Below are 144179 nucleotides of genomic sequence, written 5' to 3'. Positions count from 1 at the left end.
TTTATTCATTAAAAAAAATGTATTGAGCAGAATACCTGAACTTGAGGTAATGAGGGAACTAGGGGAAAAAAATCTCTGCTTAGGTACACTTAAATTACATGCAAAAAATATTGTAAAATTGTAACTGTTATTTGTAATCATACTGTATTTGGTGATATAAAAGTATAATCTGAGAAATGTTAACCTAATGATGGAGATGAGGAAGTTATAATAGAGCAAAAACCAGAAGAAAGAGGAGAAATTCATTAGATAAAGGAAGAGAAAACATTCTAGAAAGAGGAAACAGCATATGTAAAGGCACTTACAGTGAGATTGGATGTATGAGGAACAGGTAGAAAAGGCAGGAAGTGGCCAGATCATGCAAAGCCATCCACCATATTAATGATCTGTCTTTTTGTCCTGGGAGCATACCAAACTTACTGAGGTAGTTCAATCAGGTATAGAGGTCATGGGCACTGGTGTCAGCAATATAACCATACTTATATTTCTATAACATAACTCTGCCTGCTTTTAGGTGACTGTATTAAGGGTAGGCATGAATTAGCATTCCATTGCATTGCCAGCTGAGGGTCCTGGAGATGGGGATCCATGGCCATCTGAAACCATCCTTCCTTGACATATTCACTAGCTGTGTATGAAGGAGGAATCAAAGCCTTAGATCACTAAAATTATTAGTCATATTATAACTTAGTATGTACTACAAATATGTTCACTTATATCCATCAGAAAATGATAAAATAATGTACCAATGAGGACAATATCAAAAACTCTTACACTTTTATCATTGATGAATAACTGTTTTACTTGAGAATGATTCTGAAGAATGTTCAATTAGATCTGTCTGTGTGATGAAATATTATCCTTCCTTTTCCAGAAAAAAATCCCTGTCAGGTCACTGTTTTCCATAGCTTTGATAAAAGCTCAGTTCCTGATCTGATGCTCAGATTCATTAAATTCACTGATCTGATGCTCAGATTCATTAAATTCAAACTCTAACTATATAGCTTCTTCCTTTCAATTAGGAAACTGACATATTTTCAAGTATTAGCCTTCAGAGTGGGGATAATTTGGCTGGTAAAAACTTTTAGGCTCTTGGAAAATCCTGAATGCAAACATAATGTTGGCAATTCCTATACAAAACTGGAAAAAGCAAAGATCAAAAACCAAAAACATATCTGGGGAAAATTACTCCCAGAACTAATTTTATAGCAGAGATAATATTTTATTAAATAATCTCAAAGAATTTGAGATTTTAGAACTCATAAAATATATTAATGATTCGTAACCAGATAAAAGAGCTTGATTGATCTCTTTAATCTCCATTATCCACTTTACTGGATGTATTTAGATTTTAGGCATGAGAGTAGAAGATTGAGTTGCTCCCAAAACTTCAAAGGCTGAGAATGTTATAAAGCAATTCTGATATAATTTTCTCCACTTGTCCCTTATTCACTCTTTTTAGATAATAGATAGGCAAGCTATAGAGCAAGCTTATGACAGAAATTTGAGTAATATCCCTGAGGACACATGTGCTCATTGTATATCAGTATATTCCATGTCATGCACTTAATACCATCTATAAGAAAGTAATGGCAGTGACAATTTCCCCAGAGATGATACAGCTAGGTGCCTGCTGAGATGGATCCTGAAGGGGCTGGTGTTTGGCCTTCGCTATGATCCCACAGGGGGGCTGACGAACGACAACACACTGCTCCTAATGCCACAAGTAGCGTCCCCCCACACTAACAGTGATCCCTCCCACTGCTGTGTACAAGCACAGCTGAAGAAGCTTTTGCTGTTCCTATGGCAGCCAGCAGTTTGAGTTTCAACTTTTTTCAAAATTTTATTTTGTTTTTCACTCATAGTGAGGAAGCTATTTTGAAATCCTAGGCAAGATTAAAGGGAAGGTCACCCTGTGGCTTTTGTGGCAGCCAAAGCACTAAACTAAATCCAAAAGGCCTTTTGAGCCTGAGGGATGCATTGCAGCATATGGGCTTCTTCCTGTCATTGTTTCTTTTTTTTTTTTTTTTTTAACATCTTTATTGGAGTATAATTGCTTTACAATGGTGTGTTAGTTTCTGCTTTATAACAAAGTAAATCAGCTATACATATATATATGTCCCCATATATCTTCCCTCTTGCATCTCCCTCCCTCCCACCCTCCCTATCCCACCCCTCTGGGTGGTCACAAAGCACCGAGCTGATCTCCCTGTGCTATGCGACTGCTTCCCACTAGCTATCTACCATCAGGCAGCTTTTCTAGGTTCAGGCTCACGCAGCTTTCTAGAGGATGCTGATTAAGAGCATGTTTCATTCTGGTATCTGGATTTTACTGGCAGCCTGTGTTCCATAGATACATACTTTTCTTTGTACCTTTATTTGATGTCAAATGTATTCATATTTAAGCCACTTTTTTGTACCCTCCTTAAACATTCCATTTCAAATCACATTTTGGTAACTAAAATTTTAATGGTAATGAAAAGCTTCTGCTGTGTCAAAGTTATTGTGCTATTGGGTAAAAATCTATAATAGCAAAATTATACTTTTATTACAAATACCTCATGAGTAATATTAAACCCTTTCAGTGGTTTAATTTGCCTCATTAAATTTTGTAAAGAAATAAAAGATATGGCAATATATTTACTTTTAGCCACAAAAACAATTTACATATTTCTCTTTTAATATGTAACTACCTTTCATCGAGAGTAGCAGCTGAAAAATATCTTTAATCTTAGAATACCTTCTGATGGAACCTGGATTTTTTTTAATAGAATAAATTCATCAACACTAGCTAAATATTGACATATGTCGTGAATTTTTAAATGTATTTATTTATGGTTGTGTTGGGTCTTCGTTTCTGTGCGACAGCTTTCTCTAGTTGTGGCAAGTGGGAGCCACTCTTCATTGTGGTGCGTGGGTCTCTAACTACCGCGACCTCTCTTGTTGCAGAGCACAGGCTCTAGAGCGCAAGCTCAGTAATTGTGGCTCACGGGCCCAGTTGCTCCGCGGCATGTGGGATCTTCCCAGACCAGGGCTCGAACCCGTGTCTCCTGCATTGCCAGGCAGATTCTCAACCACTGCGCCACCAAGGAAGCCCTGGATTTCTTATTATTTAAAGAACTGTCTCATAATCAGTTAAGAAGTAAAGTATACTACACATTTTATGCAGAAGAAATCTAAAGCTCAGAATGATTAAACCACTTTCCTGCTGGTTACAAAGTGAAGTCAAATGCAGTGCTGAGAAAGTAATATATGAATCTTTGTCTCTTCCTCTACCTATTTTAGGCTGTTACCTCATTTTTTTTTTTTTTTTGGTAAGAGACACTTGCGTATGAAGTGGTATTAGAGTAATCATCTAATCTATATAATATTTTCTAGCCTCATCACATAATCTAGAAGTGTTATGTGAACACTTCTAGATTAAGCAGTTCTATGTCCATTTTGGTGTGCTGTTAGCATATTTCAAAACTAGATTTCAAGTAGCCTCATGGAACATATGTCCACTTAAAGGCATTCTCATGTTTTCTTTCCCTAGATTGTTCCACGGGAAAGAATTAACACACATAATGTCTTGCTGGTTCATTAAAATGTGCTTATTTTTGGTACCAATAAGTAATATTTGCTGGTTTGCTTGTGTTATTTGTAAGTTAATAATAGTGACAGAACAAGGGGCTGCAGCAATACAGCATCATCTAGAAAACTAAGATTCAAGTCTGAGGAAACTACCAACCAAGGAGAAATTAGTAACTATATACTCACCTAAAACATTTATATAATTTACTTGTACTTGTACAAAAAGACTGGATGATAATAATTTTATAAAGATATTTGACTTTATTTCTATAATAACTCCTTCAGGATTCAGTATTTGTCAGTGATGAACTGTCAATAATATCCATTCACATTCAAAGTGGCTTCAAGGGGTAACTGGTTAATAACTAGATGGCTCTAGCAAAAATAAAACCAAAATAAGCAAACAGAACACAGATTCTCCTCTAAAAGAGAAGATAAAATATAATACTGCCTAATAATAACAGTGTTGTAGTAAATAAGGATATTTTTGTAAAAATAAATGAATATCACCATCTCCACAAAATAGGCAATAACCATTTACATGCTTTTTTCCATTCTCTAAAAAAAAAAAAAATTAACTCAAACACAAGTAGAAATCTGTAAAGCTTAATTTTCCCTAATTGATATGCATTAGGAATATTCTGAGAAATCTCTGCATCTCAGCTATAGCCCTCAACAGGATTTAAATGTGTACATGTTTACATAAATCTAAATAGCACTAGGATGGTCAGTTAAGAATAGTTTGAAAACATAGGATGATAAACTTGCATATAAAACATAGGAGAAAACCCATATTTATGTATGTTCTCTTCCTTTCTCATTTCTTTTTTGAAGATAAAACCACTTCTTCAGGATATCAGAAATAATCTATTAAACACCCACATGGCAATAACAGAATGGAAAAAAGCAATGTGCCGTTCTGAAGCTCATACACATTCTCCAAATACTACATCAGCCCAAAGGTGGTTTAAAATAAAAATGTAATCTCCTATTCTATACTACTCAATCACAATTTCTTTCAAGTTCATGATCATCTTTTACTGAAACTGATCTCTACTCAGAAAAGCAAAGTTAGGCTGTAAATTATAAAGAAGTGGGCTGAGATTTTTCATAGATGAGACTTGAACACAAGGCTGTACTCAATAGTAGTGATGATGTACTCAATAGGAATGATGAAAATTAGCTAACCAATCTATTCACTCCAGAATTTGGACTAGAAAGTAACGAGGGAAATGTCCAATTAGGAGCAAGGGGGGAAAAGAAAAAGAGCTGAGTGAATTGGTGATGCTGTGGCAGACAATGGTAGTGCTCATTAGATGGAGAGAATAGGAGAGTAATGTATCCTGAGAATTGCCTCTGGTCCAGACCAAGTTCAAGTCCAACTTAAAAAGCAAGTACTTTTATTTTTTGTATTGTTCTACATTTACAAGATATATATGAACAATTATATAAAAAATTGAAAGAGCACATAAAGCTTTCCTCTGATTATCCTTCTCCTCTTCCCTCTTCCTCCTCCTTTTTGTCAACCCAGTAAAAATTTAATTTGCTGAGCATTGTATCTAGGAGTGCTCATTGAAAGCAAAGGGAGAGGCAGCTGGTTCATCTGACTTGTATCACTCTCAGTTGCCTTTCCCCTTCTATAGAACACATGGGATTGCTGAACCTCCATATTATCATGAAGCAACTTTGAGGGGAAAGCTATATACTGAGAATGACAGAGTAGAAAGATAGGAGGAGGCCTACCTCTCATTGATAATATTATAGATGAACTATACTACTAGATTTGAAACCGAACTCCATTTGTTTTTAACTTGGAAGAAAAATAAATCTTTAAAATATTTAAGTATCTGTATTTCTGGTGACTAGGATTATCACTGAAATTTAATTCCTAATTGGTTCACCAAGTACAGTTAGTCAAACTAGACAGTGGAGAAACATGTTGCATTTTTATTTCCCACTCTCATTTATAACTCTCCTCTGTATTGAGAATTTGTCAAATATCTTAGCTAAGGTCAACTTTGTCACCAGATCCATTGGAAGACTATGGGAGAGAATAGAGAACATGACTGCAAGGCACAATCACACACTTATCTTCAACTGGGATAGTTCTTGGAGCAGTCTACAGAGCTATCCAGGAGTGATTATCCATGCCTCTCAAATGATGGTTTCAGAAGCAATGAAATAAAACTGATAAGGCAGGTGTAGGAATAATATGAAACCACATGGCCCTCAGGAGCCAATATCACTCATGACAATTCCGTAGACAGCTTATAGGTCCCTGCATGGGACATACCAATTTTAAGAATTACTAGGCTCAGAGAAGTCCAAAGATATGATCTATCCAATATTTTTATTTCTCATAGTCCAGATACAGACTACCAAATTTGGATCATTTTTGCAATAACTATATGTCCTAATAACAGTTGTCATCTCCTTTTTACCAAGTTTCTAGGGAAGAGCTAAAATACTCAGGAAGAATGGGAAATGGTTGTTTTTCAGTGATTTACCCACAGACATTATGGTAGAAAACAACACATTGATTTAATTGATAGAGGAGATTCTTAAATGTGAGAATAAGGGGACTGCAATTTATTCTGTATACTTTGTGGACCCATGGAAAGTAAAGGCATCCTTAAAAGAGAATGGAAAACTGAATCACCTAACATATGCTAGTCTGACCTAGAAAATTCCAGAACTTTCTTGGATTTAGAACTCAAGAAAATGGAAATCAGGTCATTTTCACATATAACTTTAGAAGTGTTTCATCTTAAGCCTCTGTCTATTGGCACTGAACTAGGTTTTCAGCCAAATGGGAGCTCACATTTCTACAATATTTATTTCATAATTATTTTCCAAAGATTATTGGAAAGACACTATCTTCCAGATAGCTACCATTTGCCCCTCTGGATCCATTCTGTGATGGTTAATTCTATGTGCCAACTTGACTAGACTAAGGGATGCCCAGATATCTGGTACAATATTATACTAGGTGTGTCTGTGGGAACGTTTCTGGAAGAAATTAGATCAGCAGACTGAGTAAAGGAGATCTGCTCTCATCAATGTGGCTGGTATCATCCAATCCGTTAAGGCACTGAATAGAATGAAAAGATGGAGGAAGGGTAAATTTGTTATCCTTTGCCTGAGCTGGAACATCCATCTTCTCCTGTCCTCCAGCATCAGCACCACCAAGTCTTATGTCTTTGGATGAGGACTTACACCATCGACCCTCAATTATCAGGCCTTTCTACTTGGAATGGTGCTAACACCATTGGCTCCCCTCGTTCCTGGGCCTTTGGACTCAAACTGGATTATACCACTGGCTTTCCTGGTTCTTTAGTTTACAGACTACAGATATTGGGACTATCTCAGCCTTCAGAATTATGTGAGCCAATTCCTATAAATATCTCTCTCTCTCTCTCCCTCCCTCCCTCCCTCCCTCTCTCTCTATATATAGAGGGAGAGAGCGAGATAGATCCTATTGGTTCTATTTCTCTGGAGAAATACACATTCTCTCTTCTCCACCCTACTCTATATCCCAGGAGACTGACCCACGTGAACTTCATCAAAAGGCTCCCTTGCACTCTGGCTTCTGACAGAGCTCAGCTAACTAGGGGACTTGGCAAGACACTGAAGGAAAGGAGGAGAGTGAGGTTAGGTATGCCTCTCTTTGGCTCTCTTCCTGCTGAGTAGCCACTGTATAACAGTGTCCCTTTACTGAAGGTCACTTCTCTCTGAATGCCCCTCTGTATATGACTCTCTCTTGGTTTCCAGGAACCACTCCCACCTCTCATTCTTTCTAGCCCCAGGTTGGTTACAATTCCACTAAAGCACAATGGTACTGATCTATTCTCTGTAGCACCCCTATAATGGGTCTACACTTTGGTATAATAGTCCTTTTATTAAAATCTCCCTTTAGTTTGCCTTTGTTGAGTGTGCCCCTGGCTTTTGGTGGGACCCCACTGATACACATGGTAACAGAAACCTTCTTAAGTTGTTCTCTTTGTTTTGTCTATATTACTTTATTAATGATGATGGGGCCATTTAGAAATCATCCCTTCTTAAGTGATATAGGAAATAGTCTTCTCCATATTTTACATGAGTAATCTCCTTAATAAAAGGAGGTTAAGAAAATAACTTTTGCCCTAGATAGTAGAAGATCATTTTCTACACATTTCCTAGTTAAAATTATAATGATATCAAATTTCAAAGGACTTATATGTGATTTCATTTGGTTTTCAGGGGAAAAAAAGCTATCAAGAGATCCTTAGAATGTACTAGACTTTCATTTACTTATTATAAATAACACAAATTTAATGAATAATTAAATTATGTTTCCCAAGGAATAATGAATGAGATAGTGATACTAAAGGGATTAAATGTGTCTCAATATTCAATAGTTTCAGCCTCCAGCTACTCTTTAATATGTCAAAAATACAAATACATGTATATGCCACACGAATTTATAAAGTAATATAAAAGGCATTTCTAGTGCAACTTTGGAGTTTATTTCATAATTAAACACATCCATTTTTCTATTCTTGCTATGGAATTTTACTTTCTGATCTATATTCATATAAATTCTCTAACTTATGAAATTACTGAAGTTTTTCTGATACTGCCTTACTATTTATGGCTTTCATTTAACTGCTTAGATTTAAATAATTTAAAAATTTAAATAATTTTTTTTCACCCCTGGTAGAAGCTGTACATTTTAAGTTTTAGTCAATTTTGTTTCCTGATAATATATTCTTCTTACTTGTATTTCACTAATTCCTTTAAGGAAAATGTAGAGCCCTTATTATAAAACATGACACCTTAAAAATAATTAAAAATAATTGCTATGGGGACTTTGCTGGTGGCGCAGTGATTAGGAATCTGCCTGCCAATGCAGGGGACACGGCTTTGATTCTTGATCCGGGAAGATCCCACATGCCACGGAGCAACTAAGTCAGTACACCACAACTACTGAGCCTGTGCTCTAGAGCCCACAAGCCACAACTACTGAGCCTGTGTGCTACAACTACTGGAGCCCGTGCTCCGCAACAAGAGAAGCCACCCAATGAGAAGCCCGCTCACGGCAACAAAGAGTAGCCCCTGCTTGCCACAGTTAGAGAAAGCCTGCACAGCAATGAAGACCCAACACAGACAAAAATTAATTAATTAATTAATTTAATTAAATTAAAAATAAATAAATAAATAAAAATATTTGCTATGCCTTAGTTTGTATACTTTCCTTTTTTGTAGTTCTTGAAACAGTTTGAAAATAGTGATTATGCTCCTTGAAATAATGGGTATAATTATGTAATTTAGTATTATAATATTTATAAAGTATTTGATTGGATTTAAAATCAACATTTTCTGAATTCACACACTGCATTTAGGATCAAGTTAATATGTTGATTTTCTTTTACTTCAATCTTCTAATTTTATCTGGTTTTAAAAGTGAATTCCCATTTACCAGCTTTGTTTTTTGAAACACTTTCCCCCAACTAATATTCCCTATTCCTCTGATCTTTTTTCCATTCAATTGTTATAACCATTCTCTTTTTGTTTGGAAAAAAAAAATCTTCAAAGAAACTATCCATTATATCTATATCCAATGATATTTTGTCTTCTTTATTTTTTCATTAGTTTTTTTTTTTTTTGGTAAGTTCTGCATATTGTTTTTTCCCTAGTACATTATACACTGCTTTTTCTATTTCATTTTTCACTTTAGATTTCAATTATACTGAGAAGCATAATTTCTCCATTTTGTAACGGAAATCAGCAGAGAATTTAACAGACAATTCACCAAATAAGTAATAGCAGATTTTTTACTAAGTTTTCACTTATGTGAATATGGCCAGAAAGGAAATGGCTCTATTATAATATTGAAGACATTTCATTTTGATTTTAATAGATTCTATGGACTGAATTGTGTCCCTCAAAATTCATATGTTGAAGCCATAAGTCCCAATGTAACTGTATTTTGAGATAAGACCTTTAGATTATTAAGGTTAAATGAGGTTCTAAGGGTATACACCTAATCCAATGGGATTGGTGGCCTTAAAAGAATAAGAAGAGAGATCTCTGCCATGTGAGGACAAAGAGAAAAGGCAGTGTATGCAAACCAGGAAAAGAGATTTCACCAGGAACAAAATCGGCTTGTACTTTGATCTTGAACTTCCCAGCAGCTAGTACTGTGATAAAAATTTCATTTCTGTTGTTTAAGCTACCCAATTTACGGTATTTGTTATGCCAGTCCAAGCTGACTAATACAACAGATAAAGAACGTAGAAAAAATTTGTATATTTATATGTATTTTTTTTCCTAAGCCAAAGAAGTTTATTAAGTTGTCAGATGGAATGGCTCAAGTCCTATACAAAGTATTATGCAAAAAAATTTTAATATATTTATTGGAGTATAATTGCTTTAAAATGTTGTGTTAGTTTCTGCTGTCCAACAAAGTGAATCACCTATATGTATACATGTATCGCCATATGCCCTCCCTCTTGAGACTCCCTCCCACCCTCCCTATCCCACCCCTCTAGAATGTCACAAAGCATCTAACTGATCTCCTGTGCTATGCAGCAACTTCCCACTAGCCATCCATGTTATATTTGATAGTGTATATATGTCAATGTTACTCTCTCACTTCTTCCCAGCTTCCCCTTTCCCCACTGTGTCCTCAAGTCCGTTCTCTACTTCTGCATCTTTATTCCTGCCCTGCCACTAGGTTCATCAGTACCATTTTTTTTAGATTCCATATATGTGTGTTTGTATATGTTATTTGTTTTTCTCTTTCTGACTTACTTCACTCTGTATTACAGACTCTAGTTCCATCCACCTCATTACAAATAACTCAGTTTCGTTCCTTTTTATGGCTGAGTAATATTCCATTATATATATGTGCCACATCTTCTTTATCCATTCATCTGTCAATGGATACTTAGGTTGCTTCCATGTCCTGCCTATTGTAAATAGTGTGGCAAAGAACACTGTGATACAAGTATCTTTTTGAACTATGGTCTTCTCAGGGTATATGCCCAGTAGTAGGATTGCTAAGTCATATGGTAGTTCTATTTTTAGTTTTTTAAGAAACCTTCATACTGTTCCCCGTAGTGGCTCTATCAATTTACATTCCCACCAACAGTGCAGGAAGGTTCCCTTTTCTCCACACCCTCTCCAGCATTTCTTGTTTGTAGATTTTTTGATGATGGCCATTCTGACCAGTGTGAGGTGATACCTCATTGTGGTTCTGATTTGCATTTCTCTAATAATTAGGATGCTGAGCATCTTTTCATGTGTTTGTTGACAAGCTGTATGTCTACTTTGGAGAAATGTCTTTTTAGATCTTCCACCCATTTTTGGATTGCGTTTTTTGTTTGTTTGTTTGTTTTTATATTGAGCTGCATATACATTTTGGAGATTAATCCTTTTATATGTATTTTTAAAGTGAAGAATAGACAATATGAAGTGTTTGTGACAACGTGTAATTTAAATTTCTGAAATGTTATATTAGGATAAGATTTCTCTCTTATACATTGTTAACAATGAACTAAAGGTTAGTTTTTATTGAAATTTTATGTGAAAAGAACAATTTTATCATTACAAGTAGTTGATCTTATCTGAATATGCATCTAGTGGAAATATTGCCATTTTGAGTATGAAAAGAAGAGCTATTCCTTAAACTTTGACTGGGTGTCATATAGATTGAAATGTAATATTATCAGAAAATATTGTTTTCTAAAATGCATCCTTATCTTTTTAAAAAATATAAAACTGATTAAAAATGAAACTAAATGGTACAGGATTATTTCTTGTGTATTTTATGAAAGCCACCAACAGCAATTTGAATAAGCTGAGTTTTCACTGACTAAGTTTCCAAAAGGAGAATGGTAAATATTGTGCTCCCTTTGCTAGAAAATAAGAACATAAGAGACACCTAGTGTCTCTAGCTGGAGTTTCTGGCTCAGGTAGTGCTAGACTGCCATCTGGAGACTATTTAACCCAGATGCATCTTGAATGACCTTATTAATTTTTACATGCTTAGGGCTTTGTTGTTATTGTTTGTGTCTTTATTTTTAAATGGGGTTTGTTATGTGTCTTCCATATTTTGCTGATCACACTTGGTGATTTGTATTTGGCTTTATTAAAAACAAACATGGAAATAAAGGGATTTAAGCATTATAAAATATTTGAAATATTATTTTCAAACGGATACATAAACATAAACAACACTATTGCCTGTGATAACATTTAATTCTACAATGTAATGGCCACACACAATGTATTATGGTATAATTTGTTTCAACTGTTGATTAATTCAAATATAAATTTTTGAGATAAATAGAGAAAATCTTTCACATATATGTTATTTTCTGAAGTACACACTTTTAAAGTAATTCTTTCTCTGGTAATAATAATCAAGTTCAGTCTTTTTTTTAAAGATTAATTATATTTATTTAGCACCATCAAATTTAAGATAATTCCTAATGTCAAGATGCTCATGGTTTATTGAAGACATAACGTGAATCAGTGTATGCTCTCTAAAAGGGAAGTAGCTGCCTTTTCGTTGTTTATGAACATTTTTATCTGAAATTCTTAATTATAATCTAGTTAAATTGCTTTGTGCTTTATGCTTTGTGCTTTGTGCTTTTATGCTTTGTGCTGCTTTTCCTTTATGCTTTTCCTTTATGCTTTGTGCTGCTTTAATAAATCTTCACTACACTGATGTATTGGAGATCTAATCAATTCCAAAATTAAGAGTAAAAAATTAATTCATTTAAAAAAATTTTTAAAAAGGGATTCCAGGATCACCAGAAAGGTTGGAGAATCAGAGACGTTCTAAAATGTTCCTAGCAACTTCCGTGGGTTCCAAAATAAAAGGTATATATTTTTATTTTACCTAATTTTTATGGTGGCCATTCTCTTTGACAAAATTCATCACTCAATCCAACATTATTTCTCCCTATTTTTGGCTGTGCTACAAGGAAGCAGAGCTGAGTGGTGGCCACAACTGCCAATCCATCTGGATTATCTCCTGATAGAAGTATTCCATTTTTGGATTTTCAATGCTCCAAAAAGCAGAGCCCAGAGTAACAAAGAAGATTGCCAGAAATGTTGAGTATGAGCAAAGTTTATTTTCCCTTTTTTATTGGAACTTGGAGTATATGTTTTCCATGGTATTAAAAGCAGTGTATACTGGTGAATGTTTCAGAGAATATTTTGCAATCATTAGAATAGCACCTCAAACTTTCAAGATCTTCTCTCTGGACCATTGCTGTAATGAGCTTTAATAGGCCATTATAGCCTTCTATATAGCCATTGCTGGGAGACTGAGGGAACATAAAAGCTATGGGTCTTAATCAATTATCTTCACATTTAATTGGAAAATAATTTCTTTGTACAGAAGTAAGATTATATGAGAAGCAATAATGATCAAAATATTCAGAAAATCCAAGAATGGCACTGCTGATGATGTAGGCATGTTTGCAGATAAAGAAAATGAAAATCTAAATGACTATTCCAGTGGGGACAGACATATGATCTTTCCATAATGAAAAGTGTCCAGTGTAACCAACATTTAACTAATTGGTTAGCTAGTTCTCCTGGAAGATAGTACCATATTAGAGTGCAGGAGTGGATTTGCTGCTTATTAAAGAGAACGTCCGCAGTACAGTGGTTTTGTTCATGTTGGGTAGTCATTTGTTGTCCTTGTATGCCATTTACTCTCTCTCTCAGAGCCATATATCATGTCAAAACTATTTCTCAAAAATAATACATTTACTTGCCTAAAAGGACTGGAATCTCTACTATACTTGTCTTATTAGGACTTGCCTCAGGTTCTATGTACTTTCTCACTAGCTACAGACATGCCAAGCACCACTGATTCTCTAAATAAGCTTGCTCTGCAGCCTACATTAGATTAAGAAACATTTCTTCTAAGCACCATTAAGAGTTGACAGGTTTTGAGTCAATTGTGCCATAGGTTTGAATGGTTTTCATAAATATCACATATGAACATGAATACTGGAGGGCATGGATGGCTGGGGACCAGCTACCAGACTAGTTACCAGACTAGCTATCAATGCTTAAATGACTTTTTCCTTTTGATTTTGACTTTATCCTTATCCCCCAGTGATATGTTGAAATTCTGACTTTAGTTAGAAATCTACAGGTGACAGATAGTTTTATGGTACATGAAAACAATTGAATATGTGAACTCAAAGGGAATTTTTAAGGCAATGAAACTATTCTGCTGATATATAATGGTGGATGCATGACACTATGGCTTTTTCAAAATCAGCTGAACTTTACAACACAGAACGTGAAGCTTAATGTATGCAAATTAAATAAAAATCATTTAAGAGATATGAGGTTCCCAGGAGGCAATAAAGTCTGCGACAAAGAATGTAAGTATTTTTCCAGAGAATGAAATAACCTCACTGAAGGAGGTAAAAGAAAAGGTGCTGACCAAAATAAATTTGGAACTGAGTGAAGGATGTAACACTAAAGGCAAAGGGAACTGGACATAAGCATTGTGTTCTAGTTGATAAAGTTGTTTTCCACAGTATAATGATTAATAATTCTGAAACCATTATACATGCATATTGAAACTGAACCATTAATAAGTGGATAGAAGATGGAGGAAGCCAAGTTTCATATTTTTGGAGTGAAAAGCAATGCAAAAAATAAAAGCCTAAAATGATCTGTGTTGTAATAAATTAGAGTTGAAAACAGTAATAAGATTGTACTTTCTACCTGATTGAACTCCATTTATGAAGCTATCCCAGAAGTCCAACAGAATATTTTTAATCATATCTCACATATAAATTTATTTACATGACTGTACTTAGCTGCAAGGAAGTCTTGCATATGTGTTTAGCTCAAAGCTTTGCCATCCTCATATAAATTCAGGGTTCTCTTACTGAGGAAGAAAGCTACAATTTAATTGAGTGATACCAAATACTCTCTACCATAGATGCCTTCCTCAGTCATAAAAAACAAACAAAAACAAAAAAACAAACAAAAAAACCCTCTAAATTGCTTGAAGGTATAATTATTTAAAAAAACAAGAAGAAAACAATATACATAACTGTTTTTCTAATTTAGGATTGGTCACATACTTTTATGTGTAAGATAAGGAATTTTTATAAAACAAAGGCTGATAAATGTAGTTACATAAAATTTCAAGCTTATTTATGCCCCCCAAATATTTAAAATTAGTAGTAAACACAAATTAGAAAATACTTGCAACATATATTAAATATGTTCAATTTAATTCAGTATTCAATATGTCAAAAGCCCTTAAGAGTTACTAAAGAAAAATATCTATAGAGTCTATTCCACAAGCATTGGACCTTTCCTAAAGTTTTAGAGATGCTATAGCATGGCATCTGGCATCATAGCACTCATCAAATTCATTATGAAATATTTTAAAATACAAAGAATTTCCAAATGAATGCCAAATTCCTCATTTACTATTAGTAGTTCCTCTTTTGTTACAATAACATGTTGTCATTCATTTATTTATGACCAGTGAGAATTTACTGGATGTCTACTGTATGGTTTGAAAATTTGGGTAGATTGGGAAAGGGAAAGTTGAGGAATTAATCATACTAAAAATGGATTAAGAAATTCTAGTAATATGAAGTCACAGTTTCTCCCAATGTTAGAAGAAAAAAAAAAACAGATCATTTGAGAACTGAGATTTAGGATTAAAAAAATTTCCCACCTTTCATGTTATATTAATATATGGTCATATTATATTTGATGCTTTTGAATTATTTCATATATCTAAGTTATTTGTCTTATCTGGATTTCTTAACTTTCACTCTTCAAAATAAGACTCTAATTTCTTTTGTTCAATTGCTTTCACATGCCCTGATTCCTAACTTGTCTTATTTTCTCCACTTTTGCTTTCCACTGTCCTTTAAAATTGGTAAAGGCATAGTTTGTACTGAACTTTTTCATTAAGTGACTTTATTGATTACCCTTCCTTCTTAAAGCAAAGAACTACAAGCTAAAACCTGTAATTTCTTAAAGCACTATCACAAGTTATCACAATAAGGATATCTTTGGAGTAAGATCAATGGCCAAGATTACATCTTGCAAGAAAAAGTTTTACTTATCAACTTGGTTTCCTTTCATTAAAAAAAAAAAAAAATTCTCTTCAGGAACTTTTGGGTCTTCAGTGAGAAACCCAGCATCACAGAACATTATGTCTTTTATACATTTGTGTAATAGTTGGATAAAATGTCATTTTTTGATGTAGGAATATTATATTAATATATTTTGTTTATATTTAAATGATTACATTTGTTAGTACTGTGATAGAAAAATAAAGAATCCAAATTATGTAGTAAAAATAGGCTTTGGGGATGGTACCTCTCACAATAAAAACATACAAGAATTTCTATCACAGCTAAAGTAAATGACAATCTTCAGCTGAAGGTAATACTATCAGGGTACTTTAGATCAACTATGTGCTAGAATCAAGGAAGCAAGGGCATTACTATAAAGCAAGCAGCAAAAAGCTGTTGACTTTTTCCGGAACTATGCAAACATAGCAGTTTTTTGTGTTTTTTTAATAAATTTATTTATTTATTCATTTATTTAATTTTTGGCTGCACTGGGCCTTCGCTGCTGCACGTGGGTTTTCTCTAGTTGCTGAGAGTGGGAGTTACTCTTTGCTGCAGCACATGGGCTTCTCATTGCTGTGGCTTCTCTTGCTGCAGAGCACGGGCTCTAGGCGCGCGGGCTTCATTAGTTGTAGCTTGCGGGCTCTAGAGCTCAGGCTCAGTAGTTGTGACGCAAAGGCTTAGTTGCTCCGCGGCATATGGGATCTTCCTGGACAGGGGCTCGAACCCGTGCCCCTGCATTAGCAGGCGGATTCTTAACCACTGCACCACTCCGGAAGTGTAAGAAGTTAATTTTCCTTTGTGAATTAGAAAAAATAAAACCACTAGATCAAGAAACTGCATAAATCAAAAGCAGCCCAAAATAAAAAAGCCATCAGAGGAAATGAAATAAGGCATTCTTACAGGTGTACCATGTATAAAAAGAATAATTATGTAACATATATGTTAATGACCAAACTAATAAATAAAGGTAAATGTTTCAGACATTGAAACAATTTACTGTATTTAACCACTTAAGAACTGTGTTGCCACCAAGTTTCTGTTTCAAAATACACAGTAATACAATAAACCTAACACCTAAGACTGCATACTTTAAGTGTTTGTTCCTCTAGGATATTAAAAAGGAACTGTGTAACAAACATTATCTGAATATAAATGATCAACACCAAACATAATATAGTTCTTATTTAACACCCATTTGGTGTAGGCACAGTGGAAATGTTGTAAAAACTGGGGTGGGGGGGATAAAAAGACTGGTCAGAATTTAAATTTCAGGCTAATCCATAAGAATGTAGAACAGAAAAAAATTTACAAAATAGATGTAATTTGATATACTTTCCATTGGATTTAGTAGGCTACTATGAAGCAAACTCTAAACAAAACCATTACCTCAAAAGTAAAAAGGGGGCCTCCCTGGTGGCGCAGTGGTTGAGAGTCCGCCTGCCGATGCAGGGGATACGGGTTCGTGCCCCGGTCTGGGAGGATCCCATGTGCCGCGGAGCGGCTGGGCCCGTGAGCCATGGCCGCTGGGCCTGCGCATCCGGAGCCTGTGCTCCGCAACGGGAGAGGCCACAACAGTGAGAGGCCCGCATACCGCAAAAAAAAAAAAAAAAAAAAGTAAAAAGGAGAAAATGTAAATATCTTTGAGTCTTAGTTGAAATTTATGTTCTGAAAGAAGGCTGGTATTAGCTAGAACTGCAACACCATTTTAAAAAATTCTTGGTTTTTGCTTCATATGTGTATTTTAGTTATTAATAAGAGATAAGAGAGAAAATAATAGCAAATTATGAAGCCATGGGTAAATATGTATGGCTGTTCATGAAATAAGTTAAACTAAATGAATCAGTTGGATCAAGAATTTCCTACCACAGTGTTTTTACCTGTAGCTAGCCATTGTCCAGTAATTCAGAAGATGTCTACCATTATCATGGACAGCATTTTATAGTATATTAACTTTTTTCTACTTTCCTCCTTGCCACATAAATAAATTAATCATCTGACAAAAGATTTTATTTTGCAAATCCTTTGTTTTAATTGCTGAAGACGTGCTTTAAAATGTAAGTACATGCATCTGCTAAACCTGAGTTAATAGTGGTGGTGATGATGATGAGGATGGTAGTAAAAGCAGGAATGGTGATACTGATGAGAAAACTAAACCCAGATGGTTACATTTTTTCTGTTTTGTTCTTTTTTTTTTTTTTTTTTTTTTTTTTTTGCGGTACGCGGGCCTCTCACTGTTGTGGCCTCTCCCGTTGTGGAGCACAGGCTCCGGACGCGCAGGCTCAGTGGCCATGGCTCACAGGCCTAGCCGCTCCGCGGCATGTGGGATCTTCCCGGACCAGGGCACGAACCCGTGTCCCCTGCATTGGCAGGCGGACTCTCAACCACTGCGCCACCAAGGAAGCCCTGTTTTTGTATTATTGAAGATGGTTGGTAGAATGAAAAGAATAGCCAAAATCATCGGAACAAAGCCTGAGTTCCAAGAAACTGCTTCCTGTACTGTTGTAAGCTGCTATAGATTTGTTCCTGCTCTGATTGCTACAAAAGAGAGGTGTGCACCTAAAATGAAAAACATAAAACATATAGTAAAAGCCACCTTGTTTTTAAAAATTAAAATTTTCTGTGTGGATAAAATTTCAAATAAGACTACAGTGATTTCCACCTTGGAAAAAAAATCACTAAATGTTCAAATCCCTACAACTTTATTTCCATGTATAGAACTCAGTATTTCACAATCACCTCTTAAGGATAATGAATTTTAAAACCCAAGAAAAGTTTCTAGAGAACAATTTTACAGCATTTATCACAGATCTTAAACAAATGAATGTGCCCTGATCCAGCAATTTCAACTTCAGAAAATACTGATGTATATAAGCAGAGATCTAGTTTCAAGAATGCTTAACAAAGCATTATTATAGTAAGAAATCTGGAAACAATCTAACTATCCCAAAACAATTTGAATAAATTGTCTTTCATCCTTGATAGAATATACGTAAAATAAGAAAGAGTAGAAGATATATTGACATGGAAAAATATTCAAAATATGAGTAAAATAAATAGCTCATACAGCTTATACAAGACTAAGCAAGGAATAATCACATTTCATTAAAACTCAAAACTAATTGGAAAAAAATACTTTAAAGCTGAAGTTAACTGTCTCCAGCTAAATTCACCTGTAAAATGAGGAACTAGAAACAAACAAACAAAAAAACTTCCTTCTGATTCCATGAGCATATTATTTTATAAAATTCAAAATTACCCATGCAGATGTAATTTTCAAGATTGTCAATTAATTTTTAACTACCAATAGACAAGTTACTTCAATTATTTTTTTCAAGAAGATCAATTTCCATAAGTATTAACTGAAATTTTAAACTAATTCAGCAGACACTCAACATATGAGAAAAACCTGCTCTTTTTACTGGTCTCTAAATAATTGAACTTAAACTGGAAGGAAAAGCAGAAAACTGTTACTAGAGAACCACTGAAATTCATGATACTGTATATAAATGAATCTTTGTGTCCACTGATTAACTGCAAAGTTAAGTGCAATCTCCTTAAAAGTAAGAATCTTTGTTGATCCTTGCTTCTTCCACAATAAATGTTGCTTTCAATGAAATGTAAAATGGGACCAATTCTCTACTGAAAATTAAAGTTCAATATTTCAGTATTTGAAGAGATAACAAAGGAGAAAATTAGTTATAAAAAGTCACCTTGGGGCTTCCCTGGTGGCGCAGTGGTTGAGAGTTCGCCTGCCGATGCAGGGGACACGGGTTCGTGCCCCGATCCGGGAAGATCCCACATGCCGCAGAGCGGCTGGGCCTGTGAGCCATGGCCGCTGAGCCTGCGCGTCTGGAGCCTGTGCTCCACGACGGGAGAGGCCACAACAGTGAGAGGCCCGCGTACCGCAAAAAAAAAAAAAAAAAAAAAAAAAAAGTCACCTTGATTTTTTTTTCCCTTCACCAGGAAAGACTGGAGTTTAAAAATCTTACTTAGTCCTGTATAATTAAAATAATACCCAGCAGAAAGTGCTCTTCTTTAAAGAGGTAAAACAAAAATATCTAAATCAACACAATCCAAAAGAAACTTCTGAGCATCTGTTTATGCAGTCCATGAACCATGACCCCAAATTATATATGATGGGGTACGTCTGCAAGGAGTACCCAACCAAGCCCAGCCGTACAGTTACATATGTAGGAGCTCTAACACAGCCTGAGTTGGGGGCCTTACCTAGAAAAATGTCAATTAAATGAAACAAAACAAAAAACCCTTTCAATGGCACAAGAGATATAATCACAGGCAATATAATAAACTAGTTTGGCAGATACAGTGTTATTCTCAAAATATAATGTAATCAAGGAGACGTTCTCTTTTATGGTCAACTGGCTGTGACCACTTCACTGCTTTCTCTACTAAGTATTTGTACACAACTTGTCCCTGAACTAAATAGGAAAGAATGAGGCACCAAGTCCAAAATACCACTAAGCTGAGAAAATCTTTCATACACCCAAAAGATGAAGAAGCTGCATAGAAAGAAATGGACACCAATATAAGGCACGACATTCTTGCTGACCCAGATTCTGTCCAGGACACCTTCAGGTGTTCCACTGCCCAGCACCACAGGATGCCATGTCCTGCTGCCTGATCTCCACCCCCCTCACACACACACACTATTTCTTTATTCCAGTGAAGTAAATGGTCCTAGAGCTTCCTCCTACTTTGGACAAAATGTATTCGTAGCTCTGTACACTCTATCATACCAAGCCGAAAACAGCATGAGACTCACGCTAGATAGGCCACAGAAGCCTATCTAGTCAAGTATAGACAAGTTAAAACCTTGCTTCAGAGTTCTGGGCCTAATATGCAACCAATATTTAAGTTTTTTTCTTTTCCTGGGCGTTTTTCCTAAGTGCACACAACTTTGAGATAAAGAAAGCTGATCACCGGCAGGATCTAGGGGTCGTGGTTGCCATAATTACAGGTTCCATCTCTTATATCTGACACAGTTTAATCGGGCAACCAATATTAATATACCCAAGGGGTTAAGAACTTAAAGAGCCTCCTAGGGCAATAATTCTCAATCCAGATGACAGAATATCTTTCGGAGAAACTTTTCAAACTATTCTCAAATCTAAATTCATATGCATTCTCTCACAACATTATTTCCCTCTCTATTAATGTTTCTATTAACTGTGTTTACCAGACTTTTCTGAAGGAAATATGGTGCTTGGATTTAGAAAAATGGTTAGAACTCACTCTTTTAATGTTTCAGGTTCTGCCTCAAGTAGACCTGGTGGGTATTTATTAATTTAATAAACACATATTTAGCACTACTATTTCCCTAACACTGCTCTAATAGGTTTATAAAGGTTATTAATTCATTTAACCTTATAATAATCATAACTAACTACCACTTTCTCATTTTGCAGGTGAAAAAATAAGGGATACTACACCATGATCTTTACAAGTACACAGCCCCAGTGGTGCAAAGATGGAGCATCCATCTCTGTTTGTGGTCGGGGCATATTGTCCTGGTCCTAGATAAGACTAGCATTGTTTCTGGATTAATAGCCACCAGAGGTGATGCTGGAGATACTTTTTACTTTTCCCAAAGTAGCTCTGACCTCTAGAAGCAATGATATTTCTGCAATCTGAGATAACCAAGGAAAATGATCCTTAGACCAACAAAAAAAAAAAAAAAAAGAAGTAATCCGTTATGGCTCACGATAAGATTCTGACTATTATCTCACAACTCATAGTGTTATCCATGGATCAGTAGCATTGGCAACACCTTTTCTTTTTCTAAGAGTACAGATTCTCAGGCCCCACCTCAGACCTAGTAAACCAAAATTTAAACAATATTTTCAAGTGATTTAAATACACACTGAAGCTTGAAAAGCACTGGTATACCAGATTTTCTTCCAGTGTAGAAACAGTGCCCATGATGTGGGACTTTTCTACAACAAATGCTGATAAACTAAGTTCTGAGGTACTCAACACTGTTCAGTAGAACTTTCTGTGATGATACAGAAGTTTGTTATTTGTGCTTTCCATTATGTTAACCATTGAAAACATGTAGCTTATCAAACACTTGATATATGGATAGTATGATGTCCATAGAATTTTTTATATTATTTTGATTAATATGCACATAAATTTAGATAGCCACACATTGCTGATGACTATCTTGTCACTATTGGAGGGTCTAGACGATGCTGCTCTTTCCAACTATTAATGATAGACCTTTCTTTCTGCATTCAGGACACTGCAAACAAAGTTTGGGGTTAAGAGCATGGACACAGGGATTCAGACTGAGTTCAAATACATCTCAATCATTTACCAGCTGTGTGACATTGGGTAATTTCTTTACCAATGGGAGAGGCCATAACAGTGAGAGGCCCGCGTACCGAAAAAAAAAAAAAAAAAAAAAGGACTTTGGAGAGAGGTAACATGTTGCACACTTTGATTTGGGGTCAAAGACCAAATTGTTGCTCTGCTCACCATTTTCTTGCAGGATACCATCCCCTCATAGGCCTCAAGAAGCAGGATTGCTCATCAGGTCAGATTCAGATATTCCTGTGTCCCCTGGCCCAAACTATGCTAATATTAGTCATTATCTCCAGTAATTACTTTTCTTATTGAATATGATTGATTTATAATATTAAATTAGTTTCAGGTGTATAACACACTGATTCAATATTTTTATGGATTACACTCCATTTAAAGTTATTATAAAATACTGCCTACATTCCCTGTGCTGTACAATATTTCCTTATAGCTTATTTATTTTATACACAGTAATCTGTATCTCCTAATCCCATACCCCCATTTTGCCCCTCCCCGCTTTCTTCTTCCCACTGGTAACCACTAGCTTGTTCTCTATATCAGTAAGTCTGTTTCTATTTTGTAACATTCATAATACCCTCTAGGTCCATCATGTTGTTTCAACTGGAAAAAAATTCATTCTTTTCTATGGCTGAATAATATTATATATATCTATATCTATATCTATTTATCTATCTATATACGTATACCCGTGTGTGCGTATATATATATCTATCTATATATATATATACCAGTGTGTGTATGTGTGTATGTGTGTGTGTGTGTGTGTGTGTGTGTGTATATATATATATATCCCACATCTTCATTCCTTTCTATGGCTGAGTAATATTCCATTGTACGGCATCTTCTTTATCCATTCATCTGCTGATGAACACTTAGGTTGCTTCCATATCTTGGCCATTGTAATTAATGCTGCTATGAGCATTAGGGTGCATGTATCTCTTCAAATTAGTGTTTTCATTTTCTTCTAATACTGTATATACTCAAGAGTGGAATCACTGGATATACTGTAGTTCTACTTTTAGTTTTTTGAGGCAACTCCATACTATTTTCCATAGTGGCTGCACCAATTTACATTCTAACAACAGTGTACTAGGGTTCCCTTTTCTCCACATCCTCACCAACACTGTTGTTTTTGTCTTTTTGATGATAACCATTATGATAGGTGTGAGGTGATATCTCATTGTGTTTTTGATTTACATTTCCCTGATGATTAGTGATGTTGAACATATTTTCATGTCCCTGTTGGCCATCTGTATGTCTTCTTTGAAAAAATATCTCTTCAGGTCTTCTGCCTATTTTTTTAATGTTTGTTTGTTTGCTTGATATTGAGTTGAATGAGCAGTTTATATATTTTGAATATTAACTCCTTATCTGTCATATCATTTGCAAATCCTATACTATGAAAACTATAAACACTGATGAAGGCAATTGAAGATGATATAAAGAAATGGAAAAATATTCCATACTCTTGGATTGGAAGAATTAAAAATGACCATACTACCCAAAGCAATCTACGGATTTAATGCAATCCCTGTCAAAATACCAAGGGCATTTTTCACAGAACTAGAACAAATAATCCTAAAATTTATATGAAACAACAAAAGACCCCAAAATTGCCAAAGTAATCTTGAGAAAAAAGAACAAAGCTGGTGGAATCATATTGCCTGACTTCAGACTATACTATAAAGCTACAGTAATCAAAACAGTATGGTACTGCACAAACACAGACACACAGATCAATGGAACAGAATAGAGAGCTCAGAAATAAAACCATGCACTTATATGAGCAATTAATCTATGACAAAGGAAGCAAGATACATGGGGAAAATACAGTCTCTTTAATAAATTGTGTGGGAAAAACTGGACAGGTACATATAAAAGAATGAAGTTAGAACATTTTCTCACACCATATACAAAAATAAACTCAAAATGGACTAAAGACCTAAATGTAAGACCGGAAACCATAAAACTCCTAGAAGAAAACGTAGGCAAAATGCTATTTGCCATAAATAGTAGCAATATTTTTACAGATCTGTCTCCTAAGACAAAGGAAACAATAGCAAAAATAAACAAATGAGAACTAATTAAACTTAAAAGCTTTTGCAAAGCAAAGGAAACCATCAACAAAATGAAAGGACATTCTCCAACAATTATTAGTTAGGAATATACAATTTTATTGTGTGTGTGTGTGTGTGTGTGTGTGTGTGCATAGCTGTGTATAATATGTATAAAATAATATATATTTATATAGTTTCACTTGTGTAAAAGTTTGATAAAATTGTTGTATTTGTAGAAAATATTAAATTGTCTTTTCCAAATAAAAGTATCCTCTATCTAAAGAAATGGGCTAATTATTTAGATACAATGTGTGCATTTTAATAGCTATATGTAGCAAATATTTAATTGTGATAGCCTAAATTTGAGTTCTGAGAAGGTTTATGAAAAGTCTGTTTGACGTATGAAAAAATGTATAAAAGCCATCCCTAAAATCCTCTCATTTTCTCATTCTGGCAGTAAAAATAAGTAGTAATTTGCATCTCTGAAAAGGCTACAACAGTGCTAAGGCCTTCACTGTGATTATCATAAGCAAAGAAATATTATATTCCAATTACATACTCTTCCCTTAGAGGAAATTTGGATCTTGCAGGTAAAAATAATTGTAGTTTGAGGTGACAACATTTTTGAAAAATTAGAGCTATCCAGTGTTTTCTGGGATCAATATCTATTGCTTAAGGCTAATTGAATCCTTTTCAGGATGACCACATATAGTAGTGACTTCCACACAAACATTTTTATCTTGCAGGCTTCTTTACCAGCTGTTGTTCATCTGGTCTTAAATGGATTTAGCTGATACTGAATGAGAGCAGCTGGACTTCACTCTATGCCAAATATTGGCTTCAAGTCAATTTCATTCCTTGCCACATTCTGGGACCAGTAGCTAGCTTGGCATGCTCTTCTCATGGTGGAAGACAGGATCGCAAGAGGTCAAACTAACCCACATGAGCACATACAAAGTCTTTGTTCACACAAAGTAAGTCACATGGATAAACATGTGGGATAAACCTTCAGTAGGAAAGTACACTCCTTCCATGGAAGGTGGAGGAGAAAGTTAGTGTTTGCTGAATATTAATATATTCTACTACACACGGTCTCTGACTTATGATTGTTCAATTTAGGATTGAACAACTTTACAAGATAAGAAAGCAAACACACTCAGTATAAACTCTGCTTTGAATTTTGAATTTTGATCTTCTCCCAGGCTAGTAATATGTGGTATGGACTCTCTCCTGGTGCTAGGCAGTGAGCCTCAGCTCCCAGTCAGCCCCACAATCATAAAAATAAACAACCAATACACTTACAACCATTCTGTACCTATTCAACCATTCTGTTTTTCACTTTCAGTACAGTATTCAATAAATTACATGAGATATTCAGCACATTATTATAAAATAAGCTTTGTGTTAGAAGGTTTTGCCCAAGTGTAGGCTAATGTAAGTGTTCTGAGCACATTTAAGGCAGGTGAGGCTAAGCTATGATGTTCAGCAGGTTAGGTGTATTAAATGTATTTTCTGATGATATTTTTGATTTACAAAGGATTTATTGGGTTGTAACTGCATCATAAGTCAAAGAAAATTTGTATGTTTACTGACTGCCGCACTTTTTAAAGGTTGAAGACACCCTCACTTCTGCCAAACTTGAGGTAATGAGTGTCAAGAACTGTGAAGGATCTGATATATTTATTCTGGTTGTAAGCTGGCGACTTAGCCTGCCACAGTTTCATAGAAGCTGGCAAAATAGGCAAGACTCCTGGATCAGAGGCCAAAGGCTTTATCATTCACAGTACAGCAAGCAAAATGAGCTTCATTTTTCTCATATGTTCCACTGTCCCCCTAAAGTCATACGGGGGAGATGAGATGGGCAGTCCAGGCAGATGCTGCACACAGAGTGGGTTTATGTTACAGCTAATGAACTCTGAGTTTAGGGAAACCCCAATCTTTTAAGGGAACTAATAGGCAACCTGCCCAAGATTTCCCTGAGAGGGAGACATTATCTTCATTATCTTATTCAGGAAATAAATCTGCTCTTCTTCTCCAAAAAAGGCACTATATCTTCCAAGAATTGTTTGCTATATAAATATCCTTGAATAAATATTCCAGAACAAAAACTGATATAAAACATGCATGAAGAACATGGAGAACTGTCTCTCAACAAGGAAACTGAAAGGTCTCTTACTTTCATGCCTTATATGCATGTCCTTAGAAATGTGATACCAGTTTATTATCATAGTAATAATATATAATATTGACTGTGAACTTATTTAAGGCCAGGCATGACTTAAAGTATTTTTCATTAAGTTAGTGCTCACTATAACCCTATGATGTAGATGTACTGTCGTTATAATTTAATCAATAACAATATTGAGTCAACAAACAATTAAGTAAACTCACCAGAGAAGCAAAGCTTTAAAGTGATGGGTTGGGCTATGCACCTAGTTTGTCTGGCTCCAGGGTCATAGTCATTATGCTTCAAAACGGGATTACTTTCTCTTCTCCAGAGTTTGTTTGTTTGTTTATTTTTTTGAATATTCATATAACAAGCAATGGCTCCCTTCAAATAATGGTTAATTGATGTTTCTGGAAGGTGGCTCTCCAATTTTGACACAAAATGCCTCTCATGATCAGGAAGGCCCTTTACAATAGTTCAACTTGTACTTCTAGGATTTCAGTTGAAACACAAACTGTGCTACTCAGAGATACAGGTCACATTCACAGGAGTAAGTGTAAACAGCAAATATTCTAACATCACAGACTCTAGCAGATAATATTGTGGGGGGGGACTTTATAATTCTTTCTCTGCCAAAATGTCAGTAGGAATGATCGTCCTCCAATGACATAACCTTTAGAAAACAACTGTCACAGATCATCTGTCACAGATCATGTTAAAGAATCCTCTTTGGAATGGCAATTATGTTACTCTGGTATTGTTCTATTCAGCATTACCAACACCCAACCATATCATAAAATAAGCTTTTAAATCAAAGAGAAGTAACCAAGAGGTACTTTTAATCATTTACAAACAGTAAATATCAGATAAATATCAGGTAATATTTAACTTATAAATCATACTTAATTCCTCACATATTCTTTGCTCACACCAGATTTATCCTTAGGAAAGGAAGATATGGTTTTATGTTCTGTACTTGGTGTCCAAGATTGTCAAAACCATGGCTAATAAATTATGACTTCCCTCTATTCTTGGTTATACACAACATATTTCCATTTTCCTGCTATAGCTGACCAAAAAAAGGGTGTTTTTTATTCACACAAATATCTGTAATGGGAAAAAAATAGTACTAGGCTCACAGGAGACCTCTAAAAGAAGACAAATAGGAGGTGAGCACTATGAGAGAGATAAATACAACTTGGAGAGATACACAACTTTGAGCTGTGGTATCTCTCAAATATACAAAAAGTAATTTGTGTACGATGGATAGACAGTGGAACTCCTTAGCTCATCTGAACAGAAAAATCCATTGCTTAAAAAGGGAAAAGGATGGGCTTCCCTGGTGGTGCAGTGGTTGAGAGTCCTCATGCCAATGCAAGGGACACGGTTTCATGCCCCGGTCTGGGAAGAGCCCACATGCCACAGAGCGGCTGGGCCCGTGAGCCATGGTCACTGAGCCTGTGTGTCCGGAGCCTGTGCTCTGCAATGGGAGAGGTCACAAGAGTGAGAGGCCCGCGTACCGCAAAAAAAAAAAAAAAAAAAAAAAGAATAGGGATGGAACCTGCACAAGTGGGAGGGAGCTGTGAAGGAGGAAAAGTTTCCACACACTAGGAAGCCCCTTCACTGGTGGGGATGGAGGGAAGGGGGGAAGCTTCAGAGCCACAGAGGAGAGCACAGCAACATGGGTGCAGAGGGCAAAGCAGAGAGATTCCCTCACAGAGAATCAGTGCCAACTAGAACTCACCAGCCTGAGATGCTTGTCTGCTCACCTGCTGGGGTGGGTGGGGGCTGGAAGCTGAGGCTTGGGCTTCAGAGATCAGACCCCAGGGAGAGGACTGGGGTTGGCTGTGTGAAGACAGCCTGAAGGGGGCTAGCACCACAGCTAGCTGGGAGGGAGTCCGGGAAAATGTGTGGACCTGATGGAGGCAAGAACTCATTGTTTCCAGGTGTGCAAGGAGAGGGGAATTCCTGCTCTGTGTGCCCACAGACAGCAGAGGACCACCTAAACGAGATCCAGAGAGCAGCATGAGCCACGGCTATCATCTTGAACCCCAGAGGTGGCCATGGACCGCTAACACTGCTGCCACTGCCACCAAGAATCCTGTTTGCAAGCGCAAGTCACTACCCACACCGTCTGGGATCCTGTGCAGCACATCACTCCCAGGGTCCCATGATTCAGGGACAAATTCCCCGTGAGAACACATGGTGTGCCTCAGGATGTTGCAACATCACACCTGTCTCTGTTGCCACAGGCTCACTCTGCATTCCAATTATGAGTACCTTACCCCTCCCTCTCCCTGGCTTGAATGAGCAACAGAGCCCTAATCAACCGCTGCTTTAACTCCCTATTGTTAGGGCAGGGAACAGATGCCTGAGGGTGGCCTACATGCAGAGGCGAGGACAAAACCAAAGCTGAACCCCAGGAGCTCTGTGAACAAAGAAGAGAAAGGGAAATTTCTCTGTGCAGCCTCAGGAGCAGTAGATTAAATACCTGCAATCAACTTGATAAACCCTGCATCTGTGAAATAACTGAATAGAAAATGAATGTTCCCAAAATTGAAGCGGTGGACTTTGGAAGCCACTGTAGACTTGTAGTTTGCTTTCTATGTCTGTTTTTGGCTTTACGTTGACCTTAGTTCAGATATTAGTGCTTGTTATCATTGGTGGATTTGTTTATAGGTTTGATTGCTCTTTTCCTTTTTTTTCTCTTTTTGTGAGTGTGTGTGTGAGTGTGTGTGTGTGTTTCTTTGTGTGATTTTGCCTGTTTAGGTTTCCTTTTACCATTTGTTTTGTGGTTCTATCTGTTCATTTTTTTTTGTTTTTTTTTTCCTTTTCTTCTGAGCCTTGTGGCTAGCAGGGCCTTGGTGCTAGGGCCAGGTGTTGGGTCTGAGCCTGCAAGGTGGGAGAGTTGAGTCCAGGACACTGGACCACCAGAAACTTCCTGGCCCCATGTAATATTAATCAGTGACAGCTCTCCCAGAGATCTCCATCTCAACACTAAGACCCAGCTCAACCCAACAGCCAGCAAGCTCCAGTGATAGATGCCCCAAACCAAACAACTAGCAAGATGGGAAAAGAACCCCACCCATTAGCAGAGAGGCTGCCTAAAGTCATACTAAGTTCACAGACACACCAAAACACACCACCAGACAGAGCCCTGCCCACCAAAAGGACAAGATCCAGCCCCACACACCAAAACACAGGCACCAGTCCAGCCCACAAGAAGCTAGCACAAGTCACTGAACAAACCTCACCCACAGGGGGCAGACATCAAAAATAACAGGAACTATGAACTTGCAGCCTGTCAAAAGGAGAACCCAAACACAGTAAGTTAAACAAAGTGGGAAGACAGAGAAATATGCAGAAGATGAAGGAGCAAGGTAAAAACCCACCAGACCAAATAAATGAAGAGGAAATAGGCGGTCTACCTGAAAAAGAATTCAGAGTAATGGTAGTAAAGATGATCCAGGGCTTCCCTGGTGGCGCAGTGGTTGAGAGTCCGCCTGCCGATGCAGGGGACACGGGTTCGTGCCCCGATCCCGGAAGATCCCACATGCCGCGGAGCGGCTGGGCCCGCGAGCCATGGCCGCGGAGCCTGTGTGTCCGGAGCCTGTGCTCCGCAACGGGAGAGGCCACAGCAGTGAGAGGCCCGCGTACAGCAAAAAAAAAAAAAAAAAAAAAAAAAAAAAAAAAAAAGATGATCCAAAAACTTGGAAATAGAATGGAGAAAATACAAGAAATGCTTAACAAGGATCTAGAAGAATTAAAGAGCAAACAAACAATAATCAACAACAATAAATGAAATTAAAAACATAAGGAATCAATAGCAGAATAACTGAGGCAGAAGAATGGATAAGTAACCTGAAAGATAGAACTGGAAATAACTGCCACAGAGCAGAATAAAGAAAAACGAATGAAAAGAATTGAGGACCGTCTCAGAGACTTCTAGGACAACATTAAACACATGAACATTCGATTATAGGGGTCCCAGAAGAAGAGAAAAAGAAAGGGTCTGAGAAAATATTTGAAGAGATTATAGTAGAAAACTGCCCTAACATGGGAAAGAAAACAGTCAATCAAGTCCAGGAAGCACAGACAGTCTCATGCATGATAAATCCAAGGAGAAACACATCAAGACACATATTAATCAAACCATCAAAAATTAAACTCAAAGAAAAAATATTAAAAGCAACAAGGCAAAAGCAACAAATAACACACAAGGGAATCCCCATAAGGTTAACAGCTGATCTTTCATAAGAATCTCTGCAAGCCAGAAGGGAGTGGTAGGACATATTTAAAGTGATGAAAGGGAAAAACCTCCAACCAAGATTACTCTACCCAGAGAGGATCTCATTCAGATTCAACAGAAAAATTAAAACCTTTACAGACAAGCAAAAGTTAAGAGAATTCAGCATCATCAAACCAGCTTTACAACAAATGTTAAAAGAAATTCTCTAGGCAGGAAACAAAAGAGAAGGAAAAGACCTACAAAAACAAACCCAAAACAATTAAGAAAATGGTAATAGGAACATACATATCGATAATTACCTTAAATGTAAATGGATTAAATGCTCTAACCAAAAGACACATTGGCTGAATGTGTAAAAAAAACAAGACCAGTATATATGCTGTCTAAAAGTCATCCACTTCAGACCTAATGACACATACAGACTGAAAGATATTCCATGCAAATGAAAATCAAAAGAACGCTGGAGCAGGAAAACTCATATCAAACTCATATAAAAAAATAGACTTTAAAATACAGATTATTACAGGAGACAAAGAAGGACACTACATAATGTTCAAGGGATCAATCGAAGAAGAAGATATAGCAATTGTAAATATTTATGCACCCAACATAGGAGCACCCCAATATATGAGGCAAATGCTAACAGCCAAAAAAGGGGAAATCGACAGTAACACAATCATAGTAGGGGACTTCACACCCCACTTTCACCAATGGACAGATCATCCGAAATGAAAATAAATGAGGAAACACAAGCTTTTAATGACACATTAGACCAGATGGACTTAATTGATATTTATAAGACATTCCATCCAAAAACAACTGAATACACTTTCTTCTCAAGTGCTCATGGAACATTCTCCAGGATAGATCATATCTTGGGTCAGAAATCAAGCCTTGGTAAATTTAAGAAAATTGAAATCGTGTCAAGTATCTTTTCCGACCACAGGACTATGACACTAGATATCAATTACAGATACATTGTATTTGTAAAAAATACAAACACATGGAGGGTAAACAATATGCTACTAAATAACCAAGAGCTCACTGAAAAAATCAAAGAGGAAATCAAAAAATACCTAGAAACAAATGATAATGAAAACATGACGACCCAAAACCTATGGGACACAGCAAAAGCAGCTCTAAGAGGGAAGTTTACAGCAATACAATCCTACCTCAAGAAGCAAGAAAAACCTCAAATAAATCAACCTAACCTCACACCTAAAGCAATCAGAGAAACAAGAACAAAAAACCCCAAAGTTAGTAGAAGGAAAGAAATCATAAAATTCAGGTCAGAAATAAATGAAAAAGAAATGAAGGAAACAAGAGCAAAAATCAATAAAACTGAAAGCTTGTTCTTTGAGAATATAAACAAAATTGATAAACCATTAGCCAGATTCATCAAGGAAAAAAAGAAGACTCAAATCAACAGAATTAGAAATGAAAAAGGAGTATTAACAACTCACACGGCAGAAATACAAAGGATCATGAGAGATTACTATAAGCAACTATATGCCAATACAATGGACAATCTGGAAGAAATGGACAAATTCTTATAAGTGCACAACCTACCAAGACTGAACCAAGAAGTAGAAAATATGAACAGACCAATCATAAGCACTGAAATTGAAACTGTGATTAAAAATCTTCCAACAAACAAAAGCCCAGGACCAGATGGCTTCACAGGTGAATTCTATCAAACATTTAGAGAAGAGCTAACACTCATTCTTCTCAAACTCTTCAAAACTTTAGCAGAGGGAGGAACATGCCCAAACTCATTCTATGAGGCCACCATCACCCTGACACCAAAACCAGACAAAGATGTAACAATAAAAAGAAAGTACAGGCCAATATCACTGATAAACATAGATGCAAGAATCCTCAACAAAATACTAGCAATCAGAATCCAACAGCACATTAAAAAGATCATACACCATGATCAAGTGGGGTTTTTTCCAGTAGAGCAAGGATTCTTCAATATATGCAAATCAATCAATGTGATACACCATATTAACAAACTGAAGGATAAAATTCCTATGATGATCTCAATAGGGGCAGAAAAAGCTTTGACAAAATTCAACAAGAATTTATGATAAAAACTCTCCAGAAAGTAGGCATAGAAGCAACTTTCCTCAACATAATAAAAGCCATTTGTGACAAACCCACAGCCCACATCATTCACAATGGTGAAAAACTGAAACCATTTCCTCTAAGATCAGGAGCAAGACAAGATTGCCCACTCTAACCACTGTTATTCAACATAGTTTTGGAAGTTTTAGCCACAGCAATCAGAGAAGAAAAAGAAATAAAAGGAATACAAATTGGAAAAGGAGAAGTAAAGCTGTCACTGTTTGCAGATGACATGATACTATACATAAAGAATCCTAAAGATGCTACCAGAAAACTACTAGAGCTGATCAATGAATTTGGTAAAGTAGCAGGATACAGAATTAATGCACAGAAATCTCCTGCATTCCTACACACTAACAATGAAAAATATGAAACAGAAATTAAGGAAAACTCCCACTTACCATTGCAAAAAAAAGAATAAAATGCCTAGGAATAATCCTACCTAAAGAGACAAAAGACCTGTATGCATAAAACTATAAGACACTGATGAAAGAAATTAAAGATGATAGAAATAGATGGAGAGATATACCATGTTCTTGGATTAGAAGAATCAACACTGTGAAAATGACTGTACTACTCAAAGCAATCTACAGATTCAATACAATCCCTATCAAACTACCACTGGCATTTTTCACAGAACTAGAAAAAATTTTTCACAATTTGTATGGAAACACAGAAGACTCCGAATAGACAAAGCAATCTTGAGAAAGAAAAACGGAGGTGGAGGAATCAGACTTCAGACTTCCCAGACTTCAGATTCTACTACAAAGTTGTCAAGTAATCTACTTGATTACTACAGTAATAAAGACAATATGGTACTGACACAAACGCAGAAATATAGATCAATGGAACAGGATAGAAAGCCCAGAGATAAACCCACATACATATGGTCACCTTATCTTTGATAAAGGAGGCAAGAATATACAATGGAGAAAAGGCAGCCTATTCAATAAGTGGTGCTGGGGAAACTGGACAGCTACATGTAAAAGAATGAAATTAGAACACTTCCTACCACAATATACAGAAATAAAATCACAATGGATTAAAGAGCTAAATGTAAGGCTAGACACTATAAAACTCTTAGAGGAAAACATAGGCAGAACAGTCTATGACATAAATCACAGCAAGATCCTTTTTTGACCCACATCCTAGAGAAATGGAAATAAAAACAAAAATTAACAAGTGGGACCAATGAAACTTAATAGCTTTTGCACAGCAAAGGAAACCATAAAGAAGACAAAAGACAACCCTCAGAAGGGGAGAAAATATTTGCAAACATAGCAACTGACAAAGGATTAAACTCCAAAATATACAAGCAGCACATGCAGCCTAATATCAATAAAACAAACAACCAAATCCAAAAATGGGCAGAAGACCTAAATAGAAATTTCTCCAAAGAATATATACAGATTGCCAACAAACACATGAAAGGATGCTCAACATCATTAATCATTAGAGAAATGCAAATCAAAACCACAATGAGGTATCACCTCACACTGGTCAGAATGGCCATCATCAAAAAATCTATAAAAAATAAATGCTGGAAAGGGTGTGGAGACAACAGAACCCTCTTTCACTGTTGGAGGAATGTAAATTGATATAGCCACTATGGAGAACAGTATGGAGGTCCCTTAAAAAACTAAAAATAGAACTACCATATTACCCTGCAATCCCACTACCGGGCATATACCCTGAGAAAACCTAACTCCAAAAGAGACCTGTACCACAATGTTCAGTGCAGTGCTACTTACAATAGCCGGGACATGAAAGCAACATAAGTATCCATCGACAGATGAATGGATAAAGAAGATGTGACACGTATATACAATGGAATATTACTCGGCCATAAAAGGAAACGAAATTGATTTATTTGTAGTGAGGTGTATGGACCTAGAGTCTGTCATACAGAGTGAAGTAATTCAGAAAGAGAAAAACAAATACCATATGCTAACACATATATATGGAGTCTAAAATAAAATGGTTCTGAAGAACGTAGGGGCAGGAGAAGAATAAAGATGCAGACACAGAGAATTTACTTGAGGACATGGGGAGGGGGAAGGTTAAGCTGGGATGAAGTGAGAGAGTGGCATGGACATCTATACACTCTCAAATGTAAAATAGATAGTGTGTGGGAAGTAGCTGCACAGCACAGGGAGATCAGCTCAGTGCTTTGTGACCACTTAGAGGGTTGGGATAAGGAGGGTGGGCGGGAGGCACAACAGGGAGGGGATATGGGGATATATGTATACATACTGCTGATTCACTTTGTTATACAGCAGAAAGTAACACAACATTGTAAAGCAATTATATTCCAATAAAGATGTAAAAAAAAAAATCCTGCCCGTCAAAAGTTGGATTTTTTTAGATTACATATTCATGTTTCCTATCTTGGTACTATGTATGTTTCTTTTTCTTTCTGTTCTCTTTGAAAATAGTTCATCAACTTAAACCATACATTTTACCAGAAGTTTAATTTATAAGATGTTTGTGTTTAATTATTTTTTAGATTCTTTACTTGTTACAGATACAATATTCTTATTAATATCATTAAGAATATCTTAGGGTTTTTATGTTTCTCTGAAGATTTTATTTTGTTTATTTTGGACTATATGTTCTGTATTCCAAGTTTTCCTCAAATACCTTGTGATTCTACATTACTTAAGAATGAGTCAATAAATATGGTTGCAAATGAGATTTTATAGGGCTGGTCTAGAGATCTTCACTTTGGGGCAATTGATCAAAAACTGGCCATTGCATTGGAAACTCTTTTTTTTTTTTTTCTTTTTGCGGTATGCGGGCCTCTCACTGTTGTGGCCTCTCCCGTTGCGGAGCACAGGCTCCGGATGCGCAGGCCCAGCGGCCATGGCTCACGGGCCCAGCCGCTCCGCGGCATATGGGATCCTCCCAGACCGGGGCACGAACCCGTATCCCCTGCATCGGCAGGCGGCCTCTCAACCACTGCACCACCAGGGAGGCCCTTGGAAACTCTTAAATGTCAAAATGCTGAGGTTTTTGTAAGAGGCTATTATTTTTTCCCTGACTGCAAAGTGTACTTCTAAGGTACTAGGAATATAACAGTCTGGTATTTTACATATTAACTTCCAACTGATTCTCTATTCTTAATCTTCCGTCTCAATCCCACATTCCATATTGCCTGTTCATACTCTCAAAGTTCTGAGTACTGTCAATGGAGCCCATATACAACTGATTTCTTTCTGACATATAGCACCCATTTTTTACTCTCAACTAAAGACTCAGTCTTATTTCCACCTTATGAATCCTTTTCAATGGAAGTGTCTGCTGATGGTGTAGCCCTTTGTTACATTCTTAAGAGCTTAAACCATTTAAAATATTTCCTTGCTATTTGTGATCTTTAGAGAATTTCCTGCCATTTTGAACATGAAGTTAATTTTTACTTTTTAAATGGAAGAATTTCCTTGCAAAAAGGAAAAAAAGCCATAATTATGGAAGTAAATAATTTTATGATCACATTGTCCAGTCTACTATTTATACTTTCTTTCAAAAATATTTATAAATATTAATGTCTACCCACTCAATATTCCTGGTTACTACTACTATTTTTAATTATTCATATCTCATCAACTTCTTTGGATCCTATATGCTTAAAACATTTAATGTCAATAATATGTCTCAGCATATCTTAATGGTTAAAAAATGTATTTATATAAAAAGGCAAAAAGTATCTGGAAAAAATCACATCTGGTCTAGGCAGTCTATTTTATGAAAATTTCTAAGTAACAAAAGCTTTAAATTACTGAATATTTCTTGAATGTCAGACACGCTTAGTGTTTCACATTGATTATCTCACTTTAATATCTTTAGTAGAACTGATATTAGAAAGTATTATTTTTATTTAAAGATGTAAAATCTTAGTCTTAGGTTAAAAAACATGTTCCAGGCTACAAAGCAGATAAAGGTCAAAGCAAAAATTGGAACTCGAGATGACAGTTTCTGCAACTTCTGTTCATATCACATTATATTAAAATGTATTAAATTCAAATAACAACATATAAATAAGTTTATAATTAGTTTTCTAAACCAATAAAAAACATAATTCCTAAGTAGTATACAATAAAATGTATTTTTAAAATGATAAGTTATCAATATATAAGGCACTTTTAAATAGTTTTTTATCTTCTAATTTAAAGGATATCTTTACATTTAATAATACTGATTACGAATCTCAGTTGTCAGTCTATCATCTGACCACTTTCAAACAAATAACAATGAACAACATAAATATACAGCAATCAAAATGTTTTATATAAAAATTAGACATCTATAAAGATACCAAACATGGAAAAATACATGTCTCTATTACCACAAAAAAAGATAATATGTGATTAAAATAAAGTCACAAAAAAATTAGAAATGCATTCACAAACTTACATAGTAAAGCCATCAGTTCTTATTCATTAAAACAAAGAATGATAACAAACTTGGAAAAGATATAATGAAAAACATTTTACTGTAGCTTGTGCCAAAAGCATTCACAGTAAAGCAATTTGTTCCTGGAATTGTAAATACATGCATAGGAAAATAAGGTAGTCGGGTAGAGTAGTAACTTGGTGCAGAACACAGTCACGCTGGCATTTCTGACTGCACAATTCCTGAAGCGATGCTAGAGAGAACAAACTTTACTGCAAGTGATGTGTCATGTGGTAAAAAGAAAGCTCCCACTGAAAAATGCTCATCCTTTTCTGCATTCATTATATCCCGAGATTGTTGAATTTTCAGGGCATATTTTTTCCTATTTCCACTCAAACTATGCTCTTTTTTGTAATGCAGCCACATTAGCAGACACAGCTTCAGACTCTTCATGCTGACAGGGATGCTGAAAATATTGTTGCTAAGCAACTGGATGCTGCACATTGGAACTCCATTTTTTCTGATGAAAGTGATAGGAGAAAGATAGTGACATCAATGGCTTTCTGATTTTTTTTAACTTAACAGCTGCAGTGAAAAGAGAAGATGATGGGCACAATGAAAGAAAAAAGTCAAAAGACTGAAAAAGAGGAAGTCTGGACATCAAGAAAAGAACAGTGAAAGGAATGTTAAAAGAAGATTCGATTCATAGAAAGGAACAGAAAAGTATTAGGAACCAATCCAAAAAACAAATGGGAACTGTGTATGTAGAAACTGTCTTTGTAAATTAGATGGTCTACTAAGAAAACCAAAAATGAAATACAAAGTCTTGATCCTGAAGTTGAATGAATTAGTGCATCGAAACTTCCCTAGCCCTTCCAGATTCCACCTCTTTTCTCTTTTACTATGCTTTCAAGTATAAATTTTATCTCTGAATCAGAAAACATGTCTGCAGTGAACATTTTTGGCCTTTGAAGTTTACCAGATGGTAGAAAGGAGATTCTGAATAATAATAAAAAGTTAATAGGGATAGATAGCTTTGAATCTCTCCAAGGAATTGAAAATCTGCGCTCTTATTCATCCTAATGAAGAAAGACCATCTAAGTAGTAATGACTTAGAAAGAGAGAAAAGAAAAGCCTTTGAATGGTTTTGAATGCAATTGGACATGTACTGAACTGTGGATAACAAAGAGGTGATAGTCACGATAGATAACTCTTCTTCCATTTCAACTTGAATGACTATAACATCAAACCAAAGTTGTAAAAAAAGATTTAAAAAGCAGAAATACCATTAACAGTAAGCTACAAATGATCTGTTTGAGATATTTTAGATATGTATTTGGTTCCTGATTTTAAAACTTTCTATGTGTTATTTAACTTCTCTGAACTTCAGTTTATGCCTCTGTAAAATGGCAAGGACACCTAATTTTTAGGGTTTGAGTTGTAAATGAAATAATATGCCAAGCACCTACCATATGCCCTGATTTCTTTCACCAAGAAGTGCAATATATTCACTAATGCTTATAGTATAAAATGAAATATTGAATATGTGATGTGCTACATTTTATTAATTTTGCCCATTAATATTGTTGCATACTCTACCACTGTTGGTTGAGCTGTGCAGCTAAGAAATACTATTCATTGATAATCTAAAGTTACAATTTCTAGTGAAAAAGTTCATCCTATTCTTCATTGGGAAAAATGCAGAAAAAATGCAGTGCTAAAATTTTAATTTATGAAATACTACATTCCCAGCTCTTCAATTCTTAAATATCTGGACTGTAAATTTGGTTCAGGAACTTTATCTATTCTGTTCGGTCCAGCTCTGCCTTGAAACAGTGACTGGTCCATGTTCATGATAAATTGAAAGAAAATTAGAAACTTAGGAAGACAAATAGCAAACTATTGATTTCATTCTAATTATCTTTGTAACAGTTCGTTCCTGGCTTGGGTTCGTATTAATTACTCCTTGCAATCGTATGGTATGTTATATTCCTGGGACATGGCTCTCACCACTCAGAAGAGGGTGCATAGAATTAGGGTATCTGATTCTGGAAGCCAGATCCTTTGAATGGAGGCTTCTAAGTTACTATAAATTTAAAAATTGCCTGTCTCTTCAAGTCAAGGATTAGACTTGACTGTAGATGGCATTTAACATTTTTCAAAGTTATTTATAGTTATTTAATTCATTTTTGCTAGTAACCTAGAGATATAAGCTATTTTCTATATTAACTATAAGTAAAGAAAGAAATATATGGAGTAGACTCTTTGTTTTCTGCAAACCTTTATCTTTCTGTGTTCTAAATCTGCATTGTTTTAGCTGTCTAAATCTACTTTGATTTTGATAGTTTTGGCGTCTTTGTTTTCCTCTACTCAAGATGCAAGTGTAATTTTTTTCATCAATCAACACACCTTTCATTTCACTAATCAAAATCACTGTTTTCAACTCATTTAATCCTCATATCACCCCAAGAAATATTAATTATTATTATCGTCAATGAATAGATAAGTAACTGAGAAAGCAACTTCTCCCAAGTAACAGGGAAAATAAAAAGGAAACTCATATAGCCTGCTCCTCCCAAAAAACCATGCATTTAACTATGCTAAATAGCAAATTAAGCAGTTGCCATGATTGACTTCTATTCATTTTGACATCATAATATATTCAAGAGGTTCAGTTTGTTTTTAGCAATACCAATATTTTCTTCTTGTGTAAGTAACTGTAACTCCTTTCTGTTAATTATTAAGGTCGATGAGTGATATGGTAGCAAGTGAAAGTCCCTGGCTCTACCCCTGGAACATAATTTGCACTCTTTATTCCTGTTTTCCTCAAGTACACTTAATCAAGTGCTTCTTCTGCATAATTTGCACACATCTTTGGGAATATGAAGATAAATGTGCATTAGAATGTGACCCTAATTTTGAGGAACTCCCCAGATTGTAAGGAGCAATAAATTTGAAAGCAAATGAGTAAAAGAGAGTGATATTGAGTTAAAAGCATTGAATATATGGATGTGATGATTAAATTTGTCAACCTGACTGAGACACAGAATGCCCAGATATTTGGTTAAACATCATTTTGGTGTGTCTGTGAGGGTGTTTCTGGATGAGATTAACATTTGAATCTATAGACTAAGTAAATCAGATTGCTCTCCTCAGTGTGGGGTGTGGGCCTCATCAAATCTGTGGGAAGCCTAAAGTGAACAAAGGAAAGGTAAGGGAAAATTATCTCTCTGCCTGACAACTTAAGCTGGGATATGGGTATTCTTCTGTCCTCAGACTGGAACATACATCATCAAAGTTCTTGGTTCTCAGCCTTTCAGATTAGGACTGGCTTTCCTGGGTCTCCAGCCTGCAGATGGCATATCATGGGATTCCTCAGCTTCTATACTTGCATGAGCCCATTCCTTATAATGAATCATGTATGTTTTGTGTGTATATATATATATATATATATATATATATATTTCTCCTATTGGTTCAGTTTCTCTGGAGAACCCTAATACAACTGAAAAGTAAGAACACAGACATTGGGAAGGTCAATTCCAAATCTGGGATAATGAAGGAAAATGATGAGGGCAGTTTTTATAAAGGAGGCCAAAAATGAATTAAATTTTATAGTGAAGTATTCATTACCAGAATTCCTTTTATTCATACTTGTGTTTTTACCTTTCTTCTTTTTTTCTTTCTTCCTCCATTTCTTCACTTCTTTTCCCTTCCTTTCCATTGACACTTCCTTTGAGGTTTTGGTATATCACACTGTAGTGGATAAACCCTAAGGTAACTCCATTCAATTCTATAAGCTTATGTAATTTTTCCCCGAGTGAAAACTGAACCTGCAATCTTCTTCTAGCCAATAAAATATGGTAAAAAGTGAAGGGATTTTGAAGATATAATCAAGATTACAAATCAGTTCATTTTGAGATCATAAAAAGGAAGACTGTCCTGAGTGGCCCTACCTTAATCAGGTGAAAAATTCTTAAGAGGGACTGAGGCCTTACCTGAGGTCAGAGAGTCTCAAACAATACAAAGAAGTCTTAATTCACGCAGGAAACCACGTGAATTGACACTTCAAAAAATAAAGCAAACAATATTTATTTTCACTTCTAAGTTTTTTTTGTTTATGTTTTTGTTTTTGCGATACATGGGCCTCTCACTCTTGTGGCCTCTCCTGTTGCGGAGCACAGGCTCTGGACGCACAGGCTCAGCGGCCATGGCTCACGGGCCTAGCCACTCCACGGCATGTGGGATCTTCCTGGACCGGGGCACGAACTCGTGTCCCCTGCATCAGCAGGCGGACTCTCAACCACTGCACCACCAGGGAAGCCCTATTTTCACTTCTAAGTTTTAAGTTAATTTTATATATTACTATTTGACCTAAAATCTAATTTGCATTTTAGCACTATTGATCTATATCCTATATTAAAATATAAATGGGAAGGAGTTAAGATACAAATATCAAAATTCTCCTGAGTCTTAAAATCAAATCCTTTTCTGAACCTAGCATACACGCAACACAAATAAGAAAATGCACTCTATCATAACTGGACATATAATTGGTAACTAACTAAACAAAATACATATTTCATTTATTCTAAAAAAAAGAATCACTAATAAAGGGCCATAGGTCCCCTGGGGAAAGACTGGAAGAGGGATTAATAGTATAAATATGTGTCGGTATTGCAGGATTCTTTTTTAAGGGATCATGTCTTCCTCTTTATTCAAGGAATTCTGGGTCTTGAACTAACTCTAGTTTGAGAATTTATTGGAACTATGACTCTGTTATCTGGTGACTCAAGTCAGAATTCACTAGGTCTAGAGTTTTTCTTTTAAACAGATCAATTTGGACTTTAGCAGGCTGCTCAGTTCTCAGGACACCATTATCAACTAGCCAAAGCCAAAGGTCTGTGAGAGTCAGATTATTTTAAACTACTTTGCTTTGTGGAAACAGAGGAACACCAACCAAATGACAAAGGCAGCGTCTATTTATTGAGTGCTTGCTAGAGCAAGAGAGCCACCCATCATCAATTATCTTTTGGCATGGACTCAAAGGTAGGCAGGGGAGTGGGAAAGCTTTATAGTGGAAAAAAAGGGAAGGTTTTGTGTATGCCCTGATTGGAGACCGTTGGCATGGGCTGGAGGTGGGCTAATTAGAAGTATTCTATGTGATTGGTTAGGAGTACATACTTGACTTTCTCTGGTTGGTGCTAAGTTGGAAGCAGGGACAAAAATTAGGGAAGCTGTCAGTCTTTAATCAAGTCCTCACCATTTAGGGGCCAATTGCTACAGAAGTTATTGTTTACCCTACTGGATTGTTACTTTAGACAGAGATCTGCAATTATGATTTACATCAAGTTGGTTCCTGGGTTGTTTATTGTATATAAGGGGTTGGTTTCCTGGGTAGATTGCTGCACAACTTCAGGTTATGGGTCATAGGTCTATTTTATATATATATATATATATATATATATATATATGATTTGACCATTGTCTATTTGTATATTCAGCCTCTCAGCTTCACTCTCCTTTATGGTAAGTAAGCCCATATTTTCCCTGGTGATTAGTGTGGACCCTGCTACCCCAGGATTCTAAAATTTCCATTGAATATAGGGATCCCAGTATGATGAAAGCAGATCTCACTGTGGCCTACAGAGAAAAGCCACCACAGATATTCAAGGGTGCTGAGGCTCCCCTCATGAATTTCTTGCAGCTTTGATGAAGTAAATGATCTCTGGAATTTCCCAGAGGACATAGTAAAGGGAAAAGTAGAGCAGGTCTTGCATGATAAATCTACTCAAGTATTCCAACACCCCTAAGCCTTTGGATACCTTTCTAAATATCTTCTGACATTTTAATTTATTGTAGGTAATTCTTGGGTTGATAATTCAGTCACCCAACCAAGCAAACTACTAGAGCTATTACCAGCTTCTCAAGCCTAGCCATGAATTCAGACTTTCTGCTTATGATGCTATATCAATAAACGTGTGCTGATTCAACTTATGTGTTATTTATACTCCGACCCCATATCCTCAGCAACCACAGAATTCTGTCACTATAAATTGGCAAAGTCGTGCAATTCTCTTGTTATGTAGCACATCTTCTCATGGGTCACATCTTGTATCTCACTCTTTAAGGCATGCTGGGAATTCAGTCTAGTTAAAGATTTAGAAGCAGGAAAATGTGGTAGAGATAGATACTGGAAAGGATTAGCAATCTATTGTAATGAAATCACCATTGGAGAAACAGGTTCTTCGGGCAAGTAGGGAATATCCTCCATATGGAGGAGATGGAAAGGCTACTTCTGCTGGCAAAGAAAATTCTGTAGAATTTAATAGTTCAGGTTTTCCAGCTTCATTGAAATCTGCCCATTTGGTCACATTCTAATTTTTAAGATCTCATCCCTTCCTGAGATACATTGTATGCTTAGGTGTATAATTTGCATTGTAATTCGGTCACCTGAAGGATAGATTTTGCATATTATTTTCAGAAAGCACAGCCTTGTGGCTACAAAAGGTAAAATTACTTTTACAGTAATCACAGAAGCTTCTAGGTTCCTTATGTAGAACTTGAGTTGAGAACTAACGTAAAGGCTTGAGCTTAGCATTTTCTCTCCACATGTTCTCCAGTGCTCTTATGAGATATCAGTATAATCCTTCTACTTACTGACATTCTCTATGGCAACAAATGCCCTGTCACTAAGAATTTTGCCTTTTGTTGGTACTTGCATTAGATTCTATTCTGTCAGAAACACTATCAATACCAAAGTTTGTATTAGACTTCTACAGAAGAACCATAACCACTCCAATACATGCAGTGAGAGATATAGTGCAAGGATTTGACATTATGCAGTTGTGGCTGCTGGTTAAATAATCTCTTTACTGATGTTGCCTTTGTGTCTGATACTGAATGTTGAAGTCCAAAGAGCAGAAAATCAAGATATTAAGAAGGAGAGAATAGAGAAAAGCTTAATCTCATGAGAATAAGCTAGGACCCACGAGCACAAGCAGGTTGGAATCTACAAGGAAAGACTGAAAATTTATGTTCATCCTACCATCTCCAACCTTATTAACCAGACATCCTAAAGGAGATGTTGGAAACTGTCTTTACAGTGCTAAATACACACCTGCTCCAGGAGACAGAGAAGCTGAAAGAGGTGGATCAGTTGCTGGCCCAAAGCTTTCCTACCCCAATGAAGTAAGGCAGCAGATAAGCAAAGATGTGTGAGGTACAAAAAACACCTTCCCCAAACTTCCATGCATTAAAAACAAGATGGCTGTTGCTTCACTACTGATCTCCAAATCTCATGAAAAATGTCTCTTGTCACCCAGGCTAACTAGAAATGTGAAGGGAAGGGAATTCAAGGAAATAGAGTTCAGTCTAGCCAAGTTGACATATTACAAAGAGAGCACTGTAGAGAAGCAGGGTTAATCATGCACAAGTAAGTATGCCTAATAACTAGCCAATTAATTAAATTTACAAATTACCAGCATGTTTACCATAACGTGTGTTCATAATTGCATACTGCAACCCTTTCCTTTGAATTCAATCCTTTAAATATAACATACTAGTATTTTCTGGAAATTTTTATAGAAATTTTCTGCCAGTCTAATTATATCAATTTGTCTTTTGTCTAATGTTCCTTCTAACATTTCTCATTGATTTATTTTACCACTGTGCATTTAGGTATGGAATTAATTCTTATTAACCATCTAGGAATTAAGTGTATCTTTTTAATCCAACATATGTGCCTTTCATCAAATTTTTAAAATTGGCTGTCACTATCTCATTTAATATGGCTTCTACCATGTCCTGAGGTAATTTTTTAGGACTGTTCATAAATATACTTCTCCTCTTTTCTGTACATGTTAGAATTGCATATCACATCCCTCTTGAGTTAAGCTTGGATGTGTGACTTACTATGGTGAATGTACTCTGCCAAAAGTGACACATATCACATTTCAGGTGAGGCTTTAATGTCCAGTGCATAATTTCCCTGTTAGGAAAAGTGGCATTGCTCCAGATAATAGAAGTTCCATTAGTTTATGTGGGTAGCTGGGATAATTGGCCGTGACCTTCACGACTGACCTAAACTTCCAGATTTCCCAAAGGCAGTGTTCTGGCTATAATACCCTGCATTTTCAATGCTAAGGTAAGCCCTAAATTCTTACTATTAAATGGTTCCTTTTGCTTTTACTTCTGCTTTCCTAATTTAAAGACTGGCTAAAACGTTAACATTTTATAAAACACGCTGGAAATTTAAGGAGTAGTGAACATAAAGCTAGCACGTGTGTGTTTCGCAAAAGCTGAGATAGAAAGATCTCCTTGAAAACTTTTCTCTACATGGTATGGATGTTTAAGGGCTAGAAATTACCTCAGCCAAGAATCAGATGACTGCACCTGTACTCTTTATGGTCAGAGACGAGAACATAGCAACCACTATTTATATAGATATCACTTACATTTTCTCATTCCATCTAGAGAAGCTCTGTCCAACACAGAAATCACTAGTCACATGTAGCTACTGAGTATGTGAAATGTGGCCAGTCCAAGTTAAGCTGTGTTTTCAATATAAAATACACATTAGATTCAAAACCTTAGGACCAAAAACAATAATAATAATGTGAAATATCTCATTGTCAATTTTTTGTATTGAGTACATGTTAAAATGATGGTTTAGATATAATTGCTTAAATAAAGTTTATGATTACTATAAGTTTCATCTGTTTCTATTTTAGATTTAAGTGTTTCTATGAGAAAAAATTTAAATTATGAACTTGACTTACATTATGTTTCTATTGAATAGCATTAGTCTGGACTTTGAGGATCAAATATTTCTATTATCTATAGAATGATTTCTAGTGAATTTTCCATTAAGTAATCATCACACTGAAGTTTTTATGTTTTTAGTACTTCTTCTTAAAGGAAACTCCTTTAAGAGATGTATTTATTATTGAGAATAAATTATTATTTATATATTTTTGAAAATTCTAGGGTACTCTGAGCAGTATATATGTCTGAGCTGTGTTTACAGGGCATTTGTTAATGGAGATGTTTGATATTTTATACTAGACACCCCAGAAATTGCTATATTTCAAGGTTTTTTTAAAAATGGGATTAAAGTTACCCAAAGTCGGATTTTATGTCTAGAGTTTCAATATCAGACTTCTAAGATGTACATTTCATTCCTTGTCACTCAAATACATCTTTCCAATTTGACTTAAAATTTATGACTTTCAAATCTGATCAGATGGCTGAAATTGTTTCTTATCCTTCACTGAACTTATTAGAAGTCCCCACCACAAAGTTAGTGATATAAGTAATTGATCCAATTTCCTCTCTTTCTCAAGTATATTCGCCTATATAACCCAAGTGGCAAACTTGAATTTTGCTGAGTGATCTTAGAAAGAGAAAAAATACTGTAAAAAGTATCTTTATCTGATAACAAATTGCAAAGTTTATGAAGGGATTTTCAGATTTCTTTGATAATGTTACACGCATGATATATTTATTATATTATATTATATTATATTAATGAAAATATAGAGTGTTTTCAAAGTTATTCTAATGCTTGATAGAGATGAACATACAATCTAGACTACTGATAAGAGTATCTCCTAGAAAACAATATTATGGCTAAGTTTAACTTTTGTATAACACTTTTTGCTTCTTCAAATTACTTTCACATATTTTCATAAAATAACTCACTTTGAAAACAGCATTACAATAAACTACCCTCTTAAAACTGCTTTTGCTGCATCCTGTAGGTTTTGGGTCGTCATGTTTTCATTGCCATTTGTTTCTAGGTATTTTTTGCTTTCCTCTTTGATTTCTTCAGCGATCTCTTGGTTATTAAGTAGTGTATTGTTTAGCCTCCAGGTGTTTGTATTCTTTACAGATGTTTTCCTGTAATTGATATCTAGTCTCATAGCGTTGTGGTCAGAAAACATACTTGATGTGATTTCAGTTTTCTTAAATTTACCAAGGCTTGATTTGTGAGTTTATAGCAATACAATCCTACCTCAAGAAACAAGAGAGGGGGCTTCCCTGGTGGCGCAGTGGTTGAGAGTCCGCCTGCCGATGCAGGGAACACGGGTTCGTGCCCCGGTCTGGGAAGATCCCACATGCCGCGGAGCGGCTAGGCGCGTGAGCCATGGCCGCTGAGCCTGCGCGTCCGGAGCCTGTGCTCCGCAACGGGAGAGGCCACAATAGTGAGAGGCCCGCGTACTTCAAAAAAAAAAAAAAACAGAAACAAGAGAGGAGCTTCAGGATGTCGGAAGAGTAAGACATGGAGATCACCTTCCCCCCCCCCCCAATACATCTACATGTGGAACAACTCCTACAGAACACCTACTGAACGCTGGCAGAAAACCTCAGACCTCCCAAAAGGCAAGAAACTCCCCACGTACCTGGGTAGGGCAAAAGAAAAAAGAATAAACAGAGACAAAAGAATAGGGACGGGACCTGCACCAGTGGGAGGGAGCCGTGAAGGAGGAAAGGTTTCCACACACTAGAAGCCCCTTCGCGGGCGGAGACTGCGGGTGGCGGGGCGGGGAAGCTTCGGAGCCGCGGAGGAGAGCACAGCAACAGAGGAGCGGAGGGCAAAGCGGAGAGATTCCCGCACAGAGGATCGGTGCCTACCGGCACTCACCAGCCCGAGAGACTTGTCTGCTCACCCGCCGGGGGCGGGCGGGGCTGGGAGCTGAGGCTCGGGCTTAGGTCGCAGCGCAGGGAGAGGACTGGGGTTGGTGGCCTGAACACAGCCTGCAGGGAGTTAATGCACCACGGCTGGCCGGGAAGGAGTCTGGGAAAAAGTCTGGAGCTGCTTAAGAGGCAAGAGACTTTTTCTTGCCTCATTGTTTCCTGGTGCACGAGGTGAGGGGATTAAGAGCGCTGCTTAAAGGAGCTCCAGAGACTGGCACGAGCCGCGGGACAGATTGGGAGTTTGAGATTGACATGTATACACTGCAATATTTAAAATAGATAACCAACAAAGACCTACTGTATAGCACAGGGAACTTTGCTCAATATTACATAACAACTTAAATGGGAAAAGAATTTGAAAACAATAGATACACTTATATGTATAACTGAATCACTTTGCTATACACTGGAAACTAACACAACATTGTTAATCAACTCTACTCCAATATAAAGTAATTTTTTTAATTGGACAGAAGATCTAAATAGACATTTCTCCAATGAAGACATACAGATGGCAAAGAGCACATGAAAAGATGTTCAACATCACTAATTATTAAAAAAATGCAAATCAAAACTACAATGAGGTTTCACCTCACACCGGTCAGAATGGCCATCATCAAAAAGTCTACAAATCGGGGCTTCCCTGGTGGCGTGGTGGTTGGGGGTTCGCCTGCCGATGCGGGGGACATGGGTTCGTGCCCCGGTCCGGGAAGATCCCATATGCCGCGGAGCAGCTGGGCCCGTGAACCATGGCCGCTGAGCCTGCGCGTCTGGAGCCTGTGCTCCGCAACGGGAGAAGCCACGGCAGTGAGGGGCCCACGTACCACAAAAAAAAAAAAAAAAAAAAAGTCTACAAATCATAAATGCTTGAGAGGGTGTGGAGAAAAGGGAACACTCCTACACTGTTGATGGGTATGTAAATTGGTACAACCACTATGGAGAACAGTATGGAGGTTCCTTAAAAAACTAAAACTAAAAATACTATACGATCCTGCAATCCCAATCTTGGGCATATATCCAGACAAAACCGTATTTAGAAAAGATACATGCACCCCAATGTTCATTGCAGCACTATTTGCAATAACCAAGACATGGAAGCAACCTAAATGTCCGTCGACAGATGAATGGATAAAGATGTGGTACATATATACAATGGAATATTATGCAGCCATAAAAAGAATGAAATAATGGAATTTGCAGCAACGTGGATGGACCTAGAGATTGTCATACTGAATGCAGTAAGTCAGACAGAGAAAGAGAAATATTATATGATATTGCTTATATGTGGAATCTATAAGAAATAATACAAATTAACATATTTACAAAACAGAAATGGACACAGACTTAGAGAATGAACTTATGGTGACTGGCGGGGGAAGGGAGGAAGGGAAGGGATAGTTAGGGAGTTTGGGATTGACATGTACACACTGCTATATTTTAAATGGATAAACAACAAAGACCTATTGTATAGCACAGGGAACTCTGCTTAATGTTATGTGGCAGCCTGGGTGGGAGGGGAGTCTGGGGGAGGATGGATACATGTATATGTATGGCTGAGCCACTCTGCTGTGCACCTGAAACTATCACAACATTGTTAATTGGCTATACTACAATATAAAATAAAAAGTTTAAAAACAAAAAGAATGAAATAATGCCATTTGCAGTAACATGGATGGACCTAGAGATTATCATACTTAGTGAAGTAAGGCAGACAGAGAAAGAAAAGTATCATATGATATCACTTACATGTGAAATCTAAAAAATGATACAAATGACCTTATTTACAAAAGAGAAACAGACTCACAGACTTAGAAACCAAACTTATGGTTACCAAAGGGGAAATGTCCGGGGAAAGATAAATTAGGAGGTTTGGATTAACATATACACACAATTATATATAAAATAGATAATCAACAAGACCTCCTGTATAGCACAGGGATCTCTACTCAAATATCTACTCTGTAATAACCTATATGGGAAAAGAACCTGAAAAAGAATAGATATATGTATATGTATAACTGAATCACTTTGCTGTACACCTAAACTAACACAACATTGTAAATCAACTCTACACCAATCTAAAATTTAAAAATTTTTAAATAAAAATAAATGGACTTTCAAAAGGAAAAAATAAGAAAAAAGAAAAAAAGTGGGAAATAGACATACAGCAAATTTTTTTAAATAACAAGACAATTCAGCAGACTAATTTTCTTTCTCTGAAATTTTATGATATATGTGGACATTGCCTAAAGAGAACAAAAGTTGTAATAGGTACAATAACAAGTATTTGATTTTGTTTTCAATTTAAAATACCATAAATTGGAAAATGGGATTGTAATATAACTAATATATGGATATCAGCTTTTTAAACTATGTTTTCTTCCCTCACTTGGCCATAGAGCACTGATGTATCACATTTAGAGTGATATTCCCAATTTAATTCATTTAACACTCATCTACTATTTCCAGTCTTCTCGCTCTCCTCTGCATTACTCTCCTGAGATATTTTAAGGTAACCAGGGGAGGAGTGGAGAATTTGGAATACACTTATATATCTGTATATGTATACATTTCTCTGGACTGCTTCCTGCTGTTCCTCACTGTGTTCCACTGGCCCTTTTTTCTACACCTCATGATTTCCTCTCCATATCACTGTCCTTGAAAAAGTCTTTTTTGAATTACTGAACCCTTTCATTTCTGATTAACAGCTCTTTCAGTGGCCTTTTCTCTAACAGTATTACTGCCTCATCTTCATTCCATTCTTTCCTTTATTCCGCACCTCTTCTCTTCTGTATGTTATTTAGACCTTTCAGGGATGGGCTAAACCAGGAAATGGCAAGAAACAGCTCTTAAAGTACATGTGAAATCACTGTTCTCTCCTTCACTTGAGGCTTGCTGCTGAGTGCAGCCCACACTCAAAACCTCTTCAAATTTCTCTCAGAAGTTCTATGCCCTTTTAAGTCTGGCCTACATATCAAATTTCTTATCCATCCAAGAGGTGTGTACACATCTTAAAAACAATTTTGAACTGGATTAAATTAGGGACTGTATCACCCCAAGAAAATCAATAGTTGTGGCTATCACGATGTCCTAGAACCCTTCTCAACAGGGAATAATCTCCCTAAAACCTCTATGACAATAGGCAGGTTATATCTAAAACACACAACATTTCTGCCCTAGTTAAAACACTGTACTACAATACTGATTATTTGTCTTAGCCAAAATATGCAGATTTAATATGGGAACTAGATTATACTCTAACTTCTGTGGCTTTCTCTTATACTCATTCTATTTTAGAGTCTCTGGTGGGGGTAGAGAATTTGTCATCTTTCACATTTGCTCCATGCAGAGAGAGAGAAAACTCTGATTATGGAAGTGAACATAATCTGAAAATTCACCAAAATGTCATCTCTTGAACAATACTGATCCCTCAGACTTGCTACAGAAGTGAAAATTCCATTTTTAATAACTCTCTTTTGATAATTTTTTAAAGTCATAGTACAAAAAAACCGCATTATTTTTGTTGGGGCTTTTACTGTGTATAAAACACTTTTGAGGAACTTATGGTCTATTAATTTCTATAAGAATCTTCTGCAGTAGAACAGAGTAAATGCTTTGCACAAGATCAGTCAAGTGGATAGTGGCCATAAAAAATAGAATTTAGAGCATTGTAATATGCAACACCTTATCGTAACCTACTTTCATTTCACTTGCACTCAGCCCCCAGCTAAATCCTGTTGTAGTTCTTTAAAATATATTTTAATAATTCTTCCTCTTCATTTATATTACCAACCCTTTATTTCATATCATTATCAACTTACAGCTAGAGTACTGTCCAGTAATAACCAGCTAGCTGTTTTCTCCCTCCCTCCCCCAACAGCAGCTCCAGTTGTGTATCACGGCCAAGTTAAATCTCCCTACGATGCTGTAATTATCATGTGACTTCCTTATTGAAATCCTCCAATGTTTCATTATTGCCTAGAGGATAAATTCTACACACCTTATCCTGACTTTCACCTTCTCCTTAGAGTGTTTAGTGTTGTAATATCACTAATTGTTTCATACTGGGGAGTCAAGAGAGTATACTGTGAAAGATTATTAACTTTGGAATCGGAGTAAGCTCAGCAAAATCCTCCTTCTGCCTCTTCCAGCTATTGGACACTAGCATGTTTGTATCCTCAATTAACTCAACTGTAAAATGAGGCTAACTGTTCATAAGCCACAGTACTCTGTGGTTTGAATTATTATTTATCAAGGCTTATTTTCTACTATTCCTTGACACCAAATTGTTTCATAGTATAAACTTAATGAATCACATAGAATTATGTTTTCTTGCCACATATATCACCCTTATTTGCCTACTTGCATTATGTTATGCCCAATCAAAATCTCAGAATAGAAGGAGGCAAAGAAAAGTGTAAAATTTTAAAAATAAAAAAACTCAGGTGAAATAGCTTTGAGGATTGTATTATTTAGCAATTTTTATCATAATAAATAAACAAAATGAAAAATGAAATCAAAAGTATTTTTTACACGTTTAAAATACACTAACAACAAAGGTAAACTTTTTTTTACCAATTTCTACGCTGGATAGAGGTTATTCATAGTAATGCTAACAAATATGCTCAAAATGCTTGCCTTAAATGTCAGAAAAAGAAATTGAGAAAATGAGGAGAAAAACAACTCTTGATATGGTCAAGTATGATGAGTTTTGGTTGTGAAATCACCAGGGGAAGATATTAATCTTTGCTATAATAAATTTAAAAGTTATCAGTGAATAACAAGATGACTTTCAGTCTATTCAAATATTAGTTTGCTGCATCAATCTGCCTGCCACTTTTTTTTTTAGTTCCTTAGAATGGTAATGATATATTTCTTCTAGCCTCCATTAAACTTTTATAAGCTCAGTGATCCCAGATAATGCACATCTTCATTGGTTTACCAATTGCTTATTTTTTATATTCTATCAGTAAGCATATTTTGCATTTATAAGCAATAACTCTAAATGTTTCAGTAGCTCACAGTCCATTAAATACAATTAGTATAAAATGTCTGCAGATGACAAAATGAGAAATTAAGTTAATAGCAAATCAATCAAAGAATATTGCAAGGATAGCAGAAGTGGATAATAACAGTTCCATGGCGGAGGAGCCCTTGTAAAAGCAAGTATGTTTGATTGTTTCAGCATCTGAAGATGGGGAACACTAGAATTACAGGTCCTTTTTTGAAAATGACTCCCACATTAGGTGACACTTTATAGAAGGAGGATAGAGGAGTATCTTCACCACAAGGAAAATAGGTAGGTTTTTATCATGGTAGAAAATGGTTATATGAGATAATGTGGTAAACATGACCCTCTTAACTATACTAAGTTCAATACTGAACTAAAATATTAGCAGTTTTGCTCTCATCCTTATAAAGCTTAAGCACAATTAGAGAACTCTAATTTTTTTCTGCTCATTTTCTGGCCCAAGCCAGCTGTATACACAACCTTCCACAACTCCTTAATAACAACTTTACCTTTCCAGTTGTTCAGGTCATAAAACCAGACTTATCTTTGACACCTCTCTTTTCCTCACAAGCCTACATCCAATCCATTAGAAAATCCCCCTGGCTCCACCTTCAAAACATATCCAGAATCTTTTAAGTTCTTACCACTGCCACTGAAACCATCAAGACCTCAGCTTCCGCATCTATCCCAGCCTCCACTGATCTATATGCCCCTACGTTTGTCCACCTCTCACCAATCATAACACAGCATCCAGAGGATATGCTAGAATATGTTGCATCATGTTCCTCCTCTGTTTGAAACCCTGAAATAGGGAACCATTCTAATCAGAATAAATGAAACATTCCTTACAGTGACTTCTGATCACATCTTGTACTACTCCAGCTTTGCTCACTCTTGTTACAGACACGCTGGCCTCTGTCCAGTCCCTAGGATAGTCTAGTATGCTGTCCACATGCTTAGGGTCTTGATTTTAGCAGTTTTCTCAATCTGGGACACAATTTTCCTCAGATATCCATGAGATGAATTTCCTCACATCCTTCAAATCTTTGCTCAAATCTCCACTCTAACACTGTCACTCATTTCTTGTACTTCCATTCCTTGCTGACTTCTAGGCCCTACACTCTCTATTCCCTCACTCAGCTGTAATGTTTGTTTTATGTTTCCACAGGACTTACTTCACTTCTGTCTTCCCTGCTGGAATGTAAGCTCCATGACAGCAGAAGTCTTTCTTAGTTTGTTCATTGATATACCACAAGCCTCCAAACAGGAATTGTATTTGAGGCATGTAATATGAAGGAATGCTCGGTAAATTTATTAACTCTGTGTTAATAAAGTTTGATAATGCTATTTGTGCAAGAATCCCTACTAAGTGACAATTTATAATTCTCCCTTCTTTTCTCTGCCCAACAATTGAATGCCCTATCAATTTACAAAAAAAAAAAAGAAAAGAAAAGAAAAAACATGGGCTCCATCCATTCACAGGAAATACACACAATAAAGAACTAGAGGTCTAACTTTTCAAAGACGGCATAACATTCACTGCTGTGTAAAATTCTAAACTGTATTAATTAAACAAATACAATAAAATATATAAAATGAAACACACTATACTACATTATATACTTCATTCTTTCTTTCTTTTCTTTTTTTTTGTGCAAGGTACTGATCCTTGGAATTTTATTAAGTCATCTTATTTCATTCTCACAACAATGTCTAAAGCTATTATCAGCTTTTAAGTTACTATATGTGTACAAGTCATCTTGCCTGGAAGCAAATGAATGGAAAGAGGGAAGTTTAAGCAGAGAGGTGATATTTGATTCCTCCTTAAAGAATGAAGATTTCTCCAGTCAAATAAATGGAAAGCTTACTGAGGGGATACAAAACCAGCTGTGCAGGGCATGCTGGCATGACTAGTGTGTTTGTAGAATTTCAAACATTTGTCTATATTATGTGCCCAATAAACAGTAGTTACTGGAGTGCTGACTGTTTTTCCAGGCTAGCATAAAACGTCATTCTTTTTCTTAAAACTTTTATTGGAGTATAGTTGATTTACCATGTTGTGTTAGTTTCTGCTGTACAGCAAAGTGAATCTGATATATATGTGTGTGTGTATATATATATATATCCACTCTTTTTTAGGTTATTTTCCCATATACGCCATTACAGAGTACTGAGTAGAGTTCCCTGTGCTATACAGTAGGTCCTTATTAGTTATGTTTTATATATAGTACTTTGTATATGTCAATCTTTAAAGTGATTTTTACCCCTGAGTATCTTCTTATTAGAGAGTTGATAATAGTTCAGTGAGATGAAGAATTAGTGCCTTTTCCTAGTTTGAAGCAGATCTAATGAGATTTACAATATGAATACAGAAGACCAGGTACTTTTGAGGTATTTATACAGACTCTTTCTCAAATAATATTGATATTATTACAAGAATATCTTGTTCCTACTGGTGTTGTTTTGTTTTCCTTTCTACTTTTTCTTCCATCCTGATTTTGTTCTTCTACACTCTGTACTTGCAATGCAATCCTCTTTTCTACACCTATCCTTTCTCTTTCTCTTCTTAAACTCTTCTACCCTTTGTGGCTCAGACACAAGCTATTGCGTGTGGTCTTCTCAGGGTTTACCTATCTACAGTTCTAAGATTAAATAGTCTTTCAAAGGCATACTTATTTCCATTTGGATAATGTCTTTGGGACAATAAAAGAACTGCTTTATAGAAATTCAAATCTTCTTCATGGGCTTTAAAGCATCACCAGCACAATATTTGTAACATCTCATTGCTTATAATCCTTTCAGGTACACTACATAAATAATACAGATCTTCTTTAAAACACTGTCTACTTAATGCATTTCCTTTTTATCATCTTTCTATTACACCAGTTAAGTTTTGCATCGGAACTGTAGTCTTTGCCCTCCCTTTATTCCTTTTAATAATCCAAGGATTCATAAAACCCCAGTGGTCTTTTAAAGCAGAATATTTGTATAAACATTCTTGCAGAGAGATGAATTCACTGGGAAATTATTTCTCTTTGAATGGCCTTTACAGTTGTGGATATATACATGTGTATGTGTACATAATATATAGGAACACACTCTATTATTATTTACTTGTATCTTTTTATGCTGCCAAATGATCTGATACAAAATTTTGTTTGGACCACTCCATCTCCTTTAGGTCATATTAAATTGTTCATCATCTATGGGCTTTACAGGAAACAATGACAGCAATTCCAACTTCCTTTTACTTAATCAAGAGATTGACTAATATTATATCAAATGATACAGATTACAAAATAATGGGAGGTGTAATAACAGTGAACTATTAGATTGTCAGATTGTTTGGAGTCTAGCTGATATTTCCCTCTTCTTATTATTTCTTCATAGTCATCCAAAGCTAGGTTCATCTCACCTCTGGGATGATGTCAATATCAAACAAACAAATAATCAAGCCTCGATTATGAAAAGACGTTTGCTCACTAGTTCTTGTGGCATCTGACTATATAAGCAATGATCAAAGTATTATCCAAATACAGTGAATAACATATCCTATTTTTTCTCTTTTTGCCAAGACAATTCTGCAGTATTCCTTTAGGCTGAGAACTTGTTTATTCAGTTACAAAGTCCAATTTAAGACTGTAACAGCAAACATCTTCCTAGGCAATTGAAATGATAGAGACTATCTGTGTATACTTATTTGTCTAGGTTTTTGTCTGTGCATAAATTAATAAATATCACTACATACCCCCTCACAATTAAGATAACATTTGTAAGATGCACCAGTATTTTATATCTTCTAAGAGAAAAAAATACTATCAGTTATAATTGTCAGATGCCACTGATGGTGAGATGCAAACTGCTTTCAGAAATGTTAAAATATGAAAAAAAAACTAATCTAAGCTTGGATGATTCAAAGGAAAGAATGTTACTCCTTTCTTTTATGAATAGAAAACACATTTAAGTAATACACAAATATGATTCACCTGAATGATGCTCAGATTGCAATTGGATATCATATTATAGATCAGATATTTGAAATCTCTTGAATATTAACCTCACCAACTTTAAGCTCAGCATAATCTTATGACACAATATTTTTCATTCAAAAATATATCCTTGGGCTTCCCTGGTGGCGCAGTGGTTGAGAGTCTGCCTGCCGATGCAGGGGACACGGGTTCGTGCCCCGGTCCGGGAAGATCCCACATGCCGCGGAGCGCCTGGGCCCGTTAGCCATGGCCGCTGAGCCTGCACGTCCAGAGCCTGTGCTCCGCAACGGGAGAGGCCACAACAGTGAGAGGCCCGTGTACCGCAAAAAAAAAAAAAAAAAAAAAATATATATATATATATATATATATATATATATATATATATATATCCTAATGTGACCACTTCATCTCAGTTTGCTCAGGATTTTGTCAGTTGTCACACTGAATGTCCTGTACCCCAGATGTGTTAGTCTGCTAGTTCTGCCATAACAAAATATCACAGACTGCATACTTTAAATAACAGAAATATTCTTTTTCACAGTTCTGGAGGCTGGAGTCCAAGGTCAAGGTTTTGGCAGGGACCAGAGTCTGATGATAGCTCTCTTTCTGCCTTGTAGATGACCGCCTTCTCACTTCATTCTCACATGGTCCTTGCTCTGAGTGAGAGCGGAAAGAGAGAGATCTCTCTTCTCATGAGGCTAGGGTCTCACCTTTATGAACTTATTTAACCTTAATTACTTCCTAGAGGCCCTATCTCCAAATACACTCACTCTGGGGGTTAGGGCTGAAGCACATAAATTTTGAAGGGACAAAACTCACTCCATAGCACCAGGAAACCCCTCAGTCCTGGGCAAACTGGGATGGCCAATCACTAAATTATGTTTTATTACATGAAAGATTAAAAAGAAAATAAACTTGGTTTTAACTCTTCCATGAAATCATTTAAAAATTAATGTAATCTTAATCAGAGATAAAACAGTTCTATACAACTTATATTTTTCTTTGATTAATTGAAATTAACATTATTTAAATACACAAATAACATTTTCCATGTAGAACAGAAGATATAGGACATAGATTTAATAATCACTGACCACAGGGTAAATCATTGTGCCAGGATGTGTGAACCGTTCTTTCTCTCCTCAACACTCTCCTTGTTCTGCAGGGGCAAGAAGGCTAAAAAATGTACATTTTATAAGCTCCACTGCCAGCAGGGTTCCAATTTAAGTGTCTTTTGTAGAGAGACTTTGCACAAATTTTGCAAGACTAGCTGAAGAGAATAAGATGTCATATTGTCCCAGAAGCTTATAGCCAATAACTTCTACTGTTCTGCTGGAAAGAACGCACTATTTGTTGCTGGCAACTGAAATCACCAGTAGTTTCCTAGGATTCCTGTTTTCTCACTTCCTGCACCCTATCAGCAGCTTTTCTGACCTTCACTCCTATAAGCTATTAATTCTTTCTGTTAAATAGAAAGAGGGTTCCTTGAACTATCTAAAGTGTTTTCTACTGTGGTAAAGGAATTATAATGAATAAAATTATGTAAATTACTTTCTGGAAATAATACTGAAATAATTTTGTTTATTTGATTTTTCTTTTCCTAATAAAACTTATAAGAAAGAAGAAAATATTTTAGTTAATTTAGTGAGAATGAGTGTGATACTGGAAGATTGTTTTTCTCATACAACTTATGGCCTCCCATATTTCCTAAAGGTAAGGTAAAAATGTAAATTTTTTAAAAATAAAGCTATGGGTTTTAAATAAAGAAAATCAAAAGAATTATTTTCCTCACTGTGTTCAATACAGTATAACACCATACACAAAAATAAACTCAAAATGGATTAAAGACCTAAATGTAAGGCCAGATATTATCAAACTCTTAGAGGAAAACATAGGCAGAACACTCTATGACATAAATCACAGCAAGATCCTTTGTGACCCACCTCCTAGAGAAAGGAAAATAAAAACAAAAATAAACAAATGGTACCTAATGAAACTTCAAAGGTTTTGCACAGCAAAGGAAACCATAAACAAGACAAAAATGTAACCCTCAGAATGGGAGAAAATATTTGCCAAAGAAGCAACGGACAAATGATTATCTCCAAAATATACAAGCAGCTCATGCAGCTCAATATCAAAATAACTACAACCCAATCCAAAAATGGGCAGAAGACCTAAATAGACATTTCTCCACAGAAGATATACAGACTGCCAACAAACACATGAAAGGATGCTCAACATCTTTACTCATTAGAGAAATGCAAATCAAAACTACAATGAGATATCATCTCACACCAGTCAGAATGGCCATCAGCAAAAAATCTAGAAACAATAAATGCTGGAGAGGGTGTGGAAAAAAGGGAACACTCTTGCACTGCTGGTGGGAATGTGAATTGGTACAACCACTATGGAGAACAGTATGGAGGTTCCTTAAAAAACTACAAATAGAACTACCATATGACCCAGCAATCCCACTACTGGGCATATACCCTGAGAAAACCATAATTCAAAAAGAGTAATGTACCAAAATGTTCATAGCAGCCCTATTTACAATAGCCCAGAGATGGAAACCACCTAAGTGTCCATCATCGGATGAATGGATAAAGAAGATGTGGCACATATATACAATGGAATATTACTCAGCCATAAAAAGAAACGAAATTGAGCTATTTGCAATGAGGTGGATGGACCTAGAGTCTGTCATACAGAGTGAAGTAAGTCAGAAAGAGAAAGACAAATACTGTATGCTGACACATATATATGGAATTTAAGAAAAAAAATGTCATGAAGAACATAGGGGTAAGACAGGAATAAAGACACAGACAGACCTACTAGAGAATGGACTTGAGGATATGGGGAGGGGGAAGGGTAAGCTGTGACAAAGCAAAAGAGAGGCATGGACATATATACACTACCAAACGTAAGGTAGATAGCTAGTGGGAAGCAGCCGCATAGCACAGGGAGATCAGCTCGGTGCTTTGTGACTGCCTGGAGGGGTGGGATAGGGAGGGTGGGAGGGAGAGGCAAGAGGGAGGGGATATGGGGACATATGTATATGTATAACTGATTAATTTTGTTATAAAGCAGAAACTAACACACCATTGTTAAGCAATTATACTCCAATAAAGATGTAAAAAAAAAATAAAGCTATGGGTTTTAAATAAAGAAAATCAAAAGAATTATTTTCCTCACTGTGTTCAATACAATTATTTTTACTTTTTAAACACTAGATTTTATTTTCCAGAAGGAAAATTAAAAATCTTGACAAAAATCACACACACACAAAATAGGTTTTCCCATTTACTCCATCCCATCATCTTTTGCCCTGAGAAATGAGATCTCCATCTAAATATCTTAGAAGATGAAACACCAGCTTAGAAAATGACAAGGAATCATACTGCTAGAACTACTTATTTATATATGATTTCCATTTAAATCTGTTTCAAATCAATTTATTCCCATTTGAAAGAATCAAGGCAAAGAATCTCTCACTCAAGTTAGGAAGATCAGCCCACTGTAGTAGGTAGGATTTATTCAGCAGTATCTTCTTATGTTTGCTTATATCTAAGAAATTATATCTTAGTTTCAAAAATAATTTCAAAATATTCCTATTATAACCTACTTTTCCCTATGCCCATTCCTCAAAGGAGAACTTTCTGCCTCAGAAATGAAGCAGAGCCTTTTTTTTTTTTTTTTTTTTTTTTTTTTTGGACACACCATGCAGCATGCAGGAGTCTTATTTCACTGACCGGGAATGGAACCCGTGCCCCCTGCGTTGGAAGCACAGATTCTTAACCGCTGGACCACCAGGGAAGTCCTGAAGAAGAGTCTTTTAAATAAAATATTAATCAAGACAAAATGCTTGAAGGGGAAGCTCTTTTCTAGATTTTGTCTTGTCAGCATCAAGCCAGCACAGCAGGACCACTATTTAGTATTGAATTAGTTTATTTACTTATCATTAGTCACTTTGGCATTGTGTAGACTTGTTTGCATACTAACATGCTTACTTTAATTCAAATAACTTCCTACATTCCATAGCTCATAATCTTGTTGAAAGACTCTTTTCTCTGGGTTATCAATATAGATGATGCCATTAGTTTTGTAATACAAACATATATCTCAGTTTACTTGTGGTATTTTCAAATGTTACAACAAAGGTAAGATTAATATTCAAGACACAATTATGATTTGCTACCACATGCATATCTCTCTAGTAGTCCTCCATAAGTTATTGATTGTTTTGAAAATTATACATCAAAAATCACAATCAGAGAAATAATTACACGTTTGAAATGGAGCCAAAGAGAAACTAGGCTAAAATTGCCTACATCATTGGATATTTTGGAAAGGATTTCATAGATTTCTTTGTGTGTACAATTACAGTTTATTTTTATATTGTTGACTCTCAGTTACTGTCACTAAATATGGGAATCAAAGATATACATAGGTCAAGAAAGTTTATTCTCTAAATGTCATTTATGGTTTATTCTGAAATTTACAGTGTGACATTTTAATGCATCACCTTCTTAATCTCATTTGTATAGACTAACATAATCAGAACACTTGAAGTAGCCAAAATTTTAATTTGAGTGTCTCCAAAATCAGCTATTTCAAGCTAAGGTAAGACTTAATTTGTATTATACTTGTATAAAATCACACGTTCTCAGATATGGCACCCCATCCAAACTTAAGCATGATATTTTGCTGATTGCTGGGGAAAACGTAGTATTTAGGGGACTAGTACACATCACAGTATGTGGCATGGAGGTTAGGTAAACAGAGAAACAGTCTTCTCCTTTCATATAGATTATAAATATACATACATTTGATGGAATTATAAATATCTGTTCTCTTGTTTAAATGTAGAAAACTGGATTGAAGTATGACTTAGATTGTAAATACAGGAAAATACAAATATTTCATATGATTCCATACTTAAATTTACTTTATGTTTACAACAATGCTCTGAGAAACAAATTGATATCATTGTTTAAAAGACAGGATACCAGCTATCTGCAATGAAATACAAACACTTTGTCAAAAAATTAGGACTCTTGACAAAAACTGATTGGTAGGCCCTAATCAAAAGGCTACACATGCACCTTGCCCAGGCACTAAAGCTAATTATAATTACTTGGAGTAGTCTATTTTCCCACTTTCTTTTCTTTTCTTTTCTTTTTAAAATTTATTGAGGGAAGGACGTATTGGGAGGAAATATGTTAAATCTCTCACTATGCTTCACACAAACAATTTTTCATTCTTTAAAATAGATCACTAGGGGAATATCACTTAACACTTACTTAGTTAAAATGTTAGACAAGCCAACACCACTAGCCCATTTCTAGAAGCAAAGCAAAGTTTTTACAACAATGTTAACAGTAATAATAATTACTAGCATGTATTGAGTACCTGCTGAAAAGCCAATATTATTAAAGCATTAGCATGCATGATCTCTTTTTGCTGTCTCAGAAATCCTGCCAGTGAAGTGCTATTATTATTTCCATTTTGCAGATAAAGAAAGTAATAGAAAGAATATTAGAGAAAAAAAGCCAAAGTGCTGTTCATACAGTATTCAACTTCAGAAGCTGAGCTCTAAAGCTCTGTAATAAGCAATAGAGTTTATTCATTATGACAGTGATATATCTCTCTTAAATCATTGTGCTTTTCCTTATCCTTGAAAAAGAGAAGTCAAGTATCATCGAGAAAATACTATATCTTTGATCAGTTTTAAGATCCTAGCAAGTGTGTAGCAAGGGAATGATTTTAAAAGGTAAGTATTGTGAAGAGGGGCTTTTCCAAATTCTAAATCTCCTGTTTGACCAAGACAGGCTTGACTAAACATTAGACAAGCTTCGTCCTGACTATAGGCCCCTTCACGTCTCTTTTTATACAGCATTTCCCTTAGAAAACTTGGAATTATAAATTCTTTCTCTGCCCCTTTCTCATTTAAATCGTCTACAACTTGGGAATGTCTTTCTCAAGGACCTGGAAGCCATCTCTTTGAAATGCAATCATCACGAAAGATAGGGACCCTATCTCCTAGTCTCTGTGGAAGCATAACTTCAATATGGACAATTAGCACACACAGATAGCCTAATTGCAGTGACCTCCTCCCCTCTAATATCTTCCAATACTTTCCCATTAGCTTACCCCAGGGTTTCAAAATTCTCCCACCTTTTGTTCCAGCAGAGCTGAGTTCAATCTTTTTCCCCTATTGCAGTTGCCTCAAATAAAATATTATTTGCTGTTTTTTAACATGTCCAATGCATTTTTTTCCCTTTACATACCAAGGGCCAGGTCCTGAAGGCTGTAACTTAGTTGTTATTTTCTTTTCCATGAAGGGAAACAGTGCAGAGAATCTGGATGAGGCTAGTGAGGTGAGAATCAAACTCCATGTTAACAGTTTTGGTTTTCATTCTAAGAGCACCCACTGAAGGTCTTTAAGTTTTGGGTGCAGAGTGAAGGGGGAAAGGAGTTGACTGTGACAGAATATAACTTTCATGTTAAAAACAAAAAAACAAACAAAAAAAACCAGACAGTATAAGTAGAAGGAGCCCGGAGTGGTTTAAGTGTATTTGTAGGCTGTGATCAATCAGATGAGAGAAGATGACAGACCCAGGTAAGTAAGAATTATAAGTATACAGTATATATTTAAGAGGTAACTCTCAGGGGTGGAGGATGGGATTGAAACAGGGATGAGGGAAAATAAGATGAAAGTTATTGAAATACAGTCTATATGCCTGGAACATATTTATTTAGTATCCCCAACCTTACACATTTTATATAAATATGGATGATTGATGTGTTAGTCAATATTCTCAAAACATTTTATACAAATAAGTAAAGGAAAATTAATTTCTAGAAAAGGTAGTCACATAGATTAATCAAATCCATGTCAAAATTTGATTTTTCTAATTTCTTAAATGTACAGATAGAATTTAATAAAATAAAATTAAGATTCTAATTTATCTCGAGCAATTTTTTAAAGTTCCCACAATAAATCTGAAAGTTGCTTTTAGCATCCTTAACTAAAAAAGCCTTATAAAATATGACACTTCCACAATAATAACAATTGTCCTTTTTTCCCAGAGTTATGCATATTGATTTCTTTAATATTCAGAAACATGGGTTACTATGAATAATAAAGTAAAATGGATTATGTGATTATTTACTGTTTGATGAATGGAGTGTGTGATCATCTGAATCAGAGGAAAAACACTAAGAACAAAGCATATCAATGCACATTATTATTCACACCATAAAAGAATAAAAATGTGAATGTGATTAATATACTTTAAATGAGGGCTGTGACTCCCCTATCCTTTCTTTCTTTCACTAAATTTTGTCATAAATAACCTTTTATGATCTCCTATAAAGGATCTAACATTAAAAATATAATTGTGAGAAATTAAGAAAGCCCATTATCATTTCTAATAGAAGACTGAATACCCTTCAAAAGTCATTTACTGATCCTTTTGATTTGAAATAACATGACCATTATTCCGCAAATGACCCGTGCATACAAACCAATAGAGAGGCCTATCCCTCACAGAGTTCTATGATGAAACTTCATTTATAACTGTACATAACACAGCACATCTTAAAAATGAATAAAATCAGAATTTAAAACTTATATAACATGGTTTCACTTATGCCTAGTTTTTAATCTCTAAACAGCAGATTTCATCCTGCAAAATCCTTCCACGGTGTTTCACATATAAACTTAGTTTCAATAATTCTAAAATACACTCATAATCCTGCCTCCTTACATACTTTATCACTGTTTATTAAACCATCTTGCTGCTAGTAATTAGGTCTTAAAATTGTTGATTCTCTTAGATGTTTCTCCACTCTTTAATATTTTATCAATTCCAAAATTCTGTTAATTTCTCTTTTTCACAAAATTGTTCACCTCCATTTCGCCTTTCTCTACCTAAACACATCATACTAAATGAAACAGGTCCAAGTCCAAATCACTGAGTGAGCACCTACTATATATATATATAGGTGTGTCACAAAGTACAAAGATTAAGACCTAGCTACTTCTTCCAGGGGATTCATGCTCTAGATTTAGGTATGTAGGATTTGTAATCTGAGAGATTACTATGCTGGCAGATTTGCCACTTTGTTAGGTCAATTTTTTAAAAATCATTGGGCTTCTTGTAGAAAAAGTATATAACCATTTCCACCTGGAAGGGTTTTTAAAAAACAAAGAACAAAAAAGAGAGGAAGAAGGATATAGAATGTGTGCAATGCTTACGAGGATATGAAACAATAGTAAACAGGAGGAAACAGACAATGGGGGGAGGGAAACAACATAAAAAAGAGAGTCAGAGTTGTCCACTGGAGTCCCTGAAAGCCCCCAAAGTAAACCCAACAGGAGAATAAAATGGCTTTAGAGGTAATAATTATTTTAGCAAGAAAGTTAAGTGGACCATTATAGGAAATTTCTATTTAAAAACAGCATAAAACAGGAGAGAGCTAAACAGCTGACCACTTGGTCACATCTTTTCTAATAAACTCTTTTGTCAGTTCTTTATGTGAAGAGGGAATATAGGTTTAATGAAAAGTACAAAGATTTCAGAGGCCTAGTAAATATGAGATATGAACAATATGAATATTTAATTCAAAAGATTAATCAATGTTTGACTTAATCTCAACCAAATAAGGTATGCATTGTATTATGTTTAAATTACTACTTTTAATTAAATCTTCATTTAAGATTGATATCTAATGTTGATTTATGTCCAGTATTACTCATTGATTGGCTAGAAGAAAGATGGGCAGAGACTCACAGGTGCAGATTTGATCCCTCTGAGTGTTGAAAATTCTCTAAGAAATTATCGGATTAATACAATTTGGTCAAATTACTGACTCATTTCAGTATTTGTCCACATAAATTCTTTTTTTTAAAAAAAAATCTTTATTGGAGTATAATTGCTTCACAATAGTGTGTTAGTTTCTGCTTTATAACAAAGTGAATCAGTTATACATATACATATGTCCCCATATCTCTTCTCTCTTGCATCTCCCTCCCTCTCCCACCCCTCTAGATGGTCACAAATCACCTAGCTTACCTCTCTGTGCTATGCGGCTGCTTCCCACTAGCTATCTATTTTACGTTTGGTAGTGTATATATGTCCGTGCCACTCTCTCACTTTGTCCCAGCTTACCCTTCCCCCTCCCCGTATCCTCAAGTCCATTCTCTAGTAGGTTTGTGTCTTTACTCCCGTCATGCCCCTAGGTTCCTCATGACCATTTTTGGTTTCTTTGTTTTGTTTTGTATTTTTAGATTCCATATATATGTGTTAGCATACGGTATTTGTTTTTCTCTTTCTGACTTACTTCACTCTGTATGACAGACTCTAGGTCCATCCACCTCACACAAAAAACTCCATTTCGTTTCTTTTTATGGCTGAGTAGTAATCCATTGTATATATGTGCCACATCTTCTTTATCCATTCATCTGTTGATGGACACTTAGGTTGCTTCCATGTCCTGGCTATTGTAAATAGAGCTGCAATGAACATTTTGGTACATGACTTTGAATTATGGTTTTCTCAGGGTATATGCCCAGTAATGGGACTGCTGGGTCATATGGTAGTTCTATTTTTAGTTTTAGAAGGAAGCTCCATAGTGGCTGTATCAGTTTACATTCCCACCAACAGTGCAAGAGGGTTCCCTTTTCTCCACACCCCCCACAGCATTTATTGTTTGTAGTGGGTTTTTTTTGTTGTTTGTTTGTTTCTTGGGTTTTTTTTTTTTGCAGTACACGGGCCTCTCACTGTTGTGGCCTCTCCCATTGCGGAGCACAGGCTCCGGACACGCAGGCTCAGCGACCATGGCTCACAGGCCTAGCTGCTCCGCGGCATGTGGGATCTTCCCGGACCAGGGCACGAACCCGTGTCCCCTGCAACAGCAGGCGGACTCTCAACCACTGTGCCACCAGGGAAGACCATGTTTGTATATTTTTTGGTGACGGCCATTCTGACTGGTGTGAGATGATATCTCATTGTAGTTGTGATTTGCATTTCTCTAATGATTAATGATGTTGAGCATTCTTTCATGTGTTTCTTGGCAATCTGTATATCTTCTTTGGAGAAACGTCTATTTAAGTCTTCTGCCCATTTTTGGATTGGGTTGTTTGTTTTTGTGATACTGAGCTGCATGGGTTGCTTGTAAATTTTGGAGATTAATCCTTTGTCAGTTGCTTCATTTGCAAATATTTTCTCCCCTTCTGAGGGTTGTCTTTTCGTCTTGTTTATGGTTTCCTTTGCTGTGCAAAAGCTTTTACGTTTCATTAGGTCCCATTTGTTTATTTTTGTTTTTATTTCCATTTCTCTAGGAGGTGGGTCCAAAAGGATCTTGCTGTGATTTATGTCATAGACTGTTCTGCCTACATTTCCCTCTAAGAGTTTTATAGTGCCTGGCCTTACATTTATGTCTTTAATTCATTTTGAGTTTATTTTTGTGTATGGTGTTAGGGAGTGTTCTAATTTCATTCTTTTACATGTAGCTGTCCAGTTTTCCCAGCACCACTTATTGAAGAGGCTGTCTTTTCTCCACTGTATATTCTTGCCTCCTTTATCAAAGATAAGGTGACCATATGTGCATGGGTTTATCTCTGGGCTTTCCATCCTGTTCCATAGATCTATATTTCTATTTTTGTGTCAATACCATACTGTCTTGATTACTGTAGGTTTGTAGTATAGTCTGAAGTCAGGGAGCCTGATTCCTCCAGCTCCATTTATCTTTCTCAAGATTGCTTTGGCTCTTCAGGGTCTTTTGTGTTTCCATACAAATTGTGCAATTTTTTGTTCTAGTTCTGTGAAAAATGCCAGTGGTAGTTTGATAGGGATTGCATTGAATCTGTAGATTGCTTTGGGTAGTAGAGTCATTTTCACAATGTTGATTCTTCCAATCCAAGAACATGGTATATCTCTCCATCTATTTCTATCAACTTTAATTTCTTTCTTCCATGTCTTATAGTTTTCTGCATACAGGTCTTTTGTCTCCTTAGGTAGGTTTATTCCTTGATATTTTATTCTTTTTGTTGCAATGGTAAATGGGAGTGTTTTCTTAATTTCACTTTCAGATTTTTCATCATTAGTGTATAGGAAAGCAAGAGATTTGTGTGCATTAATTTTGTATCCTGCTATTTTACCAAATTCATTGATTAGCTCTAGTAGTTTTCTGGTAGCATCTTTAGGATTCTCTATGTATAGTATCATGTCATCTGCAAACAGTGACAGCTTTACTTCTCCTTTTCCGATTTGGATTCCTTTTATTTCTTTTTCTTCTCTGATTGCTGTGGCTGAAACTTCCAAAATTATGTTGAATAACAGTGGTGAGAGTGAGCAAACTTGTCTTGTTCCTTATCTTAGTGGAAATGGTTTCAGTTTTTCACCACTGAGGATGATGTTGGCTGTGGGTTTGTCATATATGGCCTTTATTATGTTGAGGAAAGTTCCCTCTATGCCTACTTTCTGGAGGGTTTTATCATAAATTGCTGTTGAATTTTGTCAAAAGCTTTCTCTGCATCTATTGAGATGATCATATGTTGTTCTCCTTCAATTTGTTAATATGGTGTATCACATTGATTGATTTACATATATTGAAGAATCCTTGCATTCCTGGGATAAACCCCACTTGATCATGGTATATGATCCTTTTAATATGCTGTTGGATTCTGTTTGCTAGTATTTTGTTGAGGATTTTTGCATCTATGTTCATCAGTGATATTGACCTGTAGTTTCCTTTCTTTGTGACATCTTTGTCTGGTTTTGGTATTAGGGTGATTTTCCACATAAATTCTTAAATGTATTTAAAATTCCGTGATCACTGCCTTACCTTTTTTCCTCAAGATCCAGCTTTGTTAGAATAAATCTCTTTCATAGCCTTTAAGGAGGTAAATAATCCTACTGAAGAATTGGATACCAAAAAATATTTTAAGCCCAATGGTATTTATACAGGCTTTCTCCACCCTAAACGTTAGAGTATTTTCTTTCAAATTAACTAGCGTATGCTTAATGTGTACTTCATGCCAGACTCACAGAGGTAGAGAGTGTGGTCTTATCTAAAGCCCCTCCCTGTGGATATGCCAAGAGTGGAATACAGGGGTCCCACCGTGACAAAATCCTTCTCCTGCACTCTTATTTTACATATTTTTATAACTTTACATTTTCCTCTATTTCATCCTTTTGTAAAGAGGCACTAAAGAACTGGTGTGAACTCTAATTATTCAAAATATTACAAAATATACTTTTTATACTTTCCTCAAAATCTCTCTTGATAAGAATTCATTTAAATAAGAAACAAAATAAAAATTAAACTCTTCACAAAATATTTAATCATTGTGACTTTCAAACACAGGAAGTTTTAATACTTAAGAAAAATAATAAGAAATTTTCAAGCTTTAATTTATTCAAGCTTTTCAACATAAAATCCTTACTCAGCTACATCTGTCTTGCATGATATGAAGTTTTCAGTCTATAACTGTGTAATAAGGGAAGGTGATTCAGATCCCTTGAGGCCCTTTTCATAAGCTAAAATATATTTTTCTGCATTTGGAATTTCTTTCTAGCAGGTATTCTATAACCCTAATATATGCTTCACACAGTAGCCACATCTGTTCCACCACAGGTGATATGGGAAATCTTCCACAGAATTGCTCAAACATTCAATAAAGCAGTTAGGCAGATGTCTTTGAGTTTCTTTGGTGAACAGTTTTGTTAGATTTCATGGTGATTATGCAACAAACAACTCCTGAAAGTGTGCAATGGTGAAATATTATTGACAATATTTTGAAAAGCTGAATTTAAATTTCAAATCCAACTTGTACAGCTACTTACACAATGTGCCTAAAAGAGAATAAAAATAGAAAGATTGACTCTTTGGTGAGCTGTGTGAAAGAAAATTATGTAATCATATAAAGCTCTTATATGTACCTACATATTATTAGGTATGTCAGAACTCTTAAAATGTGTCGTCACACTCAACTAATGTTATCATTAAAGAAGTGGGACTTGATAGCTAATGTTGGTCTATTTTTACCTACTAAGATGAAAATGAGATAAAGAAGCTCATTAAAGTGTCTGTCTCTATTCCCCAAGGTATCCTGATAATGGTTAATAGGATCTGTGGTTCCCCTTATAAGACTGCAAAGCCTGGGTAATAGCTTAGAATTAGGTGAACAGTGTTACCTTTTCTTAGCCTGAGTTGCTCTATATATAACTGAATGGATTAATGGCTTTGCATTGATGCCAACATTTTTTTACATAATATCAGATATATTATTATGTCCTTACTCTGAGAGGTTTAAATTGTCTGCATAGTATTTTTAAAGGTAAAAGAAAATGATCTTAAGAACTTAGATTTTTGATATGATTGTCTTTTATACTTGACCTCTGAAGTGTGCTGCTTTAACTTTAGAGAAAGGATGGAAAAATTCTTCCATCTTGTTTTTCATCTTGTATGCAGATATTGTGGATTGAACACACTTTTATAAAATTACAGAGTTGTCTTATAGTTTCTTTCCTTCTGATTTGTTGGTGCTAATGATATGCAAACCAAGGGTTCTATTTGTTATTCATTCATAATTGAATAATTACTTTCTCCTTGAACATTCTATATTTAAAAAACTAAAATAAAACCTTAACAGAGAAACAATCATTAAGTAACATGTACATTAATTCATTTAACAAATATGTATTACGTGCCTACACTTTGCTAGTTACTACTCTAGGAACTGAGAACACAGTAGAAAAAACATTGATCTCCCCATGTAATTTACATTTTAGTGAAAGATGACAGATGATAAGTATAGGCAGAGATAGATAAATTATGTAGCTATATATATATATGTTATATATGGTATTTAAATAAATATAATTATATGTTAAATTTATATATTATAAATATATAAATAACATGTAGTAAATGTCAGTGAGTACAATGTAGAAATATGTAGAGGGGAACAGGAGAGATGCCAGGGTTAGAGAGTTGCAAAAAGATAATTATATTTTGGAGCCAAATGTTTTTGTAAAAATAATTTGGAAAAAGAGAATAATGCCTGTAATTAGTCAGTTTTGCTGTGTATGTATGTGTACATATATGAATATATATATTCAGTATCAATATATAAATGTAGTTCTTCCATGCTTTATTCAGTTCAAATATGTCAACAATATTGCTCTTCCACTTCTAGGGGAAGTGTTTAAAAGGCATGACTTCAGAAGAAAATCAGAGTACAAATAGAAACTATAAGATTAGAATTCCTCTTATTCTCCTAAGCAACCTGGAAATTTGGGAGTCAGAGTTAGGAGAAGAAATACATAGGGCTGACTGGTACTGGTAATTTTAGATAGTTGAAAAGTGAATTCAGAATCTATGAACTAGGTGAAATTAAGTTCAATATGAAAACAAATGAAGAATCAAGCAAGTCTAAGGGACTTGGTCTACAAACAAGCCCAGGAAAGACATGAAACAGGCTAGGGGTCTGATCGGGAAGAACTCTCCAGAGTGGAAGCTTTTTTATGCCACACCCACTTCAAGGCTACTAAAGGGACAGTACTTGTTGTAACATCAAATATGGAGGTATATCAGGACTTCTATGTAACAGCTCTAAAGGACTTCAAAGCAGTACCTCAGGGTCACCTTGGAACTGAGAAAGGTGCCACGAATAGACAAGTTCCTTGAAATAACACCCTGATCCAATCTGGCCATCACTCTTCTATATCTTTTGCTCATTTATGCTACGTTCTTTTGAAATGTATTTGTTAACATTGCAAATTGCTTGTATGGAATAAAGATAAAAGAAATCAAAAGAATATGTAATCAATCAAGTACAATTTTCAGACACCTAGTTAAAGTATTATATAAACAGAATTCCTGTAAAAATAGCTGTTCTAATCTCAGTCTTACCTTTTATCTAGTGATAGGTTATACTCTAGAATAAGTTCATAAGAGAGAATCTAAATTTTTATTTCCACAATACACTAATTGATAGCAATTTTATGGATATTTTTATGTTTCTTCAGAGTTAACAAAACTTTAGTATTTGTAATAACGCTTAAGGCTTCAAGTTCAGAGTCTAAGGTTGTATACTCAAAAATCAGGCAATTTTATATTATCTTTTTAAGTGAAAAATCTGGTTACAAAGAGTATGAGAGTATTTTAGTATACACACATAACACACACTCATACATGTATACACACACTACAAGGATCTATAAGTTTATGTATTAGTGGATTAACAGTTATTTCCCTTGGTGAATGTGGTTATGGATACTTTAATGTGACTTTACTATTTTCTGAAACATACTTCTTTATAAAAGGAAATAAACAATTTAAATTATAGGGGAGAGGGATGTGACGAACCTATTCTATAACAAAAGTATAAGGTCTAACCTTCTTTATATTCCTGTGAGACATGCTTATCTGTTTCTTAGTTAAATGGTTTGTATGATTCAATGGATGCACTGCCTAGATTTTCTTTGTGTCCTGACAGCACTAACATGCTGTCATTGTTCCTGTTATAAAGAATTCTCATTTACTTTCTTCACACCAACTAATTTACATTTCTCTCACCATATATCATTAATTTCTTCTCTAAAGTCAAACCATAATTTTCATTTTCATGTTGTTATTAATAGTCACAGGAATCCCATAAAAATACTTTTATTCCCACCCACCTGTAAAAGTCATAAAATATTTAAATATTCTAAATTGTTAAAAACAATAACCCCATAAAACCCTACTATATAATAGCATCAAAATAACTAACTTTGATTCCTGATATGCCACTTCCTTTCTGAACATTTTGCAACACCATGCCAGAGATATTATTTAACTAAAAAACTACTGATTTGAACTTTCATTTTTAAGTACTTATATATTCTTCCTAAAATATAATTTGGTAAGGTATTCTTAGAACTATATTTTGAGTTATCCTTGATAGATTGTTGGGAAATTTTAATTTACTAAAAAATCAACTTTTGCTACAATGGAATCCTCATAAAGTATGCTTCAATAACTTAGAACTGGCAAAAATAAATTTGAAACTTGTCATAATTTTGTCTCCAAAGACAAGTGACCTTAATAATAATAATAAACAATGTGAATCCTTCCAATGTTCAGTAAATTGGCTCTGCAGAAAAATGTTGATTTTCACATTAACAAAATGAAATTCAGGTAAAAGAGGGAAAAAGTTTCACACTCTCTGAAATGGCTCTGAATACACAACCTCATTAGTTAACTAAAAAGGGAATCCTAAAAGGGATAAAACTTCTGTTTGTATCAAAGAGGCACAATTTATCACAATAGAAGACAAGTTTCCAAGGGTGTTTCAGAGTGAATGACAGTTTCATATTGTTGCATTCTTAAAAAATGAAATCACTACAAATAACTCAACTGTTGTGTAAACAAAATATATTTGCTCATTGAAGATGCTTTATCACTTCTGTTTACAAAGCAGAACTGAAGCAGACAGCATGAAATTAAGGTCAGAGTTGGATCTGAAACCAGCATATGGTAATAACTGAATAGCATATATAGTATTCTTGTTTCCACTTCTCAAGAGAGCAAATTTCACTCTCATAGGCTTTACTTTTTATTCTTTGGAAGGTTTAAAGCTTTGATATCATATGTAAAATGATATAAGATGTAAATTAATTTTAGTGTAGAATTATTTCAAATAAGCCCTCTCAAAACTAGGTGAATATGTAACTCATAAATGTGCAACTACCATACAGAAAATGTGTTGCTACAGTACAATTTACTCAATTAAATAGTGAAACACTATTTATATGTTGTCAATTAGGTAAGCAGTAATTTGTGGAAATCTTGTCACAGAAGAAAAATGTTTCTACAAATCAGTTTTATTTCTATGGATCTGGTTTGGAAAAAAAATTGGAAAGTTCAAAATATTACTCAAAATGTGCAATGTTCCACAAGATTATATCTTAGCACATAATTATTTTACACATTTTATTATTGGCATATTATATCCATCTCTATATGATAAAGTGGTTTTTAAACAATATTCTAAAATAACATTTATATAAAAAATACATGGAATGGTTACTTTTTTTTGAAAATGTTCCAGAAAATTGTTTTTCATTTTCATTACATTGAAAATATAATTCTGCCTACATATTCAAAAATCAAGCCTATCTCAAGTCAAATAAATATATTTCTGAGATACAAATAAAAGACCCATTGAATAGGGGTGAAATGTCCAAGTGAATAAGAGAGTATAAGAATTCATTCATGTATTAATACAACAAAGTCTGCTAAGAAAGATCTAAATCGATGTTGCCTTTTATTTTTATCTTACCCAACTGTTTCTCTTTATAAGGAATTCTAAGTAGTACCAAATTTTATAACATATTTCATAAGTTACATCAAAATATTTCAAGTATATTTCTTATATCTAGCCATATCAGAGAAATTGAAATTGTTTGAATTTATCTCAAAGATATCTATCTATATTACTCACAGAGAAAGTAAAACTGCCTTAAACTTATCTCTGAATTATTTATTTATAATTAGAATTTCACCATTATAACAAATATCTTCACTGTATCAAATTAACACCATTGGTTTGTCATCTAACTTTTGTTTTACCTAAAATAACAAAATGGTTTCCATAAGGGGAGGGGTAAGAAAATATGTCTTGACTCATATGCTGAAGCAATAGTCAATCAAAAGCTGATTAATAAAAGAATGCATTTAACTAACATGATTAACTTAATGAATTTTCATTAATCTACTTGTGACTTATGTATAGAGCAAATCTAGGATATACAACATTTTGGCAGTCAGACTGACTATGGAGCAGCCAAATATGGCCTGAAGACACAATATTTCAGCCTATACTGTCTTTTAAATTCACATCGAATGCCCTTATTTGACACATATATGCTTTATTTACCAGTACTCCTTACCACAACCTTGTACTTGTGACACACACTGCCTTCTAAATGTGGTTACACACTTTCTTTACAGCCCTGGTCCTTGACAACATTTGAATTTGCGATACGCACACCAGAATCTGGGCCTACAGCAGTGATGTAGATACATGTCGGCCATCAAGGGTTTACAGTCTTATGTAGGGGACACCAAAAATAGCTGATAAGTAAGATGAGAGTAGCAAGGATATGATGCTTTGATACCATAGAGCATAGGAAACTTACCCAACTGTGAGAAATCAGGAACATGACTCTGGTTGAGTGATAGCTTAGGTTAAAAAAGATCAGGACTTGGTCATATCCATGGAATATAGGGAAAAATGATATCTAAGCAAAGGAAAAAATGCAAAGCCTTGAAAAAAACATGACAGGTTTGGAGAGATGCATACAGTTCAGTGAGGTGTGAAGAGAAAGGGCTCAGAGAACAGACATGTTAAGGGAATGATCCACCAGCCATTCCATTCACAAGGAATTCTGACTTTAGCTTGAGGGCAATCAGTGATGTTGGTACAGTCAGGAATGAGGATGAGATCTGATAATGTACATTTGAAGGAGTTTCTGTAGGAGGATTCCAGTTTTAACAAGATCATCTTGACAACAGATGAAGAATAGTCCAAGAAACAAGACAGGAAGGAGAGAGAGGTTACAAGCTCTTAACTTTTGTAGGCAAGAGATAATGACTGGGATCTTAATAAAAATCATGACAAGCAGAACAAATTGGAAAGATTCAGGAAATATAAAGTACATAATCTCAACAAGACTCGGTGCTTAATGTTGTATGTCAGAGTAAGAAAGAAGCAGAAATTCAGTACTAGATTCTAATTCTGGTTTGGTAATTCACAATACCATTCACTCAAAGAGAAGTAGGGTACTGGAGAAGGTTGAAGAAAATGACTTTTTTGAAGTGTTTGATTTTTACTTTGAAGTAACATGCCTGCAGAAAAAGAAAGTAGAGCTGTCCCTAGGAAATACATCATCCAAGTCTGAAGTTTGGGAGAGAGACCTGGGCCAGAAGTATCTATTTGGGAGTAAACGATATGTAGATGGTAACTGAAACTACAAGAGTGGATGGAGAGAATAAGAGACACTAACATAGATAAGCAGAGGAAAAACAGCTCATATAAAAACATCAAAAATGATAGGCAGAGATGTAGGATTAAAAACTATAAGCATGTGGATATAATATAGGATTCTCTATTCATTTGGAATTGTAAACAAGCAGGACCCTATAAGGCTTTCCCAGAATAGACCCCCACCCATGTCTTACACCTGCCTTTTGTCTGTAGAAAAACTGTAGTCAAAGAATAAATTTAATCAGAGAAGTGAGAAAATGACTGTTTTCAGAAAGGAAAACAGTCAAGCAAGACAAAATAATAATACCTTAGCCATTAAACAAAGTCAAAGACCTTTAGTTCTTCCCCAAGGACTATAGATAATATCCTGAGCCATGTCCTTTGAGTTGTTTTACAGATACTGAAACCCCCTCCAGGTGGAAGAAGTTAACTGTATGCTGCCCATAAGCACGGAGACCCCAGACTGGTTGAATGCAGGTTGATGATGTTGACTCCCAATTACCTCACCACCAACCAATCAGAAGAACGTCCATGAGCTGATCATGCCCTGCTCCTTGAACACTATAAGACTCCTCACTACCTCCTTCAGGGTGGGACACACATTTTTTAGGACATTAGCCCGCCGTGGCCCCCTTTGCCTGGCAGAGCAATAAAGCTGTTCTTTTCTACTTCACGCAAAACTCTGTCTCCACGTTTCAATTCTGCATTGGTGAACAGAGGCCGAGCTTCGGCAACAGAATCCATACTTTCTATCAAACAAAATAGATTTTCTCCATTAATTCCTCCTGACAAATAAAGGTGATATTAGTTTGTGTCCTAATTCTGATATTTGAATTATTCTCTGGCTCATAGTCACTCTTTGGATTTTCTGAAAATGACAGCAACAAATATAAACACCTGTCACTTAAGTAAGAAAAGATTGATTACACCTTTCACTACAAATGCAGAGCAACACAGATCTAGAAGATAGTTAACTACAGCTAAAGCAATCTCATTGATGTTCTCTTAGCTCTTTAACTATCTTTCATTTCATTCATCCTATTTTAAGTATTCAACCTCCGGAGTGTAGTCAGCAAAGGATGTCAAAATTGATTATATGGTTCTAGTCTCAAACCCTTTAGATGTCACCCAATTAAGTTACATGTTTCAATTATATCATTACTAGACGAGTTAGGGTTGCTACTCCAAAATGCCTTTAACACCTAGGGCTATTGACTGTTACCAATGACCACAAACTTGGTGGCTTAAAAACAACAGAGATATAGTCTCTCATATTTCTTAAGGCAAGAAGTCCAAAAGCAAGGTGTTGATAGGGCTGCTCTCCCTCCAAAGACTCTAGTGGAAAATCATGTCTCGCCTCTTGCGGCTTCTGACAGACTCGGGCATTCCTTGCCTTGTGGCTGCATAACTCCAATCTCTGTCTTTGTCTTCACATGGGCTTTTCCTCTGCTCCCCGGTCTCTCCTTTGTAATCTTTTATAAGGATTTTTGCCATTGGATTTAGGATCCACCAGAATAGTTCAAAATGCTGTCATCTGAAGACCCTTAACTTAGATTTGTAAAGACCCTTTTCCAAATAAGATCACCGTCACAGGTTATGGGGATAAGATACAAACATATCTTTTGGAGGGCCACCATTCAACCCACTGCAATACCCTATATACAGTATTAGGTCAAATCTGTCTGATGGTATGGGCTGTTCTTTCAATTACTGGTAATTGGAGAGAAGACTAATTTTAGAGTGTAAAGGGATCCTGAGATGCCAAAATTTGAGAATGGCTGTACAGCCTCATGGAATGAGTTGTGAAGCTTCAAGAGATAAATAATTAATGCATTGATTTTCCAGTCTTTTTATTTTTCAACATATTTAGTGTAGGTCATAAATGTCTAATTACTGCTTTCACTGAAGCCAACATGTTGATAGGTAGTAATTTTTATATCATTCAGTTCAAAATAGTTTTTCATTTCAATTTGATTTCTTCTTTGACCTATGGGTTATTACATAATGTATTTTTAATATCCAAATATAAGCACATTTTGAGCTGTACTTTTGTATTAGATTTCTAGTTTAATTCTATGTGGTCAAAAATAAAGTTGACTGCATTCTTTTTAAATTTGTTGAGAATTGATCATAATGAATTATTTGGTCATTTATTCTAAATCCTCCCTATGCTTGAAAAAAACGTATTTTTTTTTAACTTTTTTATTGAAGTATAGTTAATTTACAGTGTTGTGTTAGTTTCTGGTGTACAGCAAAGTGATTCAGTTATACATGTATACATATATTATTTTTCATATTCTTTTCCATTATAGTTTATTAAAGATATTGAATATGGTTCCCTGTGCTATACAGTGGGACCTTGTTGTTTATCTGTTTTATTTACAGTAGATTGTATCTGTTAATCCAAAACTCCTAATTTATCCCTCTCCCTCACCCTTTAGTAACCATAAATTTGTTTTCTATTTGTTTTATAAATAAGTTCATTTGTATCATATCTTAGTTTCCACATATAAGTGATATCATATGGTATTTGTCTTTCTCTTTCTGACTTACTTCACTTAGCATGATAATCTCTAGGTGCATCCATGTTGCTGAAAATGGCATGATATTCTTTTTTATGGCTGAGTAATATTTCATTGTATATATATATACATATACCACATCTTCTTTATTCATTCATCTGTTGATGGACATTTATTTATGCTTCCCTGTCTTGGCTATTGTAAATAGTGTTGCTGCGAAGATTGGGGTGCATGTAAAAAAAAGTGTATTTTAAATAAATATATAAATATATTCCTTGAACACATAAAAGCTGTTAAACATTTAGCTTCCATTTATCCATTTATTCCCTCCAGTAACACCTTTACCCAAAAGTTTTTGTTTGAAAGTCTTTTCTTTTTTGTTTCATTTTAACCTCACTTGACTTCATTATTACTTTTTAATACAGCTAATCTTCAAATCATATTGTTTATATATTTACCACTTATTTTGTTCATCATTCTGTTTTTATTTTTAGACATTCCCTCTAGGATCACTTGTCCATTCCTGAAAAAAATATTGCTTAAGTAAAAGACTTGAGGAAAAGTCCTCAGTTGACAAACTTAGATTTTGTTTGTTTAATAAAGTCATTATTTTCATTTAATTTGAAATATTTTTTCTGAGTATATAATTCCAGTTTAGTATTTATTTTCTTTCAGATCACTGGAAATCTGTTTCACTGTTTACTGACTTGTACTGTTGCTATTGAGGAGTGTATCAATTTTCATTGCTGCTTTGTTATTCCACTATATGATATACCACAACTTAATTATCACTCTAATATTCTTGGATATTTGGGATGTTTCTGGTTTGGGACTTCTTATGGGTTGAATTGTGTTCCCTCAAAATTCATATGTTGAAGTCCCAACCCCAATACATCAGAATGTGATTTTATCTGGCAATAAGGTCTTTACAGAGGTAATCAAGTTAAAATAAGGTCATTAAGAAGTTCCCTAATCTAATATGACTGGTGCCTTTATAAAAACTGGAAAATTGGAGACAGATACACCCACAGGATAAAACCCATGTGAAGATGAAGGCAGCAATCTGGGTGATACTTGTATAAGTCAAAGATTGCCAGAAAACCACCAGAAGCTTGGCAAGAGGCATAGAAGAGATTTTCCTCTCGGAGCCCTCAGAAGGATGCAATACTGCCAACACCTTGAGATCTTGGAGTTTTAACCTTCAGATATATGAGACAATTATTTCTGTTGTTTAAACCATCCAGTTTGTGGCACTTGTTATAGCAGCCCTAGCAAACTAATACAGGACCATTATAAATAATGTGACTGTGAACATTCTTGTATCAGTCTTATTATATGCATAAACATGGATTTCTATTGGGTATATAAATATGAGTGCAATTGGTGTGTGATAGGGAATTTTTGTGCTCAAACTCAGCAGATAATGCCAGTTTTCAAAATGTCTGTGTCAATTTACTACAAGGAGTGTGAAAAGATTTCCATTTCTTTCTATCTTTAATATAACAAGGTATTATAATATATTTAATCTTAGACATTTTGATGGATGTTTTACTGTGTATCATAATGATTTTAATAAAATTTCCATAGTTACTAATAAGGTTGAATACTTTTTCATATTTTTATTGGACATTTCATATATTCTTTTATGAAATACCTTTTCATATTTATTGTCTATTTTTCTTTTGTAATATTGTTATCATATTGTGAAGATTCTTTATAGAGTCAAGAAATGAGCTCATTGCGTGTTATATATCTTACAAATACCTTCTCCTTATCTATATCTTGCATTTTCATTCTCTTAAGTTTCTTTCAATGAATGAAAGTTTTTAATTTTAATGTAGTCCAATCACTTTAAGAAAATAAAACAAAAATTGTCAGACTCCCAAATCCTAAAAATAGTCTCCTTTTGTAACTTATAGAATATTATTTTGTGTTTTGCATCTAGCTTTTTCTTTCCTATATGATATATATCAGTGATCAGATTTCATCAGTTTGCATATGGATATCTAATTTGCCTAGCATGGTTTAATACAAAGTTTTTTGTTTTAAATCAAATTTTCATATATGCATGGCTCTGTTTCTGGATTGTCTAATTAGTTCCAATTTTCTATGTGTGTATTCTTGTACTATAAAAAGCTACCTTCCTACTATAGCCTTTTAATGTCTTTAAAATAAATCTTGATAAGTTCTCAAAAAATGTTTCCACTTTCTTCAAAAGGGCCAAAAGGGCCATACCAATTCTATTTTTGACTTTTTGCATCTCTATAAGTTTTTGGAAACATCTTGGCATTTTACAAATACTCACACACACTCTACTGAGATTTAATTCCTACCAAGGTGAATCCATAGATCACTGGTAAGAATTGATAGCTTTACAATACTGAATTTATTAATTCATGAACAAGGATCTTCTCACATTTAGTTAAAATTTTTAATTTTTTTATATGAAACTTCACTGATAGTTTCTGTGTAGAGGTATTGCACATATTTTGTTTGACTTATTAATTGAAGCTCTGTGCATTTGATGTTATAAATGGTAACTTTACTTTTTATTTCATTATAAATATTTATCTGTACACACAAAATATTTTTCTATTTAACCTGCATTGAGAAAACATGCTAAAAATCACTTAATTCTGATAAGTTAACTGCTTATTCCTTTAATATTTTTACATTAAAATGATGTCATCTGCTAATTGTGGAAAAAATTTTTTTGAAAACTTTAAGTCTTTAAATTTGGGTTCTTTTTTTTGCCTCCGCACTGATTAGAATATGCAGTGTGAGGAACAGTAGTGTTGTTAGAGGGTACACTTGTCTTTGAACATTTCTCCTTAAGTAAGATATTTGCTATTTACATTTTACAGATATCCTTAGAGGAAGAATTTTCTCTCTAACTTCTACATAGTTAGTAGTTTTAATCACAATTAGATGTGAAATTTATTAATCTTTTTTCTGCATCTATTCCCATAGTTATTTGGAATAAAGGCATATCTTGTTTTACTGCATTGAACTTTATTGCACTTCACAGATATTGTGTTTTTTACAAATTGAAGATTTGTGACAACACTGAATCAAGCAAGTCTATCAGCAGCATTTTCCCAACATTTGTTCACTTAGTGTCTCTGTCTTACATTTTGGTGATTCTTGCAATATTTAAAACTTTTTTTTATTATTGTACTTGTTATGGTGACTTGTCATCAGTGATCTTTGATGTTACTACTGTAATTATTTTGAGGTGCCATAAACTGTGCCCATATAAGAAAACAAACTTAACCAAAAAGTTTTGTGTGTGTTCTGACTGCTCCTCCAATCGGTCATTGCCCCATCTCTCACCTTTTCCTTGGGCCTCCCTATTCCTGAAACAAACAGTATTAACATTAGGCCAATTAATAACCTTACAATGACCTCTAAGTGTTCAAGTGAAAAAAAAGAAAGAGTCCCACAACACTCACTTTAAATCAAAAGGCAGAAATGATTAAGCTTAGTGAAGAAGGCATGTTGTAAGCCAAAACAGGCCAGAAGCAAGGTCTCTTGAGCCAAACAGTTAGCCAAGTTGTGAATGCAAAGGAAAAGTTATTGAGGGAAATTAAAAGTGCTACTCCAGCGAACACAGGAGTGATAAGAAAGCAAAACAGCCTTATTGCTGATATGGAGAAAGTTTCAGTGGTCCGGGCAGAAGATCACACAGCCACAGCATTCGCTTAAACCAAAGCCTAATCCAGAGCAAGGCCCTAACTCTAATCCATACTAGGAAGGATGAGAAATGTGAGGAAGCTGCAGAAGAAAAGTCTGAAGCTAGCAGGGCTCAGTTCATGAGGTTTAAGGAAAGAAGTCATCTCCATAACATAAAAGTGCAAGGTGAAGTAGCAAGGGCTGATGTAGAAGCTACAGTAAGTTATCCAGAACATCTAGTTTAGATCATTAATGAAAGTGGCTACACTACACAATAAATTTTCAATGTAGATGGAACAGTCTTCTATTGGAAGAAGATGCCATCGAGAAATTTCATAGCTAGAGAAGAGAAGTCAGTGTCTGGTTTCAAAGTTTCAAAGGACAGGTTTACTCTTGTTAGGGGCTAACGCAGCTGGGGACTTTAAGTTGAAGTCAATGAGCATTTACCATTTTAAAAATCTGAGAATTATGCTAAGTATACAGCCTGTGCTCTATAAATTAAACAACAAAGCCTAGAGAACAGCACATTTGTTTACAACATGGTTTACTGAATATTTTAAGCCTACTATTGAGACCTACTTCTTTGAGAGATTTTTTTAATGTCACTGCTAATTGACAATGGCAACTTGTCACCCAAGAGCTCTAACGGCGATGTACAATGAGATTCATGTTGTTTTCCTGCCTACTAACACAACATCCATTCTGCAGCCCATGGATCTGGAGTAATTTCAACTTTCAAGTCTTATTATTTAAGAAATACATTTCATAGGCTATAGCTGTCATAGATAGTGATTCTCTGATGGATCTAGGCAAAGTAAATTGAAAACCTCTGGAAAGGATTTACCATTCTAGATATCATTAAGAACATTTATGATTAATAGGATGAAGTAACAGTGTCAACATTAACAGGGGTTTGGAAAAAGTTGATTCCAACCCTCATGGATAACAAGGAAGGGTTCAAGATTTCAGTGGAGAAAATAACTGTAGATATGTTAGAAAGAGCATGAGAACTAGATCCTGGAGATGTGACTGAATTGCTGCAATCTCATGATAAAACTTTAATAGTTGAGGGGTTGATTCTTATGGATGAAAAAAGGGAGTGTTTTTTTGAGATAGAATCTACTCCTAGTGAAGATGCTCTGAAGATTGTTAAAATGACAACAAAGGATTTAGAGTTTAGGATTACATAAACTTAGTTAATAAAACAGTGAAAGGATTTGAGAAGATCGACTCCAATTTTGAATGTCCTCCTGTGGGTAAAATACTATCAAACAACACTGCAGGCTACAGAGAAATCTTTGGTGAAAGGAAGAGTCAATTGATGCAGCAATCATCATTATTGTCTTATTTTAAGAAACTGCCACAGCCACCCCAACCTTCAGCAACCACCACTCAGATCAGTCAGCAGCCACCAACACGGAGGCAAGACCCTGCACCCACAGAAAGTTTATAACTCGCTGAAGGCTCAGATGACAGCAATTTTAGCAATAAAGTATTTTTAATTATAATATTACACTTTTTTTAGACATAATGCTATTTCATACTTAATAAACTACAGTATAGTGTAACATAACTTTGTTTGTGACTCACTTTAAGGTGGTATTCACGTCATAGCAGTGGTCTGGAACTGAAGTCATGATAACTCTGAGGTATGCCTGTATTTTATCTGTATCTTAATCTTAATTTAGTTACTTTGCTTAGATGTATTTTCTAATTTTGAAGCAAACTTCTTTTCTTGCAAAAATCTAATTTGGTTTGTGTTATGTGTGTGTTTATGTGTATATGTATGTTTGATTATACATTTTATACATTGCCAGATTTGATTTGACAATATTTTGTTTAGAATTTTTGCATTTATATTCAGGACTGAGATTGGCCTTTAATTTTCTCCCCCATTTTTTAAATACCTTTCAGCTTTTGTTGTCAGAATTGTATTGAGCTTATAAATTAAATTAAGCAATGTTTTCTCATTTCCTATTCTATGTACATGTTTCTCTGTTTAACATTATTTAGTCCTTAAATATTTGAAATGAGTCCCTGGTGACATTATATGTACCTGAAATTTCCTTGAGGAAAAGTTTTTAATAATATATTCAATTTCTGTAATCTCTCCAATTTTCACTTTGTTGTACTGTTCAGATATTCTATCTTTCCTTCTGACAGTATTTATATGGAAGTGGACATTTCACCTAAATTTTCAAATTTACTGATATAAATTTACTTATGATATCCATTTATGGTGATTTTAATTTGTACTGATATACGCTTTTTATCACTTTAAGGGTTTTTTCTCCTTTATCTTTTCTCAATTTTCCTTGATTAGGTAAGTGTATGCCTTTTTGAAGAAACAACATTCTTTTTTGGTATTATTTTCTTTTATATCATTAATGTCGACTCTAACTTTTATAATTTCTTCCATCTTTTATTATGTTGAATTTGCTTATCCTTTTTTGAGACAAATATTAATGCATTTTAGTTTTTTTCTAATGTATGCATTTAATACTTCAAATTTTTTGAAGCATAGCTTCAACTCATCATATGCTTTTAATATGTTGTGTTCTGTCATAATTTATTTTAGAATATTTTCTAAGTTACAATGTGGTCCCTTCTTAGAACATGATATTTAGAAGGGTATTTCCTTTCCAAAACATAAAAAGACCTTTGTTTTTAATATTTAGCTTAACTTCACCCATAAGTTTAACTGTACTCATAAGATGTTCTTCAAAAAAAAAAAACTTTTATTGGAGTATAGTTGATTTACAATGGTGTGTTAGGTTCTGCTGTACAGTAAGGTGAATCAGTTATATATATATATATATATATATATATATATATATATATATATATCTCATAAGATGTTCTTTTTGATTCCATTCCTTAGAAATATGTTGAGATTCTTTTTAAAGCATCACACATTTTAATTAAAATATGATATGTAAATATAAACAATAGTGGAGGCATTCTCTAGCTATTGAGTGTAATCATAAATGTCACTAGGTCGTTTGATATTCAAGTTGTTCAGTTCTGCTATATACTGATTTCTGATTTTCTAATGCTTCTTATACTTTACAGAGTAATATATACTAAAATCTTCCCCTCTGGTAACAAATTTATCAATTTTCTTCTTGCAGATTATCAATTTCAGGTATATGAATATTTGAACTATATTATTGGTCGCATGAAATTTAGTTTGTTTTGTTTTACCTTTCTTAGTCTTATAGTTCATAGATTATGAACTACTGGAATGCTCATTTCAGAAGAACTTGGAGAAAATTTTCATAATTTATAATAGAAAATTTTCTATTCCCTACAGGTCACCTAGTCAATTAAGGCTGTATAATGCTTAAACCAAGTATAAATCTTCAATCTACACAACCTTAAGTAATGCAAACGACTTGGTTCTGCAGATCAGCAGGAGAGTTTTGAACTTTAAACAACATGATATAAATTACTAGCTACCTCAGTCCACCCATACCATGGCCAGGAGTCAGTACCTGAAAAAACTAAAATGCATTAATATTTGTCTCAAAAAAGGATAAGCAAATTCAACATAATAAAAGATGGAAGAAATTATAAAAGTTAGAGTTGACATTAATGATATAAAAGAAAATAATACCAAAAAAGAATGTTGTTTCTTCAAAAAGGCATACACTTACCTAATCAAGGAAAATTGAGTCAGTACCAGAATTCCAGACATTCTTGGGATAAGCATAGTAATCTATCTTACGTAAGACTTGAAAAAAACAGGCTAATTAATTACTGTATACTAGACTCAGAAATCTGAATTGAGAATAACAGATTGGTACATATAAAATTGGGATCATGTTACAGCCATATAGGCTAGAAAAGAGATATATATTTTATAAGAAAAAAACGACACTGATGAAGTACACACATGGGAAATGGAAAGACAGAAATTCTTTCATAATATTCTTATTAGATCTCATGCATATTCGGGGAGCAGGAACTTCTACCTTCATACCATCTGCCTCTCCTACTCAAAGAAACACTAAACAATATTGACCAAGAAAATAGATAGGACAGCCTAGGACCTAGTAACAATTTATCTATTTCTTCACTTTTTATTGATGATATCACATCTTTTCAAGTTGATGTGAAACAGATCACAATATTTTAGTTGGAAAAACCTTAAGAAACTTGTACAAAATGTGTATATTTGAAATAGTTTGTTCAGTTTGCAACATAGAGATTAAAATTTGACTACTGGATTACTTTAATGATTTTTAATGTATTTTTTAGAATAGGATAAGTTTATGGGAGTATAATATAACTTTATAGAAATTATATGAGTGCTTCATGATTTGTATAATCCAAGAGGACAAACACCTCTCAACTGGTAAAAGAGTTACTTTTCTCTAATACCTTAATATTCGTAAATGTTTTATCATTAAATACAATATCTGAAATATTTCAGAATTGCTCAGTAGTCATCAATTAAGAGCTCACAGACATCCATAATAAGGTTCATAGGTCATGCTATTATTTTAAACAAAAAAGAAGATAATAAAGCTAAATAAATTTTGTACTATTATAGTTGAGCTCAGAAAACAGAATAACAGAATTGAAAGTGTGTCAAAAAAGAGCTCTACTTAACTTATGAATCATATGATTCAAATTAATCATTATCTTTTTATAGGAAATTGATGGTCCTGAGCTTTTCCATTAATTATTGTACTGAGAACATTTCCTTTGGAGAGGTATTTGATGTCATCTCTTTCTAATAAAACCTTTCATTCCATTTAACAATACACATATAGACATCTAAAATAATTAGTAAATGTTAGCAAAAAACTCCAAAGAAGATATTCATTAGGAATACAATTTAATTTATATAAAAGGAACCCAATAAATGACATAATTTACCATATGTCTTGAAATATTCATTAGAAACCACTTTCTTACCTTTAGTGTGTGTTCTGCCTCACAGACACAATCTTTTTGAAAATTACCATTTTGATTACTTCTTCGTAATCTGTATTTTATTAAATGCTAACGTAATTTCAAAAGGAAATGAACCAAAACAAATTGTTCATAGAAAATGAGACACATTTGAAGTTTTGTGGACGCATTCCACTGAAATTTAAAGAAAGAAAAACATCCACTTTTTCACGTTGTCACAAAATCAAGAAATATGGATATGCATGTCTTCAATTATTAAATGTTTTATTATTCATTGACATTTCTGTTTAAAAATTATATAATGAGAGAATGAAGTAAATTTATCAAGAATTCATGTCTCTTTCATAGGGAATGTCACAGGCAGAGGATGAGGGAATGTAAAAAAGATGTGTACTATACTATTGAAAGAATCATGGCAATTATACTAAATACATATTTGATAATTAAGACTAGAGGGAAATAACAAAAAAAAATTCTCCAACTTGAAACCAGTAGATCAATATTTAGATAGGTAGAAATTACACTCCTGTTTAGAATATTTTCCTTGTTTTCATGAACTGACAACAAATCTAACTAAAACTAGACTATGTAACATTACGTCTCTCTAGAAAGTGAACTCTCACTTTAGATTTACTACATAACATTGGAACACGTTAGTTTGAGTTTTCAAATCTATAGAATATAGATAAAATACTTTTAAACATGAAAGGCGAGATACGAAGAAAATTTAAGCAAATGTATGAAGATTAAATCATTTTTTAATATGACTCCTAAATTTGATACTCCTACCCATGTGTTCAATAAAATAATAGTTATATATATATATATATATATATATATATATATATATATATATATAAAATACAAATCCCTACAACTCAATAAAAGTGATGCCTAACTTTTTTTGCTCACTCTGGGACCAAGAACCATGACTTAAATGATTAGATGTACCTGACAGAGTGTCTACATATAACAATATCTGAAGAGTTTTTATTTCTTTAAAACAATTACAAAAAATACATTGTAAAGGTTACATTATTTAGTCTAAACTTGCCATCAGTTCTCCCCTCCTTACACTAATAATGCATAATTTACTATGCCTGAGGGCAAAGGTCTGAACAAGTCAGGACTTTCAGGTCTCTGACCTACATTACTTCAATTACAACATTTCTCTATTGTGTAACATACCACTGTCAAACTTAATGGCTTGAAACATTAACAATCATTTATTTTGCTCACAAATCTGCAATTTGTTCAAGGTTTGGGATGGGCAGTTTATTTTTGCTCTATATGACATCAGCTGGAGCAACCTGACTGGGGACTCTCAACTTTCAAGATGGCATATTTCCATGGCTGGCAAACTGATGACAGCAGTTGGCTGGGCTCTCAGCTGGGGCTATAAATCCTGGGCCTTTGTTCTCATTATTTACTCTTCCCAAATCATGGTGGTTATGGTGTTTGGGGGTGTGGTTTTTGTGTTTCTTTGTGTGTTTCTTTTTGCAGAGTTAACAACTGCTTTTATTAAAATGAAATCATTAGTGTCACAGGGACTAGGAAGTTGGAAAGATGTAGGTACAAGAGAGACAGTGGAAGAGACAAGATTTCAGATCTACCAAAATTGCTAGAAGAGTCAGCAAGAACCTTGAGGGTGAATAAAGGAAAAGACTGCTCTTTGTACCAGATGAAGCTGAAATAATGAGATCTTAAATATGAATGGGAATCTTAATGCTCTTGACTCAAGGTATAAATACAATGTATTTATACAAGATACAAAAGACTGGCACGGGGGTATTTCTCTGAGGATAGCGGAGGAGTAAGACATGGAGATCACTTTCCTCCCCACAAATGCATCACAAATACATCTACATGTGGAACAACTCATACAGAACACCTACTGAACGCTGGCAGAAGACTTCAGACTTCCCAAAAGGCAAGAAATTCCCCAAGTACCTGGATAAGGCAAAGGAAGAAAGAAAAAAACAGACACAAAAGGATAGGGATGGACCTGCACCTCTGGGAGGGAGCTGTGAAGGAGGAAATGTTTCCACACACTAGGAAGCCCCATCACTGGTGGAAATGGGGTGTGGGCAGGGGGGAAGCTTTGGAGCCATGGAGGAGAGCACAGCAACAGGGGTGCAGAGGGCAAAGAGGAGAGATTCCTGCACAGATCAGTGCCAACCAGCACTCACCAGCCTGAGAGGTTTGTTTGCTCACCTGCCGGGGTGGGTGGGGGCTGCAAGCTGAGGCTCAGGCTTCGGAGGTCAGATCCCAGGGAGAGGACTGGGATTGGCTCCATGAACACAGCCTGAAGGATTCCAGGAAAAAGTCTGGAACTGCCTAAGAGTCAAGAGACCATTGTTTCGGGTTGCACAAAGACGGGATTCAGAGCACTGCCTAAATGAGTTTCAGAGACCGGCACAAGCCACGGCTATCAGCACGGACACCAGAGACGGGCATGAAACGCCAACACTGATGACGCAGCCACCAAGATTCCTGTGTGCAAGAACAGGTCACTATCCACACCTCCCCTCGAGGGAGTCTGTGCAGCCCACCATTGCCAGGGTACCATGATCCAGGGACAACTACCCCGGGAGAACACATGGCGCACCCCATGCTGTTGCAATGTCACCTTGGCCTCTGCAGCTGCAGGCTCACCCCACATTCTGTACCCCTCCCTCCTCCCAGCCTGAGTGAGCCAAAGCCCCCTAATTAGCCACTCCTTTAAGCCCGTCCTGTCTGGGCAGGAACAGGAGTGGGGCCAAAACCAAAGCTGAAACCCAGGAGCTGTGCAAACAAAGAAGAAAAAGGGAAATTTCTCCATGCATCCTCAGAAGCAGTGGATTAAATCTCCACAATCAACATGATGTACCCTGCATGTGTGGAATACCTGAATAGACAATGAATCAACCAAAAATTGAGGCAGTAGATTTTGGGAACAACTGTAGACTTGGGGTTTGCTGTATGCGACTGACTTGTTTCTGATTTTTATGTTTATATTAGTATAGTTTTTCGCGCTTGATATCAGTGGTGGATTTCTTTATTGGTTTGGTTGCTAACTTCTTTTATTTTTAATTACTTTTTAAAAAAATTCTTTAAAATATTTTTATTTTATTATATTTTTAAATAATTTTTTCTTTCTTTTTTTTTACCCTCTTCTTCTGAGCCATGTGGCTGACAAGGTCTTGCTCTGCCTGGTGTCAAGCCTCAGCCTCTGAGGTAGCAGAGCCAAGTTCAGGACATTAGACCACAAGAGATCTCCCAGCCCCATGTAATATCAACTGGCGAGAGCTCTCCCAGAGATCTCCATCTTAACACTGAGACCGAGCTCCACTCAACAGCCAGCAAATTCTAGTGCTGGACACCCCATGCCAACAACTAACAAGACAGGAACACAACCCCATCCATTGGCAGAGAGGCTGCCTAAAATCATACTAAGTTCACAGACACCCCAAAACACACCACCGGACATGGCCCTGCCCACCAGAAAGACAAGATCCAGCCATACCCACCAGAACACAGACACCAGTCCCCTCTACCAGGAAGCCTACACAAGCCCCTGAAACAACACTACTCACTGGGGGCAGACACCGAAAACAATGGGAACTACAAACCTGCAGCCTGGGAAAAGGAGAACCCAAACACAGTCAGTTAAGCAAAATGAGAAGACAGAGAAATACACAGCGTATGAAGGAGCAAGTTAAAAACCGACCAGAACAAACAACTGAAGAGGAAATAGGCAGCCTACATGAAAAAGAATTCAGAATAATGATAGTAAACATGATCCAAATTCTTCGAAATAGAATGGAGAAAATACAAGAAACTCTTAACAAAGAAATAGAAGAAGTAAAGAGCAAACGAATAATGATGAAAAACATAATAAACGAAATTAAAAATTCTCTAGAAGAAATCAATAGCAGAGAAATTGAGGCAGAAGAACGGATAATTGACCTGGAAGATAAAGTAGTGGAAATAACTATTGCAGAGCAGAATAAAGAAAAAAGAATGAAAAGAATTGAGAACAGTCTCAGAGACCTCTAAGATAACATTAAACATACCAACATTTGAATTATAGGGGTCCCAGAAGAAGAAGGGAAAAGAAAGGGTGTGAGAAAACAATTGAAGAGATTATATTTGAAAACTCCCCTAACATGAGAAAGGAAATATTCAATCAATTCCAGGAGGAACAGAGAGTCCCATACAGGATAAATCCAAGGAGAAACATGACAAGACACATATTAATCAAACTATAAAAAATTAAACACAAAGAAAAAATATTAAAAGCAGCAAGGGAAAAGCAACAAATAACATACAATGGAATCCCCATAGGGTTAAGAGCTGATCTTTCAGCAGAAACTCTGCAAGCCAGAAGGGAGTGGCAGGACACTTTTAAAGTGATGAAAGAGAAAAACCTAAAACCAAGATTACTTTACCCAGAAAGGATCTCATTCAGATTTGACAGAGAAATTAAAATCTTTACAGGCAAGCAAAAGGTAGGAGAATTCAGGACCACCAAACCAGCTTTACCACAAATGCTAAAGGAACTTCTCTAGGCAGGAAAAAAACAGAAGGAAAAGACCTACAATAACAAATCCAAAACAATTAAGAAAATGGTAATAGGAACATGCATACTGATAATTACCTTAAATGTAAATGGATTAAACACTCCAACCAAAAGACACAGAATGGCTTAATGGATACAAAAACAAGACATGTATATATGCTGTCAAAAAGAGACACACTTCAGACCTAGGGACACATACAGACTGAATGTGATGGGATGGAAAAAGATATTCCATGCAAATGGAAATCAAAAGAAAGTTGGAGTAGCAATTCTCATATCAGATAAAAAAGAATTTAAAGACTACTACCAGAGACAAAGAAGGACACTATATAATGATCAAGGGATCAATTCAAGAAGAAGATGTAACAATTGTAAATATTTACACACCCAACATAGGAGCACCTCAATACATAAGGCAAATGCTAACTGCCATAAAAGGGGAAATAGACAGTAACGTAATCATAATAGGGGATTCTACCACCCCACTTTCACCAATGGACAGATCATCTAAAATGAAAATAAATAAGGAAATACAAGCTTTAAATGATACATTAAAAAAGATGGACTTAATTGATATTTATAGCACATTCCATCCAAAAACAATAGAATACCCTTTCTTCTCAAGTGCCCAAGGAACATTCTCCAGGATAGAACAGTTCTTGGGTCACAAATCAAACCTCAGTAAATTTAAGAAAATTTAAATGGTAGCAAGTATCTCTTCTGACCACCACACTATGAAATTAGATATCAATTACAGGAAAAAAAAACCGTAAAAGATACAAACACATGGAGGCTAAACAATACAGTACTAAATAACCAAGAGAGCACTGAAGAAATCAGAGAGGAAATCAATTACCTAGAAACAAATGACAATGAAAACACGACAACCCAAAATCTATGGGATGCAGCAAAAGCATTTCTAAGAGGAAAGTTTATAGCAATACAATCCTACCTCAAGAAACAAGAAAATCCCAAAAAACAAACTAACCTTACACATAAAGCAATTAGAGAAAGAACAAAAAAAACCCACAGTTAGCAGAAGGAAAGAAATCATAAAGATCAGATCAGAAATAAATGAAAAAGAAATGAAGGAAATAGCAAAGATCATTAAAACTACAAGCTGGTTCTTTGATAAGATAAACAAAATTGATAAACCACTAGCCAAACTCACCAAGAAAAAAAGGGAGAAGACTCAAATAATGGAATTAGAAATGAAAAAGGAGAAGTAACAACTGACAGTGCAGAAATAAAAAGGATCATGAGAGATTACTACAAGCAACGATATGCCAGTAAAATGGACAGCCTGGAAGAAATGGACAAATTCCTAGAAAAGCTCACACTTCAGAGACTGAATCAGGAAGAAATAGAAAAACTAAACAGAAAAATCACAAACACTGAAATTGAAACTTTGATGAAAAATCCTCCAACAAACAAAAGCCCAGGACCAGGTGGCTTCAGAAGCGAATTCTATCAAACATTTAGAGAAGAGCTAACACCTATCTTTCTCAAACACTTCCAAAATACAGCAGAGGGAGGAACACTCCCAAGCTCATTCTAAGAGGCCCCCATTACCCTCATACCAAAACTCTGGTTATCACAAAGTTGTCACAAAGAAAGAAAACTACAGGCCAATAACACTGATGAACATAGATGCAAAAATCCTCAACAAAATACTAGCAAACAGAATTCAACAGCACATTAAAAGGATCATACACCATGATCAAGAAGAGTTTATCCCAGGGGTGCAAGGATTCTTCAGTATATGCAAATTAATCAATATAATACACCATATTAAAAAATTGAAGGAGAAAAACCATATGATCATCTCAATAGATGCAGAAAAAGCTTTAGACAAAATTCAATACCCATTTATGATAAAAACTCTCCAGAAAGCAGGCATACAGGGAACTTACCTCAACATAATAAAGGCAATGTATGACAAACCCACAGCCAACATCGTTTTGAATGGTGAAAAACTGAAACCATTTCCTCTAAGATCGGGAACAAGACAAGGTTGCTCACTCTCACCACTATTATTCAACATAGTTTTGGAAGTTTTAGCCACAGCAATCAGAGAAGAAAAAGAAATAAAATGAATCCAAATCTGGAAAGAAGAAGTAAAACTGTCACTGTTTGCAGATGACATGATACTATACATAGAGAATCCTAAAGGTACTGCCAGAAAACTACTAGAGCTAATTAATGAATCTGGTAAAGCAGCAAGATACAAAATTAATGCACAGAAATCTCTTGCATTCCTATACACTAATGATGAAAAATCTGAAAGAGATATTAAGGAAACATCCCCATTTACCATTGCAACAAAAAGAATAAAATACCTAGGAATAAACCTACCTAAGGAGATAAAAGACCCGTATGCAGAAAACTGTAAGACCCTGATGAAAGAAATTAAAGATGATAGAAATAGATAGAGAGATATACCATGTTCTTGGATTGGAAGAATCAACGTTGTGAAAATGACTAGAGTACCCAAAGCAATCTACACATTCAGTGCAATCTCTATCATACTACCAATGACATTTTTCACAGAACTAGAACAAAAAATTGCACAATTTGTATGGAAACACAAAAGACCCCGAACAGCCAAAACAATCTTGACAAAGAAAAATGGAGCTGGAGGAATCAGGCTCCGTGACTTCAGACTATACTACAAAGCTACAGTAAACAAGACAGTATACTACTGGCACAGAAACAGAAATATAGACCCATGGAACAGGATAGAAAGCCCTGAGATAAACCCACAAACTTATGGTCACCTTATCTCTGATAAAGGAGGCAGGAATATACAATGGAGAAAGGACAGCCTCTTCAGTAAGTGGTGCTGGGAAGACTGGACAGCTACATGTAAAAGAATGAAATTAGAACACTCCCTGACACCATACACAGAAATAAACTCAAAATGGATTAAAGACCTAAATATAAGGCTAGACAGTATAACACTCTTAGAGGAAAACAGAGGCAGAACACTCTGACATAATCAGATATAATGACATAAATCACAGCAAGGTCCTTTTTGACTCACCTCCTAGAGAAATGGAAATATAAACAAAAATAAACAAATGTAACCTAATGAAACTTAAAAGTTTTTGCACAGCAAAGGAAACCATAAACAAGAAGAAAAGACAACCCTCAGAATGGGAAAAAATATTTGCAAATGAAGCAACAAACGATTAATCTCCAAAATATACAAGCAGCTCATGCAGCTCAATATGAAATAAACAAACAACCCAATCCAAAAATGGGCAGAAGACCTAAGCAGACATTTCTCTGAAGAATATATACAGATGGCCAACAAACACATGAAAGAATGCTCAATATCACTAATCATTAGAGAAATGCAAGTCAAAACCACAATGAGGTACCACCTCACACTGGTCAGAATGGCCATCATTAAAAAATCTACAAAAAATAAATGTTGGAGAGGGTGTGGAGAAAAGGGAACCCTCTTGCACTGTTGGTGGGAATGTAAATTGATAGAGCCACTATGGAGAACAGAATGGAGGTTCCTTTAAAAACTAAAAATAGAACTACCATATGACCCGGCAATCCCCCTACTGGGCATATACCCTGAGAAAACCATAATTCAAAAAGCGACATGCACCCCAATGTTCACTGCAGCTCTATTTACAATAGCTAGGACATGGAAGCAACCTAAGTGTCCATCAACAGATGAATGCATAAAGAAGATGTGGCACATATATACAGTGGAATATTACTCAGCCACAAAAATAAATGAAATTGAATTATTTTTAGTGAGGTGGATGGACTTAGAGTCTGTCATACAGCATGAAGTAAGTCAGAAAGGGAAGAACAAATATCATATGCTAACAAATATATATGGAATGTAAAAAAAAAAAAAGGTTCTGATGAACATAGAGGCAGTATGGGAATAAAGACACAGACGTAGAGAATGGACTTGAGGACACGGGGAGTGGGAAGGGTAATATGGGACGAAGTGAGAGAGTTGCATTGACATATATACACTACCAAATGTAAAACAGAAAGCTAGTGGGAAGCAGCCGCATAGCACAGGGTGATCAGCTCAGTGCTTTCTGATCACCTAGAGGGGTGGGATAAGGAGGGTGGTAGGGAGATGCAAGAGGGAAGAGATATGGGGATATATGTATATGTATAGCTGATTCACTTTGTTATAAACAGAAACTAACACAACACTTTAAAGCAATTTTACTGCAATAAAGATTTAAAAAAAAAAAATGGGCACAAATATTAGTTAGAATAGGGAAACGGGAACTCCTTCTCTGAGCTCAAAAGGACAGACTTAAAGCCATGATTATGGCTGAACAGTTATTCCAGAGTATAGGTGTAGGAGAGAAAAATTAACCTAGTGACCCACATGTAAAACAGACCATAACCAAGTGAATGAGATTTGAGGTTAACAGAGAGTTATCTTCTAAAATAAAGGAACCAGGTTGCGACAGTAAGAAGTATGTATTTGATCTCCACCCCCAGCTCCTACTCAGAGCTCCTAAAACCACTGTAATTTCCTAAATGATAAGAATGATAGGTGCATCTTTTGCTATAATATAAGCAATAAAGATGAAAGGAGAATCTTTTGTTATTCATATCAAGGCCCTTTCAACAACACCTGAGTTTGTTAATGAGGTCATCTGCTAAGCTCCTAAGGACAGGGGCTGGTTATAAGAGGAACCAATCAGACGATTATAGGGTTGGAACTTTCATCCCCACCCTCCAACCTCCAGGTAGAGGAAGCTGACTGGAGGTTGAGTTAATCAGCAAAGACCAATGACTTAATCAATCATAACCTATGTCATAAAGCCTCCATTAAAAACACCTACCAAAGGTATTCAGAGAGCTTTCTGATTGGTAAACACAAGAAGGTGCTGGGACAGTGAGACTCCTAGAGAGGGTATGGAAGCTCTGCATCCACTCCCCATAGTTTGCCCTATGTATCTCTTCCATCTGGCTATTCCTGAGTAATGTCCTTTATGATAAACTGGTAATCTAATAAGGAAAAAATTTTCCTAAATTCTGTAAGCCACTCTAGCAAATGATTGAAACTGAATAGGGGGTCATGGGACCCTCCAATTTGTAGCCTGCTAGTCAAAAGCACAGGTTACGACCTGGGCTTGAGGTTGGCATCTAAAGTAGAGTGGGGATGGGGGGCATCTTGAGCCCTTAACCCATGGGATCTTACACTATCCTTAAGTAGACAGTGTCAGAATAAATTAAATTGTAAGACACCTATCTGATATGGAAGAATTACTTGGTGTGGGGGAAATTCTATACACATTTGGTGATCAATATTGTCTAAAGCGAAGTATTCTGTCAGTTGAGTATTGACAGTAGAGGAGAGTAGAAGGTGTTTTTCCAAAACAAAGAAGCATCCATAAATGAATAAATGATGCAACTTACTTAAAAATTTCATCTGATGCTTCAAAAAATTGATCTTTTAAGATAATTCCATGAATAAGTTGATCATTTTACTCATTAGAAAAACTTTGGAAGTTCATTTTTCTAAAAGTTAAAATAATAGACTCCATAATAACTACTACTGTAAAGTCAGTTAAAATGTTCAAACAAAAATTTTTGTAGTGAAAACATGAATGCAACTTTGGTATATCTTGGTACTATAAGAAATGCCATGTTCTTACTAAATTAATGTACTTTGAATTGGTTGTGGTACAAACATAATTTGTTGCATCCAAAACATGACATTCTACCAATAAACACTGCAGTTATTTTCAAAGTGTAAAAATATATTATGTATACATAAAACAGTTGAACTACAATTTTTGTGACAAAGCTAATATTGAAATATATTTTTTCTAGTTTACATTTTAAATAAAGAAAAATAATTTTATCAAAAAGAACCACATTTTAATTAGAATTAAGAATAATAAGTCTCTTTGGATTAATATATACACCATTAAATGTCTGATCAACACCATTAGATAATTTGCCTATCTCTAATAATGATAGCTAAAAAGGAATCCAGAGTCTTAATAAATGAGTAGCCTTATGCCAATATTTTGTGGCTGATACTGGCTTCAAGCTCAGCAGGAAGATAGCATTTTGTTCATTCACTAATTCAAAAGTTATTTATTGAACTACTAACATATTCCCAGTACTGGGATAGATTTTGGGGACAAAATAGTGAACAAAACAGACAAAAAGCCATGCCCCCATATCTCTGTGGAGATTATACTCTAGTGATTGGAGATAGACAAAAAGCACACAATGTGTAAATGATATAGGATAGTAGGCAGTAAATTCTCTGGAAAAAAATAAAACATAATATGGGGATTGGGAGTGTTTGGGCATGGGCAGTTTGCAATTTAAATGGAGTAGTCAAGATAGGGTTAATGAAATGTTTGACATTTAAGAAAAGGCTTGCAAGAGGAGAGGGAGAGTTCCATGAAGATAGCTATGGAACAGTGTTCTAGGTAGAATAACAGATGTTTACAGTTGCTTTATTCACAATTACCAAAACTTGGAAGCAACCAAGATGTCCTTCAGTAGGTCAATGGATAAATTAACTATAGTACATCCAGATGATGGAATATTATTCAGTGCCAAAAAGAAACTGAGCTATTAACCTATGAAAAGATATTGAGGAACTTTAAACGCATATTACTAAGGGAAAGAAGTCAATCTGAAAAGGCAACATACTGTATGATTGCAATTCCATGACATTCTGGGAAATGTAAATCTATAAAAACAGTAAAAACATCAGTGCTTGCCAAGGGCTATGGGGTGGGGAGGGATGAAGAAACGGAGAGTGGAAGAATTTTATGGCAGTGAAAATACTCTGTATGATACTCAGAGCTCAAACAGTTGCTTCATCAAAAGTAGATCATAATGGCAGGCCCCACATGCCCAAGGACATTATCAGCAGACACACACAGAAACCCGAATGGAGCTGACTGGTGAAGATCTGTCTCTGTCAAACAGTCCTATAAAGTTGTAAAGAGGAACCTGATTACCCAAATGTGTAGATACAAAGGTAAGGAATCAAGGACAATAAAAATTCAGGTAACTATGATATCACCAAAGGAAATTAGTAAAGCTCCAATACTCACGCTAAAGAAATGGAGATCTATGAACTGTCAGGCAAAGAACTCAAAATAATCTTCTCAAGGAAGTTTGGTGAACTACAAAAACATACAGACAGCTAAGCAAAATTAGGAAAATAATGCATGAACAACTTAGAAATTCGACTAAGAAATAGAAACCATAAAATAAAACCAATCAGAAATCTTAGAGTTGAAAAATATAATTACTGACTAATTCAATAGACTTTCAAAAGTAGACTCAACCATGCAGAAGAAGGAATCAGTGATCTGGAGAATAAGGCATTTAAATTTTCTGGTTAGAGGGACAAAAAGAAAAAAAAGTAAAGAAAAGCTGCAGGACTCATGGAACACAATGAAAATAAACAATAATTGCATTATGCGAATTCCAGAAGGAGAAGAGAAAGAGAAAGGTACAGAAAGTATATTTAAAGCAATAATGGCTGGAAACTTCCAAAACTTGGGAAGAGAAATAGATTTTTCTTCTCTTATAGAGTTAGTTTAAATAAAATTTAAACTAAAAAAAAAAGGCAGTTTAAGAAAATAGTAACCAAAAAAAAAAAAAAAAAAAAAAACAGGGGTAGCTATATTACTATCAGACAAAATAAACTTTAAGTTAAAAATCCAGATCCAGGGACTTCCCTGGTGGTCCAGTGGTTAAGATTCCATGCTTTCACTGTAGGGGGCACAGGTATGATCCCTGGTTGGGGAACTAAGATCTCACATGTCATGCTATGTGCCCCCCCCAAAAAAATCCAGATCAGTGAGCCCTAAAGGACACCAAATAGGTTGAACCTGAATAGGGCTATACCAAGACATTATAATTAAATTGTCAAAAGTCAAAGACAAAGAAGGAAACTTAAAAAGAAGCAAGAGAAAAAAAGAGAGAGAGAGAGAGATGTTACATACAAGGGAATCCCCATAAGACTATTGTCAGATTTCTCAACATAAACTTTCCAGACCAGGAGAAAAGGGAATAACATATTCAAATATTGAAAAAAAAAAAAAAAAAACTGTTAACCAAAAATTCTATACTCAGAGATAAAGAAGGGATAAAGAATTTCCTGAACAAACAAAAGCTGGAGAGAAATCATTATCACTAGACTTGACTTACAAGAAATGCTAAAGGGAGTTCTTTAAGTGGAAGTAAAAGGACATTAATTAACATCACAAAAACATAAAAAGTGAACACAAAATTCACAGGTAATGGTAAATATACTTGTTAAAGTTAGATTCTGTAATATGTTATTAGTGGTGCATAATACTTTTGTGACTCCAGTTTAAAAGTTAAAAAATAAATGTTATAAAAATAACCATAACTGCAATAATCTGTTGTTAGTTATACAATATTAAAATACATAAATTGTACCAGCAATAACATAAAATGTGAGAAGTAAAAGTTTAAACTTTAGGAATGCTGTTGAACTTAAGTTGTTATCAGCTTAAAATTGGGTGTTACAATTTTAAGATATTTCATGTAACCCTCATGGTAACCACAAGGGAAAACCTTATGGCTATTACATAAAAGAACATGATAAAGAAGTCAAAGCATACTGATACCAAAAGACATCAAAACACAAAAAGAGACAGCAGGATAAGAAACAAGGAATAATGGATCTCAAAACAACTAGAAAACAATGAACAAAATGACAATTGTAAATCCTTGTTTACCAATAATTACATCAAACATAAATGGATTAAATTCTCCAATCAAAAGACAAAGAATGGCTGAACGGATTAAAAAAAAAACAGGATCCAAAAATATGCTGCCTACCAGACACTGAGTTTAGCTTTAAAGACACACAAACCTACAAGGAAGGGATGGAAAAAGACATTTTAGGTAAATGGTAACAACAACAACAACAACAAAAAGCAGGGTAGCTATACTTATATCTGACTTTAAATGAAAAATAGTAAACAAAGAAGGTCATCGTATAATGATAAAGGAGTCAATCCATACATAAGATATAACACTTGTAAATATCTAAGCACCAAACATTGGAGCACCTAAATATATAAAGCAAAAAAATAATGCAGCTCAAAGGAGAAATAAACAGCAATACACTAATAGTTGGGAATTTTAATAACCCACTCTCAAGAATGGATAAGTTATCTAGACAAAGACAATAAAGAAACAGCAGACTTGAACAATACTGTAGGCCAAATGGACCTAATAGACATATAGAACATTGTATCCAGCAACAACGGAATACATATTGCTCTCAAGTACACATGGAACATTTTCTAGGATAACCCAAATGTCAGGCCACAAAACAAGTCTTAGCAAATCAAGAAGACTGAAAGCATACCAAGTATCTCCTCTTATCACAAGAGCATAAAACTAGAAATCAATAGCAAAAGGAAAACTGTAAAATTAAGCAACATTCTTTTGAACTACTAATGAATACAAAAAAAAATTAAAGGGGAAATTAAAAAGTTTCTTGAGACAAACAGAAATGGAAATACAACATACCAGAACTTATGGCATTCAGCAAAAACAGTTGTAAGAGGTAAATTCATGGCAATAAATGCCTACATTAAGAAGCAAGGAAACAATCTAACTCTACACCTTAAGGAACTAGGAAAAAAAGAACAAAGTGAGCCCAAAGTTAGGAGAGGGGAGGAAATAATAAGATTAGGGCAGAAATAAATAAAATAAAGAATAGAAAAACAAGAGAAAATATTAACCAAACTAAGAGATAAACAAAATTGACAAAACTTAGCTACACTAGACAAGGGGGAATAAAAGAGAAGACTGAAATCAACAAAAGTATAATGAAAAAGAGAACATTACAACTGATATCACAGAAATACAAGGAAAATAAGAGGCTACCATGAAAAACTATACACCAACAAACTGGACAACTTCTTTGAAACATACAACCTACAAAGGCTGAACCAGTAACAAAGAGAAAATCTGAGTAGCCTAATTACTAGTAAATAGATTGAGCCAGTAATCAAAAATCTCTCAATGAATAAAAGCCCAGCACCAGATGGTTTCATTAGTGAATTTTACCAAACATTTAAAGGATTAATACCAATCCTTCTCAAAATCTATCAAAAAATTGAAGAGGAAGGAACATGCCCAAACTTATTTTACAAGGCCAGCATTATTCTGATAACACAGCCAGATAAGGACAATACTAGAAAATAAAACTATAGGCCAATAACCCTGATGAATATAGATGAAAAAAATCTCAACAAAATCCTAGCAAACCAAATTCAGCATCACATTAAAAGTATTATTCATCATGATTAACTGAGATTTGTTCCTGGGATGCTGATGGTTCAACATACACAATCAATCAGTGTGATATATCGCATTAAAAGAATGAAAGAAAAAAATGATTTCATCATCTCAATAGACACAGAAAAAGTATTTGACAAAATTCAACATCCATTCATGATTAAAACATTTAAAAATTAGGCATAAAAGGAACATATCTCAATATAATAAAGGACATATATGACAAACCCACAGCTAATATCATACTCAATGGTCAAAGGTTGAAAGCTTTTCCTCTAAAATCAGGAACAAGACAAGGGTGTTCCTCTCACCATACCTATTCAACATAGTACTGGAAGCCCTACCTAGAGCAATCAGGCAAGAAAAAGAAATAAAAGGCATCAGAATTGGGAAAGAAGAAGTAAAGTTAACTCTACTTTCAGATTACATGGACTTGATATATTTTAAAAATCCTAGAGACTGAACCAAAGAAACTGTTAAAACTAATCAATGAATTCTGTAAAGTTGTAGGATATAAAATTAACACACAAAATTCACAGTGTTTCTATACACCAACAAAAAAATTCCTTAAAAAAAAAAAAGAAATGATCACATTTACAATAGCTTCAAGAACAGTAAAATACTTAGGAGTAACTTTAACCAAGAAAGTAAAAGATCTCAACTCTGAAAACAAGACATTGATAAAAGAAATCAAAGAAGGCACTGATAAATGGAAAGGTATCATGTGTTCATGAATTGGAAGAATTAAGTGTTAAAATGTCAATGCTACCAAAAGATATCTATAGATTCGAGGCAACTATCAAGATTCCAATGGTAATTTTTACAGAAATAGAAAAAACACTCCACGGACTTCCCTGGTGGTCCAGTGGTTAAGACTCTGAGCTGCCAATGCAGGGGGCACAGGTTTGATCCCTGGTCAGGGAACTAAGATCCCACATGCCACATGGTGTGACCAAAAAAAAAAAAGAAAAAGAAAAAACACTCTAAGAGTTTATGTGAAACCACAAAGACCCTGAATATCCCAAGATAGAAGAAAGCAGGAGGTAACACATTTCCTGATTATAAGCTATATTATAAAGCTATAATAATTCACACAGTATAGTACTGGCATAAAAACAAATAGACCAACAAAACCAAATCAACAGCCCAGAAATAAACTCAAGTGTATATGATCGACTAATATTCAACAGTGGAGAAAAGACAATCTGTTCAATAAATGGTGCTGGGAAAACTGGATAGTCACATGTAAAAGAATGAAACTTGACACCTATTTTACACCACTAATAAAAATTAACTTGAAATGGATTAAAGACTTAAATGTAAGACATTAAACTCCCAGAAGAAAGCATTAGAATAAAGCTCCTTGACATGGGCTTTGGTAATAATTTTTTTGGAAATTACACCTAAAGCATAAGTAACAAAATAAAAAATAAAAAAGTGAGACTACATCAAACTAAAAAGCTTCTGCACAGCAAAAGAAACCATCAACAAAATGAAAAGACTACCTATGAAATGGGAAAAAATTTTTGCAAACTTTATATCTGATAAGGGGTTAATAATAAATATATAATAGCAAAAAATCAAATAATCCAACTAAAAATTAGGCAAAGGAAAAGAAAGTGGACATTTTTTTCAAAGAAGATAAACAAATGGACTACAGGCACAAGCATACCATGGAGATATTGGGGGTTTGGTTCCAGACCACCACAATAAAAACAAATATCACAAAGTATGTCATACAAATTTTTTGGTTCCCCAGTGCATATATAAAAGTTATGTTTACACTATACTGTAATTAAGTGTGCAGTAGCATATGTATAAAAAAATGTACATACTTTAATTAGAAAATACTTAATCGCTACAAACTGCTATCCATTATCTGAGCTTTCAATGAGTCATAATCTTTTTGCAACAGTAGAATCAATGATCACTGATCATATCACCACAAGTATAATAATAATGAAAAAGTTTGAAACATATGCAGGAATTACCAAAATGTGACACAGAGACACAAAGTGAACAACTGCTGTTGGAAAAATGGCGCCAGTAGAGTTACTCAATGCACTGTTGCCAGAAACTTTCAATTTGTAAGGAATACAATATCTGAGAAACCCAACAAAACAAAGCACAGGAAAGCGAGGTATGTCCATACATGAAAGGATGTTCATTATCACTAGTCATTAGGAAAATGCAAATTAAAACCAAAATGAGATATCACCTCATGCCTGTTAGAATGGTCATCATCAAAAAGATAAGAGATAATAAATGCTGGTGAGGATATGGAGAAAAAGGAATCTTTATGCACTATTGAAGGGATTATAAATTGGTACAGCCACTGTGGAAAGCATTATGGAGGTTCCCCAAAAATTAAATATTGAACTACCATATGATCCAGCAATTCCACTTCTGAGAGTGTATCTAAAGGAAATGAAAACAAAAACTTGAAAACATAGTGGAACCTTCATGTTCATAGCAGCATTATTTACAATAGCCAAGACATGGAAACAACCTAAGTGTCCATCAGTGGAAGAATGGATAAAGATATGGTGTATATATACACAAAAGAATATTAGTCAGCCATTAAAAAAGGGGGATGAAATCCTACCATTTGTGATAACATGGATGGACCTTAAAGGGATTATGCTAAATGAAATGTCAGAAAGAAACAAATATTGTATGATCTCACTTACATGTGGAATAATAACACACATACACATCCAACTTATAGAAAAAGAGATCAGATTTGTGGTTACCAGAGGTAGTGGGTGGAGGATAGGGAAATTGGAGGAAGGTGGTCAAAAGGCACAATCTTCCAGTTACAAAATAAATAAGTACTAGAGATGTACAACATGTTGACTATGGTTAACACCACTGTATGACATCCAGAAAAGTTGCTAAGAGAGTAGATCCCAAGAGTTCTCATTACAAGGAAAAATTTTTTTCTCTTTTTATTATATCTATGTGAGATGATGAATGTTAACTAAACCTACTGTGGTAATCATTTCACACTATGAGTGAATCAAACCATCATGCTGTACACCTTAAACTTATACAGTGATGTATGTCAATTAGCCCTCAAAACTGAAAAAAATAAAACTAAAATAAAAAATAGTTTAAAATAGTCTCTGAAAAACATATATATATATATATTTATTTATGTAGATAAATATATATACATATATTTTTATATATAATTTTTATATAATTATGGAGTTTCTACATAGCTTTTCAACATCTCCTTTTGATCCTCTCCCTTTAAAATCCTATGTTCCAGACATATCAAATTACTGATACATGCTGAACGTAACATGCTATTTTCCTCAGTATTTTTGCAGAGATGTTACATGTACCTAAAACACCTTCTACTTTCCTCCTCCATTCACCCACACTCATCTGGCTCATCTTTGATTCCAACAGTGCCTAAGTATAAAAAAAAAAGAATATATTTTTCTATATTTCATTTTCCAATTCACTTTTTATAGTTTATTTTGGCATCAGTGCTCACTGATACTTGGATTATCCATGAAAATACCTGATATAAATTACTTTTAATACCAAATAAATATAGCATAAAATAAATGGGAATATAGAACTACATCTTATGTATTTAATCAAAGTGATAATTTAAAATAAATAGTTCAGAACTGAAAGTGAATATTTTGCTCACTTTTTTCAATTTGCTGGCCTGAACCCTCATTTTGTTTAAAGATTAAAAGCCATTTTCACTTCTCTCAGTGTCATTAAAAATAAATTAATATTTGTGAAGTACATTTTAACATTTATTTCAACTTAAACCTAAAAAAATTATAACTAGTAGAAATCCAGGGACAAGAGCCTCATTTTCATCATGTATCATTAAAAGGAGATTTCACTTAAGAAAACAAAAATAAATACACAGACACAGACACACACACGTACACTTGCAAAATAAAAGAATCTGATATCATTGGTATGGCCTTGACTCAGACAACCATTGAGGAAGTTTCAGGACCTTGGAAGTTCACTAAAATGCTGCAGCTTTCCCATAATACTTGCTCTATCAATGTAGTCAAATTTTCTCCGAAAAAAATAGAAATAATTCTCAAAATATACTAGACATTTGAAACTAAATTTTAATGTTTATTAAATGCCAACAAGGAAAATAATTGTTAAGAAAGTCATTATGAAACACCCTGCTTAAGAGGAAATTGTTCCTAAGATTATAGATTCATTTTTACTTCACAGACATGTGATAAACCTGATTATGACTGAGGTCATATTTTAAGTCAACAAAAGGAATTTTCAATGTAAATACTGGCCTGTAATCAAAGGCTATCTTCTCAACCAAGTCTACTCAAACCACCCTCCTCCATATACCCCAAAGTCTTAGCCCTTAGCCTGTTCTACTTTTCCCCATAGCACTTTGCTTTCTAATATCCTACAAAATGTATGTACTTGTAATATATATTTTTACTTATGTTTCCTCACTGGTATATAAGCCTCACAAAGGAAGGAAATTTTGTCTATTTTATTTCCTGATGTAGCTAAGAACAATATAATAGCGCTTCTGAATAAAATTAGGGCAAGTCAATCAAATTAAAGAATAAAATAGCAAGAGGGATTTTCTCTTGGTTAAAATCCAATATAATAAGCAAACAGAACTGTATTGATCCTATATCATGTCACAATCTAAACTTCTCTGTCATTAGAACAAGCCATCACCACCCATTATTCTACATCATCTTAACACAGCAACAGAAGTAACTGTGTTTAATATGTCCTGGTTTCTGCACTTCAGAATACCATGGATTTACTACATCAGATACCTAGGTCATTTCATTTATGTTTATTTTTACTATGAATTCTAAAAGTTTAATAGTAAAACCTACAGGTATAATATGTATGACTCCTTCTAAGATCCTCAAATTAAATGAAATTTTTACCCAGAAAATTTTAAAATATTGAAACTTATCTTTTTCTTGTTGAAGGTATCTTTGATTTATCAGGTTTAAAACTGTAATGAAGCAAGAAAATTGCAATTACAGAAGAGGACCAAGATTTATTATTTGCTCTTTTTGATATGATGGATAGAAAATGAATCTTAAACTATAAAAAATGCATAATAAAATTACCAAAGTTTTTATGCTTTCCAAGCTAATAATTACAAGACTAAAAGAACATCAGTACTTGATAGATGGAATAACCCTGTTATTTACACGTCAAGGTTTGTTTGACATTGAACAGAAACAGTGTTGTTGATGGCTGTGCTTAAACTGTAGTAAATATGCCACCCATGTTTCATTATTGAAAAGAAGCAAAATATGCCTGTGTTTGTTGGTTGGTACATTTACTTTTTTTCTGAGAATTTTCCAGACACTTTACATCTTACTATTAACTCATTTTGAATATACTGCTTTGAGTTAAAACACTAAGTCTTTCATCATAAGCCAAAGTGAGATTTATACAGATGAGATAAATATTTCCAAATATTACCTCATGAAAGTATTAATATCATAAAAAATAAAGGTGGGCATTGGTATGCTTCATAATGTTGAAAGTGGTGATAAAGTTCAACATTAAACTTGATAAATATTTTTTCTCACATATGGAATATCATTAAAACAAGATACATTTGCTGCTATATTCTACTATTAATAAAATGGTGGCAGGGATAGAGGTAATCCATGAGCTCAGCATGTGGACTTCCAAGGCCAACCTAGCTACAGACAATGCTGAGTGCCCAATATGACAGCAGCAGAGGCCCACACTAAGCCCTCGATATGGCACCTTTATCCAGGTGTGATCAGCCAGCTACCTTGTAGCCGGTTAATTACACTGTACAGCTTCTGTCATGGAAGTGATTTTTTTTTCTCATTTGAATAGGCATTTACTCTGGGTATGGATTTGATTTTCCTACATGCAGTGCATTTGCCACAACTACCATCTGTGGACTTACAGAATGCCTCATCTACTGTAATGGTATTCCACACAGTATTGCTTCTGATCAAGGAACTCACTTCACAGAAAAATAAGTGCAGCAATGGGTCCATACTCTTGAAATTCACTGGTCTTACCATGTTCTGCACCATTCTGAAGCATCTGGCTTGAGAATGGTAGAATAGCCTTTTAAAGACTCAGTTACTATGTCAGTTAGGTGACAATAATTTGCAGGGCTGGGGCAAGGTTCTCCAGGAGACTGCATGTGCTCTGAATCAGTGTCCAATATATGGCACTCTTTCTCCCACAGCCAGGATTCACAGGTCCAGGAATCAAGGGATGGAAATGGAAGTGGCACCAATCACTATTATCCCAGTGACCCACTAGCAAAATAGTTGCTTCTTATTCCCATGACTTTATGTATCACTGACCTAGAGGTCTTAGTTCCAAAGGGAGGAATACTTCCACCAGGAGACAAAACAGTGATTCCATTGAATAAGCAGTTAAGACTGCTACCCAGCCACTTTGGGCTTCTCATGCCTCTGAATCAACAGGCAAAGAAAGGAGTTACTGCTCTGGTTGGGTTGATTGATCCTGACCACTAAAGGGAAATTGCACTGCTACTCCACCATGGAGATAAGGAAGAGTATATCTGGAATAACAGGAGATCACTTAGGATATTAGTTTTACCATAACCTGTAATTAAAGTCAATGGAAGACTACAACAACCCAATTCAGACAGGACTACTAAAGGTCCAGACCCTTCAGGAATGAAGGTTTGGATCACCCCTTCCCCCATCCCAAGTAAAGAACCACAATCATCTGAGGTGCTTGCTAACTGTAAAGGGAATATGGAATGTATTGGATAATACATAATAATAATGGAAAAATGCAGTTTATAAATACCAGCTATGACCACGTTACCACTTACAGAAATGAGGACTGTAACTATCCTGAATATTTCTTCCTTATTTTTTATGAATATGTTTGTGTTTGTGTGTATGTGTATGTCTGTCTACCTACCCATCTAGTAAATACCTTTGTCTTTTCCCTCTTTTATTCGCTTATCATATAACCTAAGATGTACTGACTTTACATCACAGTATTTAAATTACAGGATATCAAGGAGAAGAGTAAACATTACCCAAGGACTTTTCATCCTCTGCTGTGCAAAAGGTTAGTGTGTTTTCAGTTGTACACAGGATAGTTGCATCATGTTAAACAGAAGTATGATATTGTCATTTTCTTTAGAGATTAAGTATGGTTTAAGGAAGTACATATGAGTATCAAGTTGACAAGGGGTGGATTCATCATGACTAACTTTACGTGAACTTGGCTAGGTCATGGTCTGTAGTCTTTGAATAATGTAGATTACTATCCTGAATACAGGTGGACTTCATCCAATTGATTGAAGCTGCGACAAAGTGAGAGAGTTGCATGGACATATATACACTACCAAATGTAAAATAGATAGCTAGTGGGAAGCAGCCGCATAGCACAGGGAGATCAGCTCGGTGCTTTGTGACCACCTAGAGGGGTGGGATAGGGAGGGTGGGAGGGAGGGAGACGCAAGAGGGAAGAGATATGGGGATATATGTATATGTATAGCTGATTCAGTTTGTTATAAAGCAGAAACTAACACACCACTGTAAAACAATTATACTCCAATAAGGATGTTAAAAAAATTTTTAAAGAGAGAAAAGAGGCAAAGCTCCCCTTAAAAAGAGAGAATTTGCCTCCAGGTTGGCTTCAGACTTGAGCTGCAACATTCACTCTTCCCTTGGTCTCCAGCCTGCTAGCCTACCCTACAGAGTTTGGGCTTGGTATCCTCCAAAATTATGTAAACTAATTCCTGAAAATAACTCTCTCTCGGTATACACATGTACACATGCACACAGTGCATACACACTCCCTATTAGTTCTGTTTCTCAGAGAACCCTGATTAATACAGGAAGTTATGTCTACTTTATGGATAAAAAAGAAGCGGATGAGAATGAGTTGATTGACTTGCTTCCAATTATCTATTCAGCCTCACCTCCCGGCAAGTTACCCCCAAATAAGTTCCCACCCCAAAAAGCCATGCTTCTTCATGCCTCTGCAATTTTGTCCATTCTGCTACCATTCACTGGAATGTTATTCTGCCACTCCTCTGGAAACCTAATTCTCGTCCTTTAATGTTCAGCTCAAGCAGCACTTCCCAGCATGGTTCCTTGACATCTTCCCTGGTAGTCCAATCTGGGTTACTTGTCATTCATATAGAATGGCAATCTTTTGAAAACTGTGTCCTCTCCATTATCACAGTAAACTCTAATGACTTGTTTTATTGTTGGTCTCCTTTAGTGACTTGTGATTTCCTTTGAATTAGTAAATTATTTTATTTCCCTAGTATTTTCAGTGCTTATGTTATTGTACTGTATGTTATAACCACTCATTCTTATGAATGCTGAATGAAAATAGGCTTAGAAAATGATTACACTCATTATACAGCTCTCTGTCCTAATTATACTGATGATAATAAGATACCCTTCCATCCCTGTTTTTAATGGGTTGGCCTTCTAGTTATTCATGTGTTTTATTCCATTATCAGTGAAGTATTGTTAGGTTCTACTCTAGGATAAGAGAACATCTATTTTACACCATAACCTCTTTTGTTTCTCAACCCTGATATTATGGCTGAAATTGAGTAAAACAATTTATATTTTTCAGAGCCATGCAGGCAAAAAGCCCAAAGTAGCTACTGAATGGAATAAACATTAACAATGTTTAGCCACATTTCTGATGTAGGCAGAAATAAAATTGTCTAGACTATCTGAATCTAAACCCAGGTACCCATGAATAGAGCTCTGTTCTAATATTGGCTTGGGTTTTATGAAACTGTTAAAGAGTATGAGTATTGCTTAATAAATATTCTCATTAATTGGCCTCCTGGTCAGTTTCTCCTTTTTAAAAATCATCCTGTTCCAATATGGCTTCCTATTGTAAAAGCATTAAACTTTCTCGAATGTTTCATGCACTTTGTATTAATATTGGGGACACTGTCAGAGCAAATGATAGCAATGGTGAAAATTCTAGCATTATTTTAAGGAAATAAAAGTCATATAGGATATAAATCCCTATCTTTATATTCACAAGCAAAGAAAATCAGTCACATTAAGAGTGGTTGTATAATTTTAGATCTAATTAGGTAATGATATTTCAGTCATTAGAATTTATAGTGTTTGGGGCTTTCAGGCACAGGTAAACAAAGTTCCAAATATATTTTCATTAATCAGCTCTCAGCTCCCTACCTGAAGTCACACCCAGCTAACATTTAAAATCTACACTTTCTTGTGATTTGATATCTTAGAATATAATAAATTTGTGAAACGAATCTCTCTGTGGAGAGTGTTTCCTGAATTCGCTTCCATTGTCAAAGGAATTAACCTGTTGACTCATTTTCCTTAAAACATAACAAACCTATTTTAAAAAATCTAAGAATCCAATTATCTTGTAGTATATCCACATAAGTTTAGGTTGGGTGAACTTCCAAATATTTAGAAAACTATATTAGTACTCTACATTATATGAACTAGACAAAAATGGAGCTCACTTATCAATAAAAGTGTTAAAAGAAACTTACTGGCTATTTACAATTGGCATATATTTCAGATTTCAGAAGATTGTTTCATACATTCTTTCTGAAATGTTATTTAGCACAGAAATCTCCATAGAGCATGTAAACAAAATCTGATTCCCAAGTATGTCAATCCTTGTTTGAAAGAGACTGGATTAGATCTGAGTATTCATGATTCTATAAACATTTATTTAACCTTCCATGATTGGTTACAGTCATACCATTGATACTTTTGTATAGCTGTTTTAGTATATATATAACTCTACACATTTGGGCTATATACCTCTAGAATGTAACCCACCTGAGAATAGCTAGGACTGTTCACAACTTCAGCAGTGCCTAGGACATCTCTGGACATAGTAAGCACTCAGTTTATACACAGTACTTTATAATAATGACTAATGTTATAAAAACCAATGGCTACATTCATTTGAAATCATATAGTGTTTATGTAAGCATTGGATAAACAAAGCCTGAATTTTTGCTATAGTATGTAGTCATTCTAAGGTTTTGGTTTTTTGTTTGGGGGTTTTTTGTTTCTTTGTTTTTTTCGGAGCCACCATTTAGAAAACTGAACTTAGAAAGGTAAAAAGCAGAAATCAAATAGTCTGTCTTCAACCAGGTTTCCCCTAAAAAGTGTAAAAATAAAAACATGCATGCTTAAGTCCATCGTTATATAGCCATACCAGCTATGCTCTGAAAAATACTATCTAAATGCTCTGGTGGCAGATTAATACATGACAGTCCTACTAAGTTTCAGAAATCAAGCAAGCAGCTAGGGAAACTAGTGAAATTTTCGCTAAAGGATACCTGCAGTTAAACAAACTGTACTTTCCATCTATAGCTTACAGAGCTGTGGACATCATCTCTTAATTCCATTCAGTTATTGAAATCCTCTAGATGAGATTAAATAAACAAGTTTAGTTTACTCTCTTCCCTCCTTCACAACCAGGACTCCAGGTTCTAAATGATTCTGACCAATGGCATATATTAAGCAATTATACCCAAATTAGCCATTATATTGAAATTATCATTATTTTCCATTTCAGCAATGACACAAATATCTCAGTAACATGAAGTTACAAAAATGCCTGTTGGCATTATACTAATACTGAACACGAAGGGAGCATCCATAAATTGATTGTATTTAGTTAAATCTGACTGTCACTTGCTTCTTTAGCCTCAACTCCAATAAATGCCCTGAAGCAAAACTGAACCCTTGTAGTTTCCCCTCAATAAATGATGCTCTGCCCTGCTTCAATATCTTCACATACCTCCCATCTGTAAAATCACCTTAATGGTTTTTACCTAAATTCTGATTGCCCTTTTAGATTGGGCTCGGGCATTGGATTTCCTAAGAACCAGTGTCTATCTCAATTCCTAACTTAACCTGGCTTAAGGATCCCTGTTAGGTGCTCCCCTGGGGCTCAGTGTTTCCCTTATCAGAGATGTGTCATAGGGTTCTGCACTGCTGTTAACTTGCTCCCTTTTCCCACAATAAGTGTCTTGAAATAAAAGAAAAATATTTCATCCATCTTTATATTGAATGTAATGAGAATAGTCTAAACTCAGTCTATGAATAAAGATCCAGTTTCTGTGCTATTGCTACCTAGAATTGTATCCTGGAAACTCTTCTCTTAAAACATTCTAATGATATGCTAAACTTTAATGAAATCTCAGCAATGGTTAAAGAGAACTTCTCATTATATGATACTGGGGTTCACAATTATTTATCTTATTGAATTTCAGCCTAATATAGTTTGATATATTAGGAACCACATATGAAATTTGTGATTACCATTAGTTTTTAATAAAAAGTAGGTAAGAGCTAACCCAACTACAGGCTTCATAGAGTACTAACATTCCAAGTGTTTCAAATCCTAACCTATTATTTAGATGTTAAGAGTCATTCTGTCCCTATAAAATGTTTATCAAAGGTCTAAGAATTAGAGGGAAGTCTGATGCAGCTACACAGTAAATGCTCTTAATCTCATTCTCATGACCACAGAACCTCAAACTCTTCTTTAAAGCTCCCTAAAAGGAAGAGTGGGAACAAAATGGATGTAGTATTTTTATTTTTTTTTTATTTTTATTTTTTTTTCTTTTCTTTTTTTGCGGTATGCGGGCCTCTCACTGCTGTGGCCTCTCCCGTTGCGGAGCACAGGCTCCGGACGCGCAGGCTCAGCGGCCATGGCTCACGGGCCCAGCCGCTCCGCGGCATATGGGATCCTCCCAGACCGGGGCACGAACCCGTATCCCCTGCATCGGCAGGCGGACTCTCAACCACTGCGCCACCAGGGAGGCCCTGGATGTAGTATTTTTAAAATAAAAACTTCATTTCCATTTCACCAAGCCAATACTATGATTATAATTTTCTTGTAGCCTTGACCATATTTTATTGAAAGATCAATAAACACAGACAATCAAACCAAGGAAATAGCTGAAGTTAAATAATATACAAATATATTTATTCTTATGAATAAATATTTTTCAAAGTCCCATGGACAAATATGCAAATATAATTTTGCTAAGACTCTAGCTTACATTACATATTACTTCCTAATCAATATCTTCCATGCCCTTCAAAGGAAATCATGGCTGAACTACCCACAGTTATATTACAATTTTTTTTAACAATTAATTTGGTTAAAAATATAGTCACACAAAATATACTTCAATTGCTTTTCGGGGGGACTAAAATTTTTATCTTAGATCTTTCTGTTGAAGTATCCCATCCAGGATATTATGTTACTTTTACTTCTCATATCTCCTTAACTCGACTTGACTATGACAGTTTCACAGACTATTCTTGTTTGTGATGACCTTGACAGTTTTGAGGAGTACTGGTCAAATATTTTATAGATTGCACCTCAGTTGAGTTTTGCTTGCTGTTTTTCTCACTATTAGACTGGGGTTACTTTTGGGGGGAAGAAGACCACAGAGGTTAAGTTGTTATTTTCATCACATCCTATCAAAGGAATCTTCTATCAGCACGATTTATCACTGTTCATGTTGACCTTGATCACCTGACTAAGGTAGTGTTAGGCAGGTTTTTCCACTGGAAAGTTATTTTCTTCCCCCTTTCCATACTGTATCCTTTGGAAGGAAGTCACTATGCATAGCCCAAATTTAAGAGGTGAGGAGTTATGTTCCACTTCTTTGTGGATGGAGTTTCCACATAAATAAATGGAAATGAACTGATCAAGAGATTAGTCTGTTCCCTCCAATTATTTATTTATTCAATAATTTATGTATATCAGTGTGGACTCATGGATATTTGTTTTATATTTTGGGTTATAACCTAGTACAACTTAATTTGGGGTGGAGAGAGGATTTACTAGGGAAATAAGTCTACTTTGTTGTTGCTTAAGTTTTTCAAATTGTTCTTTAGCTTTGGCCAAGTATTCTTTTTAATAAAGCAATTTTTGAATCAGAATTTTGTTTGGAAGACTCTGTATAATAATTAATACTGTCCATTGTGCCTGGGAAATCTTATTCCTTTTCTTTTCTAATAAGTTTCTCAAACAATTTTGTTCAAATTAAATGTTTCCAACAGATCATTCTTGTTGACATTATGTCATTTAGAGAAATGGAAATAATTAGGATTGTAATGAGAGTATACACAAGAAGCAGGAGATTTTTCCTGGAAGAGGACAGGATTTAGACTTACAAGACCCCATGAAAGGTACTAATGGTAACTCTAAAGCAATATTTGTGTACTTGATGTCTTGGTCCCCCAAACTCATCACCAGCCACCTCCAAATACAGACCTAAAAATTTGCACCCCCCAGAAGATGGAAAACTAGAGAAGACATTCTTATTCTATCATAGCCAAGCTCTCAGGACAAAAGTTTGAGGTGGAAAATTAACCTCATCCAGTTTTATTGGTGTCTCACAGCAAAAAGTTTACTCAAATAGATAACATTTTGATGAGAACCACAAACTCAACCAGTCTGTAAGGCCAGCTCTGACAACAGGCTTATAAGGCCTATGCCTAGTTTTAAACTGTGATTCAACCTGTGATTCTCTTTCTGATGACATGCAACACTGTTTTGTAGCACAATACAAAAATGGAAGCACAAAAGAGCAATAATGGAGGAAAAATAATTGCCTGTTTCTTCCAAGGATGCTAAACAAATTGAAACGAATAACGAAACTTGAGTACCAAACTGAGACAACAGCCGAGGATTTTAATGTAGAGAGACTAGAGTTCAGACCTGAAGTGACTTAGTACCTCAGCAGGAAGTCTACAAGCTAAGAGGAACAAGATGCAAGTGGCCTCTGTGAATATCATACCTGGTTGAAGATGAATCCACAGCAATGGGCAGTACAGACAGTATCTCCAGGAAACCTCCAGGAAAACTGGAAATAAAAAAAAGACCAACAAATGAGAATACACAGAGGCTATTTATTCAGAGCTTGCTATATCAAGGGAATCAGCCATCATGGCTTAAATATGGCAGAAACTAAAAGGCAGGAGGGAGGGGGAAGATGGCGGAAGAGTAAGACGCAGAGATCACCTTCCTCCCCACAGATACACCAGAAATACATCTACACGTGGAACAACTCCTACAGAACACCTACTGAACGCTGGCAGAAGACCTCACACCTCCCAAAAGGCAAGAAACTCCCCACGTACCTGGGTAAGGCAAAAGAAAAAAGAATAAACAGAGACAAAAGAATAGGGACGGGACCTGCACCAGTGGGAGGGAGCCGTGAAGGAGGAAAGGTTTCCACACACTAAAAGCCCCTTCGCGGGTGGAGACTGCGGGTGGTGGAGGCACGGGGGGAGCTTCGGAGCCGCGAAGGAGAGCACAGCAACAGGGGTGCGGAGGGCAAAGCAGAGAGGTTTCCGCACAGAGGAGCGGTGCCGACCAGCACTTACCAGGCCGAGAGGCTTGTCTGCTCACCCGCCGGGGGCGGGCGGGGCTGGGAGCTGAGGTTCGGGCTTCGGTCGGAGCGCAGGGAGAGGACTGGGGTTGGCGGCGTGAACACAGCCTGCAGGGGGTTAGTGCACCACGGCTGGCCGGGAGGGAGTCCGGGAAAAAGTCTGGACCTGCCGAAGAGGCAAGAGACTTTTTCTTCCCTCTTTGTTTCCTGGTACGCGACGAGAGGGGATTAAGAGCGCTGCTTAAAGGCGCTCCAGAGACAGGCGCAAGCCGCGGCTAACAGCGAGGACCCCACAGACGGGTATGAGAGGCTAAGGCTGCTGCTGCCACCACCAAGAGGCCTGTGTGCGAGCACAGGCTGGTGCAACGTCACGCAGACCTCTGCCGACGAAGGCTCGCCCCGCACTCCATGCCCCTCCCTCCCCGCGCCTGAGTGAGCCAGAGCCCACGAATCAGCGTCTCCTTTAACCCCGTCCTGTCTGAGTGAGGAATAGATGCCCTCAGCCGACCTACACGCAGGGGCGGAGCCAAATCCAAAGCTGAACCCCGGCACCTGTGCAAACAAAGAAGCGAAAGGGAAATTTCTCCCAGCAGCCTCAGGAGCAGCGGATTAAAGCTCCACAATCAACTTGATATACCCTGCATCTGTGGAATACCTGAATAGACAACCAATCATCCCACATTGAGGAGGTGGACTTTGGGATCAAGATAGATTATTTTTTCCCCTTTTCCTCTTTTTGTGAGTGTGTATGTGTATGATTCTGTGTGAGATTTTGTCTGTATAGCTTTGCTTTCACCACTTGTCCTAGGGTCCTATCCATCCGTTTTTTTTTTTTTTTACTTAAAAAAAATTTTTTTTCTTAATAATTATTTTTTTATTTTAATAAATTTATTTTACCTTACTTTATTTTATTTTCTTTTATCCTCTTTCCTTCTTTCTTTCTTTCTTTCTTTCTACTTTTTCTTCTTTTTATTCTGAGCCATGTGGATGAAAGGCTCTTGGTGCTGCAGCCAGGAGTCGGTGCTGTGCCTCTGAGTTGGGAGAGCCAACTTCAGGACACTGGTCCATAAGAGACCTCCCAGCTCCACGTAATATCAAATGGTGAAAATCTCCCAGAGATCTCCATCTCAACATCAACACCCAGCTTCACTCAACGACCAACAAGCTACAGTGCTGGACACCCTATGCGAATCAACTAGCAAGACAGGAACACAACCCCACCCATTAGCAGAGAGGCTGCCTAAAATCATAATAAGTCCACAGACGCCCCAAAACTAACCACCAGACGAAGACTTGCCCACCAGAAAGACAAGATCCAGCCTCATCCACCAGAACACAGGCACTAGTCCCCTCCACCAGGAAGCCTACACAACCCACTGAACCAACCTTAGCCACTGGGGACAGACAGCAAAAACAACAAGAACTACGAACCTGCAGCCTGCAAAAAAGGAGACCCCAAACACAGTAAAATAAGCAAAATGGGAAGACAGAAAAACACACAGCAGATGAAGGAGCAAGATAAAAACCCACCAGACCTAACAAATGAAGAGGAAATAGGCAGTCTACCTGAAAAAGAATTCAGAATAATGATAGTAAAGATGATCCAAAATCTTGGAAATAGAATAGAGAAAATGCAAGAAACATTTAACAAGGACCTAGAAGAACTAAAGAGGAAACAAGCAACAATGAACAACACCATAAATGAAATTAAAAATACTCTAGAAGTGATCAATAGCAGAATAAGTGAGGCAGAAGAAGGGATAAGTGACCTGGAAGATAAAATAGTGGAAATAACTACTGCAGAGCAGAATAAAGAAAAAAGGAATGAAAAGAACTGAGGACAGTCTCAGAAACCTCTGGGACAACATTAAACGCACCAATATTCGAATTATAGGGATTCCAGAAGAAGAAAAGAAAAAGAAAGGGACTGAGAAAATATTTGAAGAGATTATAGTTGAAAACTTCCCTAATATGGGAAAGGAAATAGTTAATAAAGTCCAGGAAGCACAGAGAGTCCCATACAGGATAAATCCAAGGAGAAACATGCCAAGACACATATTAATCAAACTGTCAAAAATTAAATACAAAGAAAACTATTAAAAGCAGCAAGGGAAAAACAACAAATAACACACAAGGGAATCCCCATAAGGTTAACAGCTGATCTTTCAGCAGAAACTCTGTAAGCCAGAAGGGAGTGGCAGGACATGTTTCAAGTGATGAAGGAGAAAAACCTACAACAAAGATTACTCTTCCCAGCAAGGATCTCATTCAGATTTGATGGCAAGAATATACAGTGGAGAAAGGACAGCCTCTTCAATAAGTGGTGCTGGGAAAACTGGACAGGTACATGTAAAAGTAGGAAATTAGAACACTTCCTAACACCATACACAAAAATAAACTCAAAATGGATTAAAGACCTAAATGTAAGGCCCAAAACTATCAAACTCTTAGAGGAAAACATAGGCAGAACACTCTATGACATACATCACAGCAAGATCCGTTTTGACCCACCTCCTAGAGAAATGGAAATAAAACCAAAAATAAACAAATGGGACCTAATGAAACTTCAAAGCTTTTGCACAGCAAAGGAAACCATAAACAAGACCAAAAGACAACCCTCAGAATGGGAGAAAATATTTGCAAATGAAGCAACTGACAATGGATTAATCTTCAAAATTTACAAGCAGCTCATGCAGCTCAATAACAAAACAACAAACAACCCTATCCAAAAATGGGCAGAAGACCTAAATAGACACTTCTCCAAACAAGATACACAGATTGCCAACAAACACATGAAAGAATGCTCAACATCATTAATCATTAGAGAAATGCAAATCAAAACTACAATGAGATATCATCTCACACCAGTCAGAATGGCCATCATCAAAATATCTAGAAACAATAAATGCTGGAGAGGGTGTGGAGAAAAGGGAACACTTTTGCACTGCTGGTGGGAATGTGAATTGGTACAGCCACTATGGAGAACAGTATGGAGGTTCCTTAAAAAACTAAAAATAGAACTACCATATGACCCAGCAATCCCACTACTGGGCATATACCCTGAGAAAACCATAATTCAAAAAGAGTCATGCACCAAAATGTTCATTGTAGCTCTATTTACAATAGCCAGGATATGGAAGCAACCTAAGTGTCCATCAACAGCTGAATGGATAAAGAAGATGTGGCACATATATACAATGGAATATTACTCACCCATAAAAAGAAACAAAATTGAGCTATTTGTAATGAGGTGGATGGACCTAGAGTCTGTCATACACAGTGACGTAAGTCAGAAAGAGAAAGACAAATACCATATGCTAACACATATACATGGAATCTAAAAAAAAAAAATGGTCATGAAGAACCTAGAGGCAAGATGGGAATAAAGACACAGACCTACTAGAGAATGGACTTGAGGATATGGGGAGGGGGAAGGGTAAGCTGTGACAAAGTGAGAGAGTGGCATGGACATACATACACTACCAAACGTAAAATGGATAGCTAGTGGGAAGCTGCCGCATAGCACAGGGAGATCAGCTCGGTGCTTTGTGACCACCTAGAGGGGTGGTATAGGGAGGGTGAGAGGGAGGGAGACACAAGAGGGAAGAGATATGGGAACATATGTATTTGTATAACTGATTCACTTTGTTATAAAGCAGAAACTAACACACCATTGTAAAGCAATTATACTCCAATAAAGATGTAAAAAAAAAAAAAAGACAGGCAGAGGAGTAGGATAGATGTAGAAAGAGAAAGAGACAGAGAGAGAGACAAAGGAGAGAGATGCTTCAAGTATGCTCCGATTGTAGGTTGCACATATAGGGAAACTGGAAGTGGACTAACTAGAAATGGGGCAACTTATGTGATGGGTTTCAGGAGCATATTTGGCTCTATCTGGTTGGTCCTGTGTTGGAAGCAGGGAAAAAGATGGCAAATCATTGAACAAGTACTGTCCATTCCAGACCAACTGCTGCGAATGTTGTCTTTTGGCTTCCTGGGCTGGTTGCTATAGAGGTTGTAGGTCATATGTTGTCATATATGGTCTGACCACTGTCTATTTGTATATTCACCCTTCTGTTTTTCCAGATAAAATTTTGTCAAATTTAGTCATATTTAAGAATTATTTGACTGGAATAATTTAACAGGCATATATTAATATCCTTACACTACTAAGCATCCCTTATCAAATCAGTCAGGGTCTCCACATAAACAGAACCAGTAGGATATATAGGGAAATATACACACAGACACACAGACACATATGTATATATGTATGATTTATTTCAAGGAACTGGCTTATGTTCAAGGTTTGGCTTAAAAAATCCATAGGGGGGCCTCCCTGGTGGCGCAGTGGTTGAGAGTCCGCCTGCCGATGCAGGGGATACGGGTTCGTGCCCCGGTCTGGGAGGATCCCATATGCCGCGGAGCGGCTGGGCCCGTGAGCCATGGCCGCTGGGCCTGCGCGTCCGGAGCCTGTGCTCCGCAACGGGAGAGGCCACAGCAGTGAGAGGCCCGCATACCGCAAAAAGAAAAAAAAAAAAAAAAAAAAAAAATCCATAGGGCATGCCAGCAACCTGAAACTTTTGGGTAAGAGTTCATACTTCAGCCTTGAAGGAGAATTTCTTTTTTTTTTTTTTTTTTCCTCGGGAAAGCAGTTTTTCTCTTAAGGCCTTTCAACTGATGAGGCCCATCCATATCATCAAGAAAAATCTCCTTTACTTACAGTCAACTGATTGTAGATGTTTACCACATCTACAAAACACCTTCACAGCAACATGTAGATTAGTATTTGATTGAATAACTGGCTACTATACTCCAGGAAATTTGACACATAAAACTAACCATCACAGTCCACAACCCAGATTATTCTTTCCATTTGGTAAATTCTCTCCTTAAAATGAAGGTTTTATTATTTTAAGTGAAGTTTCAGCATTTTTTGTAGGTTTCACTTTTCCTGTGTAAATTTCTTCTGAAAATATGATGGGATCTTTATAAATTGTATCTTATGACTGGTTATTACATTGGACAGCAATTTTAATGTATTTATGTTGAACCAGCCACCTATTTGGAAAAGTACATTTCATAAAAATGTTTGTCTGGATTTGGAAATGCAGGTGCATCATTTGTTGAATTCTAACTTTTTTATTATATAAAGAGACATTAATAATTTAAATTATGACAGGTGCATTTAAATACCATTAGTCTCATCCAAAAAAAGAGAAAAAACTAACGTGAGAAATTTTTGTTAAAATTCTGGAAGTCTTTTTCTCTTTTTGATTGCTTTTCATTGAATTTTTATATGTGTAATAGAATAGAGAATAATGGAATTGATGGTGTTCTAGAGCAAATATATCAAAATTTAGGTTACTGGAGGCACTTTCCTGAGTTGAATAGTGCAGAAAGCAGGTGATAAGACCAAAGACAGAGGGTAGACACCATCTCCTGAATATTAACTTCAGCACAGCATGAACATCCCTGAGACATACCTGCAGGGGGTTGGAATTTTCCACAAGACAATTGCACCCTATATGAAGTTTAATTCCATTGGCCATATTTTATCTCTTGATAACATGAACTCATTTTCATTTAGTTTTCTCTCTTCAGATTTTGCCATATATTAGTAGAATATAGATAGATGACCCACATTCAAATTTCTCAAGAACAATTTGAAAATAATTCTAAAATTTACTTTTATTTTTGGAAAAGAGACAAAATAAATGCCAAAGACCTACAGATGGAAAAAAATCTTTAAATTTTATTTTATTTCCTTTCAATGTCATTTATTACTTTCCACAGAAAGACACGTCCTAAACATAATTCTAGAGTTACTTAAGTCTTAGACAAATTCGGACAGTCCTCCCAAAAAAAGGTAGTAATATATGGTAATAAAAATCCCCAAAGTTAGAACTTCATTTTGCATCATTGCCATTTCTACATGGTCTTGAAAATAATACAGAAGTATGACTAAAGGAGGGAGCAATAGAATCATCATCTGTATAGCTTAAGAAAACAGATGGTGTTGGAAAGCAACAGGATAAATATATAGAGTAACATATGGGGCGAAAATATTGTGTGTGGTGATAGAGAAGCAGGGGGAAGGGAAGAAAAATACATGTGGTTATTTATATGTTATGTATATTCTGAAGTACCACAAGCAAGGTGCCATAGTAAAGAAGGGGAATTTACACTGAACCTGTTGTTTGAGTGCAATTCTCCAAATAAATGGACTTTTTAGTGTTATTGGAGAGGTCACTTTACATGGCCCAACTGGTTATTAAGAAAAGAACTGGAAAACTGTTCCTTCTACTGAACCCATTTGAACAGGAATTATAGACAAAATACCAGTGAGAACTATTTAACCAATGATTGTATTGGAAAGTACTTGCTCTACAAAGAGATATTCTTTGAAGATATATTCTCACAGTGTTTTCATGAAGTCCCTAGTTTGCTGAGCTTGAATTAGATGCTTTTTTTTTTTTTAAGTTTTAAGACTTGGATCTCTGATTAATAGCCATGGGTAAGCTACAGACAAAGAAAATGAGACAAGTTGAATGCCCATGGCCACCAGAAAACCCACTGTCTATAGACACACCTAGATTAGGGCACTAATTTTAGTTATGAGTGGAGATGCTTCTTGAGTAAAAAGATTTCAGTGATGTTTCCTGAGTTTCTTCCAGGTGATGATGGTACAACGGTCAGAGGAATGGGGTTACACCGCCCTAAATCTGTCCCCTCAGTATCTACCCCCTTCTAACCTTTACTTTGAGGAATGATTCTAGAAAATCTTACCAACCTATAAGATTCTGAAAGCCTTCTAAATTACTGAAGAATAAATACAGATTTTAAGTTAGGGTTTTGGGGTAAATATATTGCTGTTCTTTGATTGCCATCAATCATGTTAAGACATAGATAGTAAATATTAGTCAGAAAATATCATTCCCAATTATTATTTTACTAAAGTTATGGTAAACAATAATTTTTCGATTTCAGCTAATTTGCTCTCATTTATCATCTACCCACATTAAAAAGGCAAACATAAAAAATGATCCATCCCAACAACAAAATGAAGTAGGATTTGTAAATACAAACAAATTATTTTAGCAACCAGCTCCCAAGTTCTGACCTTTCTTTCTTAAATATTTTATTTTCCTTCCTTTCAAAATATATTTTCTTTTCTTTGCCTATGATATCTCTTCCTTATCCTCTATATTATTTATCTCCCTGATATCTTTGCCCATATTCCCTATACATAACGATCAAGTAACAAATCGCCTGCACCTTTGCAGACACAAGTTTGTGTATCTATGGCAAGCCCCCTTCCTGCTGACTTAAAAAACCAAAATGATTAGATCCTATTTTTTCAGTCATGTTGCTATACCTCCTACTGATATAATATACTATGGATTATAGGCAGATTCTGCTGCCATAGCGTAATTAAGTGACATATTCTAACAGCAAGATCTCTGACAATATCAATTTCAAATGCTTTTAAATAAATAGATCTCATATGAAAAATGCATAGTACTTTTAATAAAAGAACCATCAAAACACATGTTTGTTGTGTATCTGCAGTATCTATTCTGGCTCCATCAAAGGAGAGAAAAAGATTCTATGAATTTTAAGTAGGCTATCTGAAAAAAGGAATCATGCAGTCACCTGGGTCAGCATGTTTTCTTGTTCTACTGAGAGGAGATAAACAAAACAAAACAAAAAAAACAAAAGCTAATGTCAACACAAAATGTTAGGAAATTTTCTATCATTACAATTCATCCACTTTGCACTAAGCAAAGCAGGTGCACTACTAAAAATTTTAGGAGAATAGAGAGGTACTGCATTTCTAATGTTTTTCAAAGAGTGTATACATAAATTTAATCTTTAAGGTGCTTTGTAATTGGCAATACTAAAAATTCCACTTTTATTTGGCCTTGATCCTCTAAATACAAATAATTAATGTTACACATGTTAGATCACATGTGTGGGTATGAATAACTAAAATTATCTACTAAGAGATTTCCATGTGGAATATAAATTAAAGCCTATTTGCCAGCTTTGTATCTGCTTGCTATTCACAGAATTTGTGCCAGAGCATTCTGATTCTCTCACAGATTGCACAGCAGTACACCGCATTAAATACTCTTTACTGCATGTTAAGATAATAGAATAATAAAAATGATTTTATATACACATTAACACAGTACCCTGTTTACATATACCTTAATCAGTGAATGACTGCTTTATAATATCATCCATTTGTTCTACGTTAAAGAAGCCAAGGTATATACATCATACAATAAATTGATAGAGTAATTTAGGGACATTTTTCAATACTTAATAGTAACTATATGAATTATATCACATCATTAACAGAACTTATTTCTTTGATCCCAATCCTTGCTATTTAGTGTTTCAGTGTTCCAAAATCTTTCTAAGTAATGTGTAAATGTTCTTAGAATTGGGTTTTGTGCTCTTTTTATCCTTTTAGTGCTCAGAACATGGCCAATGTAATTCTGATTATTTAGTAAAACTTTTGGATTAATATAATAACATACCAGGAAACAGGCCTGGTATATAAGATCATGGTATCAATCAAGGTCAGGAAAATAGGAAAACAGAAACTGCATCTTTTTTTGACAATGAATTTAATGTAAGGAATTGTTTAAACAAGGACTAACAAGAGCAGCTCAAACCTCTAGAGCAGAAAGAACAAAGGGAAGAGTTTGAGGTTATTAGAACTTAGGAGCTTACAGGAGCCTCACATCTCTGAAATGGAGGTGTCACCTATTGAAGTTGATTTATCTGAAGGAGTACATTGGGGATTGTGGAAAAATCAAATTGGGAACTGGAACCCACTGCCACTGCTGAGGATTTGCTGAGACAGTGTTAATGGCAATAGGAACAGGCAAGTCTCTTCTCCCCCTACCTGCCTTGGGCCTCCCTCCAGTGCCCCCCCCCCTAGTGGTAGAGCTTAAGAGGGATCCAGCTGGTAAAGGAGAAATGTGATTTACAGAATCACAGCCCCAGCATCACAAAGCATAATACAAAAGGATGAGTTAAAGCTAATACACAGTGGCTTAGTCAACACACTGATAGAAACCCCAGTTTTTCTGAGAAGTTCCAATGTATTCATTCTTAGGGTCCATTTTACTCTTAAATATGTAGTGATGTGGATGACAAATTATATGAGCACTCTATAGATAAAGCTCTTAATATAAATTAAATCAAATAAAGCCTCCATGGTAAATGGGTTCCAAAGATGGCCACATTCAATCTCTTCCCCCCTGTTTGTACATGCTGCTTCCCACGTGAAGAGTTGGAGTCTACATCCCCTCACCCTGAATCTGGGCTGACCTTAGTAACTTGCTTGATGAAAAGAATCTGGTAATACTGTAGCGACGTTCTGAGGTTAGGTCATTAGAAAGCCTTGCCGTATCTGCCTGGGTCTCTTGAAATGCTTGCTCTTGGGACATTCCCACTCAGAACCCAGCCACTGTGCTGTGAGATGCCCAAGCCTCATAAAGAGACCATGTGTAGGTGCTATAGTGGACAGCCCAACTAAAGTCCCAGCTAAGAGCCAGCATCAAGTACCATGTAGTAACTCTTTCATGTATCCAGCAAAGTTAAACGTTCAGATGATGACAGCCCAGCTGACATACATTATCACCGTATGAGAGACCCACGTGAAAACTGTTTAGTTGGACCACGTTAACACATGTAAATATTCAAGGTAATAATAAATTGTAGTTTTGAACCACTAGGTTTTAGGATGTTTATTTATACAGCATATGTAATTAGAACAGCCTATCTATTTAGTTTTTCAGTGAGTCCCATATGTGAGTTGTGGCCCACCAAATAAATATCTCTATCCTCATCCAACTAATGCTGGGTTTATCAATAAAACTTGTTTTCCTGACCAGTCTCCTGTATTTCCCCCTTAGCTCACCAAGTGCATTATAAACATTTGAAAAGAAAGGGTCATGTCCTATTTTGCTTCTATATCTCCCACTTGATAACTAATAATTAATTATTTACTGCCACATAACCACTGAACTCAAAATCTAGCATTCATGGGCCAGCAGGTTGACTACAATTGGGCTGATCAAGGTAAGAATTAGCTGCACAGTTCTGCATCAGATGTGGTTTATCTGAACTTGTTTTCAAGCTGTGGGTTGAACTTAGGTCTACTCTGTATCTTTTTCTTCTGAGTCCAAGGCTGAAGAGCTGCAGCTGCTGAGGTCATTCTCTTCTTTTGAAGGATCACTGGAGCATGAGGCAAACCAAATATTCCAACACATTCAAGCCTTCTGTTTATATCACACCTGTGGATATTCCACAGGCCAAAGTCACACAGTCCCTGAAATCAATGGACTGAAGAGGTGCACTTTGTCCAAGTGGGAGTGTGGAAAATAAATATTTGCAAGACAAAAATCTGAATAATTAAAAATACCATCAGAAATGTCTTATCATTGATTCTGGGAAATTCAATTAAAAACCTGTAACATTTTAATATGGCCATACTGGTAGATTTATTACATTTTAAACATATTCAGACTTGGAAATTACTTTCAAGATCCAGTGATAAACCGGAGTCTTGTGTGTGTGTGTATTTTATTTTCAGATATACAGCATTATAGTTCAACATCTGTATACATTACAAACTAATCATCACAAGTGAAGTGGTCATCCATCACTACACAGTTTACCCCCTTCACCCCTTTTATTCACTCCCTAACCCCCTTTACCTCTGGTAACCACTAATATGTTCTCTGTATCTACATGTTTATGTTTTACTGTGTTTGTTCATTTCTTCTGTTTCACAGATTCCACATATGAGTGAAATCATATGGTATTTGTTTTTCTCTATCTGACTTATTTCACTTAGCATAATACATCAAGGTCCATCCAAGTTACCGCAAATGGCAGGTTTCATTCTTTTTTATAACCAAGTAGTATTCTATTGCGTGTATATATATATATAAATCCAGTGAGATTTTTAGTTTTGTATGTTTCCTTATATTAATTAGTACCATTTCTTTTTAGCTTAAAGAAGTTCCTTTAATATTTCTTATTTAGTGACTAGTTTAGTGGTGTGATGAATTCATTTATCTTTTGACAGGTGCTCAAGAGGTGTTCCCTATGTTGGCTGTGTGCTCTCCTATTGTGTTAGGGTCAGGGCTGCTACAGGGCACTGGTGAGCCAAGCTGGTCCCCAGACTGGCTATGAGGCCCAGTCAAGGTGCAGAGGTGGGAGGGCCTCTCAGCAGAGTAAACCCATTGGCACTAACAGGTTAAATGGAGAATTTTTAAATGGCACCTGACAACATCAGCATTAGCAAGGTAGCCTGCTATCATATAAATGGCTCCTGCCAGTGACTCAGTCCCTGGGGAGTGTTCCATCTCCTCCACAGCAGGTACTTTAAGACTAGTAGGTGGGTCCCCTTCACTTACAGTCCATGTGGTTTTTGATTTGTGTTTTTGTGCTGGTTTTTGGGTTGAGTCAGTCTGTGCACAAGCCCTTTAAAAGCAGATTTTCTGTTCCCTGAAATTCCATAGTTTTCCTGGGTGTATTTCCTGTTGGTTTTCAAAACCATGTGTTTCGGGGGCTCATCTCTCCTGTGAAGGATCTATAGAGCTGGAATCACTCACTCCTCAGGGAACAGGTCATACCTTTGTAATCCCTATTGATTGTGCATTGCCACAGCTAGGGTGTGGGTTTTTGTTTCGTGACCCCACATCTCTACCTCTCCTACTCATCTTGATGCTTTCCTTTTACCCCTTGTTGTGGAGGCTCTGTTCATCCAGTTTTCAATTCCCTTTCTGAGGGAATTATTCCATATGTAGTTGTAGCATTGTTGTGTCCATGGGAGGAGGCTCTTTCTTTGCTACCATCTTGAACCACACCTAACTTGAATTTCTGTTTCAGAAATACACATAGGATATTATTTTAGAGAAAAATGTTCATTGATATGGTTAAAATAATTAAGACCATCAGAGTCATTATTTCCCCTCAGTTAAAAATAATTCAAAATAATAGACCACTGATCTTTAGAACACAGCCAGAAACTAACTGGTATCCTAAATTTATATTTTTATATAGTATTTATTATTAGGATGTCTTATTTAAATGAATATTGGTCAAAATTTAAAGGTAAGCCCTTTAAAGCACTGAAAGTATACCTTGCAAAAAGTGTGCTAGAAAAAAAAGTATAATCTAGTATTGTACAATTTTTCTTCTAATTCTGTAAAAAAACATAGTAATACCATTGACACATCAATGCCTTCAAGATATATAATTACAAGATACAAGTTCAGATATTATGAACATCCATATTTGTCCAAAATAAACACACAGAAAGCATCAACCACATGTATACAACATGAATATTACTAAATAGAATAAATCATTAACTCCAAATACTTTGTATTTCCTGCTGTAAATCACTGATTCAAGTACAATGATGCATTATTTTAATTCACAGTGAATTATGGAGGCATGTCTAAGATTTATAAGATTATCCATGATAAATATCTTTATTTTCAAGGTAATGATGTGACCTAAAGTATGAAAGTAATAACTATGGGAAAAAAGTATTACTTTTATTTCTCTAAACTTAGATTTATACATTTAAATATTTGTAGGATTTGCTATATCAAAATATTATTGAATTTTTTAGTAAAAGTATTGAAACGCTAGAATTTTATTTTTTTCTGGCAAAAACTATGTAGTTCTGGTCTACATGTTTTTTATTTCATTTATTTTATGATCTACAACAGGTATAACTAATCTATAGTGAAAAAAATTAAAAAGTGAGCTTTTATGAATGTGAAGCATTAACTAAGAAGACACATGTAGGAACTTTCTGGTGTGGTGGAAATGATCTATATTGTATTAAACATTTGGATTATACGGTTATGTGTATATGTCAAGCTCATTGAATAGTACACTTAAGTTTAGACATTTGGGATGTTTCCAGTTTGGGATTATTATGAATAAAGCTATTATAAATATTTTGGAACATTTCTTTCCATCTTTCTTTTTTTTTTTTTTTTAATTTGGCCACACTGTGCAGCTTGCAGGATCCTGGTTCCCTGACCAGGGACTGAACCTGGGCCCTCAGCAGTGAAAGCCTGTAGTCCTAACTGCTGGACTGCCAGGGAATTCTCTGGAACATTTCTTGAAATATGTGCATACATATCCATTGATTATGTACTGAGAAGTGAAATTCCTGGGTATATTAGTCTGCTAGGACTGCCAAAACAGAATATCACAATGACTTAAACAACAGAAATTTATTTTCTCACAGCTCTAGGGGCTGGAAATCCAATATCAAGGTGCTGGCAGGGTTGGTTTCTGGTAAGACCTCTCTGTTTTACTTACGGACATCTACCTTCTTGATGCGCCTTCATATAGCCTCTCCCCTGTGTATGCACACTCTTTGTGTCTCTTCCTCTTCTTATAGAGACACCAGACCTATTGATTAGGACCCTATTTGTTTAACCTCATTTAACTTTAAATATTTTTTGAACACACTATCTCCAAAGACAGTCATGTTGACAGGGCTTAGGGCTTCAATGTATGAATTTGCAGGGGGGCAGGGGGCCAAATTCAATCTATAACACTGGGTCATGGTGACTATGTTTATTTAATGAAAAAGGAATATCTTGCAATTGTTTGGGGGGCAATTTGGATTAAGGCAGGCATAGACCCTTATGTGTCCAGGTCATAATTTTACAGGAGTATAATTCCTACAGAAGCTTATTTTGGAATTTTTAATTTTAGTGTCTGCCCTGTGTTTTATAACTCAAAATAGAAAAGCAGCATATCACACTATTCCTCAGACACAGATCACTACATCATTTGATAATCCTATTATAACAGCTACAACTATGCTTCAGTGACCACACCAACTATAACAATACAATGTTCCCCATTGTCCAAACTCAAACATATATTACTATTTCACAGTTTACTTAGCTTGGAATATATACATTCAGAAAACAAGACAGTACAGAAAATGCTGCAATCAGCATTAATTTATCCAAGTGCAGCAGAGGTTCTGAACCTTGATCTAATCTTGGCTACATATCAAAACAACCTGGGGAGCTTTTAAAGTCCTTATGCTCATTCTAAACCGAGACACATAAAATCAGAATCTCTAGAGGTAAGAACCATGCATCAGAATTTGTTTAAAACACCTCAGGTGAGTCCTATGTACAGCTGAGGTTGAGAACCACTGATCTACAGCTTCAAATAACTACAGTTCATACTAGGATTTTATTAAGTCCAATTATTCACTCAACATTATTCTTAAACTCTTGCTATACTCCTCCCTTGCATGAAAAGCACAGCTGGTACTTACATTAATGATAACATATTTCAAATTAACAACCTACATATGCATATAATATAATGTATTCAAAGGAAAAATGTGTATTATATTATTATTGAATGAATCTTATGTTCTATATAAGAAATGTCCCACACATCGATGGTGCCAAAAGATTAAATGTAAAAAAATAAACTGAAATCAAAATTTTAAAATAAATTATATTTAGCTAAGTGTCTCACTTTCAAAGAGAGATGTGATACATAAACAAAAAGGAAGGTTAGACTAAATCATGTGGTACTAAATTAGAGTCAGAAACATCAGAATGAACTAATATTTAGCTTAATATATAGACAGATAGATATAAAAACAATTATAGATATGTTTTTCACATAGGTTATTATGCCTACATATATTTATAGTCTGTTTGCAGATAAGTCCTAGAAACAATAACATTCCATCAACAAGCACACCCAGTGTCCAGATCTTAGTTTCTAAATATCATTCTCTAATAAAAAGAACCAAGTTTCTTGGAGAAATGGCTGGTTCTAGGGCTGAGGCAGGCAAAATACAAGATGAGCATCTTATAGTACCAGAAAGTAAGGAAGTGCTCAAAATACAAAGGAATGAAGACAGGTTAGAGGAACAAAGGAGCCAACTCTAAAGAGACCCCCATGGCCAAAGCTGGAACAATTTGAGCAGCAAAACAAATAATGTAGTATTAGATTATAACCCAAAGTATAAAATAAACATACATGAGCCATACTGAAATAAATAAATGATTGAATAAATAAATGGTGGGAAACAGTTGAATATTTCTTACAGAAGGAATTTATTTCATATATGTAGATATTCCTGCTTTGAGAGAGTGAAGCTTATAACACACACACACATACTCACATATACACACACAAACACTTACACATACACACACTTTAGGGTGGGCTTGACTTAGTAACTTGCTTCCAAAGAACAGAATAGGTAAGGGGAGAAATAATAACTTACACTGGAGAAACCTGGCAAGCAATACCTTAATCAAGTGATGAAGCTTAATATCCCCAGTGATGTTGGGTGCATATCATGTACCCCCTGATATAGTGTGATAAGAAGGGCATTTAACCTCTGTGGTATTCTTCCTATAAACCCATAAACTCGATCTAATTATCAGAAAAACATCTCAAGAACCCAGGTTGGAAGATGTTCTACAGGATGCTTGGTCAGTACTTCTCAACATTTGAGGTCATAAAAAAACAAGGAAAGACTGAGAAATTGTCAGTGACCAGAGGAGACTGAGGAGACATGAGAACTAAATGCAATGTAGTGCTCTGGATTGGGTCCTGGAACTAAAAGAGAACATCAATGCAAAAAACTGGTGACATTGCAACTAAAACTGTAGTTTAGTTAAAAGTAATTTACCAAGGCCACATTCTCAATTTTGACAATGGCACCATGGAAATTTAAGATGTTTACAATGGGGAAAATTGGACAAAGGGTACACAGGACTTCTCTCTACTATGTTTGCAATTTTTCTGAAAATCAAATATTATTCCAAAATAAAGGTTCATTTAAAAATCTATGTAATTAGAAAGATATTCCTCTCAGTATAAAAACATGAATAAACACATTTAACTATTATAGGTACTATGGAGATTTCTTCTTTTTCCTCTATCAAAGAATATATTTTTAAAAGAAGGAAATATGATAGCCATTAAAACCTAAGTTGCTGGGCTTCCCTGGTGGCGCAGTGGTTGAGGGTCCGCCTGCCGATGCAGGGGACATGGGTTCATGCCCAGGTCCGGGAAGATCCCACATGCCGCGGAGCGGTTGGGCCCGTGAGCCATGGCTGCTGAGCCTGCGCGTCCGGAACCTGTGCTCCGCAACGGGAGAGGCCACAACAGTGAGAGGCCCGCGTACCGAACAACAAAAAAAAAAACCTAAATTGCTCTTGCAAAATAAGTAAAATTGTATTTTATGCACTATTCCCAGTGCAGCTTACTTAAAGACATGTGCTGTGCTTGTTCTCGGTATAAATCAAACATTGAAATTAAAAACCCATTTAGATAAATATTCCTTGGAGATTACTGTCACTATTATGTGTATCTGAGATTCCAAGTACATTGAAGCAGAGGGAGGAAATCAGTTGTCAAAATCTTTGTCTTGCCACAGATTTATTAGATGGAATTTTATTTCTCTCAACATCTCTTGAAACTGATTTCCATTGTGCAATATTATTTCTTTAGAAAACAGTTTAGTTTAATATTGCCACAGCTCCAGCACATATTGTTTCTATTGAATTTTATTCAGGTCTTGAGAAGCTTGGGTAAGGAAATGTTCCAGAAATTACATTTCAACTTTATTTAAGTTTTAATTCTACTAACCCAAAATGGGCCTTAAGACTGAGTGAAAGACTGCTGCATAAAATTTAAAGCTTCAACTAGTCAAGATCTAGATTTTAAGAGTCAGCTGAATGGCCTCTTCAATAATTTAACGCAAGAGGATGCTACAACCATTTTTTCACAGATTCATATAATTATAGTTAATTAAATGTTATAGTATTATATAAGGAACACCTTTTTTCACAAATGCAGTAGAACAAAGACAATCCTAGCTTTTATTTTGGTTTTTGAGTGTACACATGTTTCTATGCTCTCCCACCTCTATCGTATTATTTTTCTTTTCATTCATTCTCTTCTGCTGTTTTCTATGTCTACTTTCAAATAAGAGTCACATTTTTTTGCCTAATGCTCAAATAATTGATAGATAAAAAGAAAATAAATGTTAGAAGTGAAATGACAATTAACTAAAAAGTAAATTTAACCAACTTCTCGATAACTACATTCATTCCGTAAATATCTGTGGGGGACTATTGCTTTAGTGATTCCTCAAAGGACCATGCTTCCCAGATTTCAAGGCTTATCTAAGCCCTCTCACTACTTGACTGATTTGACATAGAAAAAAATCACTAGAAGTGACACTGTACCATTTCTGGGCTTGGCCCTTAATTTTCCTGATACCTTTCTATTTTCCCTTCTTTGGAATGCTTGCTCTAGGATGCTGCTTCTTTTTTTTTTTTTTTTTTTTTTTTTACGGTATGCGGGCCTCTCACCGTTGTGGCCTCTCCCATTGTGGAGCATAGGCTCCGGATGCACAGGCCCAGCGGCCATGGCTCACGGGCCCAGCCGCTCCGCAGCATTTGGGATCCTCCCAGACCGGGGCACGGACCCGCGTCCCGTGCATCGGCAGGCGGACTCAACCATTGCGCCACTAGGGAAGCCCTAGGATGCTTCTTCTTGGAATCGTGCTATGAGGGAGCCCAAGCAGCCACATGGAGGAGAACTAAGCCTCCTGACTGATTGCCCCAGCTGAGATCCCAGTTAAGCCTCCAAATGACTGACAAACCAGTTAACCTACAGAATCATGGGGGATAATAAATTGCTGTTTTAAGACACTGTTTGGGGACAGTTTGTTTTACAATAACAGATAACTAAAACAACTTTATAGTGAATACTTAGATTTATGGACAAGCCATTGTTACACATGGCTTTGAGGATGATTGCTTCTATTGTCAATGAGTCCCTGAGACAAGGAAAGATAAATGACAGTTTGGAAGTAGCCCAGAAAAAGGATGAAATATGTTAATCCCTCTTATGATTGTGTTCTTCTAAGAGGAATTAAGAGGTCTTTGACCAGTAATTTAGAACTATAGTGCAGCACATTGCTACTGAAAATATAGTTCTCAATTGGCAAAATTAGCATCACCTGGAAGCTTGTTAGAACTACAGAATTTCAGTTTCTGCAAAGACCTACTAAATTAGAATCTGCATTTTAGCATGGTCCCTGGTTGACTAGTTTGTACATGGATCTAATAATAAGTTATCTGATAAAATTAACACAAAATTACATGATAGTATATGAATCTATCATTCCAACCAAATGAAAATTTTCTATCCAGACTAATGGTTCCGCAAATAAAATTTACCTAAGTCAGAAATTAAAGTCTAATCACAAACTTCTCCTACCCTCATTTCATGTGGAAACTATAACTGTATTTCTTTGATACATGTTATATCCTCCTATGGCTTACATCACCACTTGCCTGATCTATCCAGTGGTCAGTACCACATTTAGAATGGGCAAGTGAAACCCTTGCTCTGGATCTTATGCCTCAGGGTGTCTGTGCTTTGAAGTCATTCCTCAAAACATTAAGTCCTCCTCTGATGGCTGGGACTAATCATGGCCAACAGTACCACCCAGCAGGGTACACAGAGAATGGTCTATTGCCCATCTTGGCCCCAGACTGGTTCTCCCCTTCAACTCCATAACTGCCCCTTCCCCTCCTCTCACACTCCTCACCACATGGGATCACATGGGTTCAATCACATACCCCAAGGAGCTTTGGAATTCATGCCTCTGAAGTCATCCAAGGCCCTAGATACCAAGAAGATTGCTCCTGCTGACAGGTGTGATATTTCTTTTATGGAATTGCATAAGATTAGGCTACCAGAATGCTGCTGCCATATTGATGATTATTACTCATTGGACATGGGATGAGTTCAGGTCCCTAGGGTTTAGATGCTATCAACCGCATGCAAATGACCCCTGAATTTAACTGTGTGTGTACACCCATGACTCAGCCCACTCCTGTTTATGTCCCCAACCTGGTGACACCTCCAGTCTACAGCATCTGAGGGTGGCAGGAGTGGCATCAAGTGTCATTTATAGAATGCCTCCCTTCCCCACCCCTGTTCCTCCTCCCAGGTCAGTCATTAACTATGATGCATAAATGACACCATTCTTCTCACTCCACCCACAGACCCTTCTCCTATATTCCTGACTAGTGGGAGTATATGGAAAGTAGAGATGACAAAACTTTGAACGAGATCATATTCCAATATTCACTGATTATAGCCTAAAGAATTCAAGAGAAAACATAATCCTACCTTTATACTATAAAATGATGAACAGTGGTTTTAACATGACCAGAAAACAAGTTACCATTCATATACTGTTCTATTGTCCAGACAAGACTTACATTTGGAGTCATCATCAGCTAAGCAGAGTAAAAACATTGGAGCAAGTCATTGGAAGCCTGTATTCATGGGTGGCATGACGAATGATGCAGTGTCATGACTAATAATATACCCTGCACTAAATAGTGTTAGAGAGTGGCAGAGGCAAAATCTATGCTGTTTCAGTAAATCATGTCCCTGAGAGCCATGGTGTTGAATTAAAAAGTGTAGCTACTATTTACTTACTCAAGGTGGGAGAAGTGAAATTAGCCAGAAATAACACTTGACAATAAAGAACACAAAGAGGTGGTTCTTAGACCTGAATAGTAAGAGATGGAATCTGGACATTGCAAAAAATCTTCATATGACTGATTGGATTAAGTACCACACCTTCAGATTGCAAGCTCCTTGAGGGAAAGGATTATGTGTTATCACTCTATTTTATAGACATGCTGTCTGATATACAGAGACCAAAAATAAATTTTAAATAAATAAATAAGTGAATACACATAAGTTTGTGGTTGGACCACATACAAATTATTTTTGTAACATTTAGTTTCATTGATAATGCAAGATACTTATTGTAAAAAAAAACTTGAAAAATATAGCACATAATAAAGAAGAAATTGAAAATCATTCATAATTCTTCCATAGTCATGTTAATATATTTCTTCCTAATTTATTTATAAAATATATGCAGTTTTTCTAAAATTATAAGATAATTGCTGGACAATGAGAAAAAAATCAATTTTTACCCTAGTTTTCTACCAATTAGAGAGATCAGTGAGGATTAGAAGTAAAGTCAATCTAAAAATATTTTCTGGTTGAAGTTAAAGGGAGAAAATATCTAGTTTAACACTCTTCTTGTCTTTATATTGTAAATGGGAGCAATTGTGGATAGACGGTACAGTAATGGGAGGTACAGTTCAGTTAGGTTTCATTGCATGGAGGGAGAAAAGAGAATGAGAAAATATTAATGACATTTCACTGCACAATAATGTTAAATGCTATCCCCATCTTGGGCAGGGTAAATTTTTAAACATTTAAGACAAATTTAAATTTGTTTTCCTTAACATAAATTTAAACTATGATATTACCGGGCTTCCCTGGTGGTGCGGTGGTTGAGAGTCCGCCTGCCGATGCAGGGGACATGGGTTCGTGCCCCGGTCTGGGAGGATCCCACATGCCGCGGAGCGGCTAGGCCCGTGAGCCATGGCCGCTGAGCCTGTGTGTCTGGAACCTGTGCGTCCGGAGCCTGTGCTCCGCAACGGGAGAGGCCACAGCAGTGAGAGGCCCGCAAAAAAAAAAAAAAAAACCTATGATATTACCAAGAAAAATAAATTTTTTTAACTTGTGTTTATATCTGTGTGTGTGAGAGAGACAGAGAGACAGAGAGAGAGGGGGAACAATTGCCTATGTATTGCCCAATAGTTTTCCATAAAAGACTGGAAATCCAATGAAGGAATGAATGAATATACCCTCACAGGATGAAGGAGTATATCAAAGAGTATTGACCATAAAGTGGAAATACCCACTATAAACAATTCTGCCAAAACTGTCCTCTAACTTGAAGCACCACTTTTACTTGAAACCTGCCTTGCTCTTGTGAATTATGGCAGTTAGTTGTATGGTTTGTAGAGGTGGTGGGAGGGGGGAGGGTTGTGTACAAACCCCAGAGTGAGATCATTTCCTATGGGTATAAATTAGGTTCTTCTAAAGGGGGTGGAAGGCAGGTGAAGACTCTCAGAGAAGGGAAATAAGGGGGATCTAAATGAGACACTGAGAGTCACCCATGAAGACATCCTGTATGAGGATTCTGCCACTTTAATCTAATCTTGGAGTCCAGAAACAGTCATGTCTATTGATAACATTCAGCTTCCAGTTTCCATGTTTTTTTAATTGGTTTTGTTTTTTCTTGAAATTTTATCTGGTTATTCCAAAAGGCACAGTTAAACACACAATTTCATAGTCTGTGCAGAATTAACAGATTAGGCTTTGAAGAAAAGAAGTCCAGTTTGGCAGTATCAACACTGGATTGAAGAACAACAGTAGTCTCAGAATTCTATCCCTTCCTACTTCCCAAAGGAGTAACTTCTAGGTTGAAGATGTGCAAATCATTCATGTGGTGGCTCTTAAATTTTTACTGTACAATACATTGTGCCTAAAATAAGATGTAGCATTGTTCAGTGCACTTTAAAGATTTACTAAAATTATATGTAATATTTTTCATGTTGCTGTATTCACTCATCATTATATTCACGCACATTGATATAGTTTATATAGTCTTCCTCGATTTACAATGGTGTTACGTCCTGATAAACACATTGTAAGTTGAAAATATTGTAAACCAAAACTACATTTACTACATCAAACCTACTGAACATCGTAGCTTAGCCTAGCCTACTTTAAACATGCACAGAATACTTACAATAGCCTATTGTTGGGCAAAATCATCTAACACAAAGAATGTTTTATAATAAAGTGTCGAATATCTCATGTAATTTTTTGAATACTGTACTGAAAGTGAAAAACAGAATGGTTGCATGAGTACAGAATTGTTGTTAAGTATATCTGTTGTTTACCCTTATGATCACAGAGCTGACTGGGAGCTACAGTTCATTCCCACTGCCCAGCATCTTGACAGAGTATCCTACAACATATCACTAGCCTGGGAAAAGATGGAAATTCAAAATTCAAAGTACAGGTTCTACTGAATGCATATCACTTCACACCAGTGTAAAGTTAAAAAATCATAAGTAGAATGAAGCATGATAAGTTGGGAACTGGCTGTAGTTTATTTTAAACACAAGGTGGAGTAACATTTTATAAATACCCTATGATTTATCCATCCCTCAGCTGTGGACAGTATCAGATTTACACCTTTTACTATTGCAAACAGTGATGAAATAAACATCCTTACTCAGATTACTTTGTGCACATGTAAGATGTTTTTTATGGGTTATGTTTCAAAATAGATTTGCTAATCGTATGTTATGTGCATTTTTAACTTGAACTAATATTTCAAAATTATTCTCCAAAGACAGGCAATAGCATTGTGGGTGAATGCAGAAGGGGTTAAATACATATAAGTATAAATGTAAATGTAGTAAATATATTTTTCCAAAATACACTTAGAACAGAGCTTCTCCAACCTGGTTGTACATTTGAATAACCAAGGAACTTTCAAAAATTACCAAACCCTAGGCCTGTACCAGAGATTCTGATTATAACTGAGCAGGGGTTAGTCCTTGCCATCAGCATGATTTTAAAGCCCCCTCCCCAAGATGATTCTAATTTGAAGTCAGGATAGAAAACTACTTCATCAGTGGTTCTCAAATTTTAGCTAGCATCAGAATATCACCTGGACAGGGGGGCTTGTTAAAACATAGGTTGTTTGGCCTCACCCACAGGGTTTCTGATTCAAGATGCCTGGAGTGGGGCTTGAGCCTATACATTTCTAACAAGTTCCCAGTACCTACGCTTTGAGAACAGCTCCTCCAATCTAGAGTATGAAAAACAAGCCTCGCAAGAGGGAAGAGATATGGAAACATATGTATATGTATAACTGATTCACTTTGTTATAAAGCAGAAACTAACACACCATTGTAAAGCAATTATACTCCAATAAAGATGTTAAACAAAAAGAATTTAATGTTCTCTTACTGATCATTAAGTTAATCTGTTTTTCGGAAGAATGTGTTTTTTTTTAATACTGGTCTAACACTTGCTATTTACCTAAGAGGTTAAAAGTTAGTTTAATTGGCTGTTGAGACTAATACATTTTCAATAACATTGTTGCTTTTTAATAATTACAAGTATAAATGTGGCCAAAATCCAATTAGATTAGAAAATAAAAACTTTTATTTCTAATAAAAGTTTAAAATAAATTATGTTTTACTCTAATGTTAAACCATTTATAAATTTAATATCTTTAGTAAATATAGCATTTCTAATTTTTATGACTGAAAAAACTGACTTTTATAAACCTCCGTCCTTTCCACCAGACATGATTTTTGAGAAGAGAGAGCATAAAGAGAACTCGATTTACCTAATAAAAAGGATTAGATTTGGGTATCCTTAGATTTGGTGTTCATCAATAGCTCCAGTGTATGCAAAAAATTTGTAACAGTAATTGCAAGTTTATTGGAGATGGTTTTAGATAGGTGCCAAGTCTTCTTTACAGGAAAAGCAAGTAGTTATAAACAGATAAGCCCAGAATTAAGCAACTTGGCTTAAAGTTATATATTCATGCTAAGCCAACTATCTAGGATCAGAAGAGAATTAAGAGACCTCTAAAAGTCATCTTGATTCACCTCAGCTTCTGAAAATCTTCTGAGAAATGACAAAACCATTTCTAGGTTTGAACTAAATTAGATTGACCAAGTACTTTGATCACATGTATTTAAGCATGATTATTCTGAAATGTCTGGAATTTGTTGTGATTTGTTACCTTTAATTCTCAAATATAAGACATTTGTGAAACATTCACACTTAACTGTCGATTTTTTTTTAAATCCTTGACTTTCTTCGTGATTTTTTGAACTAAGAAATAAAGACAAAAGAATAGATGTTAATTTATGCATGCCAAGTGCTGTGATAAGGAAGTAGGTGGAAACTCCTCCTGGTACACCTAGACGACTGCTGACTGCAAAATTTGATTTTACAATGTTTTTAAACTTTTTCTTCACTAAACAAGATAAGCATTGAGCCAAAATGAATAGGATCTGTTTCTAAAGTAGTTGCCTTAACAGTAAATAAGCCAACGAAAAGTCAGTCCTGGCATCTCATGTAACCCTGTAGGGTAGACCAACGAATGAGGTCCAGGCCATGATATCTAGTGGGGGGATAGGGCTGAGAAATGCTGTGAGAATAGTTAGTTCTGGACACAGGATGATAGGGCTTCTGTAACACATGGGTTTGTTCTTATAGAACTGTGTGATTCCTCACTTCTAAAATAGCAACTGGATATAGAGGCCCAATTTGAAAGGTGCCAATGCATAGTCTAAAAAGAATTATTTGCATGTTATCTATTTTCAGCCTTATCTATCTAAAAGAAACATGCTCAAGAGCATTTCACTGTGGTTCCAAGGTAGACCATGAGGGTAACTTGGGGATTGACCTCAGTTCTTCCTTATTTTACCACCCCAGACAAACCATTATACCGCTTTCCTTCCATCTATCATTTATGTGCAAGCACTCTGCCAAGAGCTAAAACACATTCTTTTATTTAATGCCTCATAAAAACTTACCTATTAGATACTATTATTGTAATCCCCACTAAAAGAGGAGGAAAGTCAGACTAGAAAGGATATGTAACTTGCCCAAATTTACCCTGATATTAAATTTTTTGGGGGGGAAATGTAATTCCCAGACTGTTTGATTTGAATTCATGCTCTTAACCCGGGTCATTTAGTCACCATCATTAACCCTAAAAGGAGGTCAAATTTACCCTAGATTTGAAGATGAGGAAACTGAGTGTATGAGAATAGTGCCTTGCCTTGAGTCAGGAGAATTTAGAGGTTATAGAGAGTAGCAGTTCCTTCCTCCCTTCCCCCCCTGCCAGTCTTTTCTTGATCTTTCATCTTTTGTGACATTGAACTACTCACTGAAATTCACTGATTCCTTCACATCCACTGACTGTTTAGAAATATGTTCCTTTTAAGGGAAAATTTAAATGTACTTTAAAAAACTACCTTCATTGTATTACTGTTCATGTTTACTTTATTTAGGAGTTGCTTGAGTTTATTCCCCAATTCTGGCCAATTTGCTCATATTTCATATTTCTCGGGAAATGGTAGGCTGCTTTTCTATTTTACTTAATCTGATGTCTTATGAGTATGGGTCCTTGGATGCTGGCTGCTTCTTATAGGACTCAGAGAGCATTTGTGTATAACACTTAATCTACTTACATATATTCCCATCTTTATATCTTCTTGATCCTTTTTTTTTATTTGCTTACTTGTGTGTTTAGTTTTGTACCCATCAGAGTTTTTAGTTGCAAGGAACTACTTGTTTGATTTAATCAGAAAAGGAAGTAATTGAAAGAATATTGGGTAGTTTATATGACCTCCAGGAAAGCAGGAGACCTCTGGGAAGGTTCAGACAAACTGGGAGACTAGTCAATTAGACCTAGAGCTGAAGACCCTGCTGCTGCTGCCCCTCAGCACAGGACATTGGCACCACACAGGCTGCTGGCCCCATGGGCAGTGCCACTGCTGAACCTGCAGCTGGTCCAGCTGCAAATGAGTATGTACATATTAAGTACAAAAACTGCAGTGGTGGAGGAAACATAGCCAAGTCTAGAACGATTTTGTATTTTTCTGGGGAATACACAGTAACAAATGAAACCCATAGAACATATCATCTTATTCACTGGGTCAGGGGTCAGCAAACTTTTTCTGTAGAAGTCAGATAGTATTTTAGGTTTTGCGGGACATATAGTCTCTGCAACAATTACTCAACTGTTTTTATAATGCAATAACAGCCATAGACAATATATAAATGGATGAGTGTGGCTGGGCTGATAAAACTTCACATTTGAACACTGAAATGTGAACTTCACATAATTTTTACATGTCACAAAATAGTCTTTAAAAATTTTTTTCAACCATACAAAAACAGTCAGTGGGCTAAATCTGATCTGCAGGTGGCAGACTGCCAATACCTGCATTAGAGCATTATGATCTCTCTCATTAGTGGGGAACTTTAAATGCATTTACATGAATTACAAATATACTCACACTTTAGGCCCAAATGTCTGTGTCATTAATGCTCCAATCTTGTCCCTTCCAGGTCTGTGATCTACCCAATAAAACCATTAGGTGTATAGATACTAAGCTCAGGTTAGCTTTATTTTCAAATACCTACAAGTTTGCTTTTGTTTAAACAATTAGTTTTCAATTTATTAAAGTTACCAACTTTAAAAAGGAGTTCTTTAGGCTATTAAATTTAGTGAGATAATTTTTCTTCTGTTTGCAAGAATAATATATTTTAAAAATCACTTTTTAGGGTGTTTGGTTCCATTTTACAATATTAAAGAAATACCTTCAAGTGTTTCACAACACACCGCATTTAAATAAATTTGCCCATCCAGGAAGAACACAGGCGCCATCCCAGTTAATTGAAGTTATTCACAATCAGTTGTCAGCTGAGTGTGAGACCTGGAGCTGCAGATATGCATATTGAGTATTCTCAATGAGCCATTTTTAAAATAATTATTGTATCTTCAGCTAGTTAAAGTGAGATTATCTAATCACAGAAGCATATAACTCCTACCTAGGTTTATCAGTGAAATGAAATTTTATTATCTGTTCTTAAAATGTATGCCTGTTTTTACCCATTTATCTTTAATGAGCCTTAAGGGATGATGGGATCCTAAGGGTTATTTCCAACCTAATAAAAAAGGCTTTTGAATGTCATGAAATATTACATTTTTTCATATATCTACTATCAATAAGAATAATTATTATGATATTCTAATTGAATTTTGGATAGCTCACGTTGGTTCATCTGACTTGTGGTTAAAATCCTGACATCATTCTAATAAACCCCACTGAGATGAATAGTGAGCTGTAATGCTCAGAGTTCTGCTTTCAGTGTAGCTTTTTCTCTCCATTCTTCTTTAGAGCCACCTGTGGCTGGTGCCAATATATCCCACAGAGCCATCTGTGACTCACACTCAGTTTCTCCCCTCACCTCAGTTAAACAGTCAAGGAAACATTCCATGAAACCACAGCTGGCACTGAGGGAGAGCCAGTGGTGTGGCACAACAGACACTTGGAAGATCCTACTTATGCCAACTACTTACACACACTGAAGCCCTACAGTAGGGATGCTGGTTGTAATCAAGTTTATGACTAGATGTATATGATAACATAAGAAGCCATGAATTTATCTGCTGTCAAATAGTTAACTCTTTAGTGTACGTGAGGTAGCAGGAGTAAGCCAAGGTATATTTCTGAGGAGCAGAATGGTTATTAACCCAAGAAAGTTTGGCATCATTTCAAAACACTGGGGCCTTTCACTGTGATTTTCATATTGTGTTTGCTACAGATTCTATACAGTATCTTAATCAGCCATAGAACTTCCAACTACCAAAAGATCCAGTGGGTTATAAAGGATGAGTTGGCACAGATTATAGTGCAGCCTGGACCCATTAAAGATCCTTCTTATCAAAGCTAGCAGCATTTTAGGACACTAGGTCAATACCATGAGCAATACACTCAAACTTAGTACATGTTGAACACAAAATCAAAGATTTAAATGTAATATTTCTGTTGCTTAGAAGCAGAACCAGTCACTCACTTTAGTGGTGATATCCCTATGTGTCCCATTATAATGAACAGCAGAAATTTACTGACATAAGTATTACCATTCTGTTCCTGCTGCTTTCTGCTCTTCAATGCCCATGATCAGTATATTATTAAAATAGTGAAGCAGCATGATACCTTGTCATGTGAGAGTGAGATTGTCATTGTCACTGCAGACTAAATTGTGGCACAGAAATAGGTAGTAGGTGTGGTCTAAGACATGATGGTGAAGGTGCACTGCTGTCCCTATTGGGTAAAAACAAATTATATTTAAAGTTCAAGTCTTCCTGGAAGAGGAAAAATAAAAGAAAATAAAACCAATGAGATCAATGGTTTAATTTCAGATATCTAA

Source organism: Mesoplodon mirus (assembly GCF_964341445.2).
Source record: "Mesoplodon mirus genome assembly, chromosome: 4".
NCBI lineage: Eukaryota > Metazoa > Chordata > Mammalia > Artiodactyla > Ziphiidae > Mesoplodon > Mesoplodon mirus.
Note: the sequence above shows the minus strand (reverse complement) of the source record.